The 105000-nt window shown below is 38.5% G+C and overlaps 2 protein-coding genes across 3 annotated transcripts; one reads left to right on the forward strand and one right to left on the reverse strand.

Annotated features, from left to right (window-relative positions):
• Positions 1–15930: 15930 nt before the first annotated feature.
• On the reverse strand, positions 15931–57388 carry Plag1 (pleiomorphic adenoma gene 1). Of its 2 annotated transcripts, XM_013009289.1 has the most exons (5): positions 57209–57388; positions 36851–36855; positions 21885–21978; positions 17968–18325; positions 15931–17436 (listed from the first exon to the last, which is right to left on the reverse strand). In XM_013009289.1, exons 4-5 carry the CDS (start codon positions 18207–18209, stop codon positions 16179–16181), a joined length of 1500 nt encoding a protein of 499 aa, XP_012864743.1. In that variant the 5' UTR covers positions 18210–18325; positions 21885–21978; positions 36851–36855; positions 57209–57388; the 3' UTR covers positions 15931–16178. The 2 variants fall into 2 exon arrangements, with proteins under 2 accessions (XP_012864743.1, XP_012864744.1); XM_013009290.1 differs by lacking the exon at positions 17968–18325.
• A 445-nt stretch (positions 57389–57833) lies between these two features.
• Positions 57834–63531, forward strand: Chchd7 (coiled-coil-helix-coiled-coil-helix domain containing 7). Its single transcript, XM_013009424.1, has 4 exons — positions 57834–57927; positions 60899–60966; positions 62630–62728; positions 63394–63531. The coding sequence occupies exons 2-4, from the start codon at positions 60913–60915 to the stop codon at positions 63496–63498; spliced, it is 258 nt and encodes an 85-aa protein (XP_012864878.1). The 5' UTR covers positions 57834–57927; positions 60899–60912; the 3' UTR covers positions 63499–63531.
• The last annotated feature ends 41469 nt before the right edge of the window (positions 63532–105000 follow it).

A 105000-nucleotide genomic window follows, 5' to 3' on the forward strand; every position in this document is an offset into this window, starting at 1 on the left:
TGGTGCTGAGGAATCGAACCCAGGGCCTCATGCATGCAGGGCAAGCACTCTACCACTGAGCCACCTTCCCAGCCCCAGAAGTCCTCACCTTTAAAACCTCTGTGCATGGAAATAAGAAACAAGGAAGTACACTTTTACCAAACACTCATTGCCCCAGTTGAGAAGTCTCCAATTTTGTCTCTTTTTTGGGGAGAGGGGTGGTCAGTTGTGGGGTTTGAACGTTGGGCCTGCGCATTGTCCCTCAGCTCTTCAGCTCAAGGCTAGCCCTCTACCACTTGAGCCAAAAACTTCTGGTTTTCTGGTGGTTAACTGGAGTTAAGAGTCTCACAGACTTTCCTGACTGGCTGGCTTTGAACAGCAATCCTCAGATTTCAGCCTCCTGAGTAGCTAGGATTACAGGTTTGAGCTACTGTTGCCCAGCTTTTGAACTGAGTCTAGAATTATCTTAGCAAGTGGTAAGCACTCTAAATATTTATGGGTTAAATGCATACATTTTCTTGCAAAGTTATGAGTTTTATTTATGAATATTGCTTGTATTTTGCAATAATATACTTAAAATCATTTTCTTTTCTTGTTCATAGTAATTTGGTCCATGTTTCTACTCTTTCTTGGGTCCAGTGAGTAATATTTTTCTAGAATACTATCTGTGTCCTCTAAAATTTCAGAATGATTTGCATAGACTCAGATATAGTAGAGATAAATAATAGAATGAAAGAATTCTCAGGGATGACATCTGATTTTAACTGGTAATACTAAAAGAAACCCTAAGGGATCTTCTCTATCTCAGGGGTTTTCCCCTTTCCCTCCACTGTGGAACAGTATTCCTATTTTTCCCATTCCCCTTTTTGTCCATAGATTCAGTGGCTATAACAAATCCTGCAGCAGCAAACTGAGAGTCTGCAGCCAATGGATGACTTCCTGGCACTCCCAACTCTAATTTGATCCAAGGGAATGGTGGTTAGAAGGCACTGTGCAGAGGTAAGGGTGCCTCAAATACTGCTTAGCCTTCCCTGGAGCACTAATGTTGTTATTGCTGTTTTGTTTTCAGGGCTTGAACTCAGGGTCCTTCCCCTGGCTTGTTTTGCTTACTTGAGCAATTTCTCCAATCTGGTTTTTGCTGATTGCTTTGGAAATGGAGTCTCCTAGAACTTTCTGCCGAGGCTGGCTTTGCACCGCTATCCTTTGGATCTCAGCTTCATTACAGATAACTAACTAGGTTATCAGGGCTGAGCAAGCACTGAAGTTCTGATAGTCAACTCTTGTCCAATGAAAACAAAGGAGGGTCATCGCCACTTCTCTCCTCTTTATGATGCCAGCATAGTTAGAGCTCCAAAAGCTCCTCTATTCAGTGAAAAGGAAACGGCCTCAATCTCAAATATTAATATGGAGCCAAGGGTTTAAACGAAGTATTAGCATTCGGTAACATGATCAATGATAAACAGAGCTCATTTCAGGAACACAAACATGTTTCCATATAAAATGAAAATATTTTATCAGTGCTTTGAAGGGGAACCTGCTTGGGATAAATCGACAGAGGCTGAAAAGACATTTCCTAGAAGTCAGCCGCCAAATTGGGCAACTGTGGAATACAGTCTTGGGGAGAGGGTCCCTATCAAAAATGGTCCATTCCTTCATATCCATGTTTTCCTCCAAGTTCGCCAAAGTTCTTTTGCCCATCCCGCTTGGCCTCGGGGACCCGCTTTGGAGCTCGTGGCAGTGGGTTGGTGACATTAGTAAGCACAAGGATCAGTGTGCAGGTTTGTTCAAGGCAAGCTGTAACCCGCAACCCCAGGAATAGGCTCCAGGCCTACGCTTCTGCAGGGGCTGCCACGTTCTGAGGACTCCACCTGGAGGAACACTAGTGAGGATCGTTACCTCCAGCACCTCCCTCCTTTGCTCTGGCCACGCGATCATGCCCACTCCACTCTCCTCCCTTTCTGGCCCCACCCACAGCACCAGGTAGACTGGTGGTCTCTACTTATTTGTTTAAGATTACAGGTGCTTGGCCTACTTATTTATTTTTATATGTGGGTTTTTCTCAGATGATGCTTATTAAGCAAGAGATGGGAACGTCTCAGTTTGCCCTAAAGTATTAGCACATATCTTAAAATATTAACCCACTGAATTCACTTCTTATACCATCATGAATGAGATATCAATGCTTATCACCATTATTTAATACTTTCTTGAAGATTTCATTAAACAGATAAAACAAGAATATGAAATGATGGGCATGGATATTAAAACATATAAAAGTATTCATTTGCCAGGCACTGGTTGCTTGTGCTTATACTCCTAGATACTCAGAAGGCTGAGGTCTGAGGATTGTATATCAAAGCTCCAGCCCAGGCAGAAAAGTCCCATGAGACTCTTATCTCCAATTAACCACTCAAAAACTGGAAGTGGTTCTGTGGTTCAAGTGGTAGAGAGCTAGCCTTGAGCACAAAGAGGCTCAGGGACAGGTGCTGAGTTCAAGCCCCACAGTAGACCAAAAAGAAAAAAGTATTCATTTGCTGATGATATGAATACACATGTTAATAAGTCCAAGAGAATACAGGAAAAATTCAAATTGAATAATTATATAAATTTGGTTAAGTACTGTAAATAGGAAATAAGCATCTAATTAAACCAATCATTTTGTGTATGTGTGTATGTATGTGCATGTGTGTGCATGCGTGTGTTCATGTGTGCTGGCTATAAGAGTCTAGGTGTGAAATGGAAGGTCAAATTTTAGATCACATAAGAAAAATTTTAACAAGAAAGACAAGAGTTCCACACCGAGTCCCATAAGAGTTATACCTACAATCCTAGCTACTAGCGAGGTAGAAATGGGGAAGGATAAGTGTTCTGCGTCAGCTAGGATAAAGGTAGAGAGACCCTAACTCAACAAAGATAGTGGCATAGTGGATAGTGGCAAATGCTTGTCATTCCAGTCTGTCAGGAAAACAAAGTAAGAGGATCGAAGTTGAGAACAGCCTGGAGAAAAACATCCAGTGATTAAGAAGGTTGAGATCCAATGGGACACAGTTGGAAGCCAGAAGGGGCAGAAAAGCCCTTAAGACTTCAAAATAGGAAGCAAAAAGTAGAGCAGAAGGTATGCATGGCTCAAGCAGTAGAGTGCTAGCTGAGCAAGAAAGCAGAGGAGGAGGCTCTGAGTTCAAACCCTGGTACTAGGGAAAACATAAACCAGCACAAAGGGCTTAGAGGTATAGTTCAAAAGGTGAAACACTTGCATAGTAGGTATGAAATCTTAACTCCAAACCCAGTATTGCCAAAACATAAAAATAAAAATGAAAGTCAGAAATCCAATACTACAAGTCTGTGATATTAGAAGACATGAAGCAAAATATTAAGGATTGGAAAAACTCTTCCATTTACTTGGATCTAAAGATTTAGTCAGTTTTCTTGAAGTTAACATCTAAAAGTCCAGCGTGATAGAGTATGACTAGAACACAGTTCTTGGGAATTTTTTATTGAATATTCATAAAGTTCTTATGTGGAAAAAATGCCTACAAATACAGCTATGATTTCTGTAAGAACAGCCAAGAGTCTGGTTTTCAGAATGTCTGCTGATATCAGGGTAAGCTAAGAAGGCTGTTCTGGTATACTGATGGAAAAACAGATAACCAAACAGAGCAAGGACTCTAGTAGTAGATTCTTCCTTACCAGAGTAGAAGTAGATGGAAGAGGGAAGATGGGGTCCCATACACTAGTCAGTGTTATGATGCCATAATTACCATCTACTCTTCTGGCAGATACTAAAACTTCATTAGCACCTTACACATTCTTCATATAACAAGTAGACTGAAGTTTAAATATAAAAATGCAATCAATAAAATCCTTATAAGAAAATCTGGAGAGCTGGGAAGGTGGCTTAGTGGTAGAGTGCTTGCCTTGTATGCATAAGGCCCTGGGTTCGATTCCTCAGCACTACATAAGCAGAAAAAGTCAGAAGTGACGCTGTGGCTCAAGTGGTAGAGCACTAGCCTTGAGCTGAAGAACTGAGGGACAGCGCCCAAGCCCAGAGTTTCAGGCCCCACAACTAACAAAAAAAAAAAAAAAGAGAGAAAATCTGGAGAATGAGGGAGATATGAATATTTTTAACTCAGTAATTCTATTCCTGGGACTCCATCCCTATTCACTAAAGTATAGAAATCTACATCCATAGCCAGAAAAAAAGGCTGGGTACCAGTGGCTCACACCTATAATCCTAGCTACTCAGGAGGAAAGTTCATGAGATTCTTATCTCCAATTAACCACCAGAAAACCGGAAGTGTGCTGTGGCTCAAGTGGTAGAGCATTAGCCTTGAGCTGAAGAGCTGAGGGACAGCACCCAAGCCCAGAGTTCAAACCCCACTACTGACCAAAAAAAAAAAAAAATCAAAACTTTAGAAATGGCATCTATGCTGTATTTTCATACTAAAGGCAAGAGAAAACAATATTGTTTGGAACAAAATTATAATGCAGATGACAAATAACTGATTCCTCTAAGAAAAAAAAACCTTACAGATCAAAAATATAAATCTGAAAATGAACCAAGGATGTATAAATAGGCAAGTCACAGAAGAAAAATACAAATGGCCATGAAATAGACAAAGAGATATTCAAATTTCCAAGTAAATCAGTGAAATAATGTAAGCTGCATGAGGAGTTTGTCTTGTTCAGTACCTCGTTCCCACCTTCTGGAATAATGTCTAGTACATAATTGATAACCAATAAATGTTCACAATGAGTTCACAATGTTCACAATGAATACTAGGGCAAGGGTGCTAGGTCACATTTGCCATCCAAGTCCAGTTCCCCAGACTGAGTTTGTTTTTGGCTCTAAATCTGCAATTTGTTTTGTATTATGGACAAGCAGTCATGGTCACCTACCTCTACTTCTTCCCCACAGCAAGAACTGAAGGTCCATCCAGATTTCCTAGAACAGTTAAATTTCTGCAATATTGGATTTTGCTCCAATATTTTAAAAATTATTTTCTAGAGTTCAATTTGGGAAAAACAGATTTTTCAAAAACTGCATCCTCAATGTTCAGATGGCCATCTTTTAGGCTGTCTTTGACCTTCATTCAACAGTTATCTGTTCCCCACCCAAACTGGATTTTCCAACTAACTCCCTTGTATCTTGTTATATGGGTTCTCCAAAGGATTAAAAGAGGTCTTTACTTTTCCTTCCTTCCTTCTTCCCTCTCCTCCTTCACTTCTTCCCAATCTTCGTGTAAACAGAACTTGATATGTAAACCTTAGACAGTTTTATAATTACCAAATATGTCATTGAGAACATTTGCAATGCATAAGGATATATCTTTTAAAATGTCTTTTCCTAGCAAGTTGTCAATAATTAGATTAAGCCAAGAATTTTTAATCTCTTTTTTTGAGATGTGTGGGTTCAATTTTTGCTTCTTTGGTATCTGTGTTCTTTCATTTGTAAAACACAATTTACTCTTGAGATCCTTACATGTCACAGGCCACCTATGGCTTGAATACCTGTTTGACAACTATTTTCCTATGATTCTTTTCTGTGTTTTAGGTCATGCGGATGCAAGGTAGAATTCCCTTTCAAATTGCAGATATTCGGGGCCTGTAGAATTCTCCTTTTCCTAATCCAGAATGTAAGATTCCACTGCTATTAGCCTTTGAATTACAGCTATGAGAATTAGAGTCCTCAAAGATTCATTAGTTTTGGTCCCTTGTATTGAGTATAAAATAATGCAGTTGTAGGATTTGCTCATGCTGATGCAGGAAGCCAGAACAAAGTTTTATATATGAGTGCACAATCTTGGATTTCTGAAATGAAATTTTCTAAAGAGCAGGGATTACTGTGAAAGTAATTTTGTTTTTACTTTCTAGACTCCAACTTTGAAATATTTTTTAAATGTGTCCTAAAGATGGCTGAAAATCTTTTAGGTAACAACTCTGCCTTTCATCCAACTGGTATACACTGATTATCTGCCATGATCTTAGATCTCCAAAAATAGGATTTGCCCTCAACTACTTGGGCTATCATAGACTGTGATTTAATAAACTGTAATAAATGTTCAGAGGGAAAATAAATTACCATTCAGTGGGTTAGACAAGAGGTAGCTTTCTGGAAGAGAAACTGTTAAGGAAAGGCTAGAGGATGAGTAAGATTCCACAGGTAGAATTCCTGGGCAGAAGAAAAGAAACCACCTAAAAATAGAGAATACCATACTTACAAAGGAATAGGCATAGGCTCTATTACAAGGTCCTGGGAGTTAACTCCAGGGAATGACCTTTTTTTTTGGTCTGAGACTGGAACTCTTAACTTGGAACCTGCTAGTATTTTAGCAATAAATGTGGACATAGTCTATAGAAAAAGTCATGGAATAATAAGTAGTGCTTTGCACCCGTAAGATTAATTTTTACATTTTTCCTGATTTTTTAAAAAAATGTTATTATAAAGGTGATGAGGAGTTACAGTTACAGAGGAGTTACAGTTACATAAGTCAGGTAAAGAGTACATTCTTTTTGGACAGTGTCACCCCTCTGATAGATTTAACTTAGAAAACTAGGATGGTGTCCAACTCACCTTTCTCAACTCTTCAAATGAAATATTCGCTTTCAAGATGCTTATAGGGCTTTTGTTACAGCTGCTGATTATCATTCATTCTAGGATGGGAAAAGCTGACATACCACAATATCTTTAAATAGGGCACCATGTGCTTAGGTTATCTATTAGCTTTCTTGCACAATGAAAATTCCTAGGGTGTGAAAATCTGGTTACAGGAACTTGCTTAAGAAATGACATCGGGTGTGTGTGAATGCTAATGACAGATAATGTATATTTAGAAAGAGAGCAGTTTGCTAACATAGTTCCAATGAGACAACCAACTGCATTGGCAAAACTTTTTTTTTTTAAATTTTAATTGTTTGGTCAGTCCTTGGGCCTGAACTCAGCCCTGCGTGCTGTTTGGGAGCTCTTTTGCTCAAGCTTAGTGCTCTACCACTTTGAGCCACAGCACCACTTTCAGTTGTTTTTTTTTTTTTTGTCAGTTGTGGGACTTGAACTCTGGACCTGGGCATTGTCCCTCAGTAATTCAGCTCAAGGCTAGTGCTCTACCACTTGAGCCACAATGCCACTTCCAGTTTCCTGGTGGTTAATTGGAGATAAGAGTTTCACAGACTTAAATGCCAGGGCTGGCTTTGAAGCGGGAGTCTCAGACTCAGCCTCCTGAGTAGCTAGGATTAGAGGCGTGAGCCACTGGTGCCTGGCTTTTTTTTTTTTTGCCAATCCTTGGCTTGAACTCAGAGCCTGGGTTCTTACAGTTTTTGAGTAGTTAATTGTAGATAAGAGTATCATGAGAACTTTTCTGCCCCAGTTGGCTTCGAACTGTGATCGTTAGATCTCGGCCTCCTGATTGTGTGAGCCACTGATGCCCAGCTGGCAACACTTTGGAGACTCAAGAGAGATTAAACTTTTCAGATGATAAGTGGAATAAACTGAAAACTTTTCCTCCTGAAATTCTAATATTGTAAGGCAGGAAACATCATCTCTGCCATAAGAAGCCTTTATACCTCCACTCTCATTACCTCAGAGCCCCAGAGATTTCACTGTGGTATTATTACAAATGGACCATTTGCCTGTTTTGAGAAAAGACTTAGGTTACAGAAACCCTCACCTGTGTATTTACAGTACAGAACCAATGGCTTTCATGTATGCTTCCATTGAGTAAAGCAGGATTAGCGGTTTACATTTAAATAGGATTTGTTCCTGTGAAGAAACCCATTTTCACCTGCAATAATGGCAGCCAAAGACTGCCAGTATATCGAAAAGGACTTTCTGGAGCTAGGGGTGTGGCTCAGGTAGTAGAGTGCCACCCATGAGTAAAACAGCCCAGTGAGAACTCGAGGCCCTACATCGAAGCCTCAGTACATCTGAGAACTCTTTCATGGATACAATTTCCATGGAGCAAATCACTTTTTTTTTCTATCCCCTTTCTAGAGCAAACAGAATCAGGGAATGAATTTGATAAATTATTACACAGAAAATTTCCTCTTCCTTCAAAGTAAAAGCAACTCTTCTAAAGAATTACAGTTGAGGCTGAGCACAGGTGGCACATGACTATAATCTTAGCTATTCCGGAGGCTGAGATCTCAGGATCACAGTTCAAAGTCAGCCTGGGCAGGACAGTCTGTAAGACCTATCTCTAATTAACTACTGAAAAAGCCAGAAGTGGAATTGTGGATCAAGTGTTAGAGCACTAATTTGAGCAGCAAAGCTCAAGGACAGAGCCCAAGCCCTGAGTTCAAGCTCCAGGACTGGTTAAAAAAAAATACATTTGAGACAAACTATCAAGTGTACTGCAGGGAAAGACTACATTGTATATATAAATAGGTATGGCTTTATTTGAAGGAATTGGCTTACAGGATGGTGGGGTTGGCAAGTGCTAATCCACAGAACAGGCTGGTGAGCTAGGAAAATTAAGAACTTAGGTTGAAGCTGAGTCTACAGACTGTATGGGGTGATGAATTCTTACTTTTGAGTTCTCAGTCTTTGCTCTTCAGGCCTTCAAATGGTTGGGTGAGGCCCACCTACATTATGGAGGGCGATTTGCCTGACTCAAAATATACTGGGCTTAAATATTAGTCACATCAAAAATGTCTCTAGATTAGTTGTCCAATACTAAGGCCCAGCTAAATTGACAGATAAAATGGAACATCACACTAGTTGAGTCAACATTTTCAGAGTAGGAAGATTTGTGAACACTCTTTCTTTGTGGTTTAGTGTGACTGGGATGAACACACTGGTCCTTTTTTTTTTTTTTTGCTGAAATTGATCATAGCCATTTTTGCTGGATAAACAAGGAGAATGTAGTATGACTTAATTGAACCTTTAGGTTAATCTAAGGTTAAGACAATCCATCATAAGACAGTGCTGCCAGGTTCCCTTGACGCTCCGTCAGGTAGGACTCCCCCTTTCCGTGATGCTGACTTTGGAACACCTCCAGACTTAGCACAAAATGGTGCCCTTTGCTTCAGAAGTGTGAGTTGAATCAACGTGTAACTAAAGTGGTAGCAAAACTCAAGCTTAGAAGCCAGTCTGAATTTTTCCTTCTTCCTTTAGAATGAACTTTTCATTTAATACGAGTGAAAAAAATATCTTGGCCCCCATTGGGTCTATGAGAAGTAAACTGAATTTTGAACGAACATTTCATAAAGATTATACTTTATACAAATTCATTCCAAGCACACCTTTTCAGAGTCTACTATTCTTTTTTTTTTTTTTTGCAGTCAAGGAGCTTGAACAGGCATGGGCACTCTCCCCGAGCTCTTCAGCTCAAGGCTAGCACTTTACCACTTGAGCCACAATGCCACTTCTGGCTTTTATCTTATATGGTGCTGAGGAATCGAACCCAGAACTTCATGCATGTGACCCAAGCACTCTATGGCTGAGCCACCTTCCCAGCCCGAGTCTACTATTCTTTTTTTTTGGGGGGGGTCCGGTCATGGGGCCTGAACTCTGGGCCTGGGCGCTGTCCCTCAGCTCTTCAGCTCAAGGCTAGCGCTCTGCCACTTGAGCCACAGCGCCACTTCCGGCTTTTTTCTTTTTCCTTATGTGGTGCTGAGGAATTGAACCCAGGGCCTCGAGCATGCAAGGCTCTACCACTGAGCCACCTTCCCAGCCCCCGAGTCTACTATTCTTGAAGTTTACCACTTCTGGTTTTCTCGTGGTTAACTGGAATAAGAGTCTCAGATTTTCCTGCCTGGGCTGGCTTTGAATTGTGATCCTCAGATCTCAGCCTCCTGAGTAGTTAGGATTACAGGCGTGAGCAACCGGCACTTGGCTTCCTAAGCTTTTTTTTTTGCTCAAGGCTAGCACTCTACCACTTGAGCCACAGCACCACTTCCAGCCTTTTCTGTTTATGTGGTACTGTGGAATCAAACCCAGGGCTTCATGCATGCTAGGCAAGATCGCTAAGCCACATTCCCAGCCTATTCTTGAGTTTTATAATTTTGTTTCCTTCTCTAAACTGTCCTTAAAGTATTTCACAAGGATGGATTTAAATAAAAATACGGGTAGTCTTCACTGTCAGCGTGGAAATACTTTTACATTTGTTGCAATTAGGGGAATAAGGACTCAATAACATGGGAATTGCTGGTAATTTACCCTCTAAAAGCAGTAAAACTATACTTGCTCATAATTGATGGAGGTGCTGTGGGTTATTCAGTTTTCAGAATGAATCCCTTCTTGGGAGTTGTTTTCCTGACTATTTAACAGACACATTTCAGCTGAAAAGACACAAGTGTGATAACCATTCTGGTCCATTTGAATGGTTAATAGGGCATTTTTCAAATTTTAGGAAACTACCCCCAGGTAAACTTCTAGAAAGATAACTTACAGTATTAACAGAAAATAATTATAAAATGAATGCTAATTGCTAGTATAATCTCAAACAGTAAGTATCATTCTAGTAGCTTTTTATAAGTTCTAAATTTACCCAAAGTTTTATTGGGGGGGGAAGGGCTGGTTTTCAACTCAGAGCCTGAGTGCTTTCCCTGAGCTTCTTTTGCTCAAGGGTAGTGCTCTTCCACTTGAGTCAAAGCTCTACTTCCTACTTTTCTGGTGGTTTATTGGAGATGGGAGTCTCATGGACTTTCCTGTCCAGGCTGGCTTGGAACCATGATCCTTAGATCTCAGCTTCCTGAGTAGCTAGGATTATAGGCTTGAGCCACTGGCGCCTGGCTCTGGATTAAAATTTTGATGTTTTCATTTTTTTTAAAGTCTGTAATTTCTGTGCTTCCTCTAAAAGCATAAACTTTTAAAATCAAAACCTCTTAGAACCCTATAAATTTCATTTCAATGATAAGAACTGTCCTAGAGCCAACAATCAGAATTTTGTATTTATCAAATAAAAAATTCTTCATAGTAAAGAAAAAATGTTATAGCAAATTATCATCTATGAACATTTCAGGAAGATCTATGTTATCTAAAGTCATTCTATAATTTTATTTATATCTTTTGTGGAATTCACATCTTTTTTTTTTTCTTACAGCAAACATAACACTGTAGGCCACAAGAAGCTGCAGTACTATTATTGTTTAATTAGCAGCAAATTAATATTTTAAATTTGGGAATCTGGCAATAAATAGCCTGCTTTTTGGATGTGAATGTTTTAAAATGTGGTATCACTGCAGCTTCATAATGTGATTGCTATTTTACAGAGTTTGTATACACACACACACAGAAATAGGATCTTTGTCTATATTTTATACAAATACAACAGTAGTTTGTGAATACATTTTAAGTACATGATATACATGATAAGCCACTTGATTTCCCAATATAACAGAATAGTAATTTTAAATGCAATAAAAATATACAAAATTCAGTCTGGAATGCAGATATTTTTCTTTTCTATTTTGATTCAAAATTTTACCATTAGAACATTTTTTAGAGTACTAGTCCAAACACTTTTTCATTAACTAAAAAATACAATTTCAGCAGTCCAGCTTATGTTCAGGCACGATGTAATCCACTTCCTAATGGATTCCCAGTTTTTCTTAAATTCAAAGGGCTGTTAGTAACGTACAGCATGTTCTTCACTCTACACCCCATTTTCAAGCCCACTTTCCATTCTGAGTTACAGTCACCTTGTGGACAAAAGCTGGGTTTGTTCTGGTAACATTTGCACATCCAAGATCTCCTTTTGCAAGTGCACATGAATACACTGTGGTGGTGTAAAAGCTTGTTAATGACAAATTAAGTCACAGTATAAAAATATATTGTACACCTTTACACCTAATGTAGTCCTTTTCCTATGGATAAAAAAAATACAACTGAACAAGACAGAGAAGTTTGTAGCACCATGAAGAGTTGTATCCCAAGTTACATTAGCAGCATGATCCAATATAATATGGAAGGAGTGTTTCTGAGAAGATAAGACATTCATTCTGGTTTGTCTGTACCACTGAAGCTTATGTAATGAAGTGTTTTATACATTAGCAATAGTTCTGTCTGTTTCGTTTCTAGAGCTAGATAATTTATCAAATGACATTGCCTTCCACCCTCAGAGGGTTAATAAACCTTGTAGAAGGGCTTAATGGCATCCTAAGTGTGCTATTACCAAGGTTAGTAGCATTGTCTTGTTTTATATGACCTAAAAGGAACTCTCTATGGGCTTTTAATCACAAACTTAAATGATTGTGGACTGATGTAATCAACACATATGATCTGTGTTGTAGCCCTGGCAGTTTAAACAAGACACACACAACTCAGGCACTCATTTATCAGAGGAAACAGTCCGCCATTGCTAATGACAAATACTCAACATTTAAAAGATCTCCTCCGATGTCACATGGATCTCAGTAGGCTAGAAGCAACTTGGGTGAACTGGTATTCTTTAACTTACAGACTGGGAAGACAGTGTGCTTTGAGACACGTAAACCTTGTAAAAAAATAAACCATTGTAAAACCTTATGAAAAGACACACACTGATTCTGTGCAATATAGCAAATTGATAAGAAAACACTGTAAAAATGTACCTGTTTAAAATACCATCTACCATTTTTGTACACAAAGCATTATATATCAAAGGCCTACATATATATCATCTAATGGCACTTGAAACAAATTATAAGTCTTAAAATAAAAGGCATACCTATAAGAAAGTTTCTGTAAAGGCTTAGATTCATTTTGAAAGTGCTATATCTTGTAACATGTGTAGTATAGAGGTTGACCAAGCTCTATTTAAAAAAATATTGGCCTATAATAAGTGTATTGCTCACTAGATGAATGATCCTGAAAATATGTACTCTATAACATTCATTATTAGCTTAATAAAGCAATCAGCTCTGGCTCATGTTTCAGTCAGTATATGGTTTTTAAAAACCGCTACTGTCCAAATTAACACAATATATCACTATATTCCACAAATGACTAAGAAAAATAAAGCACAAGCAACAAATAGGCAAACGTACACAGCTTGAAACACTAAATGAAATTAAAAAAAAGTTGCACACAGAGTGGTGCATGGTCAGCCAGGAAAATCAAAATTAAAAAAAATGAACTTGATAACAGGATTTTAAAACGAAAGTTTAAGTGACCAGTTACTATACAAAGATGGTAGGTATTTGAATAAACGAACGGATAATATTGCTTACAGTGCCAAGATGCTTCCACTTACACTTCTGTGATTGGTGACCTAGTTTGTACATACATGTGGAAGTCAAACTGAATGAGGTTCAATATCTTGTCTGAGGTCCAAATTCTATACTAATAGGCTTTTATTTAATGTTAATACCCTCCCCCGTTTCTTCCCCAAGCTAAGGCACTACCAGAAATGTCAAGAATGATGATTCTGGGCACTAAAGAATCAAAACAGCCTTGGCAATAACTATTTTTAATGATGTCTACTTCAAATAAAAGCAAATGACAATTTCCTAAAAAAAAAGCCAATTATGTGTTATATCCTTATTAGAATATCGTGCAATTAAACAAACTTGCCTCATCTTTAACAGAAATTCTATCAAAAAGGGTTTAGTGACCACTTCAGTCAATCTAAAAAAAAAATTAGCTGATTTCTCTTTTACTGTGAAGTGCTATTTCAAATCTGTGGGGCAACAAGAGGCAGAAAGGTATAATTAAGAAAATTAAGACTCCACAATTTTAATTCTGTTGCCCTGAAGATGACTGTTTGAATTCTATGTCAGTGAGAATTAGGAAAAAAAGTAGTATATATAAATATACATATATGGAGCCATTCCCCACTTCCAAAATGCTCTATTTCATAAATCCAGGTACTCCCTTTTTCTTTTTAATTAGCAGTAAAATACAGCCTATTGAAGGCCTACGTCACAATTCACTTATTTGACTTCTGAAGCAAAATTTTAGGCAGAACAAAGTAGTGCTTTCACACTTGCCATTTGTGATATCTATTTAAAAATAGGTTTTCTATGTACTTGTGCTCTGTCACCAAATTTCTCTTTTCCTTTTTTTTTAAAATGGTGATTAAAGCAATATTGAACACTAATCATTCAACTGAAGATTTAGGTAAGCAATCTGTTTCATAGAAACTAAAGAAAGCAGTAATGAAGCAGAGCAAAAGCCTACTTTCCATGTAATATTCTCCTAATCAAAAGCTTAGGAGCAGTTTGAAAATTTTTTAAATGTATTTAATGTATTTCCTTATTAACATATATAATTTTAATGCCTTTGGAACACACTTTTTAATAAAATGTAATTTTTCATAATAAAATTTAAATACATAAGTATAAAAACTACTGCTCCTAAGATTAAAAAAATAGGAGCATGATAAAATATCAGGAGCCAAAGCTCCTTCAGAGAGCAACTTTGATTCTATGAAGTGCGATAAACATGTGTGTGTGTGTGTGTGTATGTATATATATATATAATATATAATATATATAGTGAAACCCCCATTTACATTACAATTTACATTTTCTTCACAAATTATACTACTCCCAAATATTTTAAATAATGTATTATGATCAGTAATCTGCACTCATTTTTCAAATGCTTGGTAAACATTGCAATCTGCAGTGATAAATGGCCCTACCAAAGGGAAAGAAGCTCCATATAGGGCTAATGAGTGCTCAGAAATACTTTTTCTTTCTTTTTTTTTTCTTAGGAGAATATACTCTTCTATAAATCTCTCTGTTTTGTTCCTACCCCAATAGATGGAGTCCAAAAATAAGGTGTTAACAAGTGCTTAATAGGTAAATTTCCTAGGTTGATGTCCAAATGATCCTTGAAAAAATATAACTGGATCTCTCAACAGATGATGGTGGTTATCTAATGTGAGGAAAGCCTATCACTATTTTCTTTAGTGAATACAATATTGATTGCTGTTTTCATATTAAGATAATATGTGCTTTATTTTACTTTGTGTAAAGGTGGGGTTTTACTGTATATTTTTTTAGTTCTGTAAAACTCTGCAGTAATTCCTCAAATAGTTTTCTAATGCATTTAAGTTTTAAATTCTCCATTTGAAAATAACCAGGGAAAGCTAGATTCAAACTGAATAAGAATACATCATAGGAGCAAGACTGCTGTTTCTGTCTTCTGCTTCTGGCTCTTAAGAGAAAAATATATCAAATTCAGCAAGAAGTGATGGAAGTGATATGGTTTTACTTTACTCCTAAAGGCTCCATTTTCAACCCTGGCAACACCAGACATGATCCCTAGACAAATTCCCAGCTTTCATGAATGCTTTACATCTACCTTCCTGCTTAAGCATCTGTCACTCCCAGAGGCTGAGAGGAATTAATTAATGTATCTACTGCCCACAGTTCCACAATGGCTCTAGATTCTGGAGTAACTGTGGACCAATGAGCAAATAAAATTGCTGGTGTGCCTGAGCCACCCTCTGGCTGGGAAAGGTGGATAAGATTAGAGAGCTGTCTATATACTGATGCTGAAGATTCCAATGTTATAAACTAGTATTATCAAAAGGAAAGATAGTAAAAAGTTAAAAAGGCTTAAACACAGCAAAATCCCTTGTGTACTAATTAAGGGCCAACTATCAATATAGAATGCTATATTACCTTACTAAGAGCTGCTTTTTGCTACAAATACTGGCGCTTTGTGTTTAAGTTTTGTTTCTCTTATTATGTTCATAATATTGTAGCAAATACTTTAGTCAGACAATAGCAAGTCTTCAAAATAGCTATTGATCTGAGTTATAAAATATCTAGGAAACATCTGTTACCTCCCAAACTGTATTTAAAAACATTTGATTATGAATCCATTTAGTGGCTAGTAAAAAATTTAAAACTGAGTTATTCACACTGATTTTAAGAAATTTACATTCTACTGTAGATTTTTAAAAAATGAGCCAAATGTCAAAAGGTAAAGCCATTGTTATTGGGAAAAAGTAAAAATTTTAAGGTCTAAAATAATTTGAATATGGGATTTGTAAAACTTTAATAATAATGGCTTTTCTATATGGAAAAAAAGCTTTTAGACTCTGGCAACTGGCAGTGAATCAGGATAAAATACCCAGGTAAACATAACTGTACATGAATGGTTCTAAAACTCATTGAAGAAGCTAGTTTCTATTTTATACTGGCTTAATGAAACCTGGTATTATACAATAGCAGAAAATTTCATATTGTCTTAAAGGAGGCACTACAAGTAAAATGGTCACCTAAGGCAGGACTATACATACATTTTTGTACTAAGTCCACGTCCCAGAATCCTACTGAAAAGCCTGATGGAAACGTGGCAGGGTGGTACTTGTGCTTAGGCTACTGGTGAAGGCAGCTGAAAGTGAGTGCAAAGACCCAAGACCTATAGCGTTTGCAGGATCCTGAAGATCCTGTGATTGTGAGGGGATCTGGGAAACAGAAGAATGTGCTTCATCCTGGGAATAGCTCATTCCAAGGCTGCCCACTGATATGGGGTTATAGGGTGGACCATTTAATGGTATGAAATTAAACAACTGAGAAAAATCCAACGCTGGTGTGTTGAGGGGGTCACTGATAGAGATAGAACTTTTCGACAGGGAAAGGTCTCCTGCACCATCATCTAGGGACCCACTCTGTGGGTCCAACCCTAGCTTAGATGATGATGCTTGAGAATCCTGGGATGAAGAGGGCATGCCTCCTTGTAACTCCATCAGGTAACTCTCAATTTCCCCCTTTAATGGCTGATCTTTTTCAGGAATAGAAATTGCATATGAGGTAGAACTGAATGGATATTTGAAAGAAAGGTGGTGGGAAGGGTGAACAGTATCCATATCTATTGGGCATGTCATTCCCAAAGGTAAAGTTGTGATCATTTGGTGGGCAGATCCCGAGCTCTGCATGGACTGAAATGGAGTGTTATAGAGGTTTAGCTGCAAAGTGTTTGTGAATGGCTTTGATAACAGTTCACTGGAGGGTAAGGACATGACTGGAAGGAGCTCATCTTTTATAGGCACAGACACATTACAGGTAAATGGATCCAGGAAATCTACTGGTTCGGTTTTGACTTTCAGAAGCTCTTGATTGTGACTCTTCTTCATATGTCGAGTCAGGTGATCCTTTCTTCCAAATCTCTGTGCACAGTACTGACAGAGGAAGTCCTTTCTTCCTGTGTGCACTACCATGTGTCTCCGGACATCCTTCCGGGTGTAGAACCTGCGATCACAATGCTCGCACTGGTGCTTTTTTTCTTTCACCCCCCCGGATGACTTGCCTGCATGAGATTTAAGGTGCTCCAAAAGCACTCCTGTGCTTTCGAAAGTCTGCAAACATACCTTGCAGGTAAGGTCACCGCTGGTTGCGGCATGCAAGGCCAAGTGCCGTTTAAACCCAAGCTTGGTATTATAGTTCTTGCCACATTCTTCACACTTGAATGTCTCTTTGTTGGGGTCATGGGTATGAAGGTGATTCTTTAAATGATCTTTCCGGTGAAACATTTTCTCACAATAATTACACTTGTGGCTTTTCTCAGGAGAGTGGGTAGCCATGTGCCTTTAAACACAGATATATTCTGTTAGTGATTATCACCACAAAATCGGTATGTATTCAGTTTTCAAATGGGCAACTAAACTATCATGCTAATATAGAACTCCCTTAGTAACAGAAATTGCTTAACTTAGTATGAACCATGAGAACAGTTAATATCATCTAAATGCTGCAAAACTTGAGCCATTTAAGTTGCCACATTAGTTTTCTGCTGGTTCTTAGCTAACATTACAGAAACAAATGAACAACACTGAACATACTCACGTAAATGTCCATACCCTTTTCTTGTCGCAATTTCTTTCTACAAATGGAAATTCTACTCTCATTAAGCATTTTATTTAAAAAAAAACAAATCAAAGACATTAATACATAAAAGTATGTGACTTAGAATACTAAGAACTAACTAAAGTCTAATCTACTTAACATTAACTCTGCAAATCAGCTGAGAAATGTGTATACAGATACATACGCTTACAATGGCTTCAAATGGCCAACAAAAGAGAAAATATAATCTGAAAGACAAATAGAGTGTAATACCTTTGTAATTTGTACTTAGAAACAAAGGCCTTGGTGCAGTCCTGTTGTGTGCACTTGTAGGGCCTCTCTCCTGTGTGAGAGTAGGAGTGAACCTTTAATTTCTCAACACTGTTAAAGGCCTTGTCACACAGTTGGCAAGGAAAGTTTTTTCTTGGTTTGGTTTCACCACGCTTACGTTTCCCTGAAGGGACTTTCTGGGTATCTCTTACTTCTGACAAATCACCAGGAATGACAGTGGCCATCGCAGCCTAAACCAGGCCTTCTTGTTGGACACTGGGAACTGCCCAACTCCACTAAATGATATAGGTTTAGGTGGCTTCTCAAGTTTCATGTGGTCGTAAAAGAAAGCAAAAAGGGACTGGAAAAAAAAATAAGAAACAACTAGTTTGTAACTAAACTCCATTTTTTAAAAAAAATTATTTGCTATGTGATGCTTTTGAATTAAAAAAGAAACCATAAAATGGATTCAGCTGGTCCAATGTAATATCTGTAGGTTTCTTTATATTAGTCAAAACACATATAAATGCATTGCTCAGAATGAACAGTTTATACATACCCTGAAATTCCACCTGACAATGCTGTACTTAGGTATAGCAGTAGCAGTTTCAGAAATTCTCAGGAAGCATCAAAATATGATTCTAAAAGTGGCATTATTAAGCTTTCATTTTTCACAAAGAGAACATAAATCTGACTAAAATATAAAAATGTTTCAGAAAGTATTTTGTCTAAAGACCATAGTAATCCATGCGTACTACTAGCCATATTGCATATTATATGAAAAACACTGTAGCACTGAAAACTTAATCATTAAGTCCATAAAAGTACTTAAGACACTACAGGCCTGAAAGAGCTGAATGTACCACCTGAAGTACAAATTTAGTCTTTGTAGCACTGTATTCACACTGCCAAAGATCTCTGAATCCAGAGTAGATTGATTTGTCTACGTAAGAAATATACATTATTATTATTACTACTATTATTTTTTGGTCCTGGGACTTGAACTCAGGGACTGGGCATTGTCCCTGAGCTTCTTTTGCTCAAGGCCAACACTCTACCACTAGAGCCACAGCGCCACTTCCAGCTTCTTTTGTTTATGTGGTACTGAGGAATCAAACCCAGGGCTTCATGCATGCTAGCAAGCACTCTACCACTGAGCCACATTCCCAGCCCCAATAAATATACATTCTTGAAATTGTAAAAGCTTTCGATGGCCTATTCAATGAAGGGCATGGCTAATATTTGATGAAGGGCATGGTTACTTATCTTGGAGGAAGAATATGCCTAACTTTTCTCAACTTTTTTTTTTTTGGTCAGTTGTGGAGCTTGAACTCCGGGCCTGGGTCCTGTCCCTCAGCAATTCAGTTCAAGGCTAGCATCTACCACTTGAGCCACAGCCACTTCTGGTTTTCTGGTGGTTAATTAGAGATAAGATTGTCATGGACTTTTCCTGCCCAGGCTGGCTTTAAATCATAATCCTCAGATCTCAGTCACCCAAGTAGCTAGGATTACAGGTATAAAGCCACTGGTACCCATTTTTAATACCATAGAAAATGATTACATTCACTGGGTACTCTACCATTGGTAGATAAGCCAATGCAAATAAGAGCTGGGGAGGAGGGCAGGGGAATTAGCCTTTGAGTCCAAGACACCTTTTTTTGTTTTTGTTGGTCATGGGGCTTGAACTCTGGGCCTGGGTGCTCTCCCTCAGCTATTCAGCTCAAGTCTAGGGCCCTACCACCTGAGCCACAGTGCCACTTCCATAAGACACCTTTTGGGACTTCTTACTGTAAACAATATCTATGCAATCAGATGGGTAAAAAATTATGTGAGAGTTTCAATTCATTATTTGTGCTGTTAAAAAGAATGAAATGTTTACCTTGTACCATGCAATGAGAAGGTCTTTTTTCATTTAAATAAAAAAGTTAAAACCTACGTAAAGGAGAGAGAAGTAAATACTATCAACTCTACTTCTCAGACTACAGACAGCAACTCTCCAAAGATTCAATTGTTCTTCAAGGTAGTTTAGTGAGGTACTATCAAGAGACAACAGAAATGACAACATCTACAACCTCTTTTAAAAAGATCTGATCTTTTAACTGAAAACTTGATATGGACAAATGACTTGTTATTAATTAATTAACTGAAGTTTCATCCTATCATATACTTTAAAAAGGAAAGCCAACTCCCTTATCTCACTTGAGTTCTGGTTTTAGACTGACACTTGCCTTTACAAGCTAGGTCTAGACCCAATGTTGGAAATGAACTACACAACTTGGGGAGGGAAACTGATAGGAGAAAAAGTGGGAAAGAATGAGGGAGGACGTGACACAGTCCAAAAAGAAATGTACTCATTACCTGGCTAACTAAATCCTCTGTATATCACCTTTACAATAATTTTTTTTTTTTTGGTCAGTCCTGGGGTTTGAACTCTGGGCTTGGACACTGTCCTTGCACTCTTCAGCTCAAGGCGAGCGCTCTACTGCTTGAGCCACAGTGCCGGTTTTCCTAGTGGTTTACTGGAGATAAGAGTCTAATGTACTTTCCTGCCCGGGCTGGCTTTGAACTGTGATCCTCAGATCTCAGCCTCCTGAGTAGCTAGGATTACAGGCGTGAGCCACCGGCGCCCAGCTACAATAAAATTTTAAAGATTAAATAAATAAAAATAAAAGCTAGGTATATTACCCTCACTTTTACAGATTCCCGTTTTACTTTTGTAGGAGCTCTAAATAGCCACATTTTCATGAAATTTAAGTGTATGTTACAGTAAGTCCTCATATTTTAATGTAGAGGCTGTCTCTAAACAGACAAAATTCAGCAATGATCTGCTAATTGACTACAGCAGTAAAGCACAAGGGTTAAGTTAATCAAGTATTCTTTTTTCTTTATTAGGCCTGCATTGTCCTCCTTGTAGCTTAAAAGTGGCAACAGATACTGCCTATGCTAATAATAAAATCTAAAAAACCAAATGTTTCTTTCTTTCTACTATCCCCCAAGAAAGATCAAGCCTGTATTTAATTTCCCTTGCCTAATTTTGTAATCTAAACAACACAGAGCTGTTGCTACGTCTAGCAATCCTTACCACAATTCTTAAGTATATTCTTGGCAGGTATTGCAGGTAACAAAAGTGTGGCTCTGAGAAGCCCCAGTTGAACAAATGTGTGCAATATGGGTGGGAGCACTTTGGCTTTAGATTTTCTGAATCTCAGACCTGTCCTCTTCCTATTATCTCATTCAGAAGAAAGCTTCTTTGCTTCTCTCACAGATCAGATCTGAACAACTATTTTGCTGTAATTAGTAATAACTATATTCTGCATTCTGTCATGGTAGGAAAAAATAACTTCCATTATTTTATTTTCTAACAAGATGTTTTCACTTACCTATGTAGATTATATGCAAATTAATCATGTTCCAGTTGAAGAATGAAAGTATCTAAATCCTTGTATACAACTAAAATCTGATACAAATTCTAACTGTTGTAATTGTTACAAAATCTAATTGTGATGCAAAATAACTTTTTATTTAAGAAAAATAACTTTGGTGTTTGAGAAAAAAAATGTATTAAACTTGCACCATGAAGCAATATACAAACATTTGACTGTGCTAAATTGGTGATACTCAATATGGAATAACAAATGAATTATCTTTGTATGTACATACTGAGCAATGAAGAATTGCACTGATTTCAAATATTACACTTTTCTAAGACCAGCTGAAAGTTTTTCATGGCTGATAATATCTTTTTAATCATCATTACATTACACAACTCAAATCAGTTAGCATAGGTGCATTTAAAACCATAGGCTTAATATAAGGTTGTGAATGCAATATCTAATAAAAGACCATATTCACAATATGTATCAACCAAATACTTCAAAAGTGCATGCACAGAATTACAGTGATTTTTGTTCAGTACATACCTGATTACAGATGGTAAAAGCCTCAGACTTTGATCTTAGCCTGTCCCATTTACTCTTCATGGAAGAGAGTAGAATCCAATCCTTCCCATTTTGGCTGACCTATGGGGGGAAAAAAAGAATGGACTATACTCTAAATGGAAGGAACATGTAAATGATAGAAAATAAAGCATGGAGGAATTGCAGTTTCATGACACATGCTTACATTCCATACTCCATCGGAGTCATGCATTACTTTTCACCAACTGCACATGTTTATTAGTCCTAAGCAGTTTTACATGAATAAATAAATGCAGAAATTAAAAGCAAAATAGCATTACCTAGATCAATGGCAATTTGTGATGCTGAATGACTCCTCATTTCTCAAGTTCAACGTCATTAAAAAATACTTAATTGGCATGATATTAGGGTTTGTAAACAAAACTGATCAAAGTGATATTAAATTTTAATATTATGGGAGAGATGAACTCAGTTTTCTGTAAGAGAGTACATTTGGAACTATACCAAAGTACCATCATCTATGTCCTATAACAGTGCTTTCACCCATATTGCACACATTTGTGCAACTGGGGCTTCTCAGAGCCACACTTTTGTTATCTGCAGTACCTGCCAATTTATACTTAAGAACTGTGGTAAGGATTGCTGGAATGTAGCAGGAGCTCTGTGTTGTTTCGATTACAAAATAAGGCAAGGGAAATTAAATACAGGTTTGATCTTTCTTGAGGGATAGTAGAAAGAAAGAATCATTTCGATTTTTAAGATCACAACAATTTTAAAGTATTTTAAAAATGCTTACTATCAGTATCTTTAGTAGACTAAAAGTACACATACAAAAGTGTGTTAATAATTCAAACAAGTAAATGGTCAAAAGACAGTTCTAAAATTATTATAGAAGGGTACAGAGATGAGTAGATTATAAGTATTTTGATAGTATTGGGACTTGCTCAGGCCTTTTCACTGCGCTGCTACTTAAGCCATAGTTCCAGCCCAGTTCTGAGAATTTTAAAAGTAACTTACAAAAACTTGAGAGGGGTAAGTAAAATAGCTAAAGTACAAAAATGATATGTCAATCACAGATTAAGTAAAAATAATTTTGAAATTCAAAATACCAACATATGTTTACTTGAAACAAAATATTCAAATACTTTCAGATTTTGCAATATATAAAATATTTAGTAGACATTCAAGCACCATTACAAAAATACCAAAAATATATGTGAAATCAGCATTATTCTCATAGTTTAAAAGATAAGAAAAATTAAAATTTAGACCAATGGAAGTTAAGAAGGTAAAGCAAAAGCTCCATTCTTTTGTAAAGCATAGGACATGCATAACATGGAAGAACTGAATTCTGCACATCAAAATTGCAAAATAATAAAATTAACTTTTAAGATACTTACTTGCTTATGGTACATACTGAGTATGGTGGGATAGTTAGGAATATGAAAGACCATTTTCTGTATTGTTATTTTAATACAAATAATATATCTTAGAAGTACAGTACATTTTTGTCTCTACTGTCTTCCCTGAACTCAATAAATCTGGAAGGTGGAAACATTTATCATCACTGTCAAAATTTAATGGCATATACATGATAAGAAAGGGAATTATGCCAAACTCAATCTCCTATTTCATTTTTATTCAATTGTATTCTATGAAAAGGCTATGTCAGCAAACCAATGTGAAAGTGGATAAATGTTGTCATAGTCAAAGAATCAGAAGAGGGATAAATGCCAATTTTCTTTATTAGAGTTGTCAAATAAAAGCTCCAAAAGGAAATAAAATTAAGGTCCAAAAAAAAACAGCTTACTATTAAAAACTGTGAAAATAAACTAGAATATCTGAGTGGATAAATATTTTAGAAACAAATATAAAAGCAACCAGTAAATAACAAATTTATGTATATTTTCTTATCTACCTAATATCAACTTATTAGATCTTAAATATATTGATGAAATATTCCTCATTGCTAACTATTCAATAGCAACTTATAATAAAAATGCTTTAATATCCTAAGTATTTCAGTAGTCATGTATTATATATCTTGTTTTAAGATAACTCCAATAGTCAACAAGTTAATGCTGCTATATATCTTATTATAATCTAAAATAATAAAGTCGTTATTTCAATTTATCTTCAAATATGCCACCCAACTTATGCTTAATTTCCCTACATTCAATCTATTTTGAATTCTTACTACATGCCAAATTAATAATTTCAAAGAATTATTTCCTAAAACAAAGGAAACCAGAAACTGATTAGAATTAATCATTATTTAGATAAAATAAACATATAAAATATATGTAGAGCTTGTATTTATATAATCTTAAATTGTGTGTGTGTGTGTGTGTGTGTGTGTTGGTATTGACAAACTCAGGACCTTGCATTCTTTTTTTTTTTTTTGTCAGTAGTGGGACTTGAACTCTGGACCTGGGCGCTGTCCCTCAGCTCTTCAGCTCAAGGCTAGCACTCTACCACTTGAGCCATAGTGCCACTTCCAGTTTTCTGAATGGCTTATTGGAGGTAAAGAGTCTCCCAGACTTTCCTGCCCGGGCTGGCTTTGAACCATGATCCTCAAATCTCAGCCTCCTGAGTAGCCACCAGCGCCTGACATGGACCTTGCATTCTTGCTTGGCTTTGCACTTGAAACTGGTGTTCTACCACTTAAGCCACACCTCCACTTCCAGCTTTTGCTGGTGAATTGGAATTAAGAGTCTCACAGAGTTATCTGCCTCGGCTGGCTTTGAACTGTAATCCTTACATCTCAGAGTCTTGAGTAGCTAGAATTATAGGCGGGAGCCATTGAGGCCCACCTTTCTATGAATTTTTATAGGTTCAAGAAAAACTTCAAAAAAGTTACTTGAATTATTGTTCTAAAAGTCAATAATAAAATTTATACTCTTTTATTTTCTACTTTTTTGGAAAACTTGTTAAAAGTTTTGTTTCTCAAGTGATGAGATTTCTTCTTTGCCTTGGTATAAAGAACTATGAAGGATGGTAGAAAATACATTTTAAATTGCTCTAAAATGAGCCAAACATCATGATATAAGCCGGTAATCCTAGCACTCTGGAAGCTGAGATAGAGAGATCAAAGGTTTAAGGCCAGCAGAGGATTTTATAAGCAAGACAAAGGAAAGAGATGGAGAAAAAAGATGAAGGGAAGGAGAAAAGGAGGAGGAGAAAGAAGAAAGGAAGGCGTTTTCTAAGATGAAAGAGTGTCTTCAGAATGTGCTTCCAGTTTCTGTTCTGATAACAGAACAGGCTTTCTCCCTTATTCCAGTGTGACTTTAACTACACAAAACAGTAATTAGAGGGAATATTTAAGTTCATGCACACAGGCTTATTTTCCTGTGTTTTACATTATTTTTCTGCCTGAGTCACTATTTTATGTTGAAAAAATTTTAATACAGCTGGGCAACAGTGGTTTATGGCTGTAATCCTAGCTACTCAGAAGACTAAGATCTGAGGATTGTGGTTCAAAGCCAGCCTAGGCAAGAAGATCCATGAGACTCTTACCTCCAATTAACCACCAGAAAACCAGAAGTGGCTCTGTGGCTCAAGTGGTAGAGCACTAGCCTTGAGCTAAAGAGCTCAGGGACAGTGCCCAGGCCCAGAGTTCAAGCCCCATGATCGACCAGAAAAAAAAGTTAATATAATTTTATTGTTATCATTATTAAGATGTAAAGAGGGGTTACCATTTCCTAAGTCAGATAAGTACATTTCTTTTTTGGACAATGTCACTTTCCCCCAGTTTCCCCCTCCTATCTCTGCCCACAAATTGCATAGCTCATTTCCCACATAGTGTATACTGAATACCATGATTGCATTTGTTCACTCTTCTTCCCTCTCTTGTAGTGCCCTTTGTCCCCCCTAAAAACAAAACAAAACAAAGAGCCCAAAACAAAAACAAACAACACCAATACCACTACCTCAATTAAAAGAAAACAACAAACAACCACCCATGCTTCCATTTCCTGGAATTTGTTGCAGTAAATAGTATTTTGTATGTTCAGAGTAGTTATGCCTTTGGATTCCTCCCCTATGAATATCATCCTTTAATCTGCTGAGTCTCTATTTTAGAATAACAAGCAAAAATAAATCATATCAGAAGGTCTACTAAAACTAATTTTTATGAGATGGCAGGCAAAGAACAAGACCATATTGAAATCTCTTCTATATTTTAACTTCCATAGCTCTGATGGTTACTTTGCTAACAGCTGTGAATTTGTGCAATACTTACCTGTATTAGTAACTCCTTTATATTTAAAAGTCAAAACAGATTTTGCTAAGGGCAAATGCTATCAATCATCAAAGCTTTATTCTCCCTTATACTAATCATAAAACACCATTAGAAAACATTTCAGAAAAAAATGTCAACATTTGTCCAGAATATTTTCCAAAGAGAAATACAGAGTAAATAGGTAGATTACAAAAGTAAACTTACCAGTTGTCAACATTTTAATCTATATGAAATACTAAAAGAATTTTGAGTAACAGCAACTGCAATAATAAAAATCTGTTTAAAGTATTTATTTACTTCAAAAATAAGCATTCTTGGATCTTATTTTTAAGGAATTAAGTAGCAAGAGTACATAACATTAATGGTGCCTCATTTCTAATAAAAATTTCCAAAGTGAAAACATGTATGGTACCGACGTGGGTATTTGGCATGAAGCAGGAAAAATGGTGAAACATCTGGAAAGGGCTGCTTATCCCTACTGAGAAGGGCAAGGAGCCAGCGTGCTCACCAAGAAGCAGGAGGCAGAGATGTGCAACTAACTCACCCGATTTAAAGTAGGTCCTGAGAGAACTCAGTTAATAACTGGAATATGGAAAACCACAACACTTATTTTCCTTCACTAGATGTAATAGTTACAGATATCAATACAGAGATACCTTTAAAAAATACTGTATTTGATATTTTCAATTTATTTTAAGCAGTTCACTAAAATGTACTTCTAAGATGATCTTGAAATTTGCTACAAAATTAACATGTTTTTTTTTTCAGAAATGTCTTATGTTCAATAATATAAAGACATGAAGGGAAAGCCAATGTATTTATTTTAAAGACTAATTTGGAAAATACTGACAAAGCAGTGATTCCAGAGTTTAAAAAAATCCCATTATCAGTTCTGTTATTCATCTGTCTGGTTATGAGGCTCCTTTTCAAGGCCATGAGTTCTTTAGAGGGCTCAGCTAGATAAATAGACACCTGATGAAGACAGAAGAGTCACACATGTGATCTTCCAATTCAGAAGAATTTTCCTCTTATTTATTTCATGGTCAAGTTAAGGAGTTTTTTCTTCTTTATAAAGCTCTCTCTTAATGATCTGTAACTTAGAAGCTAATATTTCCTTTTAAGTTTAGTGTGTGGAGGAGATGGGTGGGTTTCTCTATGATTGTAAGTTTTTATGAAAATAAAAACTGAAAACCAGGGCTGGGAAGGTGGCTCAGTGGTAGAGTGCTTGCCTTGCCTGCATGAAGCTCTGGGTTTGATTCCTCAGCACCACATAAGCAGAAAAAGCCAGAAGTGGCGCTGTGGCTCAAGTGGTACAGTGCTAGCCTTAAGCTGAAGAGTTGAGGGACAGTGCCCAGGCCCAGAATTCAGGCCCATGACCAACAAAAAAATTAAAAATAAATAAATAAAAAGGAAACATTTAAAAAAAACTGAAAACCACAGATGAAAACATTGGAATATTTTCATTTTCTTCATAGAGGGTAATGAGTATTTGGTAATAGGAGAGGAATTGTACAAAACAGAAGCAATGATGCTCGAGAGTGGTGAAGGCAGCACTATGCAAAGAACTTACGACGATAATAATATAAAGTAAGATTTTCTTTGCGGGGCTGGGAAGGTGGCTCAGTGGTAGAGCGCTTGCCTTGCATGCCTGAGGCCCTGGGTTCAATTCCTCAGCACCACATAAGCAAAAAGAAAAAAGCCGGAAGTGGCGCTGTGGCTCAAGGGGTAGAGCGCTAGCCTTGATCTGAAGAGCTGAGGGACAGCACCCAGGCCCAGAGTTCAGGCCCCACGACCAGACCCCCCCAAAAAAAAAAGATTTTCTTTGCTTCAAAACATATATGAAACATCTCCAAAACACTCTGACTTAGCTATTACTATGAAATAGGTCACTTTCAGGTCATATTTCCCAAACTGTTGTAAGCTCTTTGTCTTATTACCAGTAACCATTTAAGATTCTGGGGTTACAACAAGGATATCTGATATCAACTATAAAAATGTCAACAGTGAAGGACCTTAAAGATTTGGACGGAATTCCGTCATTCTTGAGTAACTTCTTAATGCTATTAAAATCACAGATTCCTCTGTATAATGTAAGTTAATTAATTTTTAAAATCAGATACACAATAATACAGATTTTATGTTTGAACTCTCAAGTACCCATACTTTATCTGTAAATTCAAATAAAAAGATAGGAGTTAGATCTAAGAGAAGTGCTAAAGAAAGGAAGTTCTACTTTTACAAAAGCTCAAGCAGAGAATCAGTTTTAAGCCATCTCAAAGTACTGTGTACTTCAAATATGGGCTCGTGTTATATATAAGCAGGTATAAATGTGTAATGCATGTGCTAGTGCTAAAACATACAACCTCACTCATACTAACAATGCAATGAAAACCGAATCTGCTCTTGGATTAGTCACTGCACAAGTCATGAAACCTGTCCTCTCTATTATGCCTATGTGACTGTCCAGAATACACAATGAAAACCATTTCAATTCATTCCTAAATACTTGAAGGTCAGAAACTGTCAATTCAAGAGTAGGCACTCTTCTGTCTCCAGAGACTCCCTGTGTCCAAGGAGAAGAGGTCTCCAAAGGATCTTTTGAGCATGAAGAAACCTGTTGGGTACTTAGTAGACCTGTATTTCTGGAACATTTCTGCCTTTAAATGTTCTGTTCCAATAATTCTTTAAGCACATGTAATTTATTTTGAAAATCATTGGTATAAAAATAAACAGCAAAGTTCTATGGGAAGGGAAAATAAAGTAAAATTCTAATTTTTTTTTTGAGGTCCTGGGGTTTGCACTCAAGGCCCAGTCCTTGATTGGTCTACCACTTCAAGACTTTCAAGTGGCTTGTCACTTGACCCAGATCTCAAGCTCTTTTTTTGCAGTTATTTTGAAGAAGTCCAGCAAACTTTTATGTCTGGACTAGCCTGAAGCAGCATTCATCTAGATCTCAGTCCCTTGAGTAGCTAGGCTTATAGGTGTAAGCAACCAGTACCTGGTAAAATTCTATTTCTTTTCTCTTTCTCTCTCTCTCTCTCTCTCTCTTTTTTTTGTCGGCTGTGGGGCCTGAACTCTGGGCCTGGGCGCTGTCCCTCAGCTCTTCAGATCAAGGCGAACACTCTACCACTTGAGACACAGCGCCACTTCTGGCTTTTTCTGCTTATGTGGTGCTGAGGAATCAAACCCAGGGCCTCATGCATGCAAGGCAAGCACTCTACCACTGAGCCACCTTCCCAGCCAAAATTCTATTTCTTTAAAGGGGATATCCTTCATGTGAAATTAAAATGTGAGATGACACTGAAAATAACAAAGAATATTTTTTTTAACATTCACAGGTATAGGAGGACCAAAAAGGAGAAAATGTGCATAAATGGATTCGGCTTAATGTTTCCGTTTTTTCTAGCTACTAAAAAGTAGCTTCCTTAAAAACATTTTAAACTCTATAATGAAGTAGAAAATCTCTAATTCAAAACACTGACATCTTCTATTAAATCTCTTTCTAGCATACAAATGGATACAAATTTATGCTAACTTGATTTTTATCTCCATAGAATAGTGTACTTATTAGAAAACTTTAGCCAGATTAATTTATGCACCTTTAAGTGTTAGTTAAAAGACCTGTTCATGAATAGTGGCTTTTATCCCAAGTCCTCCTTTTCCCTGTCTGCTGTAAATGGAGAGTTTAGAAATTTGAGTCCATGCCCTGGGTCCAGAAACAGCCACAATTGTTTCTTCCAGTCTCTCTGGCCTAGGGCTTGTAGTCCTGGCCTCTAAACCCCAACCCTGTGTTTGAAATCCTGTTGACAACTTACCTGGTACAAATAGGTATGTGCCTGGACTTCCAAGTATTGCTAAAGCTGTTCTGTGTCATTGAGCTACATTTGCATACAAGTAAGGAAATTTAGATGCATGCATATGTACATCCTTTCCTCAATAACACAAGCAAATGTTCTTGTTGAAATGTGTTCCTTATTGTAGTACCTGCCCCATCCCAAGAATCTAATGTTCCAGTTAATAAGATTGTTCCCAGCACAGTTGGCAACCAGGATATTCTACAACTCTATAAGATTCAGGAAAAACAGAACTTAAGAGTCTATCTAGGGAAGAGGAACAAATAAACTTTTACATTAGCTATGTAGTTTGTCAGTGAGGATTGACATCCTTGTCTTCTATTAGGTTGTACCTATTACTAAGTCCTGTTGATTACAATGACCCTAAGTGGTATGCTTGTCCAAGCTTTTAATGTTATCTCTTACATTAGTTAGGAACTAGAATAACTGATCACTTTGAGACTCATGTCTTATAAGGTCAAAATCCACCTACCTGAGGCTCTAACTCTAGCCAAGGCAATCTTATTAATTAGACCATCACAGAATGAAGCATTCTGGGTGCCAAATATAGCCAAGGCAGCACCAAGAGGCAACCTAGAAAGAAAAGAAGACAATTAGAAATTGTAAAAGTTAGGCTCAATCTGGTTAATAGCATATGAACCAAAAATTGTTTAGTGCTATTCTTTGTGTATATCATTTATTATTTACACTTTATCTTTATTGAAAAATCGATCTTATATTCTGTTAGAAATAAATGTGAAGCAAGGTATTTATGGTTTACATTATAAAAAGTAAACACACCAATCTCTAATTCATATTCTTCTCCCCTGAATCACAGTCATCTAATTATTGATATTTTCATTGAGTAAAATATGACTCCAAGTTTACTGCCATTTCTAAAACTGGCCATTTTCTTCTTATATTCTAAACAGTTTTCAGTGAAGTCTGAGGAAAATTCTACTTATTCTGAGTGCTTCTTTGGTTTCTCTATTTAAAAAGAATTCTTAAAGAGAAGGCAGAAGAAACTGAGTACAATTCATGTGCTCTTGTCTTTATGATAGGACTAAAATTACTTTCACATGAATTCCCAGTGTCTTTTTATTCATGCAACTTGTGAAGACTGACCTCTATGGGCATGGTTAAGACAGAATAAGAATGCCAGGAGCTCTATGCAGAAAATCATCTGCTTTATGTCCCTAAGCCAGAAGGCCAATGTTTAGTCATATAGTTACCACTCTATCAAGATAACTATCTGACATGGATATAATAAATATTACTGATGTTTACCATATACAGTATTAATTTGAATACCAAGGGTACTGACAGACATGATCTCCACTTTCTGGGAGTTGCTTCAGAATGCACAAAAGTGATCATGTTAAGAAATGTATCTGTTAAGTAAAAATAAAAACTTCCATTAGGAGGTACTAGTAATGATTAGTGTGAAATCAACAATTAGAAACAAATACACACACATACACATATAAACACATGCTGGTAAAAAGATGTACCACAGAAGTGCAAGAAAAAGTACTATGGACTTTTTTGTCTTTAAGAATGTATGGTTAAGAAAGGAAAAAGGAAAAGGAAAAAGAAGAAAGGATAAAATAGAGTGGCTGTGGAGGTTGTAAGCCAGAATTCAGTGGTTAGTATTATAAGCTCTGTGATAAGCCTCTGTTACAGTGTAGTATAATGAAGTTTAAACACTTCATAAGAACTCAAATGAGAAAATAACTCTGAGAAATACTTAGGAAGGTAAGTGGAGAGAAGGGACAATGGGGAGAGATTATTTCTTTTAAGGGGACACAGAAGATACATGCTTCCAATAGTCCAAAGCTAAGGTGAAAACAAAAAAGTTTTCTAGAAAAAAATTCCATTTGTATGCTTTGCAAATTAACCAAGAGGAATTAGAATTAATTAATTAGGAGGAAGGACAACAAAGATAGTAACGTAGCCTGCCCTTAAAGAAAGATTCAAACCAAATTACTGGTTAACTCACCTGAATGCCAATAACTGTCACTATGAGACACAAAACTAGGTCACTCCAAGATAAGGAAAAGGTGGGAAATACAACAACAGACTCCAAAGCTACTAAGAGCTAGAGAACAGACCTACAGTTCTTACCTAGTGGTCTCCATGTAGGCATGAAGACACTAAAATTCCCTAAGAAAGAGAACTGGTTGGGACAGTGAGGGAATGGGAGAAAGAGACGATCGAGGAATGAGGGAATGGAGAACACGTGAAAGAGAAAAGCTAGTAGCCAGATGATGGGGAAATAATTTTCAGCAGGATTTCAGAATTTTGTACCTGATGAAAAGAGAATAATTAAAGGTAGAGTGATAGCTAAAGAGGAGGAGACAATGTGCCTGTGCTGAGGTGGTCGCGGAGCAGAGTGCAGCTGCAGAGGAAGCAGACGGAGATGGACATGGAGAGGAGAGCGAGATGCTGGTCTTCAATAAGAAAAGAGGCTTCGCTACTGATGCACAAGGGGGATGATCTATCTACCTAGATATTTATTTGCCATAAAATAGAAAAGGAAGATGACCAAACACATTCTATGAAGCCAGTATCACTGTTATATACAAGTTGGACAAGGACACAATGAAAACCAAAAATTATGTTTATTTCCTTGATGAACACGGATACAAAATTTCAATAATACTTGCAAATGTAACACAACATTAAAATGATCATCAGAAAGATTTTTTTAATTTTAGATATTCAAGGATTTTCAACACATGCAAATCAATACTTATTACAGCACATAAACAGCATAACAAAATCTGCGATCTTAACGGATTCAGAAAAAGCCTTTGACAAAATTCAAGGTTCCTTCATGATAAAAGCTTTGAAGAAACTAGTAACAGAAAGAATGGACCTTAATATAATAAAGTTTATGAAACCCTTTTCTTTAACGTAGAATGGAGACAGTGTCTGCTCACTCCACTGTCATTCAAATTAGGGCTTAAACTCCCAGATGAGCAATAAGGCAAGAGAAAAAATTTAAAGCGATACAAACTAAAGGGACAAGTCAATTTATTCTCATTTGAATACGTTATGATCCTCTACATAAAAGATTCTACCAAAAAACTCTTAGATCTGATAAAGACTTTTGGCAAAGTAGAGTAGTGGCAAACATAGAAAAAAAATCAACATCCAAAATCATAAATACCAACAATTCACAGGCTGAGAAACAAATCAGTAAAACAACCTCATTTACAATATTCCCCCCAAAACAAACAATAAAGAAAAGTAGGAAGAAATGTCACTAAGGAGGTGGGAAAACCTCTATAATGAAAACTATAAAACACTGAAGAAAGAAGGCATTAAAAGATGGAAAGACCGCCTGTGCTTATGAATTAGTACAAAAATATTGTAAAAAGGGCTACACTACTGAAAGCAATCTACAAATTCAATGCAATCTCCACCAAAATTAAAATGCATTTTTCATAGAAACTGAAAAATCATCTAAAAAATTCGTATGGAAGCACAAAGACCCAAATAATCTAATCCAGAACTAAAAAAACAATTTTGGATGTATCATAATTATTGACTTCAAGTTATATTATAGACCCATAATAACAAAAATAGCACAAAGAGCAATGGCATAGACAAAAACAACTTGAAATAAGCCTATACAGCTACAATCATCTGGCTTTTTTTTTTTTTTTTGCCAGTCCTGGGGCTTGAACTCAGGGTCTGGGCACTGTCCCTGAGCTTCTTTTGCTCAAGGTTAGCACTCTACCACTTGATCCACACACAGCACCATTTCCAGCTTTTTCTGTTTGTGTGGTACCGAGAATCAAACCCAGGGCTTCAGGCATACTAGGCAAGCACTCTACCACTAAGCCACATTCCCAGCCCTACCATCTGACTCTTACTAAAGGCAAAAAAAACACTATTAGTGAAAAGACAGTCCTTTCAAAAATGGTGCTAGAAAAACTGGATAGCTACATGTCGAAGACAGAGGCTAGATCTGTATTTCTCATCCAGTAAAACAATTAATTTAAAATGAATCAAAACCTTAATGTAAGGCCTGAAACTTGTTAACTACTAGAGGGAAAATACTAGAAGAAATAGGAATAGGAAATGACTTTCTGAATAGCACTCTCATTGTTCAAGAAATAAAAGCAAGAACTGACAAATGGGATTGCGTCAAATTAAAAAGCTTCTGTACATCAAAGAAACTATTACTAGAATGAAGAGATGGTACACAGAAAGGCAGAAAAACCTTTGTCAGCTTTTCATTAAAGGATTAACATCCTGAATATATGTTCAACATTCTTAGCCATAAAGGAAACAACACTGGGATGCCATCTTAACCCAGTGAGAATGACAACTATCAAGAAAGCAAACACACAAATGAGGGAGATAAATGGGGTAAGGGGCTTATATATGGTTGATGGGAATGTCAGTGCAACCACTATGGAAATCAATATGGAGGTTCTAATAACAATAACAAAAAAGAACTACCATATGCTCCTGCTCTAACACTCTTAAGTATATATAATATACAACAGAAATAGTTGCATGCACATATTTGTTACAACACTAATTCATAATAGCTAAGCTATGGAATCATCCCAGGTGCCTGACAATTGATGAATGGAGGATGTAATAGATATACACAGTAAGGACTATTCAATCATGAAGAATGAGCCAGATACCAGTGGCTCACCTGTAATCCTAACTACACAGGAGTCTGAGAGCTTAGACTCACAGTCCAAAGGCAGTCTAGGCAAGCAAGAAAGTCTAACTCTTATTTCCAATAAAATACTAAAAAAAAAATGTGGAAGTGGAGCTGTGGCTCAAATGGTAGAGTGCTAGCCTTGAGCAAAAGAAGCTCAAGGACAGTATCTAGGACCTGAGTTCAAGCTCCAGGACCAGTACAAAAAAAGAAAAAGAAAAAAGAAAAGAAAGAATGAAATAGTATTGTTGGAAGAAAATTGATCAAACTCAAGATCATCAGGTTGAGATAATCCAAGATGAGAAAGATTTGTTCAGGAATATAGACAATAATAATAAACTGACAAAGAAAGACTGGCGGCTAGCAGGAGGTTAGGAGGGAAAAGGAGGGTAAATTAGGTCAAAATAAACACAAACATACACATACATTTCACTTGCAGGAAAACAACATAATAAAACCCACAAAATACTGAGGGGAAGGAGGCTTAGCAACAGTAGAATCAGATGGGGAAAATTTGCATGTATGTAAACATTATATGCATGTATGAAAACATTATAATAAACTTTCTCTGTACAACTAGTTTGTCTAATAAAAATTTTAAGAAAAACCTCTAAAATTCCTTATAAGGAGAATGATTCAAAATGACTAAAATCCCTCCTCATTTTAGGGAGGGGAACAAGATATAAGGCATAACAGCTTAAATGTGAGTTGCCTTCACCCCTTACTAGGAAGGAAACCTATCTAGGCAGTTTGAGAGCCACATTCTCAGCTGTTAAACTTGGAGGAAGTCAATGCAATTCACCTGTTGCTTAAGACATATCATACTACATGACTTAAAGGCTCCAGGAATACTTTCTACTGGAACTGAGACTTGCAGATAATAAATAGTTCTGGGGTAAGTTCCATTTATCAAATACCAAAGAAAGTTCCTACTGAAGAATTTGAATTCAATCTGTCAAAGCCCTTTGACTTATGATTTTACTTTATATTTTTTTAATTTTTCTTCACAGCTGTGCAAAAGTGTGCCCATATAACCTTTAATTAACTTTTTATACCATATTTAATACATTACATGAGCTATTCAACACTTTCATAAAATTAGTTTGTGTTAGGTGATTCTACCCAATGTAGACTAATGTAAGTAGGAATTCTGAGCATACTTAAGGACTTGAATTCATGCATTTGAATGCTAAGGATGGAGCTCTACCATCTGAGCTATTCTTTTTTTTTTTTTTTCTGGTCAGTCGTGGGGTTTGAACTCTGGGCGTGGACACTGTTCCTGCGCTCTTCAGCTCAAGGTGAGCACTCTACCGCTTGAGCCACAGCGCCACTTCCAGTTTTCTAGTGGTTTATTGGAGATAAAAGTCTCACAGACTTTCCTGCCCCGGCTGGCTTTGAACCACAATCCTCAGATCTCAGCCTCCTGAGTAGCTAGGATTACAGGCGAGAGTCACTGGTGTCTGGCTCCACCTGAGCTATTTTTCTAGCTCCTGTACTTCTCTTATTTTACACTCATGCTTAAACTGTTTCTAATCCATGTGCAATTCTAACTAATTTATATTAGGTCCACCTTGTCAAAATATTACTTTAAACACCAATGCAGCAAATGTCAAACTTATCTATAGCACCAATAACAATTTCTAACTTATTTTCTTTTGCTTTAAGTAATTTTGCTGGCATTGATAATAAAGAAATGAATGATAAAGTTGAAGATATACATTTCCAATTTATTTGTCTGTGCAATATTAGACAGAATCTTTGGCCTTTTTGAACCCTTATATGTTTAACTAAAGAGAACACAACCAATTCTTGGCTATGTAACTAGGAAATAGGGGAGCAGGCCATAGAAAAACATGATTAAAACAGAACTAGTCACTGCTTATTAAGTTGATAATTTAAAAACTCTATGGACTATCCATATTGGATATGAAAGAAAAAAATGACTTCAGAAGTAAGAAGAAACAGCAAAGGAACTCTTGTTTCTGGCAACAAAGTTTTCAGTCCCAGTGATGGCCAGAACCAGCTGTGCTATGTTACAGCAGGAATCTTGGCTTTCATTGCCCATTTCTGCATACCCAATACCCAGAACCTGAATGTGCATCAAAGGTGCTCAGTGTCTGTTGAATAGAAGGAAGAACAGAACAAGAAAAGAAGGTCAGGGAGCTTTCTATCTTGTTGAGCTGCTGGATCTGTGGAAGAAAATGGTGGCCCAATCTATTTGATTACCTTTTTGAGTGATCAGAAATTGACAGAACACTTGAAATTTGAAAATTATCCTGAATTCTCACTGAGTATATAGCAATAAAAGAGATACGTTCTTTTTTTTTTTTTTTTACTTGGCCCACTCTCACTAGATACCAGGAGGCTGCAGTCACTGTGCCACCTTGTGGTCATGTCTAGAAAGTTCGCTTTCTTCAATAGACGTATCTGCACAAAGACACGGTAAATGAGCTTTAAGAACAAATTTAAAGACAACAAATCTCTGGCCTAGATATATCACTAAATAGCAAAGTATCTTGGAGAACACAACTTCTACCATCAAGAAGCCTGTAGTCTATTAGGACAGGTATCCCAAAACAATGTTTATTATTGAAAACCTAAACTAGAGGGTAAAAAATGCCAGAAATTAAGTACAGGCTAGGTACAATGAAAACTCACAAAAAGAAAAGGTTCTTCCAAGCTTCAGAGAAGAGGAGGAAGAGCCAGATGAACCGAGTAGAGGGAGGTGAGGCATTCAGTCATGCAAGTGAGGATGGAGCATTGGATAGTGGGTGGCAAACACAACAGCAGAGCAGGGCAGAAATGGGGGTGTGCAGACCAAGGGAGGAATTAGGACTCCCTTGGTTGAAGCTGATGGTGTCTTAAAAAAGGAGTGGCGAGTGTGGCTGTGGAAAACCAGGCTGGGAGAAAAGACATTGCTAGAGGTCCACTTCTTTTTCACGTTTTAGCAGAAGGGATAGTTTGCTCAGCTATAAAATGAGGTAATCAATATCCACTGATTTGTTTAGAGTAGAAAAACGGTATTGGGTATAAAGCACATACTACAAAGAGTAACATTTAGTGAGAAGTTTACCAGTGTTAAGCAATACTCAGTAAGGTGACAATCTTGAAGAAGGAATGAAGGCTTGAAAAGAGTGAGAGATGGGATGTTGTCGACAAGTGGTAGAACACTGACTTAGCATGCATGAGGCTCCAGGTTGGATCCTCAGCACACACACACACACAAATAATAAAGAGCAGGCTTAGCGGAAGAAAATGTGGTCTGAGGCCAAGACATGCGACATCACAGAAGTGTGGAGAAGGAGCCGAGAGTGGGGGAAAAAAAGAGGAGCCCCACTGCTCAGAGTAGACAGAGCAGGGAGATTGGTAGAAAGGAGACCTTGAGAAGTTGTTCTGCCTTGGGAGCAGAATTCAGGAAATATGTGAAGGAGAAGACAGCAATCTGGATAAACTGCGCCTGCTTGGTTTAGGTACAGACAGGCTTTTGGTAATATTGGAAAGCACTGTCTAAGGTGAACTAGCACAGAGTCTGGAGGAAGGAGTGTCACGGGACAGTCTGGAAGAACTAAGTACTCCTGTCTCCTTAGAATTCTGTCCATCAAAGGAGAAGGTATAGAAAGAAGGGAGAGAGCTGTCACTATTTTTCTTTGAAAGATGGCAGATATACAACATGTGTAATTGCTGCTGGGATAGATCAAGTGGAGAAGGAAATGCAGGTTAATGGATTAGAGAAGATGGGGGCACATAGTACAAGAATGGAAAGGGGGAAGACTAGGATGGTGCAGATGCTGAACTCAAGAATATTAACTGCCACAGAGAGTAAATAATTTGCTTCAGAGAGGAGATGACACATGACAATGGCATACTAAGCATGAATAGGTGTTGACCAGTGGACAAAAAGAGGTGAAGAGAAGGAGCAAGGGCAAGAAGGGAAAATAGAATGATAAGAGCCTGGTGCTATAGGGGCAAAAGGACAGGACAGAATGTCCTCAACACACTGAGTAAGCTAGCTGGAGCTAGACTCACTGACCTACTTTACCAGGCTACTTCCACATTACCCAGCAATCTTACTGTTGCCCAGTCATCTTGAGGTCCAAGCAAAAGGCAGGGTGGGCTGGAGGTGTGGCGCAAGTGGAAGACTGCCAGCCTAGTAAGTGGAAGGTCCTTAAGTTGAAACACCAATGACAAGATAAAAAAAAGAGAGAGCAAAAATAGCAAGGAGAGGGGACATATTTCAGGGTGGAGAGAAGTGAAGTAACTATCAAGGGTAGTGGATGGAGTTGAACAAACTACGGCACTAGCCAGAGCCAACTTGTGGGTAGGAAACAAGACCAGAGGGAACCCACAGAGCAAAAGAGAGATGTGAAAGTTTAAAGTATGATGAGCAGAGGTAAAGGTTACAGGCTGTGATTTGTAAGGACCATTTAGAGTTCATATTCACAGGGTGAATATTCTTTCCAAGCAATGATGGTATGCTGTAAAGCATTATGTGAATGTGAGGTATTTTTAGTATGTACTGTTATTTCAGAGCATCTTGATTATGACTTGGGAATAGTCCTAATACTTCAGATTTCTCAACTGACATCTCTCAGATGGTTGAGGTGCCAATTTGATCTTTTAAAAAAATTTTTAAAGAAAAGTGACTTGTTGGGTGATTACCCAAAGTATATACTTATCTGCTTTGTAACATCTAATTATTTCATTTCAGAAGGGAGGTTTTCCCCTCACCATGAACTTATAATATTAATATAAAATATCAAAGTCAACGATCATAAAGATGGAGAAGGAAACACAGAAAGGAGGAACACAGGTTCTAAAGAACCAAAGCTGAAGTTGCAAATCCACATACACCATGAACTTTTTATTGAAGTATGTATAGTGCACCTCTAGTACTAGTATCTGAGAGAAGATGATTAGGTTAGTACTAGGACTTTTGGTATAGGGAAGGTTAGCAGCTCTGGATTAAAGGAAAATGTAATGACAGAGGCAAGAGGTAACTACTAAGAAGGGAAAACCTATGAAAAGTAGCACAGAAAAGATAAATAAAAAAAAGCTTTAGACAACTGGAAAGGTTTCTTTAGGTGACTGTGGCCTATACTGGGGAAGTTTAAGAAATGGGAACCCCTAGGTGCCACTAGTGACTGCAAGTCTTTCTTGGTGATCCACATGGCCATACAACTACCAAGACAAACAAAACAAAACAAAAAGGGTATCTTTCTGCCGACTCATTTCACAACTGGGGAAACAAAGAGGCACATAAAGGTTTATGCCTGAAAAAAAATAACAGATGCACATAAAGGTTTATGCACAAGGCATTCATCATTGCATTAAGAGTGGGAACAACCTCCACGGTCAATAATAAATAATCTGGTGGTTATCCACATGAATTTAGCTATTGAGAAATCTAAGGAAGTACAGGGGAAGCAATCCTTCTACAACACCAAGTTTTAAAAAAGTAGGATAGAGAACAATGATTTCAATTGTTTTTACAAGTACTACACGCTTCTAAGGAGAAAAGGAAATATTTATTATTTTATGTATATTTCAAATGAGAATCCTAATACGGCACCAGAAATAGAATACTATATAGCCATAGTAATACAGTAATAATTATATTCATTTACTATATTCATGTCGATGGCCTCTTGATTGCTTGCTTATGTATCTTAATTCAGTATTTACTTCTTCTGTGTTTTTTCTCACCTCCTCATTCAAGAAGAATATAACATATTGAGAAGCAAAGAAGCAGAATTTCAATCTTTTGTGTGGGACGGGGGAGGAGTGGATACTAGAGTTTGAACTTGGGGCTCTGCGCTTGCTAATCAGACACTAATAACATTTGAGACAAACTCCCAGTCCCAGAACCTGAACCTAATAAAGAGGCCAAGTCTCTAATTGTTCATGTCTTTAATTGTAACCATTCAGGAGGCAGAAATTGGGAGGATCACTGTTCAAAACCTTCATTTCTATCTAGAGCTGGGTGTGCTGGCACATGTTGCCCCCTCCCCCACTACAGCAGAATATATAAAGAGGAGGATCATGGTACATGGAAGCCCAGGCAGAAAGGTCTAGAAGTATGGCTCAAGTAGTAAAGTGCCTGCCTAGTAATCACAAAGCCCCATGTTCAAAATGCTACATTGCCAAAAAGTTTATGTATAATATTCAGCAAATGTTAAGACACTGGGCGGGGGGGAATAAGAAGCAATAACCTGTGGAGTCAATAAAGACTTAAGGGAAACATCTACTAATTGTTCAATATAAATTTTATTATACTGGAATCATGCAATTGCTTAAAAAAAAGGAGACAACCATGAAGATATTAGATATTGACAATGTTAAGGAATTTTACTTTGGGGGGGATGAAAAATAATTACCTTGTGAAGTCTGCACTTTTTGAAAATACTATATAATATCTATTATATATTCATTCATACATATACATAATACATAGGGCATGAAATAATTTGCACATCAAAATGATCCACAGGAAAGGGATGTACATGGGTTGTGGCATAGTCAAAATACGATTGTCCATTGAGGTGATACTGGTTATGGATATGAGTAGTCCTCCTATTCTGTTATTATATATCTTCAAAATATTCCATAATAAGACATTAAATTTATCTCTATAGGCAGCACTATACTTAATCCTACACAATAAATATGCATGTAATTGTATTATGAACTTTGTGGGTGCTCAATAAAAATTGGGTGACAGTTGAAGAGACAGACATAATTTACTTACAAGTATATGATGCTTACAACTTTTGGGAAACAGACATGATCATTTTAAACACTTTGACCCTGCTGCATAGGTCACAGGCTAGTCACCAATATACCACTCTATTGAAGCCAAATAGTGTTTTAACAGAGTAACAAATAATTTTACTAGTTGTTGCCTTTGTCAATATATAAATTATTTTTAGCAACAAATATTCTTCAGAAGAATTTTACCTTTTAGGCTGGCTAGCAGTCATTTTGTATACAATGACTGGGTGATTTTTAACTCTAGTAAGAATGAGGGATAAATGAGTGTAGAAAGATTAAAGAGCTATTGTCAGGCTACTGGGTTCCCATTCTGTGAGAAGAGTAGGTAGACAGAAGAGCATGTAGACAGAAAACCACTTGCTGAACTTGGCAGTAGTGTATGTGCATGCATGTGCATACATGGGTGTGTATGTATGAAGAGGCTTTTGCCAAGCAGGACCCTGACCAAAGCCACTTTGGAATGGAGAGGTGATACAGAAGCCTGAACTGACGTGGTTGGGAAAGCAGCCAAGGATATGAAAGGCTGCAGAAGAAAGGAAATGGCTGGACAGAGATGGCAGAGCCAAGCAAAGACTATGAACCACCATGGTCTGGAATCCTCACTAAAGACATGAAGCCAGTGGGGTTGAACATGATTCCATATTCAGTGGGACAGGAAAAGAGATGATGAGCCTTGGGCAGGAGACTGAGCTTCTCAGCAGTCAAAAAAAGGAGAGGATGGACTACAAATAAGGCTGGTGGTCATGGGACTGCAGACAGTGCATATCTGATGGACTCAATATTCTCAGTGAATGTGGGCTAAAGTGACCTAGTATATTAGAGAATTGAGTTCTATGAGAAAATGATTACAACCATTATTATATTTTGCTAGAATGTCATAGTACAGACAGAATTATTTAGAAAACAAAAGCCTTTTGTGTACTTCAATGGACCAGGTACCATGCTGAGATTTTCTTTCATATATTATCTCATTTAACACCTAGCTTCTTAAATTTTCCATGTCTCACTATTTTCTTGGGTCAGCCACAGAACCCATTTTAGGATTTGGGAAAAACAACTGTTTAAGTGCTCTGAGCTGCAAATATGGAGTAAACACTGGTCATGTCATAGAAGGGAGGTAAAATGCCCCATTCACTAGGTCAGTAACCTGTACTCTTCACTTAGAAGCCAGCTGCCATCCTTGGACTATCCATCTTCCCCCCCCCCCCACACACACACATATGTCCTCTCCTCCTTTCATCTCTCCTTTCTTCTGAAATAGTATCAACATAAAAAGAATTCACCTGCCTGGACAGTCTCCTCAGATGTGCCTGCCTCCCCACTCCCACTGTGTTTGGGTCTCTGTGTGCTTCTCTTAAGAGACTTTGGGTTGCACCTGCCTCTGGGCATACTGGGGGTGTGTGCTTCCTCTTCTTCATGTATGTGTTCTCCTGGGACATATATGCTTTTCTCTGTAGCCCCCATGACAATGCTTGCTGTTGCTGAGGCTCGGCTTCTTCCTGGTGATTGTCAGGTACATGTGTACGTGTTGGGAAGGTCTTAGCTATCAAGAGCAGAGGGCACAAGGTCAGTGGGGAGCAGGCAAGAAAAGGCTCCTAGCCATTGCTGTTTGTCTTGTACTTCACAAGTGACAAGGTCCAAAGGGCCCAAAATTCAGGCTTGTTCTTGTTGACTTCTTAGGCTCAATGCTTTCTTGGGACATCTCCTGGAAGAGTGACTTTAATCACATGGCCCGTAAGTGCTGTTCCATGACTGCTTAGCCCCCATTTGCCACAATCAACCTAGAGTACCCCTGAAAATAGAAAACCCTGCTTCTGAGGCATTTACTATGTGCCCAGTTCTCAGAGAAATCAGGGAGCACATGGCTCCTATCCATGTCATCTAAGCAAGAAAGCTGGAAAAGTGCTCCTGAGCAGGTGAGGGGTACCTGTGCATGCAAGGCAGTGTCATCACAGCTGAGTGAAGCAGGCTGGGGCTCCTACAGGTGCAAAAAGTGACCACATATGGGGACACATGTCAGAGATCACTGACTCCAGAGAGCTTTTCTTCTCAAGGGTGCTATGCTCAGGGGAGGGGATACCTTACAGGTGCTCAAACCCTTGAGTCACAAACAGACAACAGCAGGATGAGGACAGTAAAATAAGAACAGAGGTAGAAGCCAGGAGTCCCACTGCAGTCTCAAAGAAGGCATAAGATATCCAGCTCTCTGGTCAGTTCTGTCTAGCACTCTCTGACTCCAATGTGCTGAGTATTGCTCCTTATGACAGAGAAACATCCTTCTAGATTTCTCCTGGCTTGCTCCTTAAGGTTTAGGCCTCTACACAAAGATTCCTTCGGGGCAGGGTGAAATACCTCACTTGAGTGGTTGAAATACAAGAAGCATGATTTGATGTCAGCATGGACAAAAAGTCAGAGAGACCCCCATCTCAAAAAACAAGGCAGGTATGGTGCTATATATCTATATCTTTATCTATCTATCTATCTATCTAAATTACTAGGAAGTAGTTACTAGGAGAGTCATGGTACAAGGCCAGTCCAAGTAAAGGCTTAAACTAAAAAAAAAAAATTAACTAAAATAAAAAGCACTTGGAACATGGCTCTACTAAGCACCTATCTAAGCAAACACAAACACAGGCCCCAAGTTCAAACCCCAATACTGAAAAAAAAATCCTTTGTGAAGAGGTGTTCTCTATTTATTGTTTCTAAGGATCTGTTCTTCTGGCCTTCCACGCTCCTCATTTGTATTACTTCTTACTGCTTTCCTATCTCCTGTCACAAGCTGAAGGAACTCTGCTTGTTGACCTCCTCTGCTTACTGAAGGTGGGATTTGGCTCAGTACCTGACTCAATGGGTCTGCTGAATGTGTGAGAGATGGGAGGAAAGGTACAGATACAGAGGTGTTAATGTAAGTAGAAAAAGAGGCCCAAAGGACCAAGATAGAGGTAGAGACATAGACTTCATTAGCATGAAACTTTAATTCAAAAGACAGGAAACTGGTACTCTGGGAGTATATATAAAGAGGGGGAGAAGAACAGAGAAGTCTGTGAATCCTAGGAAATGCCAACATGCCAGTGACCAAGGACAGGTGGGAGAATTGTTGGCATCAGAACAAAGTGCAAAGGAAGTGCCAAAGAACTGCAGAAAGTAGAAAAGCAAGAGAGGCTGGAGTTTGTAAAGCTGTGAAATACTGCAGATCAGTTGCACAGGGACAGAATTGAAAAGACACCCCTGGATTTGGCTCCTAGAGGCTGTACATGAGTGTTCTATTCCAGTGCAAGCTCACATGACTGGCAAGATGGTTAGAGAAATGGCAGAGGAGGGAAACAGATGCACACAGTCTGTTCTCTCACGTAGTTTGGCACTGATGAAGAGAAAGATATTTGAGGAGGGAATGGGATGAATGCAAAGGTTTGAGTTTTGTTCTAATTTTGTTTTTTTTTTGTTTGGATGTGAGGAGAAGATTTGAGCATACTTTGGAGGCAGAGAGGAAGGAATGGGAAATTCCAGGATGGGAGGGGTAACCCAAATGGGGCAGGTGGCTCAGCTGTCCCAGAGCATAACTGCTATGTACTATCTCAACCAGGCACCTGGACTCCCAAAGATGGGCTAGGCATCACAATGGAGGAGGCAAAAAACACCTGGAGGGAAGCTGTGCTGAGGTTCCCCCAGGGTGCTCTGGGATCAAGGCAAGACATCTGGCTAGTGGGTGGAGCAAAAAGGGCGTCAGAAGAAGGTTAAGCATTGAAAACTGGTTGGTAAATTAGGAATGAGGCCAAGCTGGAATCTCAGTGGGTAGATTTCTCAACAGAACAAAAATCCTCAGTGTGGCATTCAAGACCTGATATGTTGTGTAGCCTTTGTCTCTTCTAGCCCTTTTACCATCTTTCTGTTCACTGGCACTCCAACACTCTGTTGCAGGCCAGAACTGCACATATACTATGCATGGGAGGGTCACGTATCCTTACTTCCCATTCCCTTGCTCTAGACCCATCGCCTCTGTGTCTAATTCCTTTTTTCTGTGCGGACAGTGTCTACAAAACAAGTATTGAACTTACAACTGAAGTTACAAGTGAATATAGATGAGGTGGCTTTGGGACATAATTGAGTTCTAGGACCACTATAACATCACTGTCTGGACAGAAGGTTTTAGGGATGCTGAGAGTCACTCAGGTGGCGTTAGCAAAGAGGCACTTGACAAATAAATGTCTAGCACTTGCTCATCCATCTTCTTCTACCCAAACAGCTACAATGCCTTCTTTAACACATCGTGTAACCTTCTCAGGCTGCCATTCAAGGCTTTCCCCACCAAGCCTCAGTATGTGGGTCTCATCTTTTCCTTAAAAGTTATAACCTCTGGTCTGACTGGTCATGGTGGCCACAGACAAGAAGCACATTTTTGCTTTCTAACCTCTTTTGAATGTCACCCTATGTCATCTTCTCTTCTTTCTGTTATTCCTAATTCAGGCCTTTATCAAATCTCATCTCAAATTCCACCTCTCCTTCAGTTGAATTTCTGTAGTTACTTTCTATACCATTCACTGGCATTCTAAAACTTACTGTTTTGTGCTTTCTCTTGTACATTATCCCATTGTCCAAAAGACAATTTGAAAGGCAAGGAAAACGTTGAGGACCAATTAGGTACCCTCAAAGAATAACATGGAGCAATCTCCCTATTTCTGCCTCCACTTAACACAGAAAAAACTTTAAATAAATGGGATGCAAAGCAAAATCAAACCTCCTCTCTTTATGGAAGGCAACTGATTATCATTCTAAAGTAACAGTGACGTTCTCACAATTGGGGAAAGAAATTTGTTATGTTTTAAATCTGTTTTGTTTTAAACCATTCTGTAGGGTCTTCCCAACTCTTATAAGGCATTTGAAATAAAGATCTTGCTTTTGCTAGGCAGGCACCCTATCACTTGAGTCAGACCTCTAGGCCTTTTTGGCTTTATTTTCCAGCTAGGATCTGTCATTTCATCACTGGGGCTGACCTACAATCCTACTAACAGAGCTGGGATTCCAGGCATGGAACACTACTCCCGGCTTATTTATAAAGATGAGATTTCACTAACTTTTCACCAGGCTGGCATCCTCCTGATCTCTGTGCCTCCTAACTAGCTAGAATTGCAGGTGAGGGTTATCATGTCTCACAAGTTAACTTCACAAGCTCTTTTACATTGCTTTTTGAAAATAATGATAGCAGCTTTCCTACTCTCTTAAGGCTGCGTAAAGAAAAAATGAGATGATGTAGATAACTTAAAATTAACATTCTTGGGGGCTGGGAAGGTGGCTCAGTGGTAGAGCGCTTGCCTTGCATGCATGAGGCCCTGGGTTCGATTCCTCAGCATCACATAAGCAAAAAGAAAAAAGCCAGAAGTGGCGCTGTGGCTCAAGTGGTAGAGCACTAGTCTTGAGCTGAAGAGCTGAGGGACAGTGCCCAGGCCCAGAGTTCAGGACCCACGACCAGACCCAAAAAACAAAAACAAAAACAAAAAAAAACATTCTTCCTCTTAAGGTGATACTTTAGTAGTTCTGATTCAAAATTTAATCACATTTCCCACATCAATCAAGTTTAAAAAAATTAAAGTGGTATTTATATGTGTGAGACACATGAAGAAATCTGTAATTCGCCAAATCTATGAAGAGAATGACATGGATAACAAAATGAAGATCTTGAACTTAGAATTTATATTTATTTATTTATTTATTTATTTGGTGCTGGTCAGGGCCTGGGTGCTGTTCCTGAGCTTTTGTGCTCTAGGCTAATACTCTACCACAAGAGCCATACACCTCTACTTCAGGCTTTTTTGTTTGTTTGTTTTGGGTGCTTTAATTGGAGATAAAGGTCTCAAAACTCTCCTGCCTGGGCTGGCTTTGAAGCAAAATCTTCAGATCTCAGCCTTCTGAGTTGCTAGGATTAAAGGCATGAGTACTGGTGCCTGGCTTCAACTTGGAATTTTACAGTCATCAGAACAATATCATATACTATACTGATTTTTCCAATTCTCTGGGGTGGGAAGATCATCAATGGCATTTCTGTCTTAGAAGCCTAGCATCTAAAGTTAACTAAAATAAGCAATACTTTCAATTGCTACCATATAGAATTACATTGTTCGCTGAACTAAGCCATTCAAAAATTCAGGAAGAAATGCTGATTATTCTGAAGTCCAATGGCTTTGCTAGAAATGTTTTAAAACAAAAAAATAAAACTATAGCCAGCTAAATTCCTTAGTATAAAATAAAGTTTAGGTTTATGTTTTTAACAATCTTCTTTAGCTTAGGGAGTTTATAAACATTTTTGCCAATTCCTTATGTATAGTTTAAAAATAAGTAGTCACCATTTTCTAACTTGAATCACTTACACAGAGTTAACTTTATGCTAAAAGTGTTTTTTTTTTAACAATTTACTTTACAGATATATTAGCCTCAACAAGTGCTAATGAATGAGTAGTTACCATCTCTGGTCAGTCCATTCTAAAGGCATTGTAAGTGGTAGCAGAGTTCCAGTTCCTGAACTCACTGATGCTTCTTGCATGCACATGTCTGTACTTCCAATCTCACAGACTTGCTGTGAGAATGAGGAGAGACTGCATAGGTGAAAGCAAAAACTGTCATATAGCCAAAGTATGTGCTGGCTGAAGCACAGCATCAATATGCAAAGTATTTTGGGAGATGTAATTTAAAAGTCATGTTGGCTAGTGATTCAGGGGACAATTTAACCAATCAAGTTAAGTTTCTTTTTCTTTTAAGCAGAAACATTCGTATAGTCTCTTTCCCCTCCCCCACTCCTGAACTCATTTTTGGTTTTGTTTTTACCAGTAAGAATTTTTAAGTAAAACTTGGCTAAAATTTTTTAAAAAAAGATAACATCTCTCACCTTTAAAAATTCAGAACTTCTAGCTTTCTTACTTGACCAATTTGAAATACATTTAATTAACTAGCCCAATTCTGCTTTATTTTAGTAAAATGATGTGAAGACAAACGTATTTAACCTTAAATTTTTCTAAATTTCAATTTTGCCAGTTGAATACTGTACTCCTCAACTGTATGGTTTTTTAAATAAAGATTAGCACAATATTAAATACAGAGGTAGAGCACAGTTTTGAGGTCGCTTCAGCATGCTCATTTTCCAGGAGTGGGTCTGCATGTTATCTATCGCCTGACAGTGAAGCACAGCAAATGAGTACAAGCAGCAGAGGCACTGCCATACACAGGGTGGCAGCACTGAGAGCAAAACAGATCCAAATACCAGGGACACTTAGGATGGCCAATGGAAGCACACAAGTCTGTCTGAAAGCTGGTAAGGAATAAAAAGTTCTTAGACTCACAGGTATTTTGGGTTGAATTGGTTGAAATTCCTTTTAATTCTGGCAGAGGTATCACGCCTTGTAGAAAAGCACTCTGAGTCACCTCTGAATAGGATCAATCACACTGTTTTCTTAAGCTGCTTTTTCTTCCTCTTCCTGCCCTGATCAGTAAAAAGTGAACTGAGTATGATTATTTAAGTACCACATCAGAGCTACTGCTTAAGCAAGCAATTGTACATCTAGTGCATATTTTAACAGGTTAACTGAAGCCTGATTAAAAATGTTCCAAGACAGGAATTTCTCCTAAGAATTACAGGATTTAGGAAACAGAAATACTCTCAAAAAATAAAAGTAGTTACAAAGTTATAAGTTTAAAAATAACTGTTCGAATTGAGTTACAATGTCCAAATCAAAGGGCTTTTAAGGAAACTTTAAAAAAAAGCTAAAATATCACTAAAAAAATTAAATACTTAGGACTCTGACTAAAAATTTCAAATAAAATATTCACCTGAGTCCCATGAATATACCAAGATCTTTGACACTGTTTTGATCACTTGAAAAAAAATTATCTGTCACAGAAACTTTTACAGGGTGCCCCGATTTTGCCTGTGTTCACTTTGTTTACAAACTTCAAGGCTTCAAGGTAGGTTCAGGTTCAAAAACAACTCTTGGTGAAATTTATTTATATTTCAATAGTAAATCAAGTTAATCAGCTAGATAGCTAAGACTTCATTTTATGTCTAATTAAATTTATTATTTTATGGTTTGCTTTCATTTTAATTGAGGCAAATAATTAATGGCAATACATTTTATACAGAATGTACTTTAAAGTGTGATATGTGCCAAACTGTTGCTGAGGAATATCTTAAACATTTTCCTTAGAAGAAACTGAAGGAAATCACATTAAACCCCAAATCAGATATATACTTTACACAGAACAGAGGTGAATCCCTTTCCTGACTGGTAGTCGCTCTGAGGATACTCAAGTTTTATGAAGCAAGAAAAGCAAAAAAATGTATAAAATTAACTCCTGTCCTGAGCCCTGTACTCATATGCATTTCCCTTCCTTAAAACATTGAAAATACTTCCAAGGAAGAGTCAGTGGGTTCGCTTCTACCACACTGGTTACACAACCTACCTTATTATATGTCTAATTCTATTCTCATATGAAAGTCATATGCATTTGCATAGTGATATTCAAATAAAACACTAATATTAGAAGAGAATCATAAATGAGGTTGAAATTTTACTCAATTACTCTTGAAAATAAAAAAATACTAAAACATGTAAAAAACATTTTTAGATTTAGCAAACAATTTTAAAGGAACAAGGAAAGCAAATTCACATAAGCATTAGCTTAAAATCATATATGTTAATATTCATTTTAAGGTTATAATAAATAGGTTTTATTGAATACATAAACTTGACAACTCTCCTATATACTGCAAATTTACAATAAATTTAATTTTAAGGTAGTAGAGCTAGATTCTCTTCTTTAGAATGAAACAGTTAAACATATCATATTTAGGAAATCCAAAAATCAATTTAAGAAAGTAAATTCACTCTTTCAAAAAATGGTATTTCATTTCACTGTCTATAGCTGATAAGAATACAACCTACTTATTACAGTTGATAAAAACACAACTTACTATAGCTGATAAAAACACAAACTATTTATTCTAAACTTTTTCAGGGTGTGAGGAAAAGAAAAGTGGGCTGTATGTAATTCTAAACATAGGAAATGTTTCTAGGTTAAATTTCTTAAAATTCTCCTGTCAAGAACAATTCTATCAACTTACTAATGTATCCTCAAGAAAACAAATTGATTCCAACAGTTTCTAATTTTGCCCTACAGTAAGAAGAGCTAAGTTTTCCATTCTTTAATTGATTTCTAGTATCCAGAAAAGTATGTTACACTTTCTAATGTCTAACTAGTAATTTAAAAAAATACATATGTGTTTTAAAAAGTCAAGTGGCAGGTCCTTAATGGAAACATTTAATATGAGAATATCCTCTTATTTAGAAATTGAAAGACAGGAAATCATAAATAATCAATATATGTGCAATTCCAATACTGGTATAAGTAATAAGTCAAACAGATAACTGAAATTTGAAAATGAAGTTCTCTTTTCAAAATAGGTAGAGTTCAAGACGCTGAAATGTCCTATCACCCAGAAACTCTGAAAGATTCTGACATTTTAAAGAAAAGAAGCCTCTTGCATTCTTAAAATTATTTTTTAACATTAAAGACAACTTCTACTTCAGATCATAACATTTACAAGTTTAAATTCTGTTTCAGAAAGTCAACTAATTAGTAAAAAGAAAAAAGTCCTTTAATTAGGAGCATTTACCTAAAAACTTTAAGAGCTTGGTTGAAGAAATGTTTTCATCTTCATCTTAGAAAAAGCATTTAAAGTTTATTAAGCCTACAAGAGCTCCCCAATTTGCCCTAAAAGTCTATAGAGTAAATTATTCTTACACTGAAAGTTGACTTCACTAATCTAAAGGAAACATTAAGCTTTCAGATAAACAATGAAGAAAACAGTTTTTAAGGCTCTCAGGACACTTCACAAACATATACATTTAAAATAAGTTTTAAAATATTTTTTAAAAATAGCAGAAATGGCTTTTTTTAATTTTTTTTTTAAAAAGAACATTAAATAATCCCTATGAATTACTTTTAGAAATTAATTTAGTTTAATCCAAATCTAAGAAGATAGGGAAGAAAGGCTTTGTGGATCTAATTTTTAAAGATTATTATAAATCTAACAATTTGCATTAAAAATATTCTCTGATAGTTCCTACCAAATTATCATTTTCACTTTTTTAGTAAATTTGTATTTTTTGCAATATAGTTGGTTATTTCTTATCCACATAAGTTAAAATTTAGTCATAATTGTTATTTTATTCTGAAATTCTTATCTATCTAGTTCTATCTTTCTACTTTTACATTTTCATTGTTTAAAACTAATTTTTAAAAGGTATTGGAAATACTTTTTGCTCTCTCATACCTTTACATGTATAGATTGTCTGTTTTAAAATTAGGAAAAGATTCCACTTAAAAACAAGGTAAGGAACTATTTTAAACAAACTGCTTTACCTATTAACCTAGGATATAATTTCCAAAATTCACTCATTCTTCAGATGCTTAGACACTCTCAGGTAGTCATCTCAAATTCCCAACACACACTGTGGTTAGCTTTCATACCATGATCCTGTAGTAACTCTGTTTATAAGATATCCAGGGACTCTTAAATACTAACTATTTTAGTGAAATATCACACCATTGTATATTTTAGAAATGAGATATTATTTGTTTTATATTTGGAAACGCATTTTTAAAAGAGAGTAAAATCCTTAAGAACCACAAACACCAATAATAGACAAAATCAGAAAACAAAAATACTCAAGTGTCCTTGGTAATTTCACACCACTGTGTCCTGGTCAATACCACCCTGGAAAAAGGAGGCAGGTACAGGTCTGTACACTAAGTAGAGTGCAAACTCCAGGGCAATAGGCCAACCAACACAAAAATAAAAATCAAATTATGCATCTTGTAATAATTTCTGCTAGGCTTTCATACAGATATACTCCTCATAGCTTCAAATGTTAATAACTATACACCAGCACATCTACAAAATACTGTGGTGTAAAAATTTCCATTTAATATCTTAAATTAAATTTAAAATTTAAATTTCCAAATAAGATATAAAAGTTGCCCTGACATAAAGGACAGCAATAACATAGTTGGCTTCTGGCTCAGGCATTTCAAAAAAGATTAAGAAATAAAATGAATACAAAAAAGCAAAAATTAGTTACCACTAAAGGATTCTTAGGGTAATACTAAAGTGAATTCCTCTGTCTGAATCTTAAAAACAAAGTCAACTTTACAGTTTATCAATCTGATGAAGCCTCCCCTCACATTTAACTTATTTGTAAATACTTTTCCAAGGTTATCTCAACACTCACTGATCAGTTAAATATGCTGCCTATATTAATTCCTGTTAAAATTAAAGAAATTAAAAGTTCATTTCTATTTTTTAAGCAATGACTGATACAATTAACCAGTATTCAGTGCTTCAGAAAAGGTGTTTATCAGGTTCTTAAAACATTTTTAAAAATGGGACAATTTATAGCCCTTTCACCTGGAACATATTCACTATCTTAAATTTTACTGAATAGATTCACTTTTCTCCTTCTGAAACTTTACATTCCTTCAAAGAACTAAATAATTCAACACCTTACTAATAGAAAGAACAAAAATATATTTATTTTGTTACACAACTGCAAATACATCCAAGAGAAAACTATTCAGGATGTCTAAGTAAAGTTATTTAACAAAACTTTTTTTCTTTTATGTGCATCTGTGTGTTATATGTGTGCATCTGTGTATTAAACAAGTAATTTTTCACAAGTTAGTTTCTCAAATAACAGAATTCTAGATTAAAAACTATTAAAACATTCCTAGAAAGATTACCATTTTAATCACATAGTTTAAGACAAATGATTACTGAAACAAACTTCAAAGATAGCCATCGATATGTTTTAGTTGTGTGTCTTTTTAATATTCAGTTAACACAGGAACACTACATCTAATTTAGAATACAATATTTTAATCCCCAGAAAGGTAAATTTCCAGAACACCAAGCCAAAATATATATAGTAACAACCAGGATTATTTTTAAAATGAAGGAAAAATCCCTTTTATTTAATGATTAATATTAAAAATCATTAAAATTTAAACTCTGAATAAAAAGCAAATTTGCTAATTCACTTAGCTATAAAATATCTGATTATCAAAATGTTTTTGTTACAATGAACATACAGATAGAGAATTTTATCAGTATTAGCCCAAATACATAAATCATCTTCCACAGCAATTAAATTTCATAGAATGTTGAAAAGCAAAACAGACATCTGAATTTCAAGTCAGAATTTCAATCTGTGAGATTCTCATTCTGAGTGAAGAATTTTGGGAGATCCAGATAAGGGTGCTCAATAGAAAGGACACCTAAGGCATTTATAAACCTCAATCAATTTAAATTGCATATTGTGCTGGGTCCTATGGGATAAGATTCTCTAAGAAATTATAGATTTTGTATATGTACCTCTGAGTCAGTGAATTTTCTAGTTCAGACATGTGGCTAATTGTGTTAAACCCAACATGAAGTTTTATGTCACTCTATGTGAAAAACAAAAAAACAAAAACAAAAAAATCACATTATCAGCACTATAATTTAGGCTGATAATAAATGAATCATAAATTGAAGTTTCCAAATAACCTAAGTACACCTCAATTATCGAATACAAATGGAAGAACCATTTTGCTTCACTTTTTACAGATACTGGGCTTATTGATATTAGCATTTGGCTTTTCAAAGTGGGAACTATTCAAGATCTAAAAATTTCATTAATTTTAAACACAAAACTTAATTCTGACTAATTATAGTCACTATAAAAGTCTTGAATCTCTCTCTCTCTCTCTCTTTCTCTCTCTCTCTCTCTCTCTCTCTCTCTCACACACACACACACACACACCTCAATGAAAATGTGAGATGAACTCCAGAGCTTTTTAAGTACTGATGGAATTCTCTTAACCCCTAGACACACTGGGAGGGGTTGGATGTCTGTCTCTTCTTCATTGATAACCTCTTTCCAATTATTTTTTATTTAACTGTGGTTCATGGCATTATTTTTTTTAAGGAGTTCTTAGAAAGCTGCAATTGTTTCCAAAATCAGAAGCCAATCATAGATGATGCACTCAAATATAACAGACATAGTATTGTTATGGAGGTATTTACAAACAAGTATCCAAAGAGCTCACTTGTGAACACCAGCTTACATACAATTAACTCTAAAATAATAATTTGTTTATATAGTATGCAAGAAAGTTTAGCAATTCAGCCCTAACTTTAATCCATTTCCTTAAGTCACAAAACAAAGGAAAACATTCATGAATTTCATATATCTGTGGAAAATGAACACAAGTTATTTCTAAGATTAGCCTTCATTTCAAGGAGGTACAACTAACAACGTACACATTACACATTTAAAACGTATTGTGGACATCTAAAACATAAAAGCTGATAGTAGCTTAAGATTAGTAAACATTTCCTCTGAAACAACACATATTCAAGTTAAAAGATGCAAACTGATAGGTCTCATGATTTAAAAATATTTCCATTTCAAAGGCGCAAAAGTTTCTGCAGATGTACAGGATGGGCTTTAAAAATGGACACATATGTCAACTTTTCCATGGTCTTGGTGTGTGTGTTCCCCCTTCCTCCCAATGTCTTCTGCTCACAATGTTAAAGAATCTTCATCTCTCTTCCTGTATTTTCAACCAGAAGTCCTCAATACACAATCTAGCCAAATTGAATATTAGGTATTTTACAGCTTTTACAAAATGGCTGTAAAATCACATTATGGGCATACATAGCTCTTTGATCTCACTGCACAGAATTCATAACTGTTCAATAATGCTATACCATTACACCACACACCTTAAACTATTTCCATTTTTCCACAATTCCTTCCAAAATCAGCTTCCAAAGCAATGTAACATGAAAAGTTCCTGGGAGGGCTGGTTCCACAAAAAGAACCCTTTTGGATACACACTAACCTATACACATCCCCATCTTCTACTTAGTTTGTTTCTCCCTCCTCTCCCTCCATCACTCCTAAAGGTGGGTGCACTTGAGTAATGGAAAGAGAAAGCCTTTCCATCACCACACCCTCTCAGCTCCTTTGCCTTTGGTCCTCAGACAGGGAGTCTGTGTAGGTGATGAAAATGCCAAGAAAAGAGAAGCTGTCCCTTTAAAATGCCCTGCTAGGTCCCATATCCCACGTGGAACCAACATCAGCAGCACTTTCCCATTTAACATCCATGTGAAGCCAGAAGCACCATCCTTTTAGAGAGAGAAAACCAGAAAACCTCAGCTTAACATTCCTTAGTGAGCATGCACAGGTGAAAGCAGTGTCAGGAAGGGAGAAGACCCAGCAACTCCCCACCCCTCCCCAAAAGGTAGACCAGCCTTGCCCTCCAGTCTCTCGGGGCTACCTCCCTTCTCAACCCCTCCTCTGGAGAGCCCTGCTGAAAGAAAGGAGGGAGCCACGAACAAAACCTGAAGCCTAAATGCGACGAAAATGCCAACGAAAGCCCCAGTGGTTTATTCTTCCAACCACACATATTAACTCCATTAAGAAAATGGCATCACTTTTTTTTTCGACCCCAAAGGAAAATAAATAAATAAATAAATAGCCCCCGAACCTCGCGAAGAACATGAAAAGGCAGAGATAAAATAGCAAATATGGTGTTTATCTTATCTCAGATCAGTCCCCATTACCAATAAGTTTAGCAGTTTCTGCACTACCACCTCCCCCTCCCTCCCCTGCCTTCTCTCGCATCGGATTTTCACGTTTTCTCATTGTCGGTGGAGTTATAAAAGGCTTTTGCCCTCCGAAAGTTTTAAAAAAATAAATAAATATTAACTCCTTGGTCCCTGCAAAGTCCAAACGGACTTCAGAGGAAAGGCGGTTCACACTTTTACCTCTGGCGAGAAAAGGGGGAGCATCCCGGATTTTTAGGGATTTTTTGCGATTTTTTAACAATTTTTATTTGGTTATATGCCTGAGTTCTCCCTCCATTTTGGTTGTTTATGATACTGACAACAAGCTGTCCCTGCTCTGTGCCGATCTCCTGCTTTCATTTAGCACCCCCTCCCCCTCCCCCCCGCAGCCACACACCCCGGGCTCACACCTCCCTGCAGACCCCGAACCCCGACCCCAGCTCGCCCACCTGAGCGGAGGGCAAAGCAAAACCCCACCAAATTCATTTCTCCAGAAAAGAAGAAGGAGAAAAAAAAAACTCTTTTGGAAAAAAAAAAAGAGGGGGCAAAGTTACCCCAAGTCACTCAAAGTGCCCCCCAAATATTGCCGGCCGCGGGTCTCCGCTAGGCCCTTTGGGACGGGACCACCCCCCGGGATGTTTTGGTGGAAAATGCGGAGACTTTACTCTCAAAACTGAATTTATATTAATTTTTCCCTTATTTTTCGGGTCTCTAATGTCTTCCGCTCTCGCTGCTGCCGCAGCCGCTGTCACAATATTCACAGCACCAGAGAGGAGGAGGAGGAGGAGGAGGAGGACGAGGAAAACTTTTCAAACTTTCCAGACCCTGAATAAAGGGTGTTCTTCTTCTTCTTTTTTTTTTTTTTCCCACCGACCTCACCTTCGGGTCCCCAGCCGCATCGCCCCCCGCCTGTCAGAGGCGACCGCGGGAGTCCCCGCAGCCCCGGGGAATTATTTCCATTTTATTTGTATTATTATTTTCCTCTCTGGGGTCCGGAGCAGGGGCTGAAAGCAGCACAAACTTTTCCTCCCGCTGCCGCCGCCGCGGCTCCTCTGCCCCCTCGGCCAGTCCCATAATTTAAATAACCCTGATATTTCTCCCGCTAAACGCCTCTCCGCCGCCCCGAACCCCGGGAGAACTCACCGCGGGGCTTTAACATCCTCCCTCCGGCCCGTCCGCCGCCTTTACACCGCCCGCGGAATTTCTAATAATTTTTTTCTCATATTTCGGGCTGGACGCGGCGGGCCTGGAAATTGTTTCCTTACGCCTCTTTCCAGCAGCCATTGTAGTGTATGCGCTGCCCCTGCAGCCCAACTTGCAGCTGCCGCTGCCGCTGCCGCCGCCGCCGCCGACGTCGCGCCCACCGCCGCCTCCCCCGGCCTGGTCGGCCACCGCCCCCGCCTCCCGCCAGCCCGCCCTCGGCCCCCTCCCACCCGCCACTCAGCCCGCCTCCTTCCGCGCGCTCCTCCCTGGATCCGACCACTCAGCGCCGCCGCCGCCGGGCTCCGGCCCTCCCATTGGTCCAGAGTGCCGCCTGTCAGAACGAAGTGTTAAGAGGTAGCCCTTCGGCGGGGGGCGCGGCGGGGCGGGGGAGGAGGCGGGGCCACGCCGCCAACCCCGCCCACTCCTCCCGCCCCGGCCCTGCTCCCTCCAACTAGGGGCGGGGCAAGACCCGCCCGCCCCTGACCCGCAGAGTCTGGCGCGTCTGTCAGTCTGACGGCGCCGCGCCCCGATTGGTCGAGTTGTCGCTGGGGAGCGGGGGCAGCAAGTTGGGGTGCGCACTACTTAAGGTCCTGCTGCGTGAGCCATTGACGTGTTTGGAGCTGGAGACGGCCTGGGTTCTGGGGAGGCAGCGGCCCGAGGTGAGTGGTCCTATGCCTCTCCCTCTGCGTAGGCTGAAGGGAAGCGGGGAGAGTGGGGCACGCCTGGGTGGCCGCGGGGCTGGATCCACTTCTGCAGCCCCTGGCCGCTCCCGCCCGGCCTCGCCTCCGCTCGGGCTCCTTCCCGCGACTCCTTCTCTGGCCACCCAGGTCTGCTCGTTCGGCCGGGGCCGGCCGAAGAAGGTGACCTGTGCCGGGCCCGGACACCCCAGCCCTTTGCATTCGCCTCCATCTCCAGCTTTTGGAGCGCGGTGGCCTGCCCTCCCCCCGTCCCTCCCCTCCCCCGGTTTCCTCATTCTCCGAAGCCCCCGGCTCCTCTTGGTCGCTGAGCGAAGCCAGGTGTGCTCACCTGTGCCCGTCGTCCAGATTGGACATCGATGGGCAGCTCTGCAGACTCTGCTCTGACCTCCCCGCGCCCTCTGGTACGCACCCTTGACTTCCTGCCCCTGGCCTCTGCACCCAGACTGTGGGGTTTACAGCTTGGTGTCTTTTGTTGCTCTGTTTAGGAGTCACAGACCCTTCTTAGGCTCTGACCAGCCAGCCTCAGGCATGCCTGGATGTGTTCTCAGTAACGTTTCCCTTCCCCCTCTCCTTTCAAAACTGCTTGCAGAGTCGGGGGGCATGGACAACTGTACGAAAAATCCAGAGCTACACAGGCGATCAGTTTGCTCCTAAGAGGATGTCGTGTGCTTTTTATTGCCCTTCCCTCAAATCTTTGGCTTTCTTTCTGGTAGTCCTCTTGCAAGTAGTTGAGCCTTGTAACATTTGCTTAGTGCAGTACCTTCAAAAAGTAAGCAGATAAGGCCTCTCTAGCCAAGCACTCAAACTTGTTCTTCAGACCAGTTCCTCTCTGTTAATTGCCATTTCCTCTTCGTGTCTGGTACTACGTAGGAATTCAGGCAAAGGAGGTGACATTCGGAAGTCCACACTTACAGTAACTTTTCCTGAGACACTGGAAGGAAAAGAAAATGCAATGTGAATCAACTCAAACAGTGAATCTGATCCAGTGTAGGTGATGGTACCAGGGTATCATTTTTGAAGACTTGATGATGATAAGGAAATACAGAGTAGAATACTTTGATGTAAAGCAAGCTATTTAAGTTCTGTGTCCGATTGTTGTCGAGCTTTTCCCACTCAAAATGTATGAAGAGTTCTGTGTTATCACATCGCAAGATAAATGTGAAAGAGAAGGCTGTGTTATTCCCGAAAGAGTCAAGTCTACAGAAAAAAAAAATTGTGGAGACAAAGAAGCTTCTATGTTTAATAGAACAGCATTTTGGATTTCCTTTTTTTTTTGTCATGATATTTCTGTTGGCTAGATTTGGTCATGTTTTAATGAAACTCGTAAGATATTTGGTAATCATTAGAAGTTAAAGGATCACCAAACCCTGTTCTTTTTTTGCCCTCTTGTAACCCCATAGGGTCTCCCTCTGTGGCTCAAGCTGGAGTTGAACTGGAGTACCTCCTGCTTCTGCTTTCCAAGTGTTTGGATTACAGTCCTGCACTACATCACCTGGCTTAACCAAACTTTTTTTTGTCCCTTTTTTGAGAAGGTTGTTTTGTTTTGTTTTGTTTTCTGTGTGTGGTCCTCTCTTGCACAAGGAAAAGTGAACCCACCGTATAAAAATCCTTTTTTATCTCCTTATATCATCCAATTTGTTGTGGGGGTGGGGGGTGTGCGCGTGTGTTGCCTGTTCTTCTCTTCTGGGGTTTGATGGTCTTTAGCTCAGCTTCTTGCTTATGACTGGTTTCTACCCCTTGAACCATTCTCCACTCTGGTTTTTTATTAGTTAAATGGGAGATAGGTGTCTCCCAGACTTTTCTAGCTTCGAATCAGGATCTCTTCCTGAATAGCTAGGATTCCAAGTATGAACTATAGTTATACCCTATAGTACATTTTTTTTTAATTCAGAGTTTTGTAGGATGTATTACATTATTTTGCTGGATTCTCCTTTGATTTTTAGATAGACGAATGATTAACCTAGAATATGATTTGAGCTAAATCAAGTCCTTAAGTTTATTTCAGAACGTTCAAAAGTAGTATAAGTGATTCATCTTTAGAGGATACCAGTATATTCAAACAAAAACAAAATATCACTTTGAAATAGACTATTATGACTGTTGGTTTTTAAAATGTTTCTTTTAGTTCTGTGACATCTCTTTGATGATAAGAGTCATATGAATTTTAGTTGAGCTTCATACTAGAGAGTAATTGTCCTGGAATATAGTTGATATACTTATTTCATGAATATATAATTTGATAATTAATTGGGTCTTAGGGAACTGGTGATCTAAAACAAAAGAAAACCCATCTGGCTTTTCCAAGTGCCAACTAAGTAGTAATATAGCTTTTTGGTATATTGGCTGCCCTATGGGTGGCTACAGAGTAACTGCTCTGGTACTTTAGTTGATGAATGTTTTGGTTAAAGTCGGGCTTCCTAATAAATTGTTCTTTCCTTCTTTGTACATTATTAATTTTCATTGGTATTTTTTGTTATTTAAGAAGTGAGGAAAAATAATACTGATATTTGCTAGACATTACAATCAAAGTTCAGTAGCTCCCATTGAATACGGCCTGTTTTGGCACTGTGAGAATACAAAGGAGAAACACATTGGAGTTTTTATTGTTGTTGGTACTGGGGTTTGATCTCAAGTCTCAAGATTGCTAGGCAGTTACTCTCACTTGAGCCATGCCTCCAGACATTTTTTTGCATTTTCCCCTATCACTGGCTTGGGCTGCACAATTCTACTACGTATGGCCTTGTAAGTAGCTGCAGTTACAAACTTGAGCCAATGTGCCACACCCTCCAAGTCTTCATTTCCAAGTAGGGGATAATGAAGTTCCTCTCTAGATGAGTATTATATCAAAATTCAATTTTCAAGTATTGGTGGGGCTGATGAGATTTATTTTCTGTCATTCCCTGCCTAACTGCTTTTTTCTCTGTACCTTCAGTAAGAAAACGTAGAATGCCCCTGGTGACAAAGCGACTGAGAGATCCCGACATAAACCCTTGCTTGCTGGTAGGAAGGTTTGCTTTTCATTTTTCTTGAGTATTAAGTTGGAAAAAGAAGAAGAGGAAGAAGACAAAAAAAACCATAAAAAAACAAAAAACCAATAATAAACCAGGCTTCCAAAAAAAAAAAAAAACCCAACAACAAACCAGGCTTCCATCTAATTTTGTGGGCATCTGTTTCCTGCAGTTGTTGAATAAAGTTATTTCTGTACAAAAAAGTATTCTTGGTCACTGTATTTTATTTCACTAGAGCATTTAAATGTGCATAATACGGCTAGCAAAGTCTTTTCTTTAATTTCGTTTATTTGTAAAAATGCAGCATTTAATTGCTAATGGGAAAATAGGCATATGTAACACTGAAGAAAATCTTTTGTTGAAGTAGAGAATGCTGGAAGGTAGCACATTTTTCAATTGCCATTGAATTTATGGTTTTCATAGTATTAATTTCTTTGTGTTCTCCAGACAGCCTGGCTGAATATAAAAGGGCTGACAATAGAATTAGCTTTGAAATAAAGGTTATCTGATAGCTTATAAATAAATCTTTTGGTGAAATAACAACTTTTTACTTGTACTAATATGGTATGCCTTACATTGCTTTACTGTGGCTTTGAATCATACTACTGCTGTGAAAAATTGTAGTCCTTGATTCTGTATGCATTTTTTAAAAATGCATACATCCATAGGGCTATCAGAGTAGTTCAAGTGGGAATACCTTTCTAACAGACCCTGAGTTCATACCTAGGATTACGAAAATTATATTCATTCAACATTTGTTGTATTAGAACATTTTTTAACAACTTGAAGTAGCATGTCACTTAGATTTGTGAAGCAAGAGGTTGTCTAAAACAGCCTCTCACAATCGCTTTCACTTTGAAATTTGTCATTTAGTCTACTTCCAGGTCAGATAGCTTAAGTATAATTTCCAAATGGCATCTGTCCCTTTTTAAACTGGTAACTCATGAGTTGTTGCACTTTGGTTTTGAAGTAACGTGAGTGGTAACTATAAAGTTGCTTAATTTTAGTATACTTAAGCTTAAAATGCATTGAAGTGAATGGTGTTAATTTCAGTTGACTTGATGTAAATCATTTAGCAATTTCCTTAGACTCTCAAGATCATCATTAAGATCAAACACTAAGTAAAACAAAAATTTGGAAAAACCAGAACTGTACTATGAGTCAGGAAACTGGCTTTTTTTTTTTTTTTGGTGCAGGTACTGGGGTTTCGACTCAGTCTCATGCCCTCACATAGGTGTTTTTTGTTTTGTTTGCTCAAGGCCAGTGCAATACCACTTGAGGCATGCCTCCAGTCTTGACTTTTGGTTAAGATCTTACCCAAGTATCAAGAATTGTAAGCTAGGATTCTGATTCTAGCTGTGCAGAAATTATTTTAACTGTATTATTTAATCTTCAGCTTTTGGATCAAATGATCACAGCCAATATTTTTGTTCAAACTTCCATGATATTTAGAAAACTGGCCCAAACTGTAAAAAGAAAGATGTATGCCCAGGCAGAATGGGTTCTGAAATAGTTGGCTAGATAATTCAGTTTTTATTAGTGTACTGATTATAAAGTGAGCAAAAATGGGAGGAAACAACTTCAGCAGTTTTTGTTTGGGGTATTTTCTAGACCATGTTTAACTTTTAAATGATTACTCATTTGATATTTTTAAGGAATCTGATGCTTCTACAAGATGTATGGATGAGAATAACTATGACAGGGAAAGGTGTTCCAGTTACTTCTTGAGATACAAAAACTGCCGGAAATTCTGGGTAAGACTAGTTTGGTAAACTTTGTGGACTGACAATCTTGTCCCAGTGATGACCACCAGGAGTCTTCACATTACCCTCTTAGTTATGGTATTTCAGTCCCTTGTTTTGTTTTCTCACCCTATTTTGGGGTATAAAAAGCAGTTTTAATATAGGTAACTATCTGCAGCCCTAAAACAGTAGCTGTGTTATAAATTAGTTTTAAATTAGTTATAAATTCATTTTCCTAAAGATGAACAGAATGTATAACTTATCTTGCTAGGACACATCGTACTAGACTGCCATTGCTTCCTCCTTTCCTATGTATGGCAGACAAAATAATCCCATTTTCTTAAGACATTGCTATATAATTTCTGTTTGCGTAAGCACTGACAGAATCCAGCTACTTGCTGTATGGACTGTTGATTTCACTTAACAGTTGTGTGGTAGCATGTGTGTGTATGCATGCACACATGCATAAACAGATGTCTCCATCTCAGTTACTGTTAATGTATTTCTAATCCTTCTATAAGTGTTAATACTTTGAAAATGGTTATCTGGAGTCTCAGGTTCAGATTAGTCTAACTTGGCTTTCACAGTTTTTCTTGAGGAAGCGGAGTGCATTATTGACAAATGATTAGCATTTAATAAATGACTAATTTTGCCTTCTTTGTTATGTTTATACACAGAATTCTGTCATGATTCATAGAAGACAGAATGGAGTGAAGCCACCCATGCCTACAGCAGCAGAAAGAGATGAAATTTTGGGAGCAATGGGAAAGATGCCTTACTGACTGTTTACATTAAAAATATTTATTTAACTAGGACTGATGAATATTTTTCACAAATGATTGCCAGGATCTTCTAAGAAGGATCTTAAGTACTGTGAGGAGAGCACTCCTGTTAGCCCAGAGTCCTTGTTTGTTCTCAGTGCTACAACAGTGCTCTACTTCCTAGAGGTAAGGGAGGACTGGGAAGGGTATAGGAGTTGAGCTTCTCTACTGGGTCTTGAAAGAAAATTGAGGTCTGGACAAAGAAGACTTAATGGGACTGGGAGAAAGGCAGTGGTTCTAAGAAAATAAAGTAATTCAAGTGTCTATTTAAAGTGGGTGGAAGTATCGTGGAAAGAAGACTGGGAAGGTGAGTTGCAGATAGGTGTGTGTGTGTGTGTGTGAGCCTTAAACCTAGGCTCTACCCTAAAATTTCTTTCCTCCACTCACTTATCTAAGTAAGATTAGTACTTTCCCTGGGGGAAAATGAGTGAAGGGAAGTTATCTTTAAGATACATGAAAAAGAACTAGTGTTCTATCTTTGAGGAGAGGCTTAGGTACAGAATCTGAGACTGAAATTGCCTGGAGTGATAGTAGCAGTTCTCAAACCTCAATAATAGAATAGGGGACAAAGTGAATACTCTTAAAAATAGGATTTCAATTGCAGGATGAGATGGACAAGGAAGGAAGCAGGGGTTGGTCAGGCAAACGCTACACTGGAATGAGAAAGGCATAATTATGATGTAAAACAATGAGAATACTCTATGGGAGCTGTAGTGTAGCTGGTGTAAGTGTTGTGTAAGTGTTCTCCTATACTCACTGCCACTTCAAATTGAATTGTTTCATTTACAAGATATAGTATTTAATAAAATTTAATGAGTTCTACAAAGCTAATGTAAACAAGTTACTATATCCTATTGTATCACCTGATCAAGAGCATAGTTTCAATGGCTCTAGACAATGAATTATTGGAGTAAAATATCCAGCTCAGAAGGTTTTTTTAACCATATCATCTTCCTTGCTAGATGCAATTACATTTGAATAAAAATGGATGATGATGATTATGATTGTTATTTCTACTACTATTTGCCAGTCTTGGAGCTTGAACTCAGGGCCTGGGCACTGTCCCTGAGCTGTTTTTCCCTCAAGGCTAGCATTCTACCACTTGAGCCACAGGGCCACTTCTGGCTTCTTCTGTTTATGTGGTACTAAGGCATTGAACCCAAGGCTTCATGCATGCTAGGCAAGCACTCTACCACTGAGCCACCTTCCCAGCCCAAAATGGATTATTTTTTAAAATGCTCTTGATTACAGTAAAAAAAAAAAAAAGATAAAATTGGATCCTGAAATGATTATGTGAGAAATATTTCATTTTTGTGTCACTTTTGTGAGTGTACATACCAGGATCAGCACTCTTCCTGTAGTTATTTGTCTTGACTGAATTTTTTAATTTATTTTCCACAAATTGTATTATTGCCAAGCACAGCAGACACAGATATGAATGCCTGCCTTACTGCCTTGTGTGTGGGCATTCATGAATCCCTGGATGAATACTTCAGAGTTGAGTTGCTGGGTTGTGTTGTGACTATTTAACCTTTTTGGGGATCTGATGATGTTTTTCAGTGTGGCTGTGCTGTTCAATTCCCATCTGCAGTGTATGAGAGTTCTAGTTTCTCTACATCCGCAACATTTGGTATATGACTGAGCTGATAGTTACTCTACTGGATGTTAACTGTTCTCTCCATGTGGTTTTTGCTTTCCATTTCTTTGGTGGCTAAAAAACTTGGTTGGGTATCTTTTCATTTGTATATTAACTATTTGCATAACTTTGGGGAAATATCTGTTCTGATCCCTGACACATATTTTAATATTTGGGTCATTTTACTGGCTTATAGCAGTTCTTTATACTAGATAAAAGATATTGGATGTATGCTTAGCAAGAATTTTCTCCCATTCTATAGGTTGAATTTTCACTTTCTGGTGTGCTTTGAAGCAGATTTTTAAAATTTTGGTGAATGGGAAACATTAACCTGTAAAGTTGAAGATACATAGAGTATTAACCTTGCTGGTCATTAGTGCTAGATTTGAGCAAAAAACTCAGGCTCAGCATTCAGTTTCTTGAGTTCAAACCTCAGGACTAGCAAACACACACACACACTCACAAAATTTTAACTTCTTTCCAATGAAATACAAATTTCCCTTTTGCTTCTGGTGTCATGTACGAAGGCATTGCCTAACCCAAGGTCATGAGTATTTACAGCTCTTTCCCTATAACAGTTTTGTGGATCTACTGTGAAAATTAGGTCATCCATTCATTTTGAGTTAATTTTTGCAGATAATCTGAGGTAGGAGTCCAACTTCATTTTGTACACCTGACTACCCATTTTCCCAGCAATCTTGAAAAAGACTGTTCTTTCCTCCCATTGAATTAGCACCTTGTTTTAAATCAGTTCTATATGTGAGAATGTTTCTCTCTGAACTTCCCATTCCATGTCATTTGTATGTGTCTACCCTTAGGCCAAAGCCATGATGTAGAGTGCTGTAGCTTTGTAGTGATGGCATAGCTCTTTGGTTTCTGTGTATTTTCCGTAATATTTTATTTTGTGCTGTAATGTGGCTTGAACTCGGGGCCTGGGTGCTTTTTCTCAGCATTTTCATTCAATGCTGCTCAATTCTAAATTTGTCTTCAGTAATTCTCTAATTTCTAGTTAGTTGCTTTACTACCATAATAACTTCAAGGTAGAGTTCTTTTAATCTATGTTCAATTTCATTGCCCCCCCTTTAGGTGATGGCAGAGTCCCAAGGGTCTTCCTCATCATCACTGTTAAATAGTTGTATTTCTCCAAGATTCTGCTTTGAGAGAAGTAACTTGTGTCAGAATGTGAGTGAATGATTGCTGGGAGAATTTAGTTGTGAGGCAAGATCTTATATGAACTTAGCAAGTAGCAAAATACCTAGGAGTCATTTTCACTATGTTCATGTTCACTTGCGGGAAGCATCTCATTCAGATTCTCAGGCAGATGGGGACACTGATGCCCTGGGTCTGTCATACGTAAAAATCCTTTTGAGAATCGCTGTATTTCTAAGTTCCTGGGACATAAGCAAGTTATACCTATAATGACTTGTCTGCATCTAGTATGTGGTAAATAATCCCAAATGTGTGTTTCGGGGAGATGCTGGCTTTGAAAATTGAAAATTGTTCAGGCTCAAACAATGAGAAAGGGCAGACATTGTGCAATAAGTCTTTCTGGAAGCAGTCACTGTTGAAAAGAGTTTTCAAGGTTCCCATGCATGTGCAAGCATATCTGGATACATTTGCTTTGTGCCACAGAGGCATCATAGAGTAGGAGGCATATGGTTCTTTTCTTTGTTCTCTTAATGAAGTTGTTTGGGGTTACTGTCTATCTGTGATAATTAGATTTATCACATCTCTGTCAATGGCTACTGTTTCCATTGTTTGCTATACCATTATCCAACCAATCTCTAATAGATGGATATCCCGTTATAACAAAGTTGTAACAGTCTTCTTTGTACCTGGATCTTTGTCCTGCATGTTTTGTCTGTAAGATTTCTGTGCTTTAAATTTTACAGGTAATGTAAAATCAATGGCTCTCCAAAGAAGAAACATACCAATTTTTACTCCCATAAATCCTGTTTCTTTCCTGATACTCTCGGTCTCACTGTACTTCAATGTATTAATCTTCACTAATCTGATGAGTGAAAAAATGGAACAAGTTGTTTATTACCTTTGCCTACTTTTCTTGTTTAGATTGTTGGTGTGAATGAATTGGGAGTTTCTTGGAATATTAAAGAAATTACTTTTTTCCTTTGTATATACTGTATATTTTCCCAGTTCATCTTTTAGCTTTGTTATTGACTCCTTAAAAATGTTTCTTCTGGGTGTCATTGGCTCACACATATAATCCTAGCTAATCAGGAGGCTGAGATCTGGGGATCGTGGTTCAAAGCTAGCCCAGGCAGAAAAGTCCATGAGACTTATCTCTAATTAACTACCAAAAAAAAAGAAAAAAGAAAAAGCCAAAAGTGGGTCTCTGGCCTTGAACAAAAAGCTCAGAGACAGCACCTAGGTTCTGAGTTCAAGCCCCAGTACTGGTGCACACACAAAAAATGTTTTATTTTCCTGTAATTAAATGGATTGATCTTTCTATTTATGCTTTCTGTAAAATATCAAATGCAGCCAACCCTAAGTACCGTTATATTTCAGTTCTACTGAATCAGCGTTTGCAAAGTGCCAATAATGGGCAAAGCTGTAACTAACTCTATAGAGGGGCATGGACAAAGATGTTACCATCCTGGCCTTGAGGAACTTTGCTGTGCTGCCAGGGAGAATGAAATAGCACTGTAGCAGGCACAATAGCAAACTCAGAGGGTAAGTGGCCTTCCTAAGTGCAGAGGCAAACACACGTGCCATGCCATTCTTTGGGAAGTCCTTACTAATTAAAGTCAGAATATGTGGAGGGAGGAGGCAGCAAGAGGAAACTAGAAAGGTAGAGTGAGTTCAGAGTCTTGTATGCTGTGCCTACTACTTTAATACTTTTTTTTCTGAATAAGAGAAAGCTACAGAAGAATTGAATCCAATTTATGTTTAAGAATTCTGGAGCAAAGAGATGATTGAAAGGACTGTAAGCCTGCCATTATTTTAGCTGCTTTTCCAACTTCAGCCATTATCACACTCAAACTCCTTTTCTCTACCATAGCAAGGTAAATCTCTAAGATGCAAATGAAACAATTCCTTCCCTTGAGTTTCTCACTACCTGCCCATAATCTCATACTGCCCCAGTCCCTCTGAGAACTGGCATGTGAAGGTTGGAGCAAGTTTTAAGAAGAGATTCTTTTGGGGATGGGCCAGACTAGGCCCCTATCTTCATGATCTTAGGTTTCAGGGGCCAGACAGGAAAATTCAGTACAGTACAGTCTCTTCCTGCCACGCTCACCATTGTCAAGCACACTCCCTGTTTTCTGAACCTGAATGATCAGACCCATCCGGCTTCCCTTCTCTCTCCTGTCCAATCTGGCTCAGCTCACATGTAATTTCTCTGAGGTGTTCTGACATCCCTCTGTCAGGATTCATTGTTCCTCTTCATTTCATCATCTGTCTCTTCTGTAGCAATCACATCGCATACTGTGTGTCCAGCTGGCTGGGGCACAGGCTCCGTACAATAAAATGGCTGGCTAGGTACATGACTCCATATGATAAAACTTAGGCAAATGAAGTCTGCTAACTGCACTGTTAATTTCTTGTCTTTTATTTTGCAGGGAAAAAAAAAGAGAATGAAATGTAGAGTAAGTCCAAATATTTCATTCTAAAAGAGAGGCAAACAGAGATGAGATAGTTTTGATTTTGATTATAAAGACAAGAATAGTTTCCATTGACAAGATTCAGTCTTGGGAGTGGTTTCTGCTGTTGTCAGCCAGCATTTGACAGCCCTAGGACTGTACAGAGCTGTATTTGTGAGGCCTGAAGCCAGGCTGCCTGCTGAGCGTTCAGTTCCTAGAAGCCTGTTGGATTTCTCTGTGTGGCTGGGCTTTTTGTCTGACAACTGGATGGTGCTATTAGACAATGAGATGCTCTGAAGATTGCTTTGAAATACCTGCTTTCCTCCAGGAAACCTTTTAAATGACTTTAAAGTGTTGGGGGGTAATATGTTCAGTGGTAGAACACTTATCTAACAATGTGCAAAGATCCAGGTTCCATCCTCAGTATTACAAAAAGAAAAAAATCTACTTTCCTTCAAAAAGTTTATTCAGTCTACAATAATCACATAGGTCCTCACATTCAATTTCTCTGCTTTTTTTTTATTGCGTCTTTTATTTGTTTAGTGACCACAAAGAAAAAGGTTTGGGATCAAGTCAGGGTCCCAGTACTGGGAGTCCTAACAAAACGAAAACAAAAACAGAACTAAAGTTAAGGTTCATGTCAAAGCGCTGAATTTCAGTGCTCGTGGGCTGAGGGGAAGGAAGGAAGCTACTAGGAAGTTCAAGCAAGGGGAAGAGAGAAAATGATAGAGACCCTGAGAGTCTGAGAGAGGATTCATTGAATTCTGGGCACTGGCTGTAGATTGAACTGAATCCTGAAAGGTAAACCGTCATTCATAAAGAAAATAAAAGATTCCAGTGTCAGACTTACACTAAAAGGCACCACTTAGTACACACAAGAAAACATAGCAGGATATAGAGCATTGCCTTTGGGTACGAGTGTGCACTCCTTTTTACTACCTGGATGGTCTTGAGTGAATACTTCCTTTGGAGCATCTGTTTTTCTGTGAAATGTATACTTGGAAAGTTTTCCATGTGTTGAATGGATGCATATTGTTAATACCTGAGATGTGTGTATGTAAATCCTGGCTTGTTTGTAATAAAGTCAGAGTCAGTGAATTCTTGATCAATACTGGTAAATTTATGACTTCATTTACAACAACTGTTTTATTTGATGCTCCCTCTTAGCTTCCCCTCTAATAATAATAATAATAATAATGCAAACATCACTACCAACAAAAGAATCTTGCCACAAAAAGCCAAACTTGATTATTCATTTATTTGACTTCTTTAAGAATTCCATTCTGTGACCTAGTCCAGAATGTTCTCTCATAATTTTCACTCATGCCTTACAACTAGCCTGGTTCCTTCATACAGAAGGAAGTCTCTGGTAAGAACGAGTACAGGAAGATTATAAAAGAGAACTGAATGTCTTTAATCACTGGGAAGAAGCAGCATTGTCCCCTTTTAGTGCATGGCACACACAACACCACTGACTGTTGACTAGATTGTCCCACTATTCCCTTCCCTTCCTTCTCTCTCCTGCTCATCCCTCGTATCCTTCCTTAGCTCATCCAGTCTTGTTCCTGAAGTAACTTTTGAACTTCACACACAACATCCCTCTTTCCTGTCCCCCAGGCCTTAATGGGTATAGGTTTCCTTGACTAGGACACACAATTATATGTTAGTACTCATCATTTTGTCCCTGCCTTACATACAGAAGTTCTATCTATATCCTGCCCTAAGTTGCAAAAGCAGAGAGCACTTTCCTTGCATAGCACTTTGCAGTTTATAAATTATAGTGGGAAACCTGACCATATTTGAAACTCACTGTAGCCCAGTTAAGGAGTTAGTATTCCTTTGGTTGACTTACAGAGATCGGAGCAATTTGGATGACTGACAGACATGTTGAAACTAGTAACCAGGTTGTTCCACCACTTTGCTCCTGATTGTCCCTCTCCTCATTTCCTGATCATTATTCAGATTCCCATTCATTGAGTCTATTTGAGTTTGTAAACAAAAGGTTTCAGTTTGTAAACAGAAGGTCTTGGTGAATGAGAGCTATACTCTAAGAGGAAGTTACCAATTAACCAATTCCTTGGACAGAATAACTGATTATGGAACCTTTGCACCAACTCTAAGAAGTTTGTGCAAAATGATTGGTTCTGTGTACCTTGTTGACCTGCCCCATCCTCTGCTACTGAAGTAATTGTGAGAAATGACAGATGCTTTGTCAAAAAATAGTTAGGAAGAGTTCTTTGTAAGTTCCCAGGATAAGTAGCTTAGTTTGTCATTTGCTTGTACTATCTGGTTTCCTGACACATATTTGGGCTGCTTAAAGACTTGAGGAGTTGTGGATCAAGGTGGGGGCGTTTTCAGCTTATAGTACATAATCTTGGCAACAGTGTCATCTCATCTGTTTCTTTCACTTCAATGTATATGTCACCTTGTAGAACAGCATTCCAATCTCTTGACGACTTCTGTATATAATTCCCACTTTTGAAGAATGTCTTTCACAACCTTAATAGACTACACTTCTCTACCTCCTAGGGAAAAAAAAAAAAACCAAACTACCATCTCTATTGACACCTTCCTCCCATCCCCAACTCAGGCTGGGTTGTTCTTCAACAATCCTGCTCCATCTCAAGCCTTGTGTAGACTTGTGTGATGAGAGTGTGTGGACGAGTATTTACATCAGTTATTACTGTCTCTTTGTTTTATCTTCCTGCTTATTTTTTAGTTTTGGCATTGGGGGATGGGAGGGAGAGTAAAAAGCTGAGGGAAGAAGATAGAGTGTGGGAGGGAGGTTATTAGTGGTTGGGAGGTATGATTAGTTTCTGGTTTCACTGGCTAGATTTGTAATTCTGCTTTTCTTCCTGAGTTTTGGATAAATTCCTTAAACATAAAATTTGTATATTCTGCAAGTACAGAATGCCAGTCTGAGAGAATTCGTGTGCACAGGATAGGATAATATTTGTGAAAAATGTAACACAGTGACCTACTCAAGGGGCAGAGATCAGGAGGATTATGGAGGTATAAATAGGAGGATCATGAACCAAGTTGGCCTAGGCAAAAGTATGAAACCCTATTAGGAAAGTAACTAAGGAGAATAGGAATGGAGTTGTGGCTCAAATGGTAGAGTACTGTGAATTCAAATCCCAGTATCACATCTCTCTCTATATATAGATCTATTCCGTATCTGTCTGTCTGTCTGTCTGCCTGCCTGTCTACCTGACTGCCTGCCTGTTGTCTATGCTCTTGTTGTTCTTTGCACTTGTCTTTGGAGAAGGAAATCTGGACTCAAACAACAGGTTTAAGTATGAAAAAAATCAAGGCTCTGAAGTGTTTTTTACTTGCTAGAATAATAGATCAATATTATTTCATTCATGAGGTTGAACTCTAAAACAGCATTCTGGTCCTGAGTAAGAATCCTTTAGTGCTGAATGGTTACAAGCCTAATTATAGTTATTTTAGGATCTAGATATCTCTAAGGGGAAGGGCTAGACAGCTCAATAATCTTCAAGAAGACATAGTAAGTTATTACAAAGATAGTCACAGCATTATGGTCATTTGTTTAAAGAGAGAGTTACTTCAGAAACTTTTATGGTTAGGCTCTTGATACTTTTTTAAACAATAAAATTAGCAAGAATGGTTTTACTTAGAAGGAATGAATAACAAAAGGAGTGAATCATGATATAGTGAAGCTTAGGGCACTTTGAAGGATATGGATTAAGATGACCAAAGAGATGTGTTGAAATTAAATGTTTTGAGCAATGCCAGATGTGGGAGGAAAAGAAAAAGGTAAAGAAAGAGAAGAGTGACATGGACAAAATTAGTCTAAAAATATGCCTTAGTTTTGCACTTAGAAATGATCAGAACAATCAAGGAAAAATTTGAGGTCAGTAAGTTGTGGATAATAACCTGAGTGTTAGGGAAGTATTATTTTTCACCTCTTATTTGCATAGTAAATATTTATTTGATACTTACTCTGTAATACACAGTCCTTTGAACTTGAGGTTTTTTATTGAACACAATAGGCAAAATGGTCTACCCACATGGAACTTAGATGAGAGGAGACAGACAACTTACAATAATTACAATAAATGAACTAAATAGCACACGAAAACTATGTTAGGATCTTCATACATTAATTAATATGCTGTGAACACAAGGACCTATATGGCAAGATAAGAGTTGCTGGGTGTGGCTGCCTAGAGACTTAGGGGCATGAAGAAAAAAGATACTGGAAGTGGTGTTTGGGTAGGGAAGTATTGAGTATGGTAAAGATTAGGACAGCTAAATTCCTAGTAGCAAAGCTGCCACCCAAAAAGCAACTTCGCTTACAACTATCTGATTTGGTTTTTCTCATGAACTTCTCTTGGATTTTAAAATGTGGAAGTAAGAGGTCATATGAGTCTCTGGAGGGAAGAGCCTTGAAGTAATGAAAATACACCTGAGAAGAGAGTAGTGTTCAAGCATTCCAGGGGGCCAGGCAGCAAAGGACACTAGAGATGCTAGGACAGTGAGTAGGTGCAATGCGCTTGAAAGCCTCCCCATCAAGGAGTGAGGAGGAGGAATAAAGTCATATATAAAAATAGAGACACTGTGCATAAAAGTTCCAGATCTCTTTTAACTTGGAACTTGTAGAGTGCTAAACATCATGAAAGAAAAAAAATCCTTTGAATCCCACAAGTGATTCCAAGATCCTAACTGAAAATTTCAATTAGTTACCTACTGCCGTGATGTGGACTTCTTACATGATTGCTTCAATTTGCTGCTCTTCTGCAAGATGTTGTACTACATACTCATGGTCAAGCTTGGAACTTTAGCCAGAGGGAACTTCTGGATTCTTTGTCTCTATGATCTTAAAAAAATGAGTCTATGGACATGGAGAAGTAAAATGGCAAAGCTGTAATTGAAGAAAAAGATAAGCAGGGCTTCTACTAGATAGGAGGGGTCCCAAAGAAGGCCTGCCTGGGGTATGTTGTGCAGGAGTTAAGGTGTTTCTGGTAGAGAGCTACCATGATCCTCAAGATCATTGGATAGCCTGTTGTCCATATAAGTCCCCAGACCCAATCAGAGGGTCTATGTGTCCTTTAGCATCTCTTTGATTGTATATCCATTCTGGCACACATCTCTGGGGACCAATTGGCCCATGTATAAGTCTTCCAGGAGCAATGATGTCCATCCACACACCTGCCTTTGTGCCTGCTGAAGGTCATGGTGATGTGATATCTATGGTCCTAGCACGCGCACACACACACACACACACACACACACACACACACACACACACTATGACTATCTATAATGGAGGCAAGCCTACCAAAGAAACCCAAGTCTCAAACATGGAGGGTCATCTAATCCACAGGGAGAATTTGTCAACCTCTGGTCTGCTATTGAAAATCCATTCTGTTCTCTACTTCCTACCCCTGACCCAGAAACCAATTCAGGTAAAGTGGAAAAATCTTGTGGCAAATTCAGAGACCTTCCCATGGCTATGGTCACCTCCAGTGTAATTTCAAAGTTTTTTTTAAATTGTTGTTGTTGTTTTGTTTTTATACACAAGAAACATGGAAAGCCATGACATGGGCAGGACTTGTCTGAAATAATGATGTAATTAAATATTTCTCCCTCAGATGCTGTAGGCTGGTGTTTGAAAGTTTAAAATAACAAAACAATACAGTTGTCTCTAGTATCCATTGGAGATTGTTTCCAGGATTTCTACCAATACCCAGGCTCTTGATGCTGAAGTGCTTTGTATCAACTGGCATAATGCTTGCATGTCGCCTGCACACTTCTTCCTGTAGGCTTCAAATCATCACTAGATTATTTATAATTTTTATACAATGTAAGCATAATAAGTATATTATTTAGGGAATAATGACAAGAAAAAGAACCCGTACATGTTCAATACTGATGCAAATTACCTTTGTTTTTTGTGGGTGCTGATACTGGGTCTTAAACTCAGAGACCTGTGCTCTCACTTAGTTTCTACCATTGGAGCCACATTTTTCCTGTCAGCTTTTTGGTGGTAATTGGAGATAAGAGTCTCTCAGACTTTTCTGCCTAGGCTGGCTTCAAAACACAATCCTCAGATCTCAGCCTCCCGAGTAACTGGGATTACAGGCATGAACCACCAGCACCTGACCAGATACAAACTTTCTAAATGATATGTTCTATCTGTGCTTGGTGGAATTTTGGGTACCACTTTTTGGGCTATCATACAAGCAGTGATGAATGGAATGAGTAATCTCAAATCACATCCACACAGCAATTTATCCCAGATAGGAAATTGCTCAAAAGAAATATACAAAGTGATGATCAAACTATTCTACAATATTTCACTCAAATTAAAACAATGAGGACAACTAGAAAGTATAGGAGGTGCTGTGTTTGACAACAGGGAAAGACAGTCTGTACTATCTTAATACCAACAGGCAAATATAGAATAAATGAATGAAAAACTGGCACTTCATATTTTTGCCATTTTTTTTCTCAATTTGGTGGTCATTTCTAACAGATTTTTCTGGGTACCAGAAAGAGGGTTGCAGGAGATGTAAGAAAATACAGGTGTACGGCAGAAAGAAGCAGACAGCACCCAGGGGTACAAGAAGTATATTTACTTTTAATTTGAATCTAAACATTTTCCCAAAGGCAGTCAGGATTTCTTGGCTTGGCCCTACTACTCTGCTACAGGTCTCCATTGTTCCATAAGGTAGAAATAGGAAAATATTGTGTGGAATTGTGTTTTAATCTTGGCATTTTCCTTACTTGGGTGCAACACGTTAAAATGAAAATGACTCTGATTCATTCTCAATAAATTCAATTCAGCATTCAGGTAGTATTGCTCAGTCAGCCAACTTAAGTACTTATTTTTAAAAGTGCATTTTTTACTTTAAACACTTCAATCCATTGTGGTTTATCATGTCAATATGTGCTTTGGAGAGTGTAGGACTCAGAGGAGCTGTTAAAATTCCTTCAAGCAGTCTGTGAAAGGCCTTGGTTGCAGACACCCAGTTCCCCTGGGCTCAGAAAACACACAGGGGCACCAATTCTTTCCTTAGGCAGACTCTGCCTAAGGAAAAAACTGTGCCCCCCCTGCAGCCCAGCCCAAGCCCAGCCTTAATGGTGCCAACGGACCAATGAGCTAAATATGTTTTTCAGTGACTACAGATAAAATCCCCAAACTAGAGTTTCTGTGGGTGAGTGAGCTCACACTGTGAAATAAGAACAACTTCAATTTGTATTAACTTTAATTAAAGTTCAATCCAACTTCTTCCTCATCTGAACTGCAAACACAATTTTGGAAGACAAAGCCGGGCAGATACTGAGAACCTTATTTTCGCAGACAAGGAAAATATAAAAAATTGCTAGGTACTAATGGTTTATGCTTGCAGTCCTAGCTACTCAGGAGGCTGAAATCTGAGGATTATACTTTGAAACTGGTCCAGGCAGGAGAGTCCATGAGAATTTTATCATCTCTAATTAGCAACGAATAAGGTGGAAGTGGAGCTTGCTGTTCGAGGGACAGACACTAGTCTTGAGTGAAAAAGCTAAAAAACAGCACCCTGGCCCCGAGTTCAAGCTGCAGTACTCTGACTCTGACTCTCTCTCTCTCTTTTTCTCTTTCTCACACATACACACACACACACCCCACCCCCACCCACAATTTGATGCTATAATAAAACCTATTGAAATTGCTTTTAGGAAGTGGAAGGGAGGGAAAGGGAGAGAGTGATGGAGGGGTGTTGATCATGATACATTATTTACATATGTGGAAGTGTCACAATGAAACCCCTTTTACAACTAATGTATGCATTATACAACTATTTGTTATGTATAATTAAAAATGCAGTGATGATCTAAGCACACAGCATTCTACTCAAAATGGTAAATGGGGGAACATTTAAAATAACTTCAGTTTGTCCTTGTTTCCACTTCCAAACCCAGTGCACAGCTGATATATAATAGTACCTCTCAAGAACAAATTGGCTTGAGGTAAGTACTTTAAAAATCATGTAAAAATCATGAAATGAGGCCAGTGGAAATTTCTATTTGGAAATATCAGATGGGGAAGAATGTTGAAAGGGGTGACATTGATCAAGATGCATTGTATTCATAAACTGCTTTGTTGAATAGCAACACCTCCGTACAATTACTTAAAGAAATACATTTTTTTTAAAAAAAGAAATGGCAGGGATTGATGTTTTTATTATTACCCTTACATGACATATGCTATTGTTTTTTCCTGAATATTAAAAACAGGAATACTTAGTATATGTCTAGGATAGTCCTAGCAGAGGATCATAAGAGCTCAGTAGCTATGTACATATGACCATATAAAATGATGCTAGTTGGAATGAACTCCAAGATATGGAACAAGAAGGTTTATGTTGTTGTTGTTTTTTCCCATCTTGGGGCTTGACCTCAGGGCCTGGGTACTGTCCCTGAGCTTCTTTTGCTCCAGACCAGCACTCTACCACTGCCTGCTTTTTCTGTTCATGTGGTACTGAGGAATTGAACCTAGGGCTTTATGCATGCTAGGCAAGCAGTCTATCACTCGGCCACATTCCCAGCCCTGGTTTTGTTTTTAAATGCATGGTGTGAAGTTATTTCTTTTTTCTTTCATTCCCCCCCTCCCTTTTTCCCCCACGTTGTCACTGTTTTTGATTTTGGTACCCTGTGTCTTGTATATACGTTGATCTGATTTGAGGAAGGGAAGGAGAACAAAATGGTGAGACAAAGGACAAAGGGTGAACCAGTGCAACATTGATACTCACAAGGCAATATGTTGGAAATGAACTTTACAACTTGGAGGGGAGGGGGTGTGGTAGGGGGAGAGAAAGTGGGAGATAATAAGGGAGGGGGAAACAATGTTCAACAAGAAATGTACTCATTACCTTACATTACCTTACTTACCCTCTGATATCACCCTTATAATATATAAAATTAAAGAAAACACAGGAAAGAGTTTAAAAATTTCAAGTTGTTATTATAAAGATGATATATAGTGGCGTTAGTTACTTAAGTCAGGTAATGAGTACCTTTCTTTTTGAACAATATCACCTTCTCTTGCTCTCTTCCAGTAGGAAAGACTTAATTTTTTTTTCTAGTCCTGGGGCTTGAACTCTGGGCTTGGGCACTGTCCCTGAGCTTCTTTTGCTCAAGGCTAGAGCTCTACCACTTGAACCTAAACATCACTTCTGGCTTTTTTTTTTTTAGTAGTTTATTGGAGATAAGAGTCTCACTGACTTTCCTGTCCAGGCTGGCTTCGAACTGTGATCATCAGATCTTAGCCTCCTGAGTAGCTAGGATTATAGGTGTGAGCTACTGGCATCTGGCAGGAAAACCTTTTTAACAATCTAAATGGAATAGCTTAAGAGGGGAAAAATATTTCCCCATCTAGAATATTTCTGGATGTTGTGCTTTTCCTTACACTGTTGAGAGAAGATGGGTGTTTGTATTGAGCTCCAGTCAGGATGGGAACTTTATTTCTGCCAAGAACATTTTTCAGAGGTATTCAGAATTAATAATTACAAGTTGTCTCACCAATAGACAAGCATTATAACCACCATCGCTGCTGCTGCTGCTACGTAACTACTACCAATCATGGTCACTGATATTTTTCAAATGCTCACCAAGCAGCAACCACTGAGCCACACGCTTGAAGTATACATTGCTTTTCCTTCTATTTATTTCTCAGAGTGACTCTCACGGAGAGTCATGCAGGAAAACTGCAACTTGAGGTTAAATAATTTGCCCCTAGTCACATAATTAACATGGATTGGAGCCAGGATTTTTACTCAGTAATTTAACTTCAGATTCCCCCAGCCCACAAGTTATATGGCGTCACCTCTGGACATTTGCTGCTGCTATACTAGAAAAGAAGGGGCTACTAGTCCAAGATTGAGGAGCTGAAACTTGTGAGGACCTAGTTGCTGCATCATCCCATGGCATATGTGATCATTTGGTAATGTGGATAGACACAAGCTAAGTAGACAGATGATACTTGACTAATACAGGGTAGATAGAAATGTGGTAGATGATAAGCAGATAACAAGAAAGATAAATGAAAGACATCTTCAAAAAATCAGGAACTCACTTCTATTATAACTAAATCATTCACATGATAATGATATGAATCTCTTCTTTCTTTCTTTCTTTTTTTTGGTTCCGGTCGTGGGGCCTGAACTCTGGGCCTGGGCGCTGTCCCTCAGCTCTTCAGCTCAAGGCTAGTGCTCTGCCACTTGAGCCACAGTGCCACTTCCAGCTTTTTTTTGCTTCTGTGGTGCTGAGGAATCAAACCCAGGGCCTCATGCATGCAAGGCAAGCGCTCTACCACTGAGCCACCTTCCCAGCTCCTCTTTCTTTCTTTCTTTCTTTCTTCCTTCCTTTCTTTCTTTCTTTCTTTTTCTTTCTTTCTTTCTTTCCTTCCTTCTTTCTTTCTTTCTTTCTTTCTTCTCTTTCTCTTTCTCCCCCCCTCTTTTTCCTTGCTCTTTCCTTCCCTCCTTCCCTCCCTCTTTCTTTCTTTCTCTCTCTTTCTTTTTCTTTCTTCCTTCCTTCCTTTCTCTTTCTTTCTTTCTCTCTCTCTCTCTCTTTCTTTCTTTCCTTCTTTCCTTCTCTTGCCTGCAGCTTGGACTCTGGACCAGGGTGTCTTTTAGCTTTTTTGCTCAAGGCTGGTGCTCTATCACTTGAGCTTTACTTTCAAATTTTTCATAGCTAATTGGGGATAAGAGTCTCAGACTTTTCTTCAAGGGCTGACTTCAAACTACAATCCTCAGATCTCATATAATCCTAGTTTCTGGCTAATCATTTCCTAGTGATTCCACTTCTTAACATTGGGGATTAAGATTCTAACTCATAGTTGGGAATCCTAGCTAAACTAGGAGACAGGTATCAAGAAGATTGCAGTTTGAGATCAACCCTGCCCCCCCGCAAAGACCCCATCATAACAGAAAAAGCTGGATGAGGTAGTACATGTCTATTATATCAACATTAAATAGAGGATTGATGCCCAGGCTGCCCTGGGGAGAAAAAATAAGACTCTATTGCAAAAAGGACTGATGAGCCAAGTGCTGGTGGCTCATGCCTATAATCATAAATACTCAGGGGGATGAGATCTAAAGATTGTGGTTTGAAGCCAGCTGGGGAAGGAAAGTCTGTGTGACTCTTATCTCCAGTAAATTACTAAAAAATGCTGAAAGTGGCACTATGGCTCAAGTATTAGAGAACTAACCTTGAGCAAAATAAACTCAGAGACAGTACCCAGATTCAAAGTTCAAGCCCTAGGACTGGCAAAAAAAAGGGGGGCAGTTAAAGGTGTGGCTAACAAATGTGAGGCCTTCTTGATCTCAAACTCCAGTAATACCAAAAAAAAAAAGAGAAAGATTTTAGCACATGAACTTTGAGAGGCATATACAAACTATAGAATCCTTATGGAAATGTATGTAGAAATAATAAATATATTATTATTCAACTTGTTTTTATGGAACCATGAAGGAGACGGACATAGATGAAGTGCTTTGCCTTCTCTCGCACAATCAGCATGGCATAGAACAGGGGTACAGAGTCACATGGTCTGATTGCCAAAAAAGACAAATGGAACCTCACAATTCCATGTCCTTCCCTTGAATGAGCCCTGTCATGAAATGATATGTCTTTCTTCTCCAGAACAAGCTCTTGCACCTTATGTATGTTTATTTTATATACCTTTATAAGCTTTTTTCTGTTGTATTTTTTAAAAATTTTATTGTCAAAGTGAGGCACATAGGGGTTACAGTTACATACATAAGGCAGTGAGGACATTTGTTGTCAAACCTTGTTACCCCCTCCCTCATTTTTTCTCCCACTTTCCCTTTCCCAATCACTGCCCCCATGTTGTAAAGTTATTTCCAACATACTGTCTTGTGAGTATCAATGTTTATAAGCTTTTAAATACAAACTCCAAGTCAAGAATTCTCAACCATTGAATTGATGATGAAACACATCTATTTAATCAGAACGTGATGGATGACAAAGAGTTTGGAAGACCTGACTAAGTCTAGAGTCCCATCCTGGCGATGATGGATGCTGGTTGGGTGGCTGTCTCTCAGAATCCCAAGATTTTGGAGAAAGTATCTCCTCACAGAGTGAGTGACTTGCAAACACTTTGTTCTCAGCTCACCACCAGCAGGGTTGTGGGAAGAGCCTATGTGGAGCAGAAGATGGCTTACTGCTGTACTCATAGAGCTGTGTTACTATGCTCATTCATGGCAGACACACAGTCCAGTGGAAGCTGCTCTCACCGTGATAGATAGCAAAGGTGCTTTGACTGCTGCCAATAGCTCTAGTGAAGGGGATTGTCTTCCACCACGAGGGTACTCTTAGCTTTCTCTTCTCTATGTGGGAAACTTCAGAGGAAGGATTGAGTGTTGAATATCCTGTGAGGAATGGCTATTTGCTTTGGCTTTTACTTTGAATTTAGAGCATGCACAAGGTGCTGGAAAGGCAACAGTGTTCCTAACTTTCCAAATAATACTTTAATGCAAACAAAAGCCCTGGGAAAACTATGTGGTCTTGATCTCCTACTACCATTACACAGAAATAAAAACAAAAGAGAATACATGAATGGTTGTGTCTGAAGAGCTTCCTGTGACTATTTACCAGGCCTGCTTTAAGACAGGGCCTTGAGCTCTATCAGGAGTCAGAGGGTATCCATCTTGGATTCCTCCTCCCAAGAGAAAGGGACTTTGTTTCTGCAGGGATCTCATGGCCTACCTGAGCTGGCAGGCTGTCTCAGCCTGATGCATGAGTAGGGATAAAATGTGTGAATCAATGCCAGAGATAAGATACTGCCATGGCTTAGAGAGCAGCCCCAGAGACCAGCCTATAGAAGGTTGGAGGTGTGGCTCAGTTCATGGAGTGCCAGTCAATGAACAAAGTGTCAGGTATGGAGTTCCAGTCTCAGTCTTGAAGAAAAAAAAAAAAAAAGCAAGCAAGCAAGCAAGAAGGGTTCTGTGGATGAGCTTCATGGCATTGAGGAATACAGCCAGATGTCCTAGGAATGAAGTCATGGTACAGCATTCTGTGTGATCTTTGACAAGCCACGCAACCAGCCTGGTCCTCACTTTTCTCAGGTTGGACTCGTTTATCAACCCATCTCTGACTATTCTTGGGTACTTTGATCTCTGGTCTAGACCTGTCAACCATGTTTTCAGAATCATTGATCTAGTAACCTAAAAAACTCAGTCCTTCACTTCCCAAGCTACTGAGTATAAAGGAAGCAGGGCTTACTCACTGAGAAATGTCTCTGACTATTTAATTACAGCATTTGGGGATGTGTCACTCAACCATAGCTGGTTCAAGTCATGGTCAACTGTTTTATTAAGTCATTTATCATCTTTCAAAACGTATACTCTGTAATTCTATTCTACCAGTTTGTGTGAGGAAAGTCTTCTGTCCTCTGTGTCCAAACCATAAAATAAACTCATGTCTTTCATGACCATCATACTTACATTCAACATTTTCTGTTCTTGAGTTTTTTGTTATCTGGCTATTTCTATTGATTCTGACTAAACAGTCACAGATTGTAGCCTTTCACAGCTAGAGTGATTTTAGAAATAAAAAAAAATTGAGAAGAAGAACATCCACAATTTGTAAAGACTTACAGCTAGGTGGTTCCTATTAAGTGCCCAACCCTTGATCTGCGCATTAATATTATCTTCACAATGCCAGGGAGAAGGTGAACCCAAGCCCATCTGATTTAAGAGATTTAGGTACAGACACTTTCACTCAGAAGTGCCCAGGTGGGGAAACTTCATGTGAGACAGAACTTGGGCAGTCAATTAAAGGCATACTTTCAGAGAAAAGGGAAGTACACACATGCATTGTGTTGTAATAAAAATGTAGAGGTGAGAAAAACAAAATATAATTCAATGCTAATGTGAGAAAGAATAGATTAGTTTTCATTTCTGTAAATGCATATTTTATAGGGAGTTAATGGAATATCTGTGTTTTTCTCATCTGTTGACTAAAATCTATGAGTTAAATGTAAATCAAATTGTAGCATTTGAGGACATGCTATGTATTTCTGACCTTAGAACAATCCATTGAGTCCCTAATTAAAAATGAATGGAAAGCCAAGTGCTAGTGACTCTTGTCTGTAATCCTAGCTACTCAGGAGGCTGAGAAATAGAGGATCTCCATTTAAAAGCAGCCTAAAGTCCTTGTGATTCCATCTCCAATTAGGTAGCAAAAAGCCAGTGAGGGTAGAGGCATGATTCAAATGACAGAGCATCAGCCTCAAGCAAGCAATTCAAGCAAGTTGAGGCTCTGAGTTCAAGCTCTAGAAGAGAAAAGGTTCCAAGTGATCCAATACTGTTTTAATCTGTGGTGGATCACTTTAGTCCCTATTTGTAGCTACAAAGGAAAATAATCATTTGCATCAATGAAATTTGATAAAGACTTTGGGCTTTGAAGGAAACATGTTTTATTTATATAAAACTATTTTACAGGCTCTGCAGTGTCTGAAATTGGTCTTCAAAAATATTAATGAATGTGTGACATTAACCAAGATGAATTGTACCCATAATCTGACTTGTTGAATTGAAACCTCTTTGTACAGCAACTTAAAATTGAAAAACATATTGATGGACTAATGCTTGATTTTTCTGCAAAAAAAAAAAAAGAGCAATCACTTTACAATGAAAAAAAAGCCATTAGATTTATGAGGTTTCCTTGTTTTCGAACGAATCTTGTTAAGGTATGATTTGCTTATAAGCATGGCAAAGAATGTTTTGTTTAAACAACACTTTTAGCTGTAGCTGAGCCTGTATGGGTTTATAAAGAAAAGCCAAAATGCTTACTGTTGACTGGACCTGGTAATTTCTTTCCTTTGTGTGTAAAATGATTTCTTTTTAAAAAAGAAAGTCAGATTTACTAGTCAGTCTAGATTCCTCCAAACAGTAAGGAGAGGTGTGGAAAATTGGATGGAAATAGGGTTTCAGAAACACCAGCGTTCAGGGCTTAAATGGTACAATAGAGGGAGCCTAGCTGTGATAATTCCTATTTCCATGGCTGTGAACCAATTCATTTCAGTGTGATAAAGCTGCAATGCTGCCCGAGGGTGAAAATGGTCGTGGCCCCATGCTGCCATCTGGTGGTTTAATGCTGCACTGCCTTCCCCAAAGAGTACTAGGCTTCTGCTCTAGGGCCCTTGGCTGGCTCATGAGGGCCATTGAGAAAAATTGGGAAATTTGTTTAGGTTGACTCTCCAATACATGCCACGGGAACAGATCTCTGTTTTTATCCACTTTGGAATATGTCTTCTTTCCTTTTAGATAACCTGGTGCTTTTTGTATTCTTTCTTTTCCCTGTTAGTCTAATAACAAACATAAAAACAAGAGCTTTTGTTGTTTCTTAACTGTCAGGCTTACTAAGTTGTAAATTTTATTGTACTTAAGTCTGTCAAAAGCTGAATGGGGGAGAGATAATGGTTCTTTCAATTTACAGATGAGGAAATGCAGTCCTTGTGGTTGAACCTAGGTTGAATTACTAGTCTACTGGGCTCACTCCTGAGCTCAATTACACAGCCTTCAAATCTTCATGTAAATTGAATATCCCACAGAGATTTTGTTTTTTTGTTTTTGTTTTATTATAATTGTGGAATTAAATATTATATCTTTAAAAATTCTAATTGTGGAATTAAGGAATCTATCTATCTCTATCAGTATTGTTTTGGTTGGTTGTGGGGCTTGAACTCAGGGCCTGGGAGCTGTTCCTGACCTTTTGCACTTAAAGCTAGTATGATACCACGTTGAGCCACAGCACTACCTCCTGTTTTCTGGTAGTTAACTGGAGGTAAGAATCTCATGGACTTTCCTGCCTGGGCTGGCTTTGAACCATGATCCTCAGATCTTAGCCCCCAGTGTAGCTAAGATTACAGGTGTGAGCCCCCAGCACTAGGCTAGGATTATATCTTAAGAAAAAAATATCAAGCATTAGGTAACAGGTTGCAAACAATTTTCTGGGGATATAGAGAGGTCTGTATCCCTAGTGCTCCTTAAAAACTGACCATAATTAAGGTAACCGTGTTTCTAAGGGGGATGGTGAATCTAGAGAAAATGGAATGAAACAATAATAATAATAGTAATAAATATTTTGAAACAGATACTACAAGTGAGCTGGGCTGGATATTCTATACCTGCAGTCATTATTGTTATGCTGGAATGTTCAATATAGTCTAGCTGAAGTTGATATATGATCAGCACAGTGCATTTATTCAGGAAAGGATATAATGTTCATTTCATGCTGTATTTGCATTGAGTATAATGTGTCTAATTTGGAGAATTTATAACTATAATTTTAAATTAGGATAATTTTTAAAAGAATAGTCAATAAACATTTTAATGTGTTTGTATTATTTTATAGCATATACTTAAACCAAATAAAAATAGTAAGCCAATCAATGAACTGATCAACCAACCAACCAACCCACCATCTGAGCACTAACTCTTCTTCTTCTTCTTTCTTCTTCTTCTTCCTGTTAGGGAACAAGCCCAGAGTTTCATGTATGTTAAGCACAAGCTCTATAACTGAGATATACTCCATCCCTCCAAGTACTGGTTCTTATTAAACTTATGAATATGATATTGTACGAGTCACTGTATATCCAAAATTAATTTCTAGTCTGCTTCATAAACAGATAAAACATTTACTATGAAAAAGTAGATGTTAGACTTGTGGCAGGTATTAGAAGTTCCCTAGCTATTCCTCTCTGTGGTTCTGGCCTTCCTGAAGCTCTACTTCCATTCACTTTTTTCTTTTGTCAGTCATGGGGCTTGAACTTGCTGAGCTTTTTTTACTCAAGGCTAGTGCTCTACCACCTGCGCCATGGCACCACTTCTGGTTTTCTGGTTGTTAACTGGAGATAAGAACCTCAGGACTTTCCTGCCCAGGCTGTTCAAATCTTAATCCTCAGATCTCAGCCTCCTGAGTAGCTAGTATGGGCCACCATACATGGCAGCCCTTCACTTTCCTTCACTCTATTTTATTGATTTGTGAGGGTCTCAGAGTGGGATCACAGGCAGAATACATTCACAGAGTCAGCCATGACTAGACCTCTCAGAGATTAATTCACCTGAGATGCTACAGGGGAAATAGCTCCCTTTAAAGGACTGGGCACACTTGGAAACCTTTATCAAAGATAAATTTTGGAGTTGGAAGACAGGGTAATTGTAGCATAGTTTTTATGGTAAGTTAGTAGTGATCAGCTTGTTCACTAGTATGCTACACCCATGGCCAGTCTCAGGAAAGGTGGATGTGATACGTGCTCAAGGCCCTTACCACCACATATTTAATAGCTACAGCTTACAAGGCAGAAGACCTAAGAGGGAAGACCACTGTGTTATCATGGCCATACAATGGCAGAGCAACCTGAAGAGAAGTGCAAAGGCACTAAGTCACAGAGTGTACTTTGGCTACCCCTAGAGTCATTCTCAGTGTCTTTTCACTCTCTCTACCAGAGGGACTAGAAAGCTCAGACTCTCACTTTCCATTATAGTTTAGGTCTAGTCTGCCCTTCCCTACCACACCCTCCCCCTCCCCCAAAAGTCTATGTATTAAAGAGACTTGGTCCTCAGCCCGGCACTCAGAGGTGGTGGAAATGAAGCTCAGTGAGATGTGTTAGGTTATTTGGGGTGTGTCCTTGATGGGGACCATGGTATGCTGGTGTTTTCCTTCTTTCACACCCCAGCTATGATGTAAACAGGCTTCCTACACCATGTGTTCCCTGCCAAAGCCCTGGGGCCAAGCAACCATAGATTGAAACATCCCACACTCTGAGCCAAAACAAATGTTTCTTCTTCATACAATGATTTATCTCAAGTATTTGTTACAGTAACAGAAAGGTAGCTGACACACCAGTTTCCCTTGCCAGGAAAGTTGCCCTGATTCTGGGCAATGAGATGTGAGTAGAAGCCAGTAGGTGGGCTATAGGTACTTTTTTTTTTCTTTTACAAAAGCTGGAATGCTTCTTTTTGCCTTTGTCATGCCTTCTCTTTTTGAAGAACCAACCCCGGGTAGATTGTTTTCAAGTGCATAAACAAACACTCATTTTATTTAAGCATCTGTAGTAAGAAATTCTTCCATTGGCCTCTGGGATGTATTCTTAACTGATAAAGGCTCCATGACACATAGGTGTTGGCTGATGAGCACCTGGGTCAGGGTAGCTAGCTGGACCAACACACCCTGGGAAGTGGGAGCCAGGGCTATGGAGATACCATCAGGAATGGTATGGAGAGGATTGAGGGACAGCAGGAGAGTTTGGTGTTATATGTGAATCATGAGATACATAGAAGCCACATCTTGAGAGGTCAAATTGAGAGTCTTTATTAGAAAGCCAGCGACTGTGAACAGATACATGTCCCCAAAACTCTTGCAGCCTCAAATACATTTAATACTTTTAGAACACTGAGCCATGAGGGTAGTAAAGTAAAGAAAAACAGAAAAATAACCTCAACAAACCCAATCAGCTCCAATGAGGAGCTGAAGAGGAACATCATCGTGACCGGAGGAGAGCCAGGAGACAAGAGGCCTGGCCCCAAATGGTGATTGAGCTGATTGGGGCCTAAATAGGGTCACGGTCAGGGGCCAGGACCGAGGGAGCTGGAGAGTCTCCTGAGTTCATAGTATAGGTCTGGCCAGTCCAGTAACATATTGTTTAAGTTCCTGCCCCTGCCCCTAGGAATTCAGACATGCCCATCGCTTGGGGGTGGCATCTCACCATCCACCAAAAAGCCAAGATGGCACCAATTAGACTTAATTTTCTATCATCCATTATATTGCCAAACCGGCACCAGTGAGACCCAGTTTCCTTACTTCAAAATCTAATTTGCCAGTACTTTGCTCTTATTATCTATCTATCCACCTGTCTATCTATCTATATCTGGTTTTTGCTGGTTATTATAGAGATGGAGTTAGGCTGTTCTCAAACTGTGATCCTTCAGATCTCAGCTTCCTGAATTGCTAGGATTACAGGTTTGAACCACTGGAGTCAGGCTTTCAGAAACTAAATAATCCTAAAAAGATTTCTCCATAGAAGCTGGAGGACATCTTGCAGATTCAGGCCCAGTTCTGTTTCTGATGCACCATACTCTTCCAGCAGTGTTTGTGAGCTCAGAACACTAGTTCCGTGGGATATCTCAGTACAAATCAATTTGTAAAGCACTGGATATAAAAAGCGAATTCAATTTCTTTTCCTTTTTTGGTAGGACATCTCTCATGCTCATTAGAATTTTGTGGCTTATTCATTTCTCTCCACCGTAGGATTCATCTCTAAGTCTCAGGTATTTCCTCATTTTGTCTCTATCTCTCCATCCTATTCCACAGCTATCCTATTTCAATGCCTGGCTTTGCTTCACAAAACTCCCTTCCCCCCAACAAGCAATCTCCACTGTTCACTGAGCACTGAGCTAGTGATGGATTAGCATTTCAATGCATGCCCTTTGAGAAACACTACCTTCTACTAGGAGGTGCAAGCCCTCAGGAATGGAGATTTACTCAGCTCTTCCTCCTAGTCTGAGAGTGGGAGCTTCTACTTTGCTACAGATTTTTTCCTTGGAGGGAGCATCTACCTTCCCCTCAAATAAAAGACTGGGCAGGTTCAAGAAACATAGGTTTTAACCTCAAGAGGACTAGCCTTGGAATTTCATTAGATGCATGAGCTTGGCTAAACTTCTTCAGTTTGAGTGTCTTTGTCTTTCCCATTGAACTTAATATAAGAACATGATCAAATGTGAAGACATGCAAAATCTATCAAACATTTGGGTTCATGTAAGTGGAGAGCAAAAGGGTGGTTATAAAAGGCTGGCATGGTGCATAGGTCGCAGAGGACTGGATGACTTTCTGGATACAGTTGCTACAAAGAGGAATACTGTTGCTTAGATGTGACTTTGATAGGAGTTAGTAGACAAGAAGCAGTGAGAGAATTAAGGCCTATACTGCTTGCCCGATAAACTGACAAATCAAAACCTGACAATGAATTGGGGGTAGGGGCTACACGAGGGTGGGGGTGGGTAAAAAGAGCAAAAGAATGAGGAAATAAGGACAGTTTTTGGCAACACAACTAGGCCAAAATAAAAAAGCTATCTTTTAAGGCCAACATACTCCCTCTTTTACCCAAGACCAATTTCCATAACAGAAGATGGAGCTACATCTCTGGGACGGGCTGAAGTGCTGGCATGGCTATGCGATGTGCTCTCTTTCTTTGTCTTATTTCCCTTCTAATAAACTTTCCTATCATCTTTGCTATGTTGGCATCTTGCCTGAATTGTTCCTTTGCCAAATACAAGGACCATGGTCAACTTAGCTACCCTAAATTTCTGGGAACAAATATGATACATTGACTGGGAACTTCCGGCTTAACGATGTCTTCTTCTAATTTGGACTCATCAAAAGGTAATAAATGTAGTCAGCAATAATGTATATTTCAGGAATAAATGTCAAGTGTATTACCACAAAAATGTTGAGTGTAATGAGCTATGATGCATTAATTAGCTTGATTTATTCATTCCACCACGAAATCAAAACACTACACTGTGTTCCATCAAGACAATGTATTTGTGATGTGACAAGCATAGTGACTGAAAAAGAAATGCTTCTCTCCACCAAATGTACCTATGGATTACTTGATTAAATGACATACTATATATAAGGTAAAAGGTATCCCGACTGGCTTCTAGAAAAGCCGTAGTAAATGCTATCTCTGCTTAGGTTTGAACTCTCAGGGAATCCTAGCACAAAGCCAGTACGTATCTAAATACTTCACAAGTCTTTCTGTGCAAGAAAGGATCTTGGGATAGCTTTGTAGGCCATTCACAGAGTGTTGTCTGCACTGCATCTGTAGAGACTAATGAACAGATTTTTGAGTGTCACTGTCTTTCTGTCTGTGGAGAGCCAAATGTCATAGGTCTGATATGGTGGTGACTGGCCAGTTTTCTTCCTTTCAGGATAGTGGTAATGCCTTCTTTTGAAAGGCCCCACCTTTACATTTTTTTGAATAATGTCAAAATCTCTGGATTTCTTTTATGTTCCAAACTCCCCACCCTACTCTGAAACAGTGGAAATAAAAGTACTGTGGTTACTCAGGAGGTGGCGATAAGGAGGATTATGGTTTGAGGACAGCCCAGACAAATCTATCTCAACCCATAAAGGTGGTGCTCACCTGTTATCCCAGCTCTGAGGGAGTATAAATGAGAGTATCAAGGTCTAGGTTGGCCTGGAAAAATTCTTGAGACAAAAATAACTAAAGCAAAAGGGTTGACGGTATGATGCAAATAGCAGAGCAACTGCCCAACAAGGCCCAGAGTTTCAACCTGAATTTATTCATCATTTAACTGCTGGTTTTATTTTGTAATGAGTAAGTTTTGTTAATTTGGAGAAGTGTTATCCACCCATTTTATTAAAAAGAATTCTAGAGGTATCTGGGGAAAAAACACTATAAGCTTTAAGGGACATATGAACAAAGTATTTACAAATGGGCATGAAGTATTCATTGAAATTAAACTTTGTCTCAAGTATTAATGTTTTGGAATATAATCTGGAAAATATATAGAATATGCAGTGGAGAGAGCAAGTGTGTAGGACAATGCCTGGAACAATTAAAATAAGAAATCTATTTTTCACTATTCTGTTATGCTTCATTGGATCAGTAGATGGCAGCCTTCTCCTAACTTTAAAGTTTGTTTACAATAAGGTGTAACAGGCTGCTAATACTTTGCAATAGTTAGTAAATCCTCTTTTGAATCTTGGCTAATTGCTTGTGTTCTCACGGGATTCATAATGCCTTGCACATGAAATAGATGGTGTGATCAAACCCATATTTAACTACGGTGAAGAAAATTTATTTGTGTACTTGAGAAATTTGATTCTTTCAAATCATCTCCGTGATTTGCAGCCACAGCCCCAAATAGTCTTCTATTTCCAACATGTTAAATTCACCCTGAACTTTTATCTTGGAAAGGTAGCCATCTACAATTATACTAAGAAGATTAAATCATTTGTTTCATTCATTCATTTATTCATTCATTCACTAACAACTCACTCTGCTCCGCTAAGCTCAAAGGATGCAAAGATACATGAGTTGCCATCCATGCTTTTAAAGAGCCCAAACTTCATTTGGAGGATAGAGAGAGAAGCATAGTCTTATTATGTACTCAAGTATGTGTATTATAGTATTAGCATATGTACTGGTTAAAAACGGAGCCTGGAGAAAGTAGAGCAAACTCAGTGGAGTGTGGGAGAGTTCTTAGAATAAACAACCCCCTAAGCCAAGCCTTAAGACTTAGAGAGGAACCAGTCTAGCAGATCTCCCTCCTAGGCAAGCAAGCCTATGGCAAAGGTATGGAGGTGAGGTGCACCATGGGAATGTAGATGTTTCTCAGCACAGCTCAATTGCAAATACTGCCTGGGCTTCTCCTATTCTGGTTATATAGTCAGGCCTTCTTAACAAACAAACAAACAAAACCAGATCCTGGAATTATTTGCTGTATTTTTACCATTTAACTATTTGAGAGATATCTAAGTATTGGTATATTTAAACTTTTCTGTGTGTTTTTCACAAGCATTGAAGGTTAGGAAACAGTTCTTTTGGTGAGTGGCTATAAAAAAGCTCAGGAAGGTAGACAAAAATTCATATTTTACTGTGCTCAAGATCTTTCAGGCCAGGCACTGGTATATTACACCTGTATTCCTAGCTAATCAGGAGGCTAAGATTTGAGGATCCCACTTCAAAGCCAGCCTGGGCAAAAAAAAAATTGTGATACTCTTATCTCCAATTAACAACCAAAAGCTCAAAGTAAAGGTGTGGCTCAAGTGGCAGAATGCCAGCCTTAAGTGAAAAAGCCAAGGGACAATGGAGCAGGCCTTGCATTCAAGCCCCAGGACTGACACATACACAAAAAGATCTTTCAGGAAGCGTGTTAAAACCCAGCAATTATAACTCAGAGGATCTGAGATGAATATGAATTCATCAGTGTGATGCCATAAAAGAGGTTTTGGTTTTATATGTTTGCTTGTTGTTTTTTTTTAAGAGATTGTGATGGCATTGGAATTACACTACCCAGTGAAGAGGTCCTGCAGCCAGGGATGGGATGAGAACCTCTTGTAATGCTCCAAGGGAGAAGACAGGAGGTTGAACTTAGAGTGGTGGTTGTTAGGACTCGGTGTGGGTAGGGGAACAGTCTGGATTCCACACATGTGGAATGCCAGTGCGTGAGGACCTGGTGATTAATAGGGTCTAAATAGAAGGACCAGGACCACACTGAGAAGTTTAGTGTCCCCAGCAATCAACAGTAATTATGCCACTTCATTAAAAAAGAAGACATGATAATAAACCACTGAGAAGCCTAAGAATATCAAGCCAAGTTCTTCCAACTTTTTTCCTATAATTTTCTTTTCAATTTTACAGCATTGAGTTTCTCCAATTTTTTGAGTATTTCATTTTATGGTGCCCACAACACATGTAAGAATTAATTATTGAGAAACTCAATATTACAGAGAGCAAATAAAGGATGACAGACTATAGCTGACTTACGATGACTTCTTTCATGATTTTATACTTCTTTACGATGATGGAAAAGCCATATGCATTCATCAGAAAGCAGACTTTGGTTTAGAGTTCTCTAGGGCTAGGGATATGTGTGATCAGTAATTAGCTGCTCTTGATAGCTTACCTGATCACAAGGGACAGGCATGACACTCTATAGTCTATTGAGCTGTGATGGTTGCTAGGAACTTCAGGCATATCCAATGCATTCTGGACCTAGGGTATTTTCAATTTGAGTGGCTGAGGTCCAGTTGTAAGCTGAGAAGCATCTGTGCTTCTCAAGTTCCCAGGTGAACACAGAGAATGAATGGGAAAAAGGTTTTGCTCTGTTTTGTTGGGAGAGATTAGTGTTGATGTGTATCAGGTTCTCAGATATCTATGTTTATGGGCAGGAGCTGAGCCATAGAGGCAGATCTGGGAATTATAAGTACACAACTAGCTGCTGAAACAACAGGGCCAGGGGATGACCATTACTGCTTTATTTAAAAACAAAGTATTAGCCAGGCGCTGGTGGCTCACGCCTGTAATCCTAGCTACTCAGGAGGCTGAGATCTGAGGATCGGGGTTCAAAGACTGCCAGGGCAGGAAAATCCGTTAGACTCTTATCTCCAATAAAGCACTAGAAAACCGGAAGTGGTGCTGTGGTTCAAGCAGTAGAGTGCTCGCCTTGAGCTGAAGAACTGAGGGACAGCTCCCAAGCCCAGAGTTCAAGCCCCACGACCGACACCCCCCCCCAAAAAAAACCTGGAAGTATTGTGAAAGTGATAAGCAAGGGAGTTTACAACGACATAAATAAGGTAATGAATACATTTCTTGTTGGACGCTCCCCTCTTCCCCATTATTGCTCTATGAAGTAAACTTGACTCTTTGTCTAACCAAGGGACGTCCCAAGAATGCAAGGAGTGATGCAAGGAAGCAATCTTAGGGTTCATGTCAATTTGAAGGCAGAGAGCACAAGCAATATTGCTGAGGGGGTGGAAGCTTACTAGAAGGTCAGATGTCAGTCCAGCTGGAAGAACATGATTTGTATTTGGCAATAGAGTGAAAAAAAATGTTTGTGGGTAATAGAATTATAAAGAGTATGGGAGTTAGTTGGGCCGTGATGTCTCATACCCATATAATCCTACCTAATCAGAAAGCTGGTAGCTGAGGATTTTGGTTCAAAGCCAGCCCAAGCAGACAAATTGCTCAACTCTTATTTAAAATTAACCAGCAAAACTCTGGAACTGGAGTTTGTGGCTCAAACAATAGAGCACCAGCCATGGTTGATAAAAGCCAAGCTAGAAGGTAGAGCTTTGAATTCAAGCCACAGTACCTGAACAAAAGAAAAAACAAAAGAAAGAAATATGATGATGAGGATGGCAGAACTGGAGGAACTTGCTGAGTAAAGGGGAGAGGCGTGAACATGAGAATTAGAGGACAGGTGGGACTCAGAATAAAGTATTTAACAGTGAGAACCAGATCACTGCTGGACAAGCTACAGGGAAGTCCACAGATGGGGTGGGTGCACCCTCCAGGCACCATATAGTAGAGTACTAGATTAGTAATGGGTGTGTTGATGGCATTTTTCCAGTTGCCAAGAGGATGGTAAGATGGCCATGTGTGTGTGGTCATAAATCAAGGGACTTCTATGAATGAAAAAATGAGCGAATTGGTAGATACCAGAGTGACAGACAGTGATAGAAAAGGAAGGCATGAAAACATTTTTTTTTTCTTTTGCCAGTCATGGGGCCTGAACTCTGGGCCTGGGTGCTGTCCCTCAGCTCTTCAGCTCAAGGCTAGTGCTCTACCACTTGAGCCACAGTGCCACTTCCAGCTTTTTCTGCTATGTGGTGCTGAGGAATCGAACCCAGGGCCTCATGCATGCAAGGCAAGCACTTTACCACTGAGCCACCTTCCCAGCCCCAACATTTTTTTTTTTTGCTCAGAGATGGAGGAGTAAGTCTAGAACTCACTAATATTTGTGAAATGTTTTAAATAGTTAAGTGTTATAAGTTTATTAAACATACTAACTTATTTAATCCTTACAACAATTTTATAGGATAAATGCTATCATCGCCTGTTATGGATGTAGTAAAAAGGTAATCTCTCCTGGTCACCAGTCTTGCAAGTGGTGAAATGTATATTTGAATCCAGCTTTCTGGTTCCAGGAACTACACGTTTAGTCACTTCCCTGGACACAAAGTTAGTCCATACCAAGTATTTTCCTTTTTATTTTTTTCTGTGTCAACATGCTTACTTTTTCCTAATGCTTGTTTGCCACCTCTTCTTAGTTCATTATAAAGCTATGAGTCTAGCCTGAGTTGCTGAGTTAACTCCTACTTTTGACCTAGGCTACTCTTGTTTTCATAATTTTTGGTTCTTATTCTCATTATTTTCTTCCTATTTCCATTCAGAAATTGCCTTGGCGACATCAGATAGATGGCAGTGAATAGGATTTTTGTTAATATTCAATTATAGTCCATTACCTACTTTTCCTACATAGACTGAGATAACATTTTTTTCTTCCTCCAAGTTTGCTTTCCTGGAGGCTATAGGTTAGCTTATTTGGTTCCTTTTAAAAATAAATGCAGAGCTGGATGCACTTTGCCATTACTTTCTCTAGGAGTCTTACAACTATGTGAATCAGCAATTATGTTCATAATTTTGATGCTGTGAGAAAACACAAGACATAAACAACCTAAAATAACTTATCTATGTTGATCCATGGTTCTAGCAGTTTCTGGGCCCAGAGTGGGGCAGAACACCTTGGTGGCATAGGATAGATAGTATTCCTCTCATGGCAGACAGGAAAGCGTTCAAGAGTAGGAAGTAGGTCTAATCTTAAAAGGAACACATCTCGTGACTTTCCTCCAGCTATACCCCACCTTCTAATACCCCTACTGCCTCACAGAATCGTTCTGCCATATGGAGACCACGTATCTAACACCTGAGCCTGGGAGGCCCTTTCATATTCCACACTAACAGTGATAGTGGCCTATAAGCTCCCTTTTTCAAATTCCTGAGTTGGTTTTGGTATCAGGATTATGTTAGCCTCAAGAAATGAGCTGTGGGATGTAGTTGTATTTTGTGTGCCTTGAAGGATCTATAAAACTGTGTCTATAGTTTGCTTTATTGCCAGGTTTTTTTTTTTAAAGTTGCTACTTATTTTCTTTTTGTAAATCATTACAAACATATTTATGGTTAAGACTTCATTTTGTAATGCAGTTTGACAGGCTGTGTTCTTTCTTTCTTTCTTTCTTTCTTTCTTTCTTTCTTTCTTTCTTTCTTTCTTTCTTTCTCTCTCTCTCTCTCTATCTTTTGTTGGTGGTGGGGCTTGAACTCTGGGCTTGGGCACTGTCCCTGCACTCTTCAGCTCAAGGCAAGTGCTCTACCACTTGAGCCACAGCGCCACTTCTGGTTTTCTAGCGGTTTACTGGAGATAAGAGTCTAACGGATCTTAGCCTCCTGAGTAGCTAGGATTACAGGCATGAGCTACCGGCACCCAGCTGGCTATGTTTTTCTAAATCTTTACTTCATCCAATATTTAAAATTTATTGGCATAAAGTTGTTTAAAATGGTCGACTTAATTTTTAAATTCTTGCAAGAGCTGAAGTTAATTTATACTTTTGACCTAGGCTACACTTGATGTTGCTTAATCTTCTCAATTGTGTTTGTTCTCACTTCATAATTTTTTTATTTTTATCCTCATTATTTTCTTACTCTTTCCATCCATGTAGTCTTGGCTACATCATATAGATGGAAGTCATTAGTATTTTTGTTAATATTCAGATATAGTCTCCTATTTTATAATTGTCTTGTAACTGTGTATTATAACTTTCCTTCCCTCCCTCCCTTTCTTTCTTTCTTTTGCTTTCTCTTTCTTTCTCTCTTTTCTTTTCTTTCTTTTTTGCAAGTCTTAGACCTTGAACTCTGGGCCTGTCCCTAAACTCTTTTTGTTCAAGGCTAGCACTCTACCACTTGGGCCAGTGGCTTGTTTTTCTTTCTGTTTATGCTGTACTGAGGAATCAAAGCCAGGGCTTCATGCATGCTAGGCAAGCACTCTACCACTAAGCCATATTCCCAGCCCTCACTTCTGGATTTTCTGTGATTAATTGGAGATAAGAGTCTCACAGACTCTTCTGTCTGGGCTGGCTTTGAACTGTGATCCTCAGATCTCAGCCTCCTGAGTAGCTAAGATTACAAGCCTGAGCACCAACACCTGACTACACTTCCCAATTTAAAAACTTACTCTTTGATCAAGACTACACATGATATAACAACATTAGTCATTGTGGAAATACAAACCAGAACCACAATGAAATACTGTTTCCCTTCTAGGAGGATAGCCATGATCAAAAACTGATGATAAACGCTAGTTTAAGGGTATGAAGGAAGTGGGGAACTAATATATTGAATGTAAAATGGTAGAGCTGCCTTGGAGAACAGTCTGGCATTCCTGAAATGGTTAAATATAGCTATTGCTCATCCATAAGTTTTACCCTTGGTACATACTGAAGAGAAATTAATGATCTACGGCCACATAAAAACATGTGTATGGGTATCCACACACTGTGTTATTTATAATAGAGAAACTGTAGAAACAACGGAAATCAATAAGAATAAAATGCAAGCTATTATCCAATCTTCAGTGGGAATAAAACACTAATATATGCTAGAATATAGATGTATGTTGGAAAGATTTTTCTAAATGAAAGAACCAGTCACAAAAGACAACACATTGTATGATTCCATTAATACAAAATGTCTAGAATAGGGAAATCCATTGGGACAGAAAGTAGATGGCTGCCAAAGGATGAGGCCGGTGGATGGTTAACTGGAATGTGAAGTTAGGGTGAACTGCAGGGTAAAGAAAATGCTCTAGCATTATGGTGATGCTTACACAGCTTTGTAAATGATGAAAATACCCACATCTGCTAAATTGTACACTTACATGGGCAACTTGTATGCCACATATATGTAATGCTTGTTATTTCAAGCTGCTAAATTCTGGAGTAGATGGCTGTCCAACAATAGATAACTAGTAAAGCATTTGTGTTGCTTGAAATGTTCAAGAAATGTCTGTTAAATTAGCTTTTATTTACATGCTTTTTATACTGATTTTTGCATTTAAAAATCATCAATTATTGATGAGTAGGTAAAAAATCTCCTATATGATTAAATACTTGTATGTTATTTCTTCTGTTTTTGTCAAGTATAGTTGTTTTCCTTTTTTTTGTTGTCAAGGTGATGTATAGAGGGGTTATAGTTACATAAGTAAGGTCATAAGTACATTTCTTGTCAAACTTGTTACCCCTTTCCTTATTTTTCTCCTACTTTCCCTCCCCACACCTTCCCCACCCCCAAGTTGTTCAGATATTTTCCAATATTCAATTATGGTTTTAAATGTCAAATGTGTGTGTGTGTGTGTGTGTGTGTGTGTGTGTGTGTGTGTGTGTGTGTTTTGCCAGTCCTGGGGCTTGAACTCAGGGCTTGGGCTCTGTCCCTGAGCCTCTCTGTGCTCAAGGCCAGTGCTCTACTACTGGAGCCACAGTGCCATTTTTGGCTTTTTCTGTTTATGTGGTACTGAGGAATAGAACCCAGGGCTTCATGCATGCTACTAAGCCACATTTTCAGCCTCTATATGTCAGTTTTGAGAAAACATTATTAAATAAATATTAGTACACCAAATAGCTTACCACCTTGCAGGGACTCAGTATGTAGATAAATGATTGATTTCTCCCTATCACTATCAGTTTTCAGGAACTTCTTTTTCTCTAATTCTAATCTATATAAGGTAATTCTATAATCTCCTGTGATTGATCTCTCTCTCTCTTTCTTTCTTTCTCACTCTTTCTTTCTTTCTTTCTCTCTCTCTCTCTCTCTCTCTCTCTCTTTCTTTCATTCATTATTCCTTTCTTTCTTCTCCCTTGCCTTCTTTTTCAGTGTTAGTACTGGGGATTGAATTCAGAGTCTCAGGCTCTTCACCTTTTTCTCAAGGTTGGTGCTCTACCACTTGAACTAAACCTCTACTTTTGGCTTTTTGATAGTTAATTGGAGATGAGTCTCATGGACTTTCCTGTCCAGTCTGGCTTTTAAACCATGATCCTCAGATTTCAGCCTCCTGAAATAGCTAGGATACAGGTGCAAGCCACCAAAGCTGGGTTCCTGTGAAACTCAGAATAATGATTATTAGTGTGAAGAGAGCATATACATATATAACAGAAGAAATACTAAAGAAACCTTCTAGTATGAAGTGTGTATGTGTGTGTGTGTACACTCATCCTCCCATGCTATATAGCAACAATATTGTATAGGAGACCAAGAAAAAGTAACCCAGTAGTCATGAATATTCTAAATGTCCAAAGTATATTTGCCACTAAAAGAAACTAAGGTTTCTTGGAGCTAATTCTAGCATGGAATATATCAGATGTGCCAGGAAGGTCATCATATCAGATAGCAAGGAAACTACGAGGGTCATGTGTAAATGATTTGGAAGTGAACACATAGAGGCTCTTAGGCCAAAGGTTGGACAGTGAGAGCTTCAAAAAGTTCAAGATGTTATATTGATTAATTACATAAATAACTAGAGTTGTAATTTTAAACAAATGTATCTGTGCCCTCTTTCTTCATACTGGTATTTTTTTATTCTAAGATATGTAGGAGATTATGAACTAGAATGTCCAATAACTATTAATTTTGTTATATGTACTATAAATATATTTAAAATATCAATACGAATACTGCCCCTATCTATTTACCAAGAAGACAGAACTTTTTAATGTTCCCATTTCCTCTGCCATTTTTATAGCTGTGTAATACATACAATGTGGTAAGTGGATATTACACATCAGAATGTCCTCTCTTTAATTCCTGCTTAATTATTGTGTAGTAACGCTCACATGTGCATTGCTCACAACCAGTCCTTAGGCTGATCCTGCACAGCCTTGGCCAATCACAAATACTAGAGGTTCTATATTCACACACCTTCCTCACTTCTGATACCAATAGTGAATTTGAAAGAATTCCCCAAACTGTACTCGTGCTTATGAATTTGCTCTAAAAACTCAGAAAATGTATTGCAAACAATTACACTCATGGTTAAAATTTAATACAGGGAAAGATTCAGATTAAAAGCATCTAAAAGGAAAAGACCTGGGATGCAGACTGGGGAGGTAACAGAGTGCTCCCATTGGCTTTCCTTCTCAAAGTCAAGATGTATTACTCTCCTGACACTGATGTGTGACAATAGGCACAGAATCTGGAGTTCTTGCTGGGGTTCCATCGTATAGGCCTAAGTGATAAATTGCCAATGTGACTGATCTCCAGGCCCACTGATACAATGGAGTAAAAGCCCCTACCTGAATCACACTGTTGGCCTCTCTACTTTGGTCAGTCTTTGTCTTAAATCTTAGACTACTTACTCATTGTGACCTCTGGCTCCTGAGCAAATAACTATAGTCCAATCAGCTATAATAGTCCAAGACTGCTTCCTGGAGGTCAGTGGAAGTGCTAGCCTTCCTTTGAAATAAGGTTAAGATTTTTTACTTCACATATTGTTTAAATTTTGAGCTGTAGTAGATTCCACAGGAAGGAATGGCAGGAGTACTTGTTTCTGGGAATCAGCATGTTGTCTACATTTTTGTTTGTGTCTTTATGCTGGCTATAAACTCCAAAACAACAAAACCGCAAGCAAACTCAAACCAAAGGAACCCCCAAATTTCTCATTTAAGAAATATAGACACAAGAAAACCACTCTTTTTTTTAAAGAAAACCATTCTTACCAACATGAAAACAAAAACTTGCGTCTCCCATTAAAACATTGCTCATATATAAGTATTAAACCATACAAGTATAAAACTTTTGCTTCTTCAAAGCTCAAATTCCTATGTTACCAGCTTTTTTTCTCCGTGATGCTTGCAGAAAAAAGCTTTTTGGATTGTGTTCCATGTAATCTATCAATCCACCATTTCCAGGTGTGTGTGTGTGTGTGTATGTGTGTGTGAGAGAGAGAGACAGAGAGAGACACACACAGAGAGAGACAGAGACAGAGAGACAGAGATAAAGACAGAGGGGGGGTTCTGCTCATGCTTCAGACTTTGGTACCCTACTGTTTATAGTTTTCTCAGTGTGTTACATATACATGTACTGAGTAGTTTTCTCCTTCCTTCCCTCCCTCCCTCCCTCCCTCCCTTTTCCCCTCCCTCTCTCTCTCCTTCCCGCCCTCCCTCCCTCCTTTTCCTTCCTTCCTTCCTTCCTTCCTCCCCTCCCTCCCTTCCTTCCTCTCCCTTCCTTCCTTCCTTCCTTCCTTCCTCCTTCCCTTCCTCCCTCCCTCTCTCCCTTTCCCCACACCCCGTTCTCTCTCCTGGAGCTTGAACTCAGGATATGGACACTGTCTGTAATTTTTTTTTTCACTCAAGGCTAGCACTCTACAACTCTGCTTACAGTTTTGTTTGTTTCTTTTGCTTAATTGGAAATAAGACTCTTACATACTTTTCTGCCTGTTTTGTTCAAATTGCCTCCTGATAGCTAGGATTACTGAGATAAGCCACTGGCATCAGGAAAATTTCATTTTTTTCCCTTATATAATGTCTCATACCAAGTAAAAGTTTTCCCCCTCCTGTCACAAAATGTGTAGTACATTTGCCTACATTATCTCTCTAGTATGTAACACTGGCTGGGTGTGTAACAGTTTGGTTGTTGAGTTTGTAATTGTGACAAACATGGTACATGGATAAAAACAAATTTAACCATTGATAATGGGCAGAATTACCAGTTTCAGAAGATTCGATATAGCCTAAACTCCAGTTTCACAGGACATATTATTATATAGAAGAACCATCTTGTCCAAGTCCTTACTTAATGTACAGTTTCAGATTTTCTGGTTTGACAGCTCTCAAGTGAGTACTCTTTACCTGTGATGATGATAAGACCATTTTGATAGTGTCTTCAGTGGACAGTTGTTTCCCAATAGTGTGTCACAATATGCCATATCAAATCTCAAGGGCTGAAAAGGATAAGCACTTATTTGTTCATCTTTTGCTTTTAGTTTTGCAGGCCAGTTGATGTGAGGCCTTGCTTTAAGCCTTGGCCTAATACTGTGCCTCTAACTGACCTGCTCTATCACTTCTCCGGTCCAAAGCAAGACAATGGTCAAGTACAAGGTCAGTGGAACAGAGAAATACACTCTGTTCCAAAGAGAAGTAGAGGAAAGTGGATACTCACTGAATAGCAACTTTACCCATGAGGGATAGTGCTCACATTAAAAAAATAGTTTTGTTAGTTTATTTTTTGTTGTTGTTGTTGTCATTAAGATGGGGCTTGAACTCTGGGCTTGGGTGCTGTCCCTCAGCTCTTCAGCTCAAGGCTAGCGCTCTACCACTTGAACCATAGTACTACTTCTGGTTTTCTGGTGGCTTATTGGAAATAAGAGTCTCACAGACTTTTCCTGCCCAGACTGGATTTGAACTGCAATCCTCAGATCTCAGCCTCCTGAGTAGCTAAGATTACAGGCATGAGCCACCGAGGCCCAGGTCTTTTGTTAGGTTTTTAAAAATCAATTTTGTTGTTATTAAGGTATTGTACAGAGGGTCTATCATTAATTTTATAAGTCAGGTAATGAGTACATTTCTTCACCTCCTCCTCCCCCTCCTCTTCTTTTTTGAAAATATCATCCTTTCCTTTCCTTTCCTCCAGTTTCCCTAGCTCATCCCTGCCCACAAGTTATATAGTATAGCATTATTGCAATTGCTCACACTTTCTCCCTCCCTTTCTGCTCCCCTTTTGCCCCCTTGATAAAAGAAAAATAAACCCAAAGCAAAAACAAACACTACCACACTACCACTAACACCACCAATAACAATAAAAACCATCATGTTTCTGGAGTTAATTTCAATAAATAATATCTTTTTTTTTTACAAGCATGAGTCACCGGTATTTGGCCTGGTGATGCTTACATTTTTAATAAGCACAAGAGGTGCCTTTAAAAAATACTTATTCCAATTATAACAAAGGACTCTGAGAAGTCTTAAATCATAGTATTTTTTTAAAAAACAAAAGTGAATATAGTAGTCCTTGATTTTCACATTGAATCTATCTATCTATCTATCTATCTATCTATACACACACACACACACACACACACACACATATTCTTTTTTCTTTTTTGCCAGTTGTGGGGCTTGAACTCAAGGCCTTGGCACTGACTCTGAGCTTCTTTTGCTCAAGGCTAGCACTCTACTACTTGGGCCACAGTGCACCTTCTGGCTTTTTCTGTTTATGTGGTGTTGAGGAATTAAACTCAAGGCTTCATGCATGCTAGGCAAGCACTCTACCACTAAGCCATATTCACAGCCCAACACTGAATATATTAAGAAAATAAGCAGACTGTTGGAGGAGAAAAAAATCCATAGCAGGCTATGGTAGCTCATGCCTGTAATCCTAGCTACTCAGGAGGCTGAGATCTTAGGATCATGGTTCAAAGCCAGCCAGGGCAGGAAAGTCTGTGAGACTCTTATCTCCAATAAACCACTCAGAAAACCAGAAGTGGCACTGTGGTTCAAGTGTTGGAGCGCTAGCCTTGAGCTGAAGAGCTGAGGGATAGTGCTCATGCCCAGAGTTCAAGCCCGATGACATGACCCACAAAAAAAAAAAATCCATATATGCAAGCATCATTGAATTCATCAAACGTCTACTTCCACATAACTTTGCTGAGGTATTGAGAATGGTACCATCTGTAACAATTTGATAAGATCATTAAAAATTTATATATTTTATAATATACAACATATGTGATTACCATCTAGCTATTTAGATGATCCGCATGCATTGCTGTCCTTTCTAGCATGAAAAAGACTGAATATTATCAAACCCCCGTGCCACCAAGGGCCTGGCTGGTTTCTCTGAGAGACAATACCATACTGGAGGACTCAGAGCTGATAGGCTGGGCATTTGGCAACGGCTTTAATAGGATTGGTTCCAGTACAAAGGAGCTTATGCTGGGTGCTGGTGGCCCATGCCTGTAATCCTAGCTACTCAGGAGGTATGAGGATCATGGTTCAAAGCCAGCCCCAACAGGAAAGTCCATGAGATTTTTATTTCCAATTAACTACCAAAAAGCCAGAAATGATTCTGTGGCTGAAAGTGATAGTGCACTAGCCTTGAGCACAAAAGCTCAGATACAGTGCCCAGGCTCTGACTTCAAGCAAAGCCCCAGGAACAGCACAATATAATAGTGATGATGATGATGATGATGATGATGATCAGAAGGGAAAGAAAAAGATACTAACAAATTGAATACTTCCTTTCCTTTTTTTCTAACCAGGAAAGAAAGAGAGAAAGGAAGGAAGGAAGAAAGAAAGAATGGAAGGAAGGAAGGAAGGAAGAAAGGAAGGAAGGAAGGAAAACAAAAAGAGAGAGACTTATCTCCAATTAATCACCAGAAAACTGGAAGTGGCGCTGTGGCGCAAGTGGTAGAGCGCTCACCTTGAGCTGAAGAGCTGAGGGACAGCGCCCAGGCCCAGAGGTCAAGCCCCATGACCCGACCCCCTCCCCTCCAAAAAAGGAGCATATGATGAAAAGAAATCATGGAAGACTAGTCCATCTTTTGTTACTCTAACTCTGTTTGGAGCTGAGATTTGAATTCAGGGCCTTGCATTTTTATGCCTGAGATATTCTCCCAATCCTTTTCTCCTTATTTTTCAAATAGGGCTTTGTATTGTCCCTTGGACTACCATCCTTCTACTTTTCCCTCTTTCTTAGTGGGATTACAGGTGTGTATCATCATGCCTGGCATCAACATAGCCATTTTTAAAAAATGAACCATTGTCCAAAGCCTAGAGCAGTTGCGGGCAGAGGCTGATAAACTGGCTGACAGCTATGAGTCAACTCAGACTGTCTTTTTAGCTGTATTTCCTGAAGTGTTGCTTCCAGTAGACATTAATAAGAAGGGCCTCACCCATTACAACCATTCTCATGTATCTACATGTTTTTTCCTCAGATCATCTCACCTGTTTCTTTTCTTTTCTTTTCTTTTTTTTTTTTTTTTGGTCATGGGGTCTGAACTCTGGGCCTGGGTGCTGTTCCTCGGCTCTTCAGCTCAAGGCAGGCGCTCTACCGCTTGAGCCACAGCGCTACTTCTGGTTTTCTGGTGGTTTGTTGGAAATAAGAGTCTCACAGACTTTTCCTGCCCGGGCTAGCTTTGAACTGCAATCCTCAGATCTCAGCCTCCTGAGTAGCTAGGATTATAGGCATGAGCCACCGGCACCTGGCTCATCTCACCTGTTTTATAGTGCAAATTGGTTCCTTCTAGGTCCCCAATTGTCCACTAAACCATTTTCCACTGTATAGGAGTGCATGCATATGTTTACTTTGCCCTACTTCTGTCTGGTAGGAGATATGACCAGATAACATGCTTGAAGCTGTCCCTTGGAATGATTTCTACTGGCCTTTTAGCTTTTAGCTTTTGTGTTGTTGCAGTGTAGTCCTCATCCTACCTCTACCATACCAAGCCTGCCCATCTATGAACAGAAGTGAAGGTTTTCCTCTATCACCTCGTCCTGAGAGTGCCATCAGTGCAGCAGTGGGATGTGACAAGGGAGCCCGTGACAAGGGAAATCTGTTGTGCTTTTTAAAGACTACTCATACTCTTGGATGTCCCAATTCCATCTTTTATTGGATTGAGGTTG

The sequence above is a fragment of the Dipodomys ordii genome, unplaced genomic scaffold (genome assembly GCF_000151885.1).
Source record: "Dipodomys ordii isolate 6190 unplaced genomic scaffold, Dord_2.0 Scaffold9, whole genome shotgun sequence".
Taxonomy (NCBI): Eukaryota; Metazoa; Chordata; class Mammalia; order Rodentia; family Heteromyidae; genus Dipodomys; species Dipodomys ordii.

Coding starts and splice junctions, on each gene's coding strand:
- Chchd7 (XM_013009424.1), top strand. CDS start 60,913: ATGCCCCTGGTGACAAAGCGACTGAGAGATCCCGACATAAACCCTTGC. Junction 60,967..62,629: donor ACATAAACCCTTGCTTGCTG/GTAGGAAGGTTT, acceptor GATATTTTTAAG/GAATCTGATGCTTCTACAAG. Junction 62,729..63,393: donor AAAACTGCCGGAAATTCTGG/GTAAGACTAGTT, acceptor GTTTATACACAG/AATTCTGTCATGATTCATAG.
- Plag1 (XM_013009289.1), bottom strand. CDS start 18,209: ATGGCCACTGTCATTCCTGGTGATTTGTCAGAAGTAAGAGATACCCAG. Junction 17,437..17,967: donor TCTAAGTACAAATTACAAAG/GTATTACACTCT, acceptor CTGTGTTTAAAG/GCACATGGCTACCCACTCTC.